The sequence below is a fragment of the Sabethes cyaneus genome, chromosome 3 (assembly GCF_943734655.1).
Source record: "Sabethes cyaneus chromosome 3, idSabCyanKW18_F2, whole genome shotgun sequence".
NCBI classification, from domain to species: Eukaryota; Metazoa; Arthropoda; class Insecta; order Diptera; family Culicidae; genus Sabethes; species Sabethes cyaneus.
The window spans coordinates 226,338,593-226,482,771 of record NC_071355.1 but is presented as its reverse complement, the minus strand read 5'-3'; the positions used below and the strand labels follow the sequence as shown (position 1 = coordinate 226,482,771).

Below are 144,179 nucleotides of genomic sequence, written 5' to 3'. Positions count from 1 at the left end.
ATTCATATCCTATAAAAGTCCAATTTCAAGTACAATTTTGAGTTAAATTTCTACTCCGATTTCAAGTGTAATTTCAAATCAATCTTCATGTCCCATTTTAAGACCCGCTTTACGTCCCATTTGAAATGTAATTTCATCTAGGGTAAATGATTTTGAAATGGACCTAGTCGAATTCTGATCTTGAATGGACCTATTTTTAAATAAGAATTTTAGGATATAATTATCAAGTCTTTGTACTGTATTTAGCTTTTATGTTTATCTTTAATCATTTCTGAACGTAAATATACTAAAATTAAAATAAAATTATAGCCAAAACTACTTTATTGCCGCGTATTTAAAAGTAGCTGTTTTTCAGCGTTTTGGCAGTCACCATAGAGTATTTTCAAACTGTTACTACCCGGAACCCTTCTGGTTTGAAATAAAACAATACTCTTAAAATGATGCTAAAATATGTGTAATTTCAATTTAGGTGTTTAAAAGTTCAGTAAAACCAGTAAAATCTTCAAATTCCTTAAAAATGTTAACCCCCTTTTTTGATCTTGAATGGACCTAGTATTGATTTTAGAATGGACCTAGTTTTGCGCTCCGAGACATCACTGCCGGTAGCTATCATTGCCTACCACCAACGAACACGTCGTTGTATATTCTATAAAACTGCTTGTTGTCACTATAGTATCTCCGTTTATAATTAATCTATAAGCACGGGATATTGAAAGTAGGCTTGATTTATAGCCTAAATAAAAACTTAATTATATTGATATAACTAACTATCACTCATCCTTTTTCGTAGTTGCTTCATAGTGTTTCTACATTGTAGCCTCTAGTTTTGAAACTAAAAAGTCTTCCTAATTAGTTAGCTAACATATGTCATTTTATGCTTAAAATAATATAAACTTAATTTGTACAAAATCAGTATTGTACAAAAATTTTAACCATCATTGATTAAAAGATAAGATGGATCAAAAGATAAGAGGGATACTAACTGCCTTCTGTTAAGGGGGCATAGTACCTTTTCAATTTTTTAAAACCTAAATTTTTTTATTGATTATTTCGAAAGATCAACATTTTGACCATATGTGTTTGAAGTCGTTTGCATGAATTCCAAATATTGACAAAGTTACAGCTATTTGTACCGCGCATGTCTGGAGCGATTAAACAACGAGTAAAAACTTCAACGTCGTTTTCTCGAAACCAGGTTTTGAAAGTCGGTACCATAAATATCTCAAGAACGGCTCAAGCAATTCTTATGATTCTTTTTTTGTTTGAAAGCCAACAAAATTATTTAGTGTTTGACCCATCCTTTTCTTGATATTGTAATTTTTGTATTTTTTAGAAATGTTTAACGTCAATTTTTTCGCTTAAAAACCATACTTTTATGTATCAATGTCCGCCATTTTGTTATGTGTTCGGATTCTAAAAAAGGATGGATCAAACACGAGATAATTAAATGTTCTTTCAAGTCGTTTTGGAATTTTTCAATTCGGATAAGCCCCCAGCGCCAACCCATGGTACCGCAATTCATGGGTTTTTTGAACGACTATCTTCAAGGAGCCGTAGGGGCAAGGGGAAGAGGTTCCCTTATGAAAACAAAATTGCAAATATTAGTATAAAATGCAATGTTTCGAATGCAAAAAACCCGATTCAATTTGCCTTTCGCGTTATCGAGAAAAAATATTTGAAATTAGGCAAAAAATATGGTGTAAAAGGTACTATGTCCCTTAAAAAAGAGCTATTTTTGCGTCATTGGCATTTAGCACAAAACCTGTTACACTTAAATTTTTCAATTGGATTTTACGTATATGTTTTAGCACGAAGCAAAAGTGTAATCTATATAATCTATATAAGTAATCTATATAAGTAGAGCAAAATTTTCCCAATTTGTTCGCCTTATGTAAAAAAAAATCCCAAATTATGCTAAACGGGACAATTCTTGTATCATTAAAAGTAATGCTCAGAAGAATGAAACAAGTTATTTGAGAATACAATTCTGAAGATTTGTATATAGCTTTATTGTATAGGAAACTCTAATATTGGAACTTCGAATTGAGTTACGAAGCTAATATTCCAAACTCTATTTAAAGTGGTTATCCCTGCTTAACTATCTACAGGCAACACCGTAAAAATGGTTGGAATCAAAATTTTGGACAAATAACGTCCTGTATTTTCCATATAAATACAGCAAAAAGTTTTGCTGTAAGTTTAAGTTTTAACAAAACTCAGATGAGAAATAGTTTAAACACGTTAACCAAGCATATACCAAAGCTTCAAAACACCTTTAGCGCGCTGACCGAAAACCCTAAGGCCAATAAAATTCAACCGGATCCTGTAGTCACAAAATCAGACTCGTCTGAGTAAAAAGGAGCAGCCACTTCTGATGGTTAAGAACGTCAACTTCCTCACCCTCGTGAAACTTTGTGATGCCCAACCATCCTACAAAACTATCCGGTTTGGCAATAAAATCATCTGTGCGTCATCTGTGCGGATTTAGAAATTAGGTAAAGGCCTGGATAATGATATGGTGCAAAAAATATAAAATTTCGATCAATATCTGGACCATTTTCGAACTGGATATGCCCAAAAAAATAATATTGTATTTGATAATTTTCTAAATAGTTTAGTTAAAATAATTATGAGGCTCAGAATGAAGTAAAATTAGGCCATTACAAATATTTTATAAAGTTTTTGTCCTTCCGGTGTTGGGCCACTGAAGGGGGGGAACAAAGTAAATTTTTTAATCGAGCAAAAAACATGGGTTTTAAGCATTTTTATTTAAAGTTTAAGCGTGAAAACCAAATCTGTTCTTGCTTTTAATATATACGTTATTATTTTCCATGCAAAAATGTACGAAAAGAAGACAAAAACGAGACAATTTTTTTGGACGATTTTCGGAAACTCCGAATTCGAATTTCCATTTCAGTTTCGTGCTAGAAGTGTTAAGTACACTCATTTTTCGAGTTTTTCAGACTGTAGAGCACACGGACAATTGATTTTATACTCATAGCCTACAAATTTTTTTTAGCCCCCCGATTTTTCAAGCCAATTTCCAAAGCCCCCCCCTCCCTTTGACAAAAACTTGGGGTGACAAAAACTTAAAAAATATTTTGCAAAGACCTTATATTCCGCCGATAAGTAAGCAGGTTGACTTCACATCACCTTTTGATCGATTGACAGATAGATTAAAAATCAGTTTAGTAAAATATTCAAAATCATGCAACCCGACTAACGTTGTACTACGTCATCCGTGGTCGCATCTTATACACAAACCCTCTGATTTTTTTTCTTAGGGGATGTAAAGTTTTCTTTAAGCACCTCTCCCCTCAGACTTGTGAGAAAATTAATACCTCCTTGTCCACCGAAATTGAGTGACCCTGAGATCTAAAATATTCAACTGTACCAGATAGAAAATAGGAAGGTTCACCTATTTTCTATCTGGTACAGTTCTTCATCGACTATCATTCAAAATTAAAACCTAGTATCTAACCTTACCTTTAAACCTAGTAGAATTACCAAGTCTAATTTTTGCAAGCACCATTTACAGTATGCTTTCGAATTTGACAACAAATGCGTGTCGCCTATGTTGCCAAAATCGAAACCGTGGCAAAATCTAGACCATTTTTTAACTGAAAAAATTGCATATGAATGTGTCAAAAATTGAATAATTACCACTAATTAACGAATTTTTCACGATTGCAACGGTTTTATATTCAAAATGTTCGACAGAGGCTATCGCAAACCTTTAGATACTTTGCAGTAATACGTAGTCCTACGTCAGTAAAAGTCTGACCTTTCGAAATATGTAGTCACTAAATAAAAACTCGAACCCCACTGTACTTGATAAACTACGTTTAATATAAGTTATATTACATATTTTTAATAAATGGTTTAAATTTTTGAAACTAATAGGCGACATAATTTTTTTATGACGTAGAAATCGTTTCAACTATATCTGAACAACAGGTAATAATAAATTCCCAATATACAAATGTCGCATATAAAGTCACTGAAACATTGTTCAATTGTTGGGCTGACATAAAAATAAGACCCTCGGCGACTGTGACTGATTTCAAATTTTTCAACCGACTTTCATACCTTTCTAACAGAGTATAAGAAAGGTAAAAGCTGTTCAACCTTGTGTCCTATTAATAAATAACAGTAGTATAGTTGTACTATTAAAAAAAATTCTTTGTTATTATTTTGTTCATTTACATGGAAGAAACTATAACAATCCAAATTTAGGTCCATTTCAAAATCAAAAATAGGTCCAATTCAAGATCATGTTGGGTCCATTCAAGATCAAAAAAAGGCTTTGGCAAAAAACGATATATTTAATAAAAGTTTCATCAATTATACATTTTTAAAGTACTGATAATGTAGAAAAAAGGTGGTACTTTCCAACAAATAGTAACATCACCACATATTATTTATAAATGACGAGTAAATTGAGCAGGAGTGCGAGTGGTGGTGTTAAAAAGCGCTAAATAGGTCCATTCAAGATCAATTACCCTACTTCTAAGTTCAATTTGAATCCAAATTGAAATCCTATTTCAAGTTCAAACAAAGCCAATTAAATGACTAGTTTCAAATGAAACTGGGACTGCGAAATCCAAGTTCAAATCCAAAATCAATTTGGAATCCAAATTCTAATTCAATGTCATGTCCAAATTTAAGATTCTATTCCACTGGTTAGCCCCGGCAAGCACGTATCCCATCTCTCTATGAAATTTAATTTATAAATTAATGCCCAGGATCATGATGTCTGAAGTTTTGAACCTAATCGATCAATTTTATATCTGATATCAAATCCCATTTCAAGACAAATTCAATGCTTATTTCATGTCTGCTTTAAAATTGAATTTCTAGCCCAATTTGAGTTCAATATCCTCTAATTTAATTCCAATTTACGTTCGACTCAAAGTCTAATTACTTTCTAATTCCGGTCCAGTTTGAAGTCCAATTTTCAGTTCAGTTTTGAGTCCAATTAAAAATAAAACGTCAAGTCCGAATTTAAATTCTAATCCAAACGCTAATCTAATATTTAATTTAAAGCTCAGTTTTAAGTTTATTTCTAAATTCAATTTAACATGCAATTCTGATTTTGAGTATAATTTCTTGTTCAGTATCAAGCCCAATTTCAAATAAAATGTCGAGTTCAATTAAGATCAATTTAAAGTTCAATTTAAAATTCAATTTCGTTTTAAGTTGAGTTTCCAGTCAAATTTAATACCAAATACAAGTGAAATTTTAAGTACTGGCCTTTGTAACCGCAAGGTTGACGAGTCTGCTTTGACAAGAGAGTGCTCGTAGGTTCGAATCCTAGTAGAATCAGGCTAATCGATGCCAAAGTGACTTCAGCATTGATTTATTTTCAGACCCTGTAACAGGTCTGCCTTCTCGCTACCCGATTAATAAGCGGGTGGCTTAAGCGCCACTCTCCAATGGAGAGACCACCCACCGAGATTAACGGTTGCCCAGCCTGAGACCCTCGCAGGGAGAGGTTCACTTTTATCCCGAGTTCGGGAAGGGAAGCGGGTTGGCAGACTTAAACACGTGACGCTATACTCCGTATGGCTACGTCACAAAACTTTACCTACGATACAGACCTGGCACTTAAGAACAGCAGCGTTTGAACTCGCAGAGACAGACAAATGAACGGGGAATTCTCATCACTGGCCAAGTCCAGTTTCCACCTAGAAATGACCGCAAAATGATTGAAGAGAGTCCTTGGCTGATTTCGGAGTCAGCCGCCCCAGTAGAAAATGCTCAAAAACTAACAAGGAACGCAAACCGAACACATGAAAAATCCCTTCTAAGCCTACTGCATGGAGGTTCGTTTCATAACTTAAATGCGCCTTCTATCGTACTACTACAAATTTATATTTGAGAAAATTGGCATTCATCAAACACTCCACTTCGCATTTCTTAACATGGTTTATTCGATCGATTGATTCTCTCCACTTGCCTAGGCCTAATCATTTCATTCTATCCTTTCCCATCTTTCTTCTGTTCTAGCTAGCGGTGTGTGCAAAAAAAAAGAAAAGAACGTACGTTCGCTGTGCGGTGCGGTGGATTGCTACCACCGGCTGCTGTTGGTTTGGTTAGGGTCACGGCCCGTATAATAGTCACATGCGCATGGACAACAATTCAAAAAAAGAGTACTCACTCAATACCCGGGGTTTACTTGAGGTTTACCGTTGGCTGCTACTGGTCGATGAGGTTTACCAACAAAATGGCGGGGCCGCCATCGCTATCCTGGGCAATACGCGATCTAGCTGATCCGCGCCACGCGGATCCCGAAATTTACTCCTGCTGCTGACGACGCACGGCGTGCGAAATTGGCTGCTTTCTACTCGACGCTAGTAGTCTCACTCGATGCTAGTTGTTTGCTGTGTGTTGGATGCTGCCGATTGCTGTTCGGCCAGCCTATCCCGTACAGGGCGCAAAGTTGATGACGCTACCCTCGTCCGGCGTTGTAGCGGGCCGGGAAATCTTGAAGCTGACGGTGGGGTCAGAAGAAGTCGCTAACAATCTAGCAGGATGATAATCACTTGTTCCGTGGCGAATCTAGCGAAATATGAAAACCACACGAGGTAATTTTATGTACACCGCCTTTTGGCAAGAATAGGTGTCATACCTCTCGCAGCACACTTGCTTGCATGAGCTACGGTCACACACGGAGAGCACTCTTAAAGCGGGTACCGTTTTGCACTGCCTATCTATGGGAAAGGGAAAACTATTTATGCTAACTAGAAAAAGAATCTTCATGTGTTTCACCACCTGTTCAATAAATCACGACGCGGATAAAATTACGGACTACTCCTGCCTCTTCCACGGGTCAGATCAAAGTGAAGGATCAGGACAAGGTGATCCTCAGATAACCGTCCTTGATCGAAACCTGCCTAAAGAAATTCTTTTTCGCTGTGTTCGAAAGTACGAAGTTGCATTTTCGGTTAAAGTGATCTTCTTCTAGCGCACGGCTTGCATCTTGCCAACCCGACCAACCCCCAAGGTTAGAGAGCAAAGTGAAACACTCTCCCGACTGCGGGCGGGTCATCAGCCTTTATCGACAGGTCAACCTCCTCGATCGAGTTAGCGATGATAGGCAAATTAGGCAACGTAAGCGAGCGTCTGGGATATCATTCTGATAGCAGCACGTATGCAAATTTGATTTGATTTTGTGAGTCGGCGCGCGGTATTGCCAACCACAGATTTTTATTGAAAATTTACTTGGAGTAGCGATTTGAAAATGAAGATGAACTAATATTTAAATTTACCAATAATGCTAATAATATTGATAATGGAATCTTGGCCAATATTAACTTAATTCTACTAACTATATACATGTGAGTTCGTTACAACCCCTCAATACCCAGGGTGGCAATTCGATCCGAAAAACAAAATTCCGTGTTTTTTCAGGTGCGTTTAAACAAAATCCAGGTTTCATATTGCGATATACTTTTAACTGAAAATGTGTTTCGCTCATTTACATTTGAATTATTTTTCAATCAATACGGAAATGAGAAAGATTACCCAATTAATGAAATTTTCTTGTCTCGTGGAGTGGTTTTACCCCGCTTTTCATCATCAGCAAATTTCATACCTGACGTCCCTTCCAGTTTCTCTTCGAGCTACATCCACATTTTATAGTCACCGATGTCTAATGAAAAGTTTGGAGTCTAGAATACTAGGTACAAAAGGTTTAATCGAGAAAATTTTTAGGGGATATTGAAAGGACGGCAATTCATCGAAAAATGAGAAATACAGATGGAAGAAAAACAGACCTGACTTGTTTGAACGGACGCTTGGACAACCAATAAATTCAAACTCTCCGAAAAGTTAAGGCAAAAATTAACTTTTTAGTGTGTGGTATGAGAGCTGATATTCGCTTAACTTTTCTGAACAAATAATATTTCAGAGAGTTAACTTTTCCAAGGGTCCTCTGTACATACTGTCAGTAACGTGCAGTATAAAACGCCAGAGATGCGAGTAAACTGACTTTACTGCTTATATTAATGGTTGTTGGTTAGCTGGGTAGCGTTTCTATGCTGCCGATGAAACTGTCTTTACGCAATCTTTACTGCAGCTTCCCATAAACCACCGAATTGGGGTTCGGCGGTTTTCAGTGCAATTATTCTTTATTCGGTCACTGAGTTTCTTTCGTTCTGCATTACTGGTCACTAATTTGCTGAAATTTTTTTTTCTGATGTGTATAATATTTAATTAGTAACTTCCATGGAATGATTCGGGTTTTTCAGAAATAACGCATAGCATACACACTAGCTGCCATTTGAGACAGAGGAAGTCTCTGCATATTCCTCAAGTTTCACAGAAAGAAGTTGTTAGTGCCTAGATGTTGATCTCGATCCACCAAAATAGATCTTGGTGCCGGACGTGTCATTGTCGGTGTTACAATCTCTTATTATCCCAAGCAACAAAATTTTGGTACTTCTAGTTGTGGCAAAAATTTGCCTATTCTTGATAAGTCCAATTCAATTGTGGAATATAAACAATCATAAACTTTATTAACCAATAATACCGTTCCGCTAATTTACACATGTGAAATTTACGGTTGCTCGGATTCCACGTGACAAACTCAAGCTCATTATGTCTGAAAATTAACAACAGACTTTCGTTTTGCCAACCAATATAGGCCCTATGTTGATAAGCATTTCTCCTTACCAACGCTAATATATAACGCTTCACACTTATTCTGGTTTTTTGAATAATTGTATTAAAATGTGTGTCAGTCATTCCACATCAATGTTCAAAAAAAGCGAGATTCCCATAGCTGTACCATTTGTTTGTTGGTAAAATTTATACTTGAATTGTAAGTATGTTGTGGAAATGGCTTCTGTTCACAAAGTCGAAATAGACTAACTTTACAGATTGTTTTCATTCGTTGCGTTCCATTTGTGTTTCACTTTTACAAATTATTATTATTAAGAAACTGCCCCTGCACTTGATGTGCAACAACAGAACAAATACAGTATAGATACGATTTATGTAAGTACAATTACGATGCAGTCGTGAATACTACTGAAAGTAAAATAGGTCAACTTACCTTGGAAAACTAGAACATACAACAAAACAAATTATTTGCTGACTGGCTGACATTAGCTGAATGGCTGACATTAGAACATGCAGTACAGAGAATTTTTTGTGCAAAAAAATACTAGTGCGAAAAGAACTGCTAATTTTGTCTGAAAGCTAATCATATATATAAACTCTTATTTAATCAAACGTCAAGTGTTGTAGTATCATTTTCGCCACCGACGATATAGATTGTGCATAGCTGGCATCACTTCTTGTTAGCGCAATTTAGTAGACTAATTGTGACAATTTTGTATCCTTGCTCAATTATGTAATGCATTATTCTAGCATTTTGCATTCAACCAAATTTTCCAAATTAAAAAAAATCGAAACTCAAATCAACTAAAACATTTCATTCTCTAAATATCTAAAGCACCAAACATCATTCCTCCCGAAAAACTTCGACAATGATACTAGGACCAGCGTACAATCTCCCGTTGGAACGAGCGAACCGATTGCCGTCGCCAGAGCAGGGCCTCGGAACAGTCAGCGCAAAAGCCTCGGCTCTCGCAGCACAGCACACCGGAGACATTCAGTGGAAGATAAAATTTTAATTAAAAACATAAGAAAGAAAACTGAAACCACCGTCAACCACCCCTCTTCGCCTGGTCGCGATACGAAGCAGCAACCTTGACACACCAACAAAGGAGACACGAACGCAAGGGTTGAATTCGTCCCTGCGAAGCTGCTCGGCGCTGCTGAGCTGCTACAATCGTCGTCAGGATGTGGAGGGTGGTATTTTCCCCCCGCTGCAGCTTCGAAAGACTACGGAATCAACGCGAATGCTAGTCTAACTATTTGATTCGGTAACTCGTCGGTGTGTTTCTACTGGTTATTTTAGGTCATTGTCCAATCATGCTGTTGGCAATATCACCCTACTAGGTGGATTGATTGCGAATACTCGGTGCAAAAATGGAAACCGACTTCTGCACGGCGCGGCGGTACGCGCCTGTGTGAAAAAGCGTAACATAGCGAGCCGCTTCGGGACGACATAGAATCAAGTTCCTTCTCGAGAGCTGAGTGCTGGTCTTCAGGGTGCGTGGGGATGGCAACAGCCAAGCGAATGGAAAAAGGATAGATAATTAGTTATAAAATTATGGTAAATGTGTATTTTCATATCCAATAGCGTTTTTCTCTTTAATTATAAACAGTCTGGCACGGTCCAGGCAGGGTGTGCGCAAAGCGTCGAAGAATGTGGCAGCACCGGTGGGGAAGGGAAGCACGCGGTTTGCTTGAAGAGGATGGATGCTGTGTGCTCATTTAATTATGGAAACGACTCCTCCGCTATCTGGACGTTGCTGGATGCTGAGTGGAGTGGAAAAAGCTACATGCGGAAAGTTTGACAAGTTGGCGTGAAAATAATTAACGGAAAAATAATTGGATTCATTAAAATGTGTAGCTGGCGTGACCCGGCAATGGATCATGCTAAATCTCGGTTTGTTTTGTGGTTATTGCAATATCATGAAGAATTCGGAAATCCGTATACATCAATCGAAATAAAGTTTGTGGCGAAATTGGGGTTTTTAAGAATTACGCAATCTTTTCGCCGGGAATGACCACGGCAAAAGACGAAGCACTGACGAGCTAGATTTATCGACATGCAGCTGAAACCTTACAGGAACCATTACAGCTAATAAGCTTTAAACGTTCCACTACGCAATGGCTCAAATGTTTCAAATTTCTCCCCCATGCTTTATCGTTGAATGTTTGACAGCAACTTAAACAATATCCACGATTTGGAGCACATCCAAATTCCTCTCCAATTATTGTTGTGCCTTTCTTCCACGATTGTGCCACATTCGGTCTAACTCGTTCTCTTCTACCAAAGCTCAGATCTCTTGCCGTCTCTGCGTGTGATGGCCTGCAGAACGGAGACAAAACTCTTGCGAAAAGTTTCTTCACTTTGGAAGGATGAATTCCACTTTTCCCCCCTAGGAAACGGACCTAGCCATCGCTTGCTTCATGGCTAAAACTGCTTCATTTTCAGTCCTTCCACCATCGCTCCCATCACCACACACTGCCACCAAGATTCATACTTCCTCTCGCTTTCCAGCATCCATTATTTCTATTTCCTTCAAACAAAGCCAACCAACCAAACAGTTTGTGACTTGGGCTTTCCAAGCAGTCTAAAGCGTGCTGCACACAATAATGATAATTAAATTTTAATTAAAAATTTATGTCATTTTAACAAGAAGCTTATTAAAAATTGAAGGGTTGAATTAAAATTTTCAAATTAATGAAGAGCAGCGGAAACAGCAGCATCCAAGGAAGAGTAGTAAAGCAAGGGATGGGCCGCGTTTCTTCTTCCATCACCCATCAACCACGCGGCAATTGGCCACCCACGAATCAGCTGCTGCATCGTTATTTTTCATGCTCCTCAGCCTCACCATGTTTCGGCAGCGGGCCGCGTTTGAAGGACTTATTTCCCGAAAAATGGGATGATTTTCAGCTGACGGCCACATCACGGTGAAGGAAGACAGACGCCGAATGGGAACGTAAGAAGAAATAGCATCATCCACAGTTCTAGGGGAATCGAATTGAGACATTCATTTGAATGTTAGCATTCTCATTTAGTGAATATTTCCTTCATTTTCGAGCATAGTCCATGTTCCAGTTGCTCTCTTCTGGTTTTGAAAATTGCAAGTGCTACTGATACCGACCGAAGCCGCTGCGCTGCTGCCGCGGTGCTGTCCAATTGCAGGGCCATGCCACGCAGCGGCAGTGTGTCGGTGTTCTTGTGAACGTTCTTCCGAAGGGACACCGTTTTTGTCTGTGCCATTGCTGCTGATTGTTGCCGAATGTGGTCTGAAGGCTGCTTGACTTGCTTGCCTTTCACAGGGAGGGACGGAGCACACCGACTGATTCCGAAGAGAAGGGCTAGCAGAGCAGCGCTGGCCAACGAACCGAGCGGGCGCGCGGCGGGCACACGGAGCATTGAAGAATGTTTTATTAATTTGATACGAACGAGTGGAGGGGTAAAACATTCAACGTGACGCGCTGTCCGAAGGGGGAGGGCGATTTTCGGAGTGCTTGCAGTAATGGAAGCGGGGATGATTGAAACAGTGGGAACGGAGAAGTGATTTCGTGGCTACTAAACATCCGAAGGAGGAAGTATTCATATTTATTAAGCGAATGCTAAAATTTTATATGAAGTTAGTGAGTTCGAAAAATTACAAAAAATATGTTTATAAATAAAAACCGATCGTAAGATGACTGTTTGAGTTGGGTCTAAAAGATTATTTTCGCTGTGGTCGCTGGTATCCAGTTCCAGTCCCAGTCCCAGTCCCAGTCCCAGTCCCAGTCCCAGTCCCAGTCCCAGTCCCAGTCCCAGTCCCAGTCCCAGTCCCAGTCCCAGTCCCAGTCCCAGTCCCAGTCCCAGTCCCAGTCCCAGTCCCAGTCCCAGTCCCAGTCCCAGTCCCAGTCCCAGTCCCAGTCCCAGTCCCAGTCCCAGTCCCAGTCCCAGTCCCAGTAAGACTCGAGTAAGACTCGAGTCCGAATGTAATACTAAATGATATTCGAATGGTATCACTACTAACTTTTCATTTCTTAATTCTCGCTACTCACTACCCACTGCTCTTATTACACTTCTCACCATTCATTTGTCTCACTAGACACTTCTCACTTCTTACTACTTACTACTTACTTCTTCTCATTTCACATTTCTTGATACTTTTTTCACAATATTCACTTCTCACTTCTCACTACTTACTATTTGCTACTCACTGCTCGCTCACCCCTCTCTAATTAGGCCATTGCAAATTATTTTTAAAGTTTTGCCCCCCCCCCCTTGGAAATTTACTGGAAAAATCGGGGGGCAAAAAAATAATTTGTAGGATAAACGTTAACCGTTATGTGTGCGACAAAAAAACACCTTTAGCAGGGCGACAAGGGTACCCGGGTACCCAAAATTGTTATAACATCAACAATTTTAAACCGATTTCGACGAAATCATTTGGCCATTTGGCCACTAAAAGACATACGGGGCCCGAAAATCCGGAATTCCGACAGAGCGTCCGCTGTGAGGAAGAGAAATGATTGTATTGCAGGAAAATCAGTCATGCGGATATAAAAACTCTAAAAATTCATACAATGTACTATTTCATATAATGAGATGAATCAGGTTGGCCATTCCGGAGTAGGTTCCTGTGGGGTCATGGGTGGCCAGTCCAGGATTGGAGGTAAAACCTAGCAATATGGGTATCAAAGTTCTTGGAATTAGTTCGGTAGGTGATATTTTTTACATTTCGATGTATTTTGATTGGTTATTTCGAAAATGGTTTCTACGGGGTCACAGATGATACCGCAGGATTCAAGATAATGCTTAGCATTATCAGAACCGTTCAAAACGTAGAACCATCCTTTATACATTTGGAACCAGTTCCGAAATTATCAATCAGTACTAAACTGACCATTTCAGTTCAAAACATCTAAAAGATCCGCTAAACCAATTCTAATATTGGATTAGGCACCCAACTCGCCATCTGTATCCCTACAGGAAACAAATTCTGGAGTGGCCAATGCGATCTAAAGTCACCAATTTATATAATTAGATGAAAAAAGGGTCCACAGTGTCAAGTTCAAAGCTAATAGGTTTACTGAAAGCTGATATTCTTTCAAAACATGCGGCTTCCCACATTTTACCGGATGTTGCTCCGGAATTACCGATTCCCGGGAACTACTTGTCATTTGATGGCCAAATGCTTTATCTAATCAAAACTAGATAAATGTACGAATCAAATGCCACTGGTTTCATCCAAATCGGTTCAACATAACTAAAGTTATGAAGATAGCAAATCATGGGTACCCGGGTACCCTTGTCGCCCTCCTACGTAATAAAAAAATTCAAGGGCCTCCCATTGCTAATCCCCTTTATGGATATGCACCAAGAAAACCTCAATGACTTAAGATCAACGAGTTTTACGATGTCACAAAATTTCAATGACGTATGTTTTAAATTGAATGAGTTATAACGATTTTAAAACTGAAAAGGTACCCGGGTACCCTGTCGCACACATAACGGTTAATTTTTTTTTTCATAAAATCAATTTTCTGTGGGCTCTACAGCCTTCAAAACTCGAAAAATGAGTGTACGAGTGAAGTTAACGCTTCTAACACGAAACAGAAATGAAAATTCGAACAATGAAATTTCTGAAAATGGGCAAAAAAGATTTCTTTCATTTTTGTCTTTCTTTTCGTAGGTTTTTGCAAGAAAAATAACAACGTCTATATGAAAAGCAAGAATAGGTTTGTTTTTCACATTAAAATTTTAAGTAAAAACGCTCAAAAAAATGCTTTGGTCGAATAAAAAAATCTGTTTTGGTTCGGCCAATCACGGCGTGCAACTACGGGCAGTCCACCTAAGCTAACTCACTTCTCTCTTTGTACTTCTCACTAATCATTTCTCACTTTTCTCAGTCACTTTTCACTTCTTACTTCTTACTTCTTACTACTCACTTCTTACTATTATCTTCTCATTTCTTGCTACTTATTACTCACTACTCATTACTCACTGCTCACTCATCACTAATTATTTGCCATTTTTTACTTTTCATTACCCATTTGTCACTACTCTCTTCTCACTTTTCACTACACCCTTGTCACAACACTCATTACTCACATTAATAATTACTTTTAAGAAGAAAAATGGCTTACTATAAGATGATATTGAAGAATACGTTTGAAAGTTTTGTGGATGTTTCAGTATTTAGATCATTTCGTTCCCTAGGCTTCCGACCTCTAGTTTTCTGTAGGTAGTTTTCTAGTTTTCGCTAGTTTTTTTGACATAGAACGTAGAAATATTCCAATATGATTCCAATAATGATTCTGGCAAGCGTCACGGAACAATGAAACGTTATGGACGATTAAATTAAAAAATTAAATTGTGGGATATGAGTTAATTTTTTTTTTAAAAACCAATTGTCCGTGGGCTCTACAGCCTAAAAACTCGGAAAATGAGTGTACAAGTTGAGTTAACGCTTCTAGCACGAAACAGAAATGGAAATTCGAACAATGGAACTTCCGAAAATCGTCTAAAAAAATTTCTTTCGTTTCTGTCTTTTTTCGTAGGTTTTTGCATGGAAAATAATAACGTATGTATTAAAAGCAAGAATAGGTTTGTTTTTCACATTTAAACTTTAAATAAAAATACTTAAAACTCTTTTTTTTTTCGCTCGATTAAAAAATTCACTTTGTTCAGTTGGCCAACACCGGAAAGATAAAAACTTTATAAAATATTTGTAATGACCTTATTAGCTTCACCGTCGATCGTGTTTTCACTTGCTACACAAAGCTGCAAACAGACGACGTTCGTGCCTAATCTCTTTATCTACGACAATTCAAACGAAAATTTAAAAGTTTTATACTTACATTAAACATATTGCAACTTCGTTATAGCTAGTTCGGGACAAGCTTTGTTTCAGTAATCCGTTGTTATTGATAACACTTTTAGTCATATCGTCAGCTGGTGACTGTACAATAGAGTGTCCCAAAATAGCACTATGTCAGAAAACCCGGGGGCTCACCCCTCAAATGATAGCTTAGGGTGTCACAACAAAACTTTTATATGACGTCATCATTGGTTGCCGCGATTTAGGGGTCGCACATTTGAGTTTTATGAAAAAATGGCATTTTTCAGGAGTAGATTCAAAAAAATAGTTTTATAAATGTTAAAGTAGGTAAAACAAGGTACTTAACTATTTATTCACAATCATAGGGATCTGATACATTTACCTCTTTCACATGAAACTGCTAAAATTTGAAAATTACAGAAATGTGTTTTGTTCCGCCTTTAGAAAATGGTAAATATCTCAGCGAGATTTAAAGATACGTCCTTACTTTCTTCGGCAAAGTTGTTCGTCATAAAATTTCCCATCTATACAGTATAGCTACGTTGCTTTGAGACACTGTTCGATACCCTGTTTTGACGTTTATTTAACTGAAATTTCGAAAATTTTAAATTTTTCCCGAATTCAATAATTTTTTGTAACCAAATATGACTCCAGACATGCCTCCATGACTTTTTTATGAATGTATCAGATCCCAATGATTGTGAAAAAAATAGTTAAGTACCTTGTTTCGCCTACTTTAACATTTCTAAAATTTTTTTTTAATTTACTCCTGAAAAATGCCATTTTTTCATAAAACTCAAATGTGCGACCCCTAAATCGCGGCAACCAATGATGACGTCATATAAAAGTTTTGTTGTGACACCCTAAGCTATCATTTGAGAGGTGAGCTCCCGGGTTTTCTGACATAGTGCTATTTTGGGACACTCTACTGTACAATGAACTAAACGATAATTTCCTTCTTGGTGATTTCCTTCTTCGAATTACATTTTAAAATTACGCAAAAAAAGTAAAGGAAAAAAGAAAACAAAATATTATGTTACTAAATGGTAACCATAGTTACCGGGAAAAAAGATGTTTTTGTGGTATTTTTGGCTTAAAAATGGGTTTTTCTCACTTGTTTCAATAATAATTGCAATAACTTGAACACTGCTATGGGTCACACATTATCGGTTGAATTCGTTAACGTCATTCTGATGCATGAAACATATATTTGTTATGCTGCGAAGATGAATATCAAGCAAACTTTTATATGATTATTCAACATATTAAGGGGGTATAGTACTTTTAACCCTATATTTTTTGCCTCATTTCAAATATATTTTTCACGATAACGCGAAAGACGAATTGATCAGGGTTTTTATGTTGCCCTATGATTCATGGTCGTGCATTAAAAAAAAACTTCGATACGACCGAATATGAGTGAAATATTTCACTACGCTAATAGAGATTGCTGACGTTTATCTAACGCACACTTCGCCGCGTATACGTATACGGAGTTTGTATTCATCGTGAATTTTTTTTCCATAGCGAAATCGTTTCCCGATGCACACAAACCACCAATAGAGTCACACATCAGCAACCCTTAGTGTGTAATTAAACATATGGTTCGGTACGACCATAGTTGAACTAATTGTTCGGTATGACCATAGATTAATTAAACAGTTTGGTATGATCACTTATAAATAAAATGATTTAGTGCGATCATTATTAGATGAAGTATATGGTTCGGTACGACGATTTATAAGTAAAATGATTCGGTACGATCATTATTAAATGAACTATATGGTTCAATGAATGAACAGATATGGATCGGTAATACTATGGACGAAAGAAATAGCTTGATCCGAACATTAATGAATAATATGATTTTGTTCAATCATTGTCGAGAAAATGGCTTTATTTAGACTAAATCAAGCACCAGATTACGTACATAAGCAGTAATACAGGTTTAAGCTATTGATTTATTAGGATTTTGCAGATAAACTGGTTGATCCATTTTAAATGGATTTTTAAAGCTGCATTGGATTCTAAAAAACTGCAATGCATTTAAGTGCCATTCATAATAGCATGGAACTATTTTGTCCTTTTGTGGTATCATCGCCTTCAGTATGTCAGGATGAAAATAAGTACGGGCCATCACGGATGCCAACGGAAGACACAGAAACTCATGTTTCCTCTCAGAAAAATAAGTCAATGGTATACGGCAATGCGTTAGAACATCCGGCGGTTTTCACCAGGTACACCTAACCAGGTACCAGTAAAACGTGTTCTAAACGATGTCAATTTAGAACGAATTTCGCATTTGCTTAGGATTTGCACAATGCATGTACTGGTAATAAGCCTCCCAGTTGGCTTGAAGGTACGACGCTGGTCTTACAAGCTAGTCGTCGTATGTTCGAATCTGGGCTGAAAAAAGCTATTAAAGTTATTAGCATTCGTAGCATTAGCCCTGCAATTGTCCTGTACTCAAAGGTTGCAAAGTCTGTTGAACAAACGCAGAAAGTCAAGTTTTGAAAACGGAATGTAGCACCTAGGCTGTTTTTAGGTGCTGGTAAATGCGACAAACTGCTGTCCCATTCGGGCGATCAGCTACAGGGATTAACTTCTGCCACAAACTCTGTCTCGGCTTCGTTAAGAAACGCTTTCTTCAGTTTTTTGTTCGCTTGAGAGATGTCAATTGAATGTATGACAAAATAAATATGATGAATGGCAAGTTTGTCTATAAAAATTGCTTTGCAGCGTGTAAGTTAGATATCGTTTCTGTGCTTTTATATTAAGTATTTTTTTAAACCATATTTTACCTTGTGAGAAGAGCAGAGGTGTGAGGGGTTGAATACCCCTGATATAGAATATCGCTTATCCTAGTATCTACCAAAACATGTCTCGCGTAATACACCATTTCGGCAGAGTTACGTTGTGCTACCGTCACGACAAATGGTATGAACAGTTCGGTGCGTCATCGTATAGTCAACCATCGGTATCGTCTAGATTCCGATCGCGTTCAGCGACCTGAATGCTGATCACAGACGGTCGTCTGCAGTTGGTTAACAAGCAAGACTAGGACGATTCTTTGTGGCTGTAGTTTAGGCTTTGCACAGTTCTGGTTGATTGATTCTGTTTTGATTCTCTCGAGTTGGTTCCAATTTTGTGTTTATTGTTTTTTTTTCAAATTCTCATAGATCTTGAAGGAGTATCAGAAAATCCCCTAGTTTAGAAAAATTGTAACTGTAAAATACAAAAGTAAAACTGCCATTTTAGCGGTGAAAATTTGGGACATCAGCAATCAATAATAATTGATATCAAATTCTATACTACAAGAGATGCATAGTGCGCCCCATCTTGAACACATTAGTGATTGTTACGAGTCTTCCGCAAAAATTACAGCTACTGTTTAATTTAAAAAGTTAGTTAAGGAAACAGAAGACGTAACTATCCATTAAGCACAAGAGAAGATTGAAACATACTTCATAGAAAAATGTAAATTTATTCATACTTCTTTATCAAATCCATAAAATGACTGGAAAAACTTGAAAATAAATTTAAAATTACCAGTTCTGAACATGAATTCAAAAAACTGATCTGATTATTCAATAAATTACTAGTATTGTATGAAAAATTGAACCTCTTATTCTCCTTTCGAGTGGTCATTTCGGCTACGGCCTTGCTAATAGAACATACCTACATAGGTAGTTGGTTGTGTTACAGCTGGCTTTGGTTTGCAGCGGACATGCAAAGCACCCAATCGGACGTTAGTGGAAATCATCCAATACAAACGTTTCCCACAACGTAGAGCACATTATTTCTTCTAAAGAAAGAATAGAAAAAAACTCGTTGCCATCCAAACGTGGATTTTCCAAAGCTAGCTGGTGCAATAAATTCACCCGAAATAAGCAAGCAATATAAGTGGGTTTTCAATTTTCCCACTGTCCACCGGTCCGTCCGTCCGTTCCCTTATGCTGCGATCCCCGTTGGGGTGTCAGCCGGTGAGTGGGTGACTGCCGGTTGTCCTTCCGAATCCCTGCGTTCACCCACCCGCCCGCCAGCCAGCGCCACTGTTCGCCATCAGTCGCAGAGTCCGGCCGTCATTTAGTGCTGTACCGGCAACAGGAAGAAAGGAACCTTCCAAATTGCGCGAAATGGTCGGTCGTTCGGTCGGATGGTGCCGGATCGAACCAGCCAGCAGCTAGCAGTAGCAGCAGTGACGACGATGACGACGACGACGACGACGACGAAAGCATGGCGCTGCTGTGTGTGTCGGTGGTTGTGAGTAAGTGCGCCCGCGATTCCGGCACTGTGTTGTGGCGCTGCTGCTGCAGTGTTGTTAGCAGTTGGGTGGTGTTGATGAACGGAATAAGCATGAGAGCCGCACGAGGCTGTGTCTAGCCGGGGCGAACGAAACGAGTCAAGCAAGCAAGTAAACGAATGAGAAGAGTGGGTAAAAAGAACGTGTCAAGAGCCGTTGGTGATCGGGCTCGGTGGCGGTAGTGGTGAGTCACGGTGCACGACACGGTGAGCAGTAAGCAAAAGCAGTGAGCTTCAGTGGGTTGAATCCGTGAGGAGGTGTGCAGAGGGTTGCCAATGTGTATACAGACGGTATAGCTATATTATATATACGCAGTTGTTTGGATCGGTTCCGTATCTATGTAGGTAGGTATGTATGCATGGATATGTATGTGTACGCTGTGGAAATTCTCACTCTCTCTCTGTTATATGCGATTTGTGTCTTGTGTCTTCGTCTTAAGCTTTTTCTTTTGTTGTTTCCCAAGCCGCAAGAGAGCGGAAAAGAACCGATGGAGACCCAAAAGTGAACTCGCTCACTCAGTTCTCCCTTCGCAATCGTCGTTGTCGCACGCGCGTCCGTGTATGTCGTTTTCACGAGTTGTATATTTTGGACAGATTCGTCGTTTCCTGTGCGCTACTGTACATCGTACATCGGATCCACGAAAAAGCCAATTCGTCGTGAGTGGAGAAGTGGTGTTTGTTGTGGAGCCGCGCGCGTATTCCTGAAGAGGGTTATACGGGGCAGCACTGGCAGTGCCTGGCCCATCCAACCGTTTGTCGAGGGCTCAAAAGAACCCCACGCGTCACCCATCGCCAACGTTGTCGTCGTCGTCGGCGTTGTCGTTCTGCCACCACACCGCTTGACGATCATTAGTCTGAATGATTGTTTATTTTGTGCAGCTTTGAAAAGAAAAACCAAAATGCTTTAATTAAATTAATTAAAATCCTCGCTCATTACTGTGTGTGCGCTCTTGGTGTCTGCAAATATATGTAGCTCTTCCTATGCTATTCCGAGTGTTTTATTTCGTGCTGTGTATCGAAGAAGAGCAAAGCACGAGAGTAAGGAAATTGTGTGCAGTGTTTTGTGCGTTGTGATACGTTCGAAGGTCCGAAGTCCTTTCAAGCCTGTTCGTCAGCAGATCCACGCACGCGGCGCATCGAATGCAACAGCTCGGATAGGACCCTGCTGCTGCGGCTGTTGCTGAAAGCTGAGAAGGTCCGTTACGATTTCAACTGCTTTTCATTTTAATTGTACTTCCGAACGTTCTGTTGCGCCTAAGTGCGAAATTGATATTGTAGCCGAATTAGTGTACCTACATACTTATCCTTAAGCCAAGATCCAGCAACTGTGGTAAAAACTATTTGGAAAGCATAAAATGTTCGAACGAAAAACCGAAACCGAATCAGTCGGAGTTAGTCTGCAGACCGAGAGTTGAGGGACGAGGAAAAAATTGGATGAAACATTCACTAATTGGCTATTTCTCTCTTTGCTATCATTTTATGTGTGTTACCTCTGTGCTTTCCTCGTCCCGGCCGCCGTCATCGGACGGACAACACTCTTCACTTGGGACATTCGAACCTCTTGGGTCAAACCCCCGCCGAGAGCATACGTATTATGCTGCGGGTGGTGCAGGCTGGTATGTATGTTTGTGTGTGTGTGCATGCGGCAGGAGGGACAACCGGTACGGTTCGGTTGGTAGTCCAGTCCGCAGACAGGTAAACACGCTGTCCTGTGCTGTAGTATGACTGTACCGTCGACACCGCAACCACCGACACCGCCGGTATCATGCCTTCATTCGTTGTCAGCAGCCTTGTTTCGTACCGAAATAAAATAAAATAAAATAAAAAACGTTCAAATGCATCCTGCATGAAAAACGACTGCTGACGATTACGATGTCCGTAGTGACGACGAATGGGTATACATGGCACTGGCATACACGTTGGGGTTGGCGATGGATGATGTTGAGGAAGAAAGATGGTACCGTGTGGTGGCGAACTGCTAAACACCTTCCTGATTGCTTGAGTTGGGTAAAGACCGAAGAATGTTTTGTCGAGATTTTGTGTGGATAATTTTTGAGAGATGGATAATAATTTACCGGATTGATTATTTGAGCGCGCCTCAACTTGACGCGTGTTGCTAATGAAATGTCGTCCATTTCTGACGGACCAACCAATATAGCTGTTAATAGTTGAAGCTTTGAGTGAAAATGAATTCACGGAAATGTCAATAAAGAAATTGCAGCTTTAGCTAGTGATTAGCTTGCTAATGACGTTAGCATGCAAAACAGATGCGTTCAAGTGAAGTGGCTTCGCGGCGATAAACGTAAAAGAGGAGACACGCAAAAAATCTCTAATTTGAACATAAGTCCTATTGACATGTTACTCGAGATCTCGTTTATTGCCACTTCAGAGAAAAAAATGATAAAATATTCTCGTCCCAACAGGTCAGGGAGTGTCTACTTCTTTTGAGCTTAGGCCTAGTTGATGTCCAGAAAGTAAACCTTGTTCTTTCAAGTACAAGGGAATAAAATAGAACAGTTATTGTGCTTTGCAGCTGAATCTGGATTAATCCAGATTTTTTTCTTCTTAATACCAATGTATGTGATGAAAGAAATCAGCAACATTGCTGTTGTTGCTCTCTTTCTTTCTTACTACAGCGAATTCACTATGTGGTACTCTTGTACCAAGTCACACTTTCAAACTGTGCTGTTCAATAAGGTGCAAGAAGCGGGAAATAATTGTTGAAATGCTTGAAAATGTTGCTTGACAGATTGTATCGAATATATTTTTTGAAAATTAATTTCATGTAATGAACTGCACACCCACTTTTCCTACTCTGAAAGTGAAATTACTAACCGTTCGTATGAAAACAACCAAAACAATGAAATTATGCATTAAACTTAACCAAACAATAGGCAACGTCCCTTCTTTCAAACGACATTAACTACAAATGGTTATGCAAACAAACAAAACCGTTAGAGCGTAAAAAGCGCGATTCGCTTTTTTTTCTAAGACATCAGCCTGGTTTCAGGACTTTTGTCTCATTGTTTCCGCTGTGCATTGGCAAGCGGCCAATGCACTGTTGCTACATATTCATCTATACTGGAAGATCAAATAATTTTTTCATCTGATGCTTCAAATCAAGAAACCTGTACAAATTCTGTATCATTAAACATATTCATTAAATAGAAAAACGAGAAAAAATAATGAGTTTTTCACCCCGAAACAAAGTTGTACTCTAAGACTAACAATGTGGAATTTGTACTAAAAAAATCAGAAAAATCTGTACCATTCCAGATAAATCTGCACATGTGGCAAAACTTTCATGCAATTTCACGTCGAAAATTCAAATAATAACTGGCTTCATTGTAAATCAAGACAAAAACACGAGAAGCCCTCATTCTGCATTCCGACGGATCTTAATTTCGTTCGACTTGCTTTGAGCGAGCTGTTTCGCCCAGTTGATTTTACTGACGAAATGCATAATAGGGTTTATTTCTAATTCTCGTCGCAGTAAGTAAAGCCATTCTAATTTTCATCATTTGTTGGATGGATTTAATGAATACTCCAAAAGTTCTTGTGCTGGTTTGACTAAAACACACTTACCTTTTGATCCGTGAACTTTGAAATCACTGAAAAACGATTATTAAAGCATATTATTGAGATTACGCAACTGACTTTATTTCTTAAATTCGTCATATGTACCGTTTTAAATTCCGTCCATCAAAATTTTTCATCGTCCGAACTAAAAATCACAATAATGTTTAAGCTTATGGGGGGGAGGGGGTGTCAATTTTGTGACAGGTTGTGACAAAGGGGGGGAGGGGGTCTAGGCAAATATGACATCCGTCGAAAAAAAAATTGCATATTCATCAAAAGGCAGCAAAAATATGTTTCTCAGTCATTCATCATTCATTGATTTATTTCGATTTTCGAACTTATTGTTCCAGCTAACGGCGCTTGAAAGTCAGGCATAATTTGTCAATGTTAACTAGATAGACCACGCGTTACATTGAAGGATCAATTTACACATCAATTTCAGTTCATTTGCAATCAAAGTTTCTAGCTTTTTACTAAATATTGCATAGAAAAGTACAATGAACTCTAAAAGCTATCGTCACGATGTAGTGAAACCTGCTTCGCCGACGCAGATTGAAGCTTGTTTTGAAGCGGAGCCATGCTACTTCAATTGAAACCAAAGCTTCATTTCTTCATTGATTTGTAACAATTTGCAATTGAATGTTATTAGAGCCCTTGTTCGCAGTTATTATTTTTTGTTAATTGTCATTCTCTATATTTTTTAATCATACATTAACTCTTAAAAGGTTAAGCTAGTTTTATAAACCACTTTTTACTTTCAACATGCTTTTCATTTTTATTTTGAGTTTGTGTAACGTCCAAAGGGGGGGGGTGGGAGGTTGAGTTTTGTGACACAATCGGACAGAGGGGAGAGGGGGGGTCTAAAAAAGCAGAAATTTGGTGGACGTCATATTTGAATCGTCCCTTTCCTGGCTGTAGAATAACACCAATGCCTTGCGTGAGTTATTTTCATTTACGAATGACGGAAATTAAAACGATTAGTAGGCATTTTCTTCTTCCTCGCACGAAAAAACGTAGGAAATTTGGCTGGTAGGACTTCTTTAATGATAAAAAGCATTTAAATAGATCTCAGCTCACTTTGATTGATCGCGTATGCTAGACAACAAACTAAAATATTAGGGAATAACTAGTTTTGCATTGTGTGTCATAAAAATGCTGATATTTTTAATAATTGGTGTTGGATAGGACGGGAATAGGCAATTACGACGAAGCAGCAACATACTCAACCAACCACTTTCGTTCGACAAACCGATCTGTCGGAATACAAGTTAAAGCTGTATAAGTCGGTTAGTGCCCACATATCTCCAAGTTTCGCAAAATCACCGAGCTACGAACACAATAAAGGGTGTCCCACATCAAATTGCATCACGGAAGAAACGTTGTAAAAAATTGTCCATTGACTATTTTGTCTTGAAAATTTGGGTAGAAGTTTGCTGTTGTTTAGAGTGTATTGTTTACACTGTGTTTTTATCGCGGTCAGTTTTTCGCAAATTGGACAAAATGGCATCTCCCGTAGTGCAACGTCGCGAATATATTTTGCGCAAGCACATGTAAAATTCTCATATCTTTCATCATGAATGATGAGACTTACGTCAAGGCGGACTTCCGGCAGCTTCCGGGGCTACTGCACTTTACTGCGCAGCACAAATTTGATGGCCTGGAGAAAGTAAGGATGCAGAAACTTTCAATGTTTGCCAAGAAATACATGATTTGGTAAGCGATCTGCTCATGTGGGAAACGAAGTGCGCCGTTCGTGACTACCGGGACTGTAAATGGGCAGATTTACTTCAAGGAGTGTCTACAGAAGCGCCTGCTTCCTCTGTCGAAGCAATACGAGGGCCCTACGATCCTCTGGTCGGATCTAGCTTCGTGTCACTATTCAAAGGATGTCCTAGAGTGGTACGAAGCCAATGGGGTTACTTTTGTACCCAAGGACATGAACGGGGAAGTCAGCCTTTTCATATGTATAATTAGATTGCAAATAAGTGTTACGTACTGGTATGTATCCAACAAAATCGTATTCGACGCGCAAAAGCCTCTGATCCGTACCATTTTGGAGGCGATATACGCACTGAGGAATAATTTTGAGCGATACACTTATATGGGTACTAGCTGACCCGACAAACTTCGTATTGCCACAAATTAAACTGTGTTGTACATAGATCGTGAAACTCAGATGACCTTAATCACAATCTTGAGTTTTGAAAGTTTCTGGGGAGTTCAAGGGTGTTTTAATATACAAATTTTGCTCACAGTAAAGTAGAAAACAACTCCCCCCCATTGCTTAGCCTGATAAAATGAAGCGGATAGCATTTAAATATTCGCCATCATTACAAACCATTTCGCCGAATACCATTTTGCGGAACACCAATTCTCGGTTGAACATAACGCAGAATATAGAGTTTCGCAGAATACCATTTCGCGAAAAACCTTACGCGGGATGTACCATTTCACGGAAAATCTTTTCGTGGAAAGTACAATTTCGCAGGGGTGACCCAACTGAAGGAAAGTAATAGAGGTCAGTAGATCTAGGAAAATAAATAAACCTAGATAGAGGTTATCTCTACGGGGGGCTGCCCCCCGCAGTGGCCGGCGCTTCCGACGGCAGGTCGGCGGCAACACTCGCGGCCTGTGGCCGTCTCGCGCTGAATTATCTAATGTTACTATTGATAGTTTTTGGTGGTCTTGTTATTGATTAATGTTTTATAAAAGAGTCTAAAATTTCTCGAGTTCGATTAGTTTTTGAGTCACGCAAAAATTTCTGTTTTATTTGTTTGAGAGTCCTTATCCCCCTGCCACAGGGATGAGGGGTCCCAAACCATAATTAAAAAAGTTCCTGCCTCCAAAACCCCCCACATGCCAAACTTTGTTCCATTTGCTTGATTGGTTCTCGAGTTAGGAGGAAATTTGTATTTCATTTGTATGGAAGCCCCCCTCCTAAAAAGGTAAGGGGTCCTAATTCATCATAGAAAAATTTCATGCCTCGAAAAACACCCACATGCCAAATACGTTTCCATTTCATTAATGAATTCTCGAGTTATGAGGATATTTGTATTTCATTTGTATAGGAGCCCCCCCCCCCCTCCTTAAGTGGGGTGATATTTCAATTCACCATAGAAAAAATTCTTGCCTCCAAAACACCCACATGTAAAATTTTGTTCCATTTGCTTGATTAATTCTCGAGTTATGCAGAAATTTGTGTTTCATTTGTATGGGAGCGTCCCCTCTTAGTGGGAGTAGGGGTCTCTAATCATCATAAGAACCTACACTGGCCCCAAAAACCGCTATATGCAAATTTTCACGCAGATCGGTTCAGTAGTTTTCGATTCTATGAGGAACATTCGGGTAGACAGATAGAAATCCATTTTTATAGGTATAGATTTGTATGGGAGCCCCCCCTCTTAGTGGTGGGAGGGGTCTTTTGCCATCGAAAGAGCCTTCCGTAGCCCCAAAAACCCCTATATGCAAATTTTCACGCCGATCGGTTCAGTAGTTTTTGATTCTAAATGGAATAGGGACAGACAGACAGACAGAAATCCTTTTTATAGGTATAGATATCAATACGATAAGATCCGATTAAGCACGACCAGCTTCATACAGCTATACAATTTTGAGCTGAAAATCGTATATTTGTCAGCTACTAGCATTATAAACGATAGAATATCAACTTGTACGCGTTTTATTGGGCTTTATTTACGATTCCGAATTTGCTACGAGATATTTACGATAGTTTTCGTACATTGATATACGAGTTGGTGCTGGCTGGGCCCACAACGCACCGGAACTAAAGCCCAATGAAAAATACTGGCCTATTATGAAGCAGGCACTACTGAAGCAATGTTGTTCTTTTAAGACTACCCAGGTAAACAATAAGCATTATCAATGCTATCCAAATGCAAGCCAATAAGCATTTAAGTCACCTTAAATGCTACGTAAAAACTATTTTGGCAAAATATACGGTTACTTTACTGCTAACCTTCTCATAGTGCTGACAATGCTTATTTGCGGCTGGTTGTTGACAAGAAGAATTTGACAGGAATGTTGGATGCCAATTCAGAACAGCAGTCAAAAGCCAGATATACAGTAACGTGCTTATTGGTTACCTGGGTAGTTGGCCTCGAGATTCAACGCAACAACGGTCTAACAAGTCAGTTGTCGTACGTTCTAATCTCGTCTGAAAGAGGCTATTAGAATCAATAGGATCGTAGCATTACTCCGCAATTGTCCTGTACTCAAATAGCTGCATGCTATAGAGCTAGCTTTGAAAGATGGGCAAACCCAATACTTAAAATCACCCATAAATTTTATCAGCATATCGCTCACTCAATAGCAATTACACCAAAAAGAATGTAGTCCACCTTTCCGCGTGCTTAATGGCGGCTGGTGGGTACAACTTTTGGAAAATATTTAAATGCTTTTGACAACTCTGCGCATGTACACTTGACAGTATTACAACAACAATCAAGAGTGAGAATGTCAACTTGACGTGAACAGGGTTGCCAAAAGCATGCTAATATTTTCCGAAGATTGCACCCACTAGTCGCTATTAGGCACGCGGAGAGGTGGATATAGCGAATACCCGGGCGATGCCACAATAGATCAACGATGCACGTCGCGGTGATAAGCCCATATAGGAAAAAATCCCTATGTGCGCTATCCCTCTGATGTGCGCTCCCCTTGATAGTTCAAAATCAAGCGTCAGAATAGTGGGTGTTTCGGACTTGTTTGTGACGTTAGAGGGTTTGCAGTAAGGTAACAAGCTACTGCAGCTTCCTACTCAACATTGCGTTGGAAGGTACTATTCGAAGCACAGGTGTGCACCGATGCGGTACTATAATTACGAAATCTAACATGCTCCCCAAGTAGCACACGTTGTCACAATTGAGTCGCAGCGGCTGATATGCGACAAATTTAAATGTAAAACTTCGGTTACAGTAACCTAAAATATAACAGTTGTGTAACCGAAATAGCGCAACTTATGTAACTAAATCTGGTTGCATTAACAGTTACTCAATAACCAATATGTAACATGTATAGTTACAAAATGGTTACTATTGAAGTTACACATAAACTGTAAATTGACTTTCAATTGGTGGCAAATTAGTTATCTTGTAACTTTTATTGCATAGCGAAAATGTAGCAGGTTTATTATTTCAATCTATGGCTGTCAACGTCAAGCAGTAAATTTAACTGTTGAACATAGAAGAGTGTATAAATTATTATTTCAACACAAATTTTAATGCAGTTTCAAATTTATGGTGAAATGCATGATTCTAGCTTTGAAAAATTCACGCGCTCTTATTTAATATAGCTTTTCGTTACTTACTTCTTTGAAAAATTGATGTTTTGTAAATCAAATATAAAAATTTAAATTTTAATTTTTTGATTTTTTAAATTTATTCTTAGCAATAATGAATTAGTGGAGCCCTCCCATGGGTAGGTGGTTTGACGCGTACTTCGGCCAAACAACCTAAAAATTCTTAGTTCCGCATGTAGAATGTTTATAGTTTAAGTTGGATATATGTGTAGTATGTAGTATTGCATAATTTAGCTTTATGTGTAGCATGTGTCTCGTAAAGCGGAATGGAGCGAAATCGAACGGATTTGATTTTAAATTCAATCCGTTTGGGCCGAAGCACCGGGAGGGCTTACTCGGTTCCCTAGATGAATTGCTGGTATGCACAGAAATTTCTCTAGAAAACTGAAACCAAATCCTACCCACCATTCATGAGATTTTGACTTACTCATGAAAATTAAAATGTATCGCTAGTTAGAACGAACGAGTGTTCAAAAATGATGTGATGTCTTTATTTGCGTAATCGAGACATTTTCTATGAGATTGCCATAGAATTTGTGGCTGTTATGCGATTATGGACAGCACAGCACTGAAAAATATACACACACGTACATGTATACATGTGTATGCATGTATGAGTGTGCATGGGTGTATAGGTACGAATGAATATATGTTTGAGTGTTCTATGATGAGTCGGAAATTCTTCTTATACCTATGCTGCCAAATTACAATTATTAATGGGCAGGAAGTTATAGTCAGTAGCTGTGTTTCCTGTATCAGTTTCCTATGCTATTACTATTATTACTAATATTGCTATCGTTGCTGTTACTGTCACCTCTATTGTATTGTTTTGGATGTAATTATAATTTTTTTTTTTTTTTCTTATTTCCCTCCTTTATTAGAATGATTTGCATGTCTTGTGACTAACCGCGTTAACGGTATTCAACTAACAACATAAAATGATCATGTATGACGCTGTTTGTCTCCCAAGGGCCTTCCTAATGCTGATGAGCCTCTGTCGGAGAGTCCATCAAGTCGAACGGTGGCAACTCACCGGCGGCCTGCTCCTCTCCATTCTTGCGGCTGTCGTCGCGGTCGGACTTAGTGGATCACTCGAAAAGATTTATAGCCTCGATATATATCTTGTTCTGTCCATTGCCCAATGCTGGCAGACTTCAACTGAAATTCCATTTCTAACTAAATCTTTTTTAGAGTTAAAACTTCTTCAAGTAAAAACAGGTATTCGATTCTCTGGCTAATTCAAGCGATAGCGAAGGGCTGTCCTCAATCATTTCCACTTCCTAAAATGGGGTCATAGTACATAATATATGGCCGTGGTATGAGGATTTATTTTTCGATTCAATACCATCCTCACAGAATTATCAACGTCGTTAACATCTTATTAAGTCTTGCTTCAGTGACAGCTTACACTTAAGACTTAACACGGAATATATACATATCTCCAAGTGAAGTTCTTTTTGATCCACCTCATCCCTTCTTAGTTACAGAATCATTTCAATTGACCATGGTCTGAAGAGCATACCGACAAATCGGTTGACTACCGCTACAAATATGCAATTAATGCCACCGGGAATAATACGAGCGAGTACCAGTCCCCATTACATCGCATCTGCTCTATTTTTCGGAAGTTCAAGTAGTTTTTCGATAGTTCTGAGCGATAATATTGCTCTTGAATAATATTCCGCACAAAATATTCGAAAATTTACGCCATCAGCTACAATACTGCAAAGATGGTAGATAAAGAGGCGGCTGTGGCTTTTAATGAGCATAGGTTGTGGAACAGCGCTGGGTCAATCGTGATGACATGGGTATTTGGGAGATGAGTAGCGTCCAGCCTAGCGAGTAGTTAGTCGGTAGTAGCATAGGTGATGGACAGACATAGAATTCTCGTGATATTACTAACTTGAAAATTGCAATCAACATGTTGACTAAAAAATTCCTCTTTTCTTTTCTTTTCTTTTCTTTTCTTTTCTTTTCTGCCTGATCTCTATCGCTTCTTCTCACGGCAACAATAATGTTGCCGTGAGGGGAGGCAAGAGACCAGCCACAGATGACCACACTGGTGACAACGATGGAGAGGACGGCCGGCGTGGAGCCTGCTTCAGGTTTAAGATTGACTACGAACAAGATGAGGAAACAAACAAAGGAAGGAGAAAACAAGATAAGTACAAGCCATCTTATGCTATATTGACCAAGCACACAATTATATCAAGCCAAGTTCTGTCACTCTTCTTCCGCCCATTAATCCATAATCACCAATACATTATGGAGCTAGCGTAATCCGCACGGATTCTTTTAACATTATCACAACCACCTTATCTCAGCCCTGGACAGACTTGGCTCTAACTGCCCCACCTTGTGCTGCAAACAGAAACAGAAACAGAAACAGAATAATGAATTAGTGGAGCATTCACCTAGAAACCATTAAAAATCAAGTTGTTTTCGCTATCACTTCTATCACAGTAAAATTCATAGCCATTTTGCCTTTGGTTCTAACTACTACACCATCGTCCTTGAAGTTTTGTATCGTTTTCGGCATATTGCATGAAATGATTTTAAGCAGCCATTGTTCATTGTTCACATTGTTGATATCGGGAAAAGGTATTTTTAGTGATTGTTGTGAAAAGAAAGTGTTAATTTAATATCAAAGAATAGTTTCAGTTTGAATAAAACAGTTACCACCAGTGTTAATCATAGAAGGTTACATTTCAGTTACATTCTAGTTGTACGTAACCTTAGCCTTCGACCTGGTTACGGTATCGGTTATACGGTAACCAATATTAAATCTGTTGTAGTCACTTATTTCTTATGTCGTCATTTCTAAGTTACACTGTAACCTATTTTCATTGCCGGTTTCGTTTCGATGTAACTTGATCGTTTTGACGTTTGAGAATAATCATCATTTGTTTACTTAATACCAATGTCTGGGCGGAGAAGATTCCAAGTACCATCAATTAAGTAAATAAACGCATTTACAAGAGCATTTCACAACCCGTGTACCAATTGTTTATCTTTACCATTAGCAATATTCTTCAGGTCTAGTTTTTCCTTAATCCGTTGTGTTTACAAGGAACAGTGAACAAATTGTTGCGAAAATGTTACTAGCCGACTTTTTCTGACTTCGTAACTGCTCGTAACGGAAAATTAACTGTTTTGCGACCAGCAAGTTGATGACAGTTTGGAAAATGGTTTCAATTTGGTCATTTGGTAACTACCTGGTAACTTTTTGAGATTTTTGTCACTAGAAAACTAAAAAGTAACTATTTTTAATTTTATGTAACCTAACTCGTTACAAGTATCCTAAATGTAACTGCTGTGCAACCTTTTTGTATTTTTTTATTTTTATGATTAGTTACAAGTGCTACTTGGGTCCTAACCTAAGGTTTGCGAATGACATCGTTATCATCGGTGTTAACCGTAGAACTGTGAAAAAGGCGTCTACGCAACTTAAGGAGTAAGCTGCGAGAATAGGGCTTGTCTTAAACTCTGCCAAAACGAAGTGTATGCTGGCTGGTAGAGAGTGTGGTTGCTCTTCAGGTGTTGAAACTGCGGTGGTGATAGATGGAGATGTTTTTAAAGTGGTCGACAAATTTATTTACCTTCGGACAGACATATTCAACCATATGAAACTGTCGAAATTCGTTAAGGAATATCTGGTTTGGCAAGCAATTTATATTTGAGGCTTGAAAAGCAACATTAGGTCGTATGAATAAAACAGTTTGCTTTGCTTTTCCTGTGTAAATCTAATGGGAGCATTTGCTCTAACTCTTTTATTCATACGGCCTATTGTCATTGCAACCGGGATCGTCATCCAGAAATTTAACGTCAACGAGTGTATGGAGAAACATTTGTTGTCTTGCCTAAGGTAACACGATTGCTACGTGCTGGTTTGGCCGGATGGCATCCTGTCATCGTTACAATGTTCAGGTGGTACCCGAATATAAGAAGTTATTAAGTTATTAAGAACCATCTCACCATGCCAAAACTACGCCAGTCATGAAATGTTGGGCCGTCATCAAATATTGGAAACGGGATGCAGTTTACGGCGTTTTACGGCGAACACACCAGACGAGATGGCTGTACAGAATTTGTTGGGAAAAGTCAGTTTTGTTTAAAAAGGCAGTTTAAAATAATTCATTTTCCTGAGAGAAATTTTTATTATATTACATGCATATTTTACCAAATTTAGATCATTTTGAACACCCTCTAGCTTATCATCAGGAACACAAAAAAGACGTCTTGTGGTGAGCACGACTTTTATGAATGAAAGTATCAAAATATGCTGGCCTTCTCCTTGGCTGCGAGCCTGGTGAAGTATGAGAGAGGGGATACGAAAAGAATCTGTCATGTGCAGACAGGATCTATTCAAAACCCAGTCGAGAAATACTTTAGTTCTTGTAAGTTGATCGAAAGAAGAAGCAGAACAGTAATTTTAGACAAAATGGCACCGCCTTGGAACGAATAAATCAAACCATCAAATCAAATCAATACCAAAAATGTATCTTGACAAACTTGTGTTAAACGTTGAGCCGTTTCCGCAAATCAAAACCAAAAAAGCGAAGCCTTGGACTTAATCGTGTTTCTAAGACCTGATTCGACAATCCGACTGGCGCTAATTCAAATGCGTGGTGATAGACGACGAAACCTATGTGAAGACAGACTTCTAGCAGCTTCTTGGGCAGGAACTTTATACAAGAGGAAAAGTGACAGACATCTTCAAGCATATGAAACCGTCGAAGTTTTTTAAGAAATATCTGGTTTGGCAAGCTTTTCCAATATACGAAGACTGGGTTATTGGACCAGCATCGTACCGATTTTAACAGCACAGTTTTAGGAAAATTGTGCTTGAACTTTCGCATTTCTGGTTCAATCGCCTTGTGTATAAGTATCAACGGTGATTTTTTCAAATTGGTATAACAATAGGTACAACATCTTTTAAAGGGTAGAACGGTCAGAATTCGGTTAAATATGTACAGTTAAGCTTACACCGATTACACTGTTATATAAATGATGAACCATAATTTCTTTGTAAAGTTCAGTAACTACCGAATTTGGTCAGAAAAATTGTTTGATCAGGCTCCGCTTTTTTATATTAAGGGTAATTTGACCAATTTGTTTGGAACTGTTTCTCATTTCCATCTGTTTACACTTTAAATGCCCAATATATCAGTCAACTCAACGCTGCTCCGGCGATTTTGAAGGATTTTGTCCTTCGTTACGATTTTCCCATAGTTAAATCAGGCTAAAACAGTACGGAACAACTGTGTTTCTTCAAACAAGCCAATATCCGATTTTATTTCAGATTTTACCTAAATATCTTCGTTAGCAGTGCCAGTTATAGTAACGAAAATTCATGTTTTTAGTCCACGTGTGCAAAACTTACCCGGAATCTTTACCTACTTTTCCGGCAGTCGTGTAAAAACAACAAAATTCTTGCAAATTCTTCTCTCAAATGTTTTTCAAGCAAGTCCTCGCAGCCAGTTTCCAAGCCTTTCAAGTTTATTATCATAAGTACAATTTACTCTCAAAAAACCAGCGACAATCTACTTAGCGATGGAACCTATTCACTTTAACACAGTTTTTCAACTCAGTTCTGATTGAATGTAATAGTTAAAAATGTTATAATTTGACTTAATTTTTTTGGAAACTGATACAAATGCAATAGTTTCCATTTAGGTTCACAAAATCATATTCCAAATACACAATATTGTGTGATTTTTGTGCATTATTATCCATAACAGAAGGTAATTTAATGGTTAGATTATGCGCAATTTGATACACTAAAGATTTAATAAGTTCCTAACGAAGTGTTCATGTTCTTTTCATTTAACGATAAACCACCTAATCGATTCGAGCATCGAATTATCAAATGTGGTAATAAACAAGCTAAATGCCCACATTGCACATACCTTTACAAATGGGCTGTGGGCTAATTGTAACGAAACAGTCGAATCAATTTCTCCATTCGTGTTTTTTCGAATAAGCCTCTTATTACAACCGCAAATCAGCTGCCGATTCAAGCTCTCGGACATAAAAAATCACTTCACTGATGAACACAAATAATACCTCATTAAGTGCACCTCATTAATTGAGAACTGTACCATTCCCGGCCTGCCTTTGCCTTTGCCGTTGCTGCTGCTGCTGCTGCTGCTGCTTCCAAGCGCGCTAATAATGATTAATACAGCTGATTCCTGGTCCGCTTCCGCTACCCCCCACCGACCACCGCTGGCTTTGCCGCAAATCTGCTCGACCCTCCCGATCCCGGTCTGAGCTTCGTCGCTGGCTGGCTCGATCCAACTGCTCCCGGTCACACTCTAATCCCTCGGTAATTACATCACGGTCAATTGTATCGAATTTTTAATTTAAGTTCCATGAGTAATTCCCTTGTTCGCCTTGTCCTGGATCGTACTCACCCTCCGCCGATTACCTTTCCGCCCAGGCAGTGCGGTGTTATGCTGTGTTAGGATCCCTTTTGTTCATATGATTCGAAACTGCATCGTTCACGACTACTACCGCACCCCAGCTGAACGCCATCAATCGTTCATTTGCGATTGCGATGGTCCTGTTTGGGAATCCAACGACGAGGAACGACCAGAAGGGCTCACAAATACTAGTCTGCGGATTGCCTGAACGCGGCAGTGGGTTAGAGTTTTGCAGGTTCTGCTTCCTGCTACGATTCGCAATTATTTGTCCAGTCTGGTAGTCAACCAATTTTTTTTATAATTTACCCCGGCTACCTCTCGTTTATCAATGTTTAAGGAGCAGCGCTCCTCTAAACATGCAGGAAAAAGGAAAGCTGACAGCCTAAGCGAAGTGGTGAGCTTGACTTCCAAGTGAGTGAGTGAGTGAGTATGATTCAGATCTCACGTACCTACTGAAAGTGTGAGCCGCGAGAGAGAAAAACATAAATGGGAGCGAACGGGCGGTGAGAGTCCATTCCGCTTTATGTTTATGGTATAAAACATTGGGGTTTCGAATGTATGTGAAGTCGAAGTTGCTTTCATTGCTCAACATCATCGTTCAGCGGAAGCATCGAAAACTCGGGGAGGGCTAACGCAGGAACCTTACAGCTTGTTGGTACGTGTTTTACGAAGCAATTTCTGGCTGCTTCGAAAGCATAACAACACAACAAACTCCCGAGGAAGCCCAAACAGAGTGCTACGGCCTGAAGCCCGGTGGTGGTCAACGGCAAGAACGATCACGTGAAACGTGCAACTCATAAATTGGTTTATTATCGTGTGCAAACAATAAAGCTATAAATTTATAAAAGTATTAAATCATAAAACGATAATTAATTTAATTAAACTTTTCAATAGCAGTTGTTGTTCCTTTTGGCTGGTCACAGTTTCGGTTCTTGAGCTTCTGGGTATTCTGGCTCGTCGGTCGTCGTAGTTGTTATGCTTCCATCCTTGTGCTCTGAATCTGCTCGTTGGACTATTGGCACCTAGGAAAACTAATTATTTTTATCTTTTCTCTCTCTCCCACTCTGTCTATTTTAAACAGGAACGGCCAACAGAAAAGTTCAGCTTCTCCGTCGCACCGTGAAAGCTGATTCAATCAACTGGTTGAAAAACAACAGCAATTGTCACCAGAAGTAAACTCCGACTGAAGATCGTAAAAAAGCAAAAACCGAGCACTGGAAAGTTGTCCACCGGTTTCGAATGCAGAGCGCAAAGATCGTTAAACAGAAATAAAAGCATCGCGCCAGAAGAAGAACAGTGCCAGTGCAGTGTTGAACCAAACGAAGAACCGGAAAAAATCAAGTGAAAATATTTATATGATTTTAATGAGAATCAAGATAAGAAATAATAGTTGGGAAATTATAAATAAAGGCAAACATTAGCTATCGAAGTCTACAGTCTCCATAGACAGTGTACCTTTCGTCGGCGATTCCCTCCGGGCGTAAGGGACTGTAAGTGCGGAATCAAAAGAATGGTCCCACATTTGCACCACCGTCAGTAAGAGTCAAACCGAAAGACAGGCGGCACCGTCATCAATCTGTGTACCGGTAATAAGAAGAAGTGGTTTGGTGATGGTTATTTTCGGTGCACCGCGAGCAGGGACAGCGTCGAGTAACGACGAGGTGCGCCACTTACGCGTTCAACCCGACACTCCGGCTGGTCGCCTCTGCGGGCCCGTAGCCGCGGCATAAAGGCAGGGTGTTTGCATTGTCACCTGCCAACGTCTACCAGTCGTCTCCGCCAGCAGGCCCGGTCGGCAACGAATAGCTAGCGAGACCGCGCGCAAATTGCTGAAATGAAATATATTTCGCGAAAATTGAAATTTATTTAGATAGATAAAAAGAAGTGCGGCAAAGGGAAACGAAAAATAGAAAATTATTTATAAATAATAGTCGCGTGAAAAAAAAACAGGCAATTGCGGAAATACCCCCGCTCCACGCGTACCGCGGTAAGGGGCTTGAATAGTTGTTGTGTTTTGAATATAATAAAAAACTAGAGAAAGAAAATAGTGGCGGCAAAATCTATCAATTTTATCAGGCGTGCTCGGCTAACCCCTGACTCGCAACACAGCCCGCATCTGCTTCAGCGTTGAGGCCAACAAAATCAATAAAAAAATACCAAGCATTTTGCGTTCGAGTGGCCAATTGTGAAGGTAAATAAAAAAGTGCATTCGAGTGACGGAAAATTGTGCACCCTCTAGCCACCTACACTGAACCACACCGGCAGCAAAGTGGCCAACGTAAACGAGTTTTCTAATCGACAGTTGCTCGCAAGTGTTTGTGTTTGTGATAAAAAGGTCCGCACCGAGTTGCAAAAATACTAGTCAACCAGTGAAGGCGAAGAGCAAGACGAAAAAGAAGAAGAAGAAGAAGAACCAAATCGTCAAGAAATCGGCGGCCGATTTTTCCCCGCGGGAAAAGAATATATTTTTTTTAGTTTTCCACTCTGTTTAGTTTTTTTTTTCTACTACCATTCGACGATTCTTGTTGCTGTCGAAGCAGCAGCGAGTCGATTAAAAGCCGTCAAGCTGGCCGCCTCAATAGCAATGAACCCGCACTATCATCCGTACTCGGACCTCGGTTCGTCGCCCCACTCGCCTAGTCCGGACAACAACAACTACCCGCTGACGCCCCATCACAACGGCCACGGTGGCGGACCCGGGGGCGGAGCCGGTAATCCGATGGGGGTCAGTCAGATGGACAGCCAGGCGGGTTTTCACGGTATGAACAACGGCAAGGGACCGGTGCACTGCGCGGGATGTGGAGGTAAGTTCTGCTGCTAAAAAAAAAAATAAAAAAAACCGATCGAAACGGTTCCGAATAAGTGCCATGTGTTTCGCAAAATGTAATAATTCCGTAGAAGGAAAAACAATTTCCAAAGCCAGCAATTTTTGTCAATATTTGCTGAGTGAACTTCGTTTCACCTAATTAATATATACGACATCGTAATAATATGCTTTGAAACAATCGTGTATTGTATGTACAAGTACACGAACAGTCACCTGTCGATGCTGCACGCTCGATTATTTTTATTAATTGTTTAATTTATTTTGATATTGATAAAAACGTTGGTAACTGTGGTAATTAGACCAAATGTCCAATTTACAGACGTTACAAAACATAGTTATTAAAATGTTAGTTTTAAATTTACTGTCCTTTAATTACCTACTTGCGATAAATTAAACAATTCACGTTCTATTGAAAAGAACTTTAAAATTGACGCAGAAATCTATACATTTCTTTGTATTTGGACATTCTATCGACTATGATTTTTTCTTGCTTTTAACTTAGAAGAAATAGAAGAAGAATTGAATGGAAAAAATCTGTACTCAAAATTGCTAGGAACTTAGTAGGTATTAAGTCAGACCGAACCAAGTGACATTTCGAGAAAATCAAATTCAAAGTTTGAAGGTTTGTAACTTTTGTAGCTTTCAATCGTTATCCATAATTTTTCGCCAAAACTTTTCGTTACTCCTCAACAAAGTGCTGTGATACTATTATTGTAAAAAAGTCTTGTTTTAAGATCAAACGAGAAGGATTTATGGGTGGTTGTTGGCACTTGGTCCACTGTGACTGAACCGAAGAATATTTTTCTGAGACTTGGTTCACTATGGCTGAACGTTTTAATAATAAATTTCTCTCAGTTATTTGATGATGCTGTTTTTATTTTAAAGAATTTAGTCTATAAGGCGTACAATTGATTGTATAATCCAAAGATAGTATCTTAATTAACATAAATTATTGATTAGAATTATTTGCAAACTGCTTAATGAAATGTATTAAAAATCATCGCGTTTAGCGTCATCCTGCTTTTAATCGAAAGTGTCTCGATAAAACTGGATCTATTTTAAAGATCTTACAATATTCCATTGTATGTTTAGTCAGAATGAATCAACTACAGTTCCTAATTTACTATTAAAATATACTTTCAAAGTGAATTCATGTCATATCTTTTGCTCTTTGCAGTTCAACACCGAAATCATTTTTTCTATGCAAGGCCGTAAAGCCATATTCTAGTATTTTGTTTTAGCTCACAAACAAAAATTCATTTAAGCAAAATGTTTTACAGAAAGAAAGCTATCATCAATAGGTTTCCGTGTCATAGGAAGTAACTAAAATGATTTTGCTAGAAATTGAGATTGAGTAACTGAATATATTTATTTTGTTAAAACAAAAAGTTTTCGAAAATTGCAAAATTTCGGTGGCACGTTGATTTTATCCATTTCCCAAGTAACACTTGCAACATGTTTTTTAGAAAAATATTCAGTAAACAGTTTCATTTAAATTATAACTACGTTTCATGGAAAACAATATGTTATAAAAATGTTTTATTTCTAACGCCGATGTTTTCAGCCAGAATGACAGGTTAAAGTTGCATTTCGGTTGTAAAGCTAAGTTTTTATTGAACATTTACAACTGAGTATTCGCGACTACGAAAGTAAAAGAGATTTCTAATTTTGTTCGCACTCACAGGAAACCCCATGCCGAATTGTCAAAACTTACGTGAAAACAAAAGCAAAAATACTTCCTTCTCTTTTTTTCTCACACAAAAACCAAACCAATATCAGCAACTTCGTAGTGGCGAATTGCCGGCATTGAACAGCGGCGAAGCGATGACAATGAGTACAGCACAGATCCATAACTTTGACACATTTTCGCAACATTGCAATATTTTATTGAGCTTAAATGCTCCAATTTATGAGTATTCTGGGTATTTTTTGAGCGCAATTTAAGTTCTTTCACAAATGAAAATTAACTGTGAATCAGTTGTAAGTTAACGCGAAACAAAATGCATACAGTAAAGCTTTTTATTGGTTTCGAATTTTTCGGTTATCGGTGTGCTCATTTGAGCGCAATCTTGTATAAACATGGCCGATGACTGCGCCAAAATATAATGTAATAGATCATTATTTTTGTGTCGTAGAATGATTTTATATATACAAGGATCATATAACATAATTAATTTAAAATATCCCACCGGTTTTCAAAGAGATTAGCATGTTTTGTGAGATTGTCAAAAAATGATATTTATTTCGATTCCACTCAACTTTTGCTTATAAAAGTAAATCTTGAGCGCATCAATTTTTCGGAAGTAGCATGGCAAAGTTCACGATAAATTTAAAATTGCACTTTAGTTTGGGTTATTTGAAGGCTACAATGTTGCTTTGAGTGATTGATGAATTACCGAGATATAACTTTAGCCATTTTATCTTGCGAAAAATGTCTGTCATTATTTGCTTATAAATGTAAATATAACTTCAGGGAAATATCAGAAAGAAAATTCCTGTCAACAGCGCGATTAAGCTTTTCAGTTGGCAGTACAAAAACCATGCAACGCATAGGCGTCACTTTGAAATATTTCACAAACATGTTATATTTTAGCTCGTTTCTTGCGCTGTTTCAGTGTTAATCCGGTCGTAATTAAGTATGTGGAAACGAAAGGTTAGCAATTCGATTTGTTTTAAATCCGTTGTCAATTCTTATTTAAAACCAAGTGTGTTACTTGGGTTATCATGTTAATATGCACGATAAAATTTAATGCGCATAGGCTGCAAACCAACGGGAATTACTCAAAATTTATTAATAATAGTCGCTATAAAGCATATTAATCAGGATAATTTGACTGTAAAACTTTAACTGTTATATCTACGGGTGATTTTCAAGTAAACAAAGTTGACGGATTTTGCTTTTTACCAGAGCGAAAGCTTAATCGGTTGTATTGCTGCTTCCTGTAGAGTGTGACATGATACTTTACCTTATAACCTGATTCTTAAAAAGGTTATAAAAACCTTCTGAAGAGCCTCTTGGTTGGAAGGCAGTTTTATAGCAATCATCTAGAAGTTCTGGTGGAGCTAATAGTTTTATTAGCGGTTTTTTGAAATTGGTCATTAAAATTACTAGAAGAACGTAATAAAACTTAGAATTGTTACTTGGGACCGCCCATTTCACAACTATATTTTCTCTTGAGTTAAAATGGAGTAGGACATGTGAAGTTATGTTTGACAGCCATTTAACTACTATCATTTGTACCGATTTATCAAAAAGTCGAATACAGTGAGCATTTGACGTTTGGCACGCAACGATTTTAGCAACAAAAGTATTCGTTTTTTAGCAACACAAAGTATTTTGCTTCAAAAAATATGCTTCAACATCAATCAGTTTCCCCATACATATGCAAAATGACGCAAAATGATGATGTCTATATGTGCATGAAAAAAGTTTGTAGTTGTAGTATGTTTTGAAAAGTAATATTTTATTGACGTAGGACTAGGTCTTATTGCAGGGTGTCAAAAACTTGTTGAGTATAAAATGGTTGCAAACGATGAAATCGATATTAGCCCTTTTTTATTAAATTTTTCCATATCAAAAAAAGGTCTCGATTTTGGCACGGCATCATTTTTGGCAATATACGCGACACGCATTTATTGTCAAATTCGAAATCCTAATGTATAGAGTAATACAGTTGGGTTTCGAATTTGGCATGGTTCGATTTTGGCATGGTTCGATTTTGGCATGCCTCGATTTTGGCAACAAAAGTATCCGTTTTTGGCAACACAAGATATTTCTCTTCCAAAAATATGCCTAAATATCAATCAGTTTCCGCATACATGCTTTAAATGACGAAAAACTGATGCCCTGAGTATGTTCATGAAAAAAAGTTATGTGGTTTCGAACAATAATATTTTTATTGCTGTAGGACTACGTCTTACCGCAGGGTGTCAATAACTTATTTGCACCGGACGGATAGCTCTTGTCGGACTTTTTAAACATAAAATGGTTGCAATCGGTGATTAATGATATTTAGTCAACTTCTAAAGCATTTACATTAAATTTTTTCATATCGAAAAAGGGTCTCGATTTTGGCACGGTTTCGATTTTGACAACATAGGCGACACGCATTTGTTGCCAAAATCGAAATCCAACTGTACTCGCTGAAACGGGGCCAGTACTGACACGAGACCTTCAAATATTGGAACTTTTGCACTTATTTGGTAGAAAATGGTTAAAAAATGAGAATTACCCTTTTAATACCTCGAAACAGTGGACCCCTCGTTCGCCAAGGGACCTAACAGTTCCAAAAAAAGTTGTATTTTGAGCAAACCTTGACATCTATATCATGTGATATTTCATAAATTTGCAATGAAGCAACTAACAAATGGCCCAGCTCTGTAAAGAAGAAGGACAGAACTTTCAAATGGCCATCTTAAATTTGGTCGCCATATTGGATTTTATCAAAAAATCGCCGTTTTCACCACGAGCCCCCAACCGATTTTCATTTTAAGATCACCATTGGAAAGCTGAGATAAAATGCTACAAGAAACATTTATAAAATTAGATGTGCAATGGCACTAACTGAATAAAACAAACAGTAATCTGTTGCAAGGTACACAATTTTCATATAATTATTGTGATATTTCCAAAATTTGCTATGAAACAAACTACAAACGAGACGGTTTTGTAAAGAGGAGAGACTGGGCTTATAAATGAAGTGAAAAAAAAATTGTCGGTCATCTTGGATTTGGCCGCCATGTTGGATCTTATCAAAAATCACCGATTTCGCCAAAATTTCGGCCTTCTGATAATAGTTCTTGAAATTCAACCATTTGGATTTACGCTATTTGTTTTTCGACCATTTGTTTTTATAGCGTGCAAATGAAGTGTACCCCATTAGGTATACGGACGTCAGGCATACGGTCGTTAGCCATAATGGACGTTAGATATAAATACACAAGCCGTAATGGACGTTAGGCATAAAGAGCGGTAGGCAAAATGTATGGTAGACAATCGGCCGGTAGCTTGCCGGGTGTTCAATCGACTCAATGTAAAAAGCATTGCATATAGGGCGAGTCGAATTGTCTACCAATGACCGAAACACAAATGGCCGAAACTCAAATAAATGAAATAACAAAAAATGGCATATTACACTTTGTCCGTACACATCTTATTTTATCACATATTAGCGTTTCACAAAGTTATCATGTTTCCACCGATTATAGTGATAAAAATTTTGTTTTCTTTATGAATGCAAAATATGATGTCTACAAAATTGCAGAATACACTAAAACAAGCAATTCTCATGAATAAAATAACTCTCTATCTACTAATATGGTTGGCGTAATCCAATGTTTAAAAGTGTGTGAAGAAAATGAGTATTTTAGCATAGAACATTTACAATCACCGAAAAAATCGTGTGAAAATTTATTAACAAAAATTGATTTTTAATAGTTTTTTTGCCAACTCTTTATATTTTGCCACCCAAGTTGCGTTTACTATGCCACGCATTTGACTAGACCACTTGTAGAAGTATTTCTAAGATATTTTTTTGAACATATTGATATTAATATTCATATTTATTGACCATATTCCATAGTCATATGGTCATATAACACGACTTTTTGAGCTTCTCTGGTCATATCTTTTACATTAAATTTAACGAAAAACTGTTGCATATACTCGATGCCTTCTTGCTGTTAAAGTAAAGTATATAGGTATCCATGTATTAAACAGTATTATGTTATGAAATATCTGGATTATTTTGAAGGGATTTTGGTAATCTCCGAACCAAAATCAAGTTGAATATATTTTTTAATCTATAGTTTAATAATACCTCTAAAAGCCTTAAAAAGCAAATGAAGCCATCTAGCGGAAAACAAAAATACTACATTTCGTCTCCACGCAGTTATTTTTTCTTTTTAGTTTCTCGGAATTCGAGTTGAGAAAAAAAACATTGAAAAGATTTCCTGAGTAAAGCTCAATTCTGCAAAACTGCTACGATAGATCTTGCATTCTATCTTTCTTTCAATACTATTCTAAAAATATTGTTGTATTTTGACCAAAAAATGCAATTTAATTACTAAATAAATACGTCACAACTGGTACGCTTACCCTATTTCTGTCACTTTCTGGAGACTTAATGACTTCCCGACGATAACAGGCGGACTTCCCAGACCTAATATAATTTTGCTTTTTTATATAGACTTCGAATAAAGGAACCTTATCAGTAAACGTGATTTCTTTTAGGAAGCGATGACGAAGCGACTGCTAATCATGGAATTTCCATCTCTGAATCAGTCACACAATATGCAGCGGGTTAAAGCTTGCCGGTACAATTTGCAACTGTTGTTCAATTTAGACTACACTTGTTTTGCTCTAGACAATTTTATCAGTACTGAAACACATTTCTTTGTGAATAATAACTAATTTGCCCTACAAGCGATGTAATTCAGGGTGCTGCATAGTTTTGTCAGCGACGTGTATAAAGACGAAAAAAAGTGTTAGAACCAATTTTGACTTGTATCACATTCAAACTGTTACTTAGCAACAGTTTTTCTGGGTTGTTTCTTCATCATCGACAAAAAGTAATGCAAGAAAACAGCAATTTTTCACCACAATAGTCGAGTTATTACTTGAAGTTATTACCAAAGAATTTTTTTTATAGAAACGCTCTTATTGTATTTAAATGTAAACTTAATAAAGTGATCCAATACAGTACTAAAGCAAAACTATTTTCTGTGACATGACCTTAATTCGACTTCATGTTACTACGTTAATTTGTTTTCTATGTTTATTTCTTTCTTTTTGTTTATCGACATGCAGTCAATTTCTTACCTACTTTTTTTGACAACCAGAATAGTAAATTCTTAATGTGAAAAATGAATGCTTGGATAAACTGAAATATTAGATATTCGGCTTTATAAATCACTTCTTAAAATCTAACAATTTCGTGCTAAAAAAGTATATTTTCGAATTTTTAAGTCGGACTTTTCTGCTCCTTTCTAAACCTTTCAAAAAAATCAAACAATCAACTTCTCAAAAAAAGTCAACGACAATTATTAGCAGCTCTACAATGTAAGAAATAGAACCTTCCCCGTGTATCCCTATTTTCTATTGCCACACTTTAGTTTAAAATTCATGCTTAATTTTATATTCAGTTTGTTTGATTATCAGTACTTGGCGCGACAAAGTCAATTTTTAGATTGTACTCGGAAATTGTAAATTGAGAAGTAGTCTAGCTCCTATCATAGATCCCGCCAATAACCCGTAAGGCGATAAGGTAACATAGGTTTAGGATAATACTTTTCTGATTTCTAGTTTTCATCATAAAACAATATAATTTTATTTTTATATTTGTTATATTTGTAATATAACATTGGAGCTGATGTGTAGAGTCTTACGACAAAGACGCTGATACAGTGAACTGGCAACGGTAACAAATGGCTAGGTTTGACTTTAAATGTTTGTAACTTGTTTTTTCTGAGGATGGCTGAATAAGAGGAAAAGTTAACGATATGTTTTAATTTAATGGTTCCACCGAGAAGAATCGATTTAAATCTGAAATGAAAAAAAGTCTTACAAACTGTTTTCTTACAAACTAAACTGAACTGAAAAAAATCCTTCAAAATATATCATCACGCACAACTTTCCTGACCATTAGCACTCTATGACGATATTCCTAAATATCAACTTACAGCAGGAGTTTTCCCAAGATAAGAAAGTATGTTAAGTGGCCTTCCCCTCCTTTCGTTAAAATGCGCTCCTTTGACGAATACGGTCTAATACTAAATATGAAATGAATGTTACAACGTGCGAACAATAGGACAGTGAGTGTAATGTCTGGGGTCTTTATCAGCGGTGGTGAACTGATGGAGTTTGAATTCAATTTCACAGTGGATCGGAGGTTAGCCCTCGTCGTTCCCTTCAGTTTTTTTGTACTTTCGTTTGATCGTATAATATTTTATTAGATCGTATAATAGTGGATCGCTCGAATAGTTTCCTATCTTTTCATTCGATTTGTTGAGCCTAGGTCAGATTTCTCGAATTAAAATAGCTTCCTTTTCCCTTTCCCTTCTCATTCAAAAGAGTTTCTTTTGCATTTTTGAGCTGTCTGATCGAGTAAATTTTTGAAAACTAACTTGACCGAAGGAAAGCATGATAAACTACTACGTGTGACTGCAGCGAAGAAAAACGATGCTAAATCAAACTTCGACATAAGGCAACTTTTTGAAAGTAAAAATTTTCTTATATCGAGGTATCCCTGTGCTCAAAAACGAAGAACCTTATTGACTTGATTCCATTTAAATTCTCCAGGTTAGATCAAAAGTAATCATACATATATTTTTCATAAAGTAATCACAATGTTTGGTTTTAACATTAAAAATTTTAACAACTGCATTTGGCCATCATCATCAACAATTCTTAAGCCGTTTGCTTTTATTTGAATTTTATATGCGCTATGAAACTATAGCAAAACTGGTAATAAAGCAAGTCTATCGTGGTTGCCTATATTACCACGGTAAAACTAGTTGGCTGCGCCACTTTTCTTATAAAATTACGGCGTAGCAATGCAATGGCGTACAAGTACAAAATTGATCTTATCGTGGTTGTTTCTCAAGCCCCAATAAATCTGTTAGTTTTATAACATCTTGACCAAACACATTGATTGCTGCTATTATGAAGCATACTAAAGTTAAAGATCGAAGACACGTTTTTATGTTAGGCCATATCACCGTATTCTAGCATTTTTTTAGCCCCAAACAAAAATTCATCAAAGCAAAGCACGAGTTGCAGAAAGGAAATTATTATCAAACGGATTGCATGTCACTACAACTACAATGATTTTGTTAGAAACTAAGAATGGCTCATCGAATATATTTATTTTATTTAAACAATTTGTTTTCAAAAATTGCCATATTTTGATGGTTCGTTGCTTTTGACCGCCTGCCATTCTAATATATACGATAAAATTTAATGCGCATATGCTATACAACTACGGAAACTGTTGAAAATTCCCAAAATATTTAATCACAAGGTTATATATTTTCGAGTTAACAAATGCTGGCTGGCTGGTTTAGCTTTTTTGTCTCAACAAGCTTTATGCTTTATAAATTTCTTGAACAAAGCTAAAAGTTTAAATAAATTATGGCGATTGCCGTCAAACAGTGAAAAATATAATCGAGGAGAAGTGGGCTTCGGTCGATGGTTGAGTAAAGAGGAACAGTACATAACTTCTTAAGAGTTGCTTTAATGGCCCTAATTTTCTGATCTGATCTGAAATGTCTGATTTTTACATGGACGATAGAATTAACACCCGATTCGCGTCTGCACGTCTGTGTTTATACGATCTAAGTTTGCTATGAAATCGCTTGAAAAGCAATAAAAGCGTACCTATTGTATGAAAAATTGATTTTTTTTTTGTGTAAGCTGTATATTTTTCAAATATTCCTCTTGTGTATGAGTCTGAACTGTGCCCGTATATAACATTTCATAGAATTGTGGGACTCTTCGATCCGTCGACTAACTATCGCGAATTAAAAACAGATTCGCGATAGTTAGTCGATGGATCGAAGAGTCCCACAATTCTATGAAATGTTATATACGGGCACAGTTCAGACTCATAAACAAGAGGAATATTTGAACTAGCTGACCCGACAAACTTCGTATTGCCACAACATAAATCGTACATAAATCGTGAATCTCGGATGACCTTTGTCACAATCTCGAGTTTTGCAAGTTTTTGAGAAGTACAACCTGAGGTAGTTTATTATACAAAATTGCAATTTTTCCGCACAGTAAAGTAAAAAACAACTCCCCTATTGCTCAGCCAGATAAAATAAAGCAGATAGCAATATTCGCCTTGATTGTATAACATTTCGCCGAATACCATTTCGTGAAAAACCTTACGCCTCTTCCTTTTAAAGGGGGTAGGGGTCCTAATCTATACATATAAAAAAGGATTTCGGTCTGTCTGTCTGTCTGTCTGTCCCTATGTTCCTTTTAGAATCGAAAACTACTGAACCGATCGGCGTGAAAATTTGCATGTAGGGGTTTTTGGGGCTACGGAAGGTTCTCTCGATGGCAAAAGACTCCTCCACCCACTAAGAGGGGGGGCTCCCATACAAATCCATGCCTATAAAAATGGATTTCTGTCTGCTCTATGTTCCTTATAGAATTGAAAACTATTGAGCCGATTGAAGTGAAAATTTGCATGTAGATGTTTTTGGTGCCAGAGAAGGTTCTTATAATAGTTAGAGATCCCTCCTCCCACTAAGAGGGGGGCTCCCATACAAATCTATCTATTTATCAAGCAAATGGAACCAAATTTAGCATGTGGGTGTTTGTGTAGGCAATTTTTTTTCTATGGTGAATTGAGACCCCTCCCCTCTTTAGGAGGGGAATAAAGACCCCTCTCCCTTTTAAGAGAGGGGGTTTCCATACACATGAAATACAAAATTCCTCATAACTCGAGAACTAATCAAGCAAATGGAACAAAATTTGACATGTGGGTGTTTTTGGAGACAAGAATTTTTTCTATGGTGAATTGAAATCTCTCCCCACTTAAGGAGGGGGGCTCCTATACAAATGAAATACAAATTTCCTCATAACTCGAGAACTAATTAATCAAATGGAACCATATTTGGCATGTGGGTGTTTTTAGAGGCATGATTTTTTTCTATGATGAATTGAGACCCCTTACCTTTTTAGGAGGGGGGCTCCCATACAAATGAAATACAAATTTTCTCATAACTCGACAACTAATTAAGCAAATGGAACAAAATTTGGCATGTGGGGGGTTTTGGAGGCACGAATTTTTTTAATGATGGTTTGAGACCCCTCATCCCTGTGGTAGGGGGATAAGGACTCTCAATAAATAAAACAGAAGTTTTTGCGTAACTGAAAAACTAATCGAACTCGAGAAATTTTAGACTCTTTTATAAAACATTAATCAATTACAAGACACCAAAAATTATCAATAGTAACATTAGATAATTCAGCGCGAGACGGCCACAGGCCGCGAGTGTTGCCGGTGACCTGCCGTCGGAAGCGCCGGCCGCTGCGGGGGGCAGCCCCCCGTAGAGATCACCTCTATCTAGGTTTATTTATTTTCCTAGATCTACTGACCTCTATTACTTTCCTTCAGTTGGGTCACCCCTGCGAAATGGTACTTTCTACGAAAAGTTTTTTCGTGACATGGTACATCCCGCGTAAGGTTTTTCGCGAAATGGTATTCTGCGAAACTCTATTTTCCGCGTTATGGTCAACCGAGAATTGGTGTTCCGCAAAATGGTATTCGGCGAAATGGTTCGTAATGATGGCGAATTTCCGCTTAAGTCTATCCGCTTTATATTATCAGGCTGAGCGATGGGGGGAATTGTTTTCTACTTTACTGTGAGAAAAATTTGTATATTAAAACACCCATGAACTCCCCAGAAACTTGCAAAACTCAAGATTGTGAAAAAGGTCATCCGAGATTCACGATTTATGTACAACACAGTTTAATTTGTGGCAATACGAAGTTTGTCGGGTCAGCTAGTTCACCATAAAACAATTTCTGCCTCTTAAAACCCCCACGTACCAAATGTGCTTCTATTTGCTTGATTACTTCTCGAGTTATGAAGAAATTTATATTTCATTTGTATGGGAGCCCGCCCTCCTAAAAAGGGGAGGGGTCTCAGTCGACCATTGAAAAAATTCTTGCATCCAAAAACCTCCTCATGCCAAATTTGATTCCAGTTGCTTGATTACTTTTCGAGTTATGCAGAAATTTGTGTTTCATTTGTATGGGAGGGGTCTCTAACTATCAAAAGAACCTTCCTTGGCCCCAAAAACCCCTGCATGCAAATTTTCACGCCGATCGGTTTAGTAGTTTTCGATTCAATAAGGAACATACCGACAGACAGAAAGATAGAAATCCATTTTTTTAAGGTATAGATTTTAAAATTTACCAAAATTTCACCATTTATAATGTGATTTAATTAATATTAATATTGTTTTTCCATCCCTCGTTTCAGTCAAAATCACCGAACGATTCTTCCTCAATGCGCTGGACCGGTTTTGGCACAACTCCTGTCTCAAATGCTCCTGCTGTGGCGCTATGCTAGCGGACATCGGATCGAGTTGTTACACCCGCAGCGGTATGATCCTGTGCAAAGCAGATTATCTAAGGTAGGTAAAGTTGTAGTTTTTCCTCTTCATTTTTGAAGTACAATTTTGCTCTAAGCAGAAATGTAAAACAAATCTTTAAGAGTGAAACGCTAACCGATCAGTTTATCTGCGCATGTTTTTCCGCCTCTCAAACATCGTAATATAATTGTTTACCCTTAGCCGATTTATTGTTGAACTCTCCTTATTATCATTCTTTGTACTATTTCTCCATTCAAAAACTTTCCACCAAGACCAAGAGTTGATGATGATTGTCGCTCTCCAGGTTTGCGATGAAATGAAACGTCCTGCCTTTTGTCTGTGTTCGCTACCACAGCAGCGCAACGTTCGGGTCAGGTAATTCGATAGTTCTGAACCGGCGCGGAGTGCCACGTAACCGCAAGATTGATCATCCCTGCTTCTTTGTCTTTCGGTCATCAAGCCTCTCGAGTTTTTTTTGGTTGTTATTCGAGCATAAAAAGAAGTCTTCGGTCTGTTTTTTTATTGCTGCATTCTATTTTCGGCCGCTCCCGTAACGCGTGTTTTCTTTTCATTTTGAATGAAACCTAATCCTTTTCGGGACTGGATTTTGGAAGTACCTTATGAAGGAGAGCCTTTGTTCGTCCCATAGCGAACACTAGATGAGCCTGCAAAAGTGAAAGGTCTAATCAGTTTAATTTCCTTTTACGGGGCAAATTATTTTTTTTCCAGCGATAATACCTCTTTGATGAGTTAGCGTCGCTCGGGAGCGCACCGGGAGTCGGGAGGTTCACAATATGTGAAAGCATCCATTTGTATGATTGGCATGTCATAGAGGACTTGTTTCCGTGATCTATAACAAGCAAGTGCCTCTAGGTACCACTCTTCATCAAAAGCCGTGTCTAACATGGACCCAATTCGGAGCGAAGCGCTGCATAGTGGGAAGGTTTTCTTACCACGTCTCTATGTGTGTGATAGCTGTCCCATTCTTCAACACAGGACATGCTGGCAGCAGCTGATGGCGTGCTGTATACAGCATCAGCGACGATCCGAAAGAACTCTGACAGGCAACGCAGCTGAGAGGGTGGAAGCGAAGCAATTAAATAAATTAACAGAAGAACATCTAGATCTGCCATTCCCCTTCGTCCTTTCTGCCCGACTGTCTGCCATGTCCTAGCCATGCTAGCCCACCCAAGCCCTTCCGTTCGTGTTTTCTTTCGTCCTTCGTGTTCTCGTATTATTCGTTACAAAACAAAAAGGCGCACTTACACTAACGAGGCCCCAAGTCCTACAACAGGCAACTACCATGCCGAATGGATGCTCCTCACACAAAATCAGAAGTCTCTTATTTCCGTTCCGAGTTTCAATGAGAGTGAGCTAGCAAGGCGTGCATAAACTGATGAGCCCGGGAGATGCTCTGCTCCTCATTTCAGGCTTTATTACTGCATCGAGCTAATTACTGAAATGGTAAACCGTTTTGGCCGTGCCAAGCAAGCATGAGTCAAGGGTCGACTTTGCAGCTCTAACGACTGGATACTGGGTAGACACGTGACGCGGGCTGCTGAGCCGCAGCGATGCGTCGCGTTTTCCAAGCGCGCTTTCTACACGCTACGTTATCACGTGAGGACAGACCCACTCGCAAGCGCACACACACACGTCATCATGAAGGGCACCGCGACGCGCGGGCTGGTTGGGAGCTAGTAGGACCTAGCTTAGTAGTAACTACTAATAGACTAGCTAGCTAGCTAGCTAGCTAGCTAGCGATCTAGCTGCATGACGGGTTTCGTGAAAAGCCGCTTCAGTTACCCCCTTGTTGATGTAATGAGTTATGTTTTCGCGCTTTCTTTTGCGTCACATGCGGCATAAACGCTGCGCTGCGGTGGCTTACTACACCTACTCACCAGTAGGAGTTTGGCGATGTCATAATGCAGATTTTGAGTTTGTCAAAATTACGATTTTAAAATTATTACCTCTTGGGTAAATCCTCTTTTTAACGCATTTCATTGTGGATTAGATCAACAATTTTCATAAAAAAAACTAATTAGCAAATTGTGCAAATTTCACCAAACCACTGCCATCAGTCAAACTTACAAAGGCACTGTAACAACTTCAAACCGAATATCCTTCACCTCAACCCACCGCACCGGCACTGTGCGACGAGGGATCTCAATTGAATCATAATAGTATTAATTTAATTAGGAAAATGACAATTACACTACAAGGATAAGTGTTCACGAGTCTCGTGGTTACGGGCGGTGATGTGTGCATGGTTTGACGTGGGGGGTGAGCTGCGAGCGTGTGTGTGAGTGTTTGTGATAAATTGAATGCAACTTTCCTGCTACCATGCCATGACACACGCCACCGGCAATGTCGGCCACTTGTGCAAATTGGAGAGTGCATTCCTGGCTCTAGGACAGCAGCTTGGGCTTGTTTTGCACCCGGCAGTAGCAATTTGCACCGAAGATACGCTGCTCCTTACAAGGAATGAGGAGCAGAAACCATCCTTCTTCGGCGCTAGTGTGGGCGCTGGCTGCTGCAGCAAATTGATGCCGGGGCGGCTCTGTTTGAAATCTAATTTCTGCAGGATACACGTGTTGCTGATGTTGAGTGGCATTTTGCTGATTGAACATCATTGGCTGGAAAATTGGTGTAAGCGTCGAAATAGGGGGAGGGCCATTGTTGGCTTGATCTCTCTCTGTGTGTAATCAATTTGCTGAAGGCTAAGTCGGTGCAAATCAAGTCGATTGAGGTTTGATCTATTTTATTTTAGTTTGCACTTGTGCCATCATCTTAGGTGCAGCGCGGATAGCTCTGCTTGTGAGCGTTACACATATATTTTGAGTCATCTTCAATTACACTTATGCTTATTGCTTTCTAAGTGATTACCACAATATTCTGGTGTTACTTTGACATAACTAAAATTGTGCATTTCCTCATCAAGCGATAATTGAAAATATTTTTGCTATGTAATATGCGCGAAAACTTTGTAAAAACGTTTTTTCGGACACCGTAATTAAAATCAAAACTTCAATCTAAGCGGGAAACACCAACAGGACAATTATTGGCCACCACAAATCCGCTTGAAATGAGTCGTAAAACAACAGTACACTGTTCAAACATTGCGTGAAAATTGGTTGAGGAATAAAAAACAAACGTGTGCGTCTGTGTGTATTGAACAGCTCCACAGCGGCATCACTGTTCTGCTTTTCATTCGTAGTTTTCGCACGTCTTCGTCAAATTTCCACTTTGCACTTCGGGATCGTTACTCCGGCGGCAATCAGCAAGCAAGTATGCAGGACCAGCGATAGAAAACGAACGGGAAAACTTTTGACCACGCGATGGTGTCTCGCCTCAACACTTCCTTCGCCCCTGCCTGCCTGCCTGCGATATTGCTGCTTCTACTGCTTCCGTCGATGCTCATCATTGACGAGGTAAATTGATGCAATTACGCTGGGAGCAAATTCAATTACAGTTTTTTTCTTCCTCCGCTCTCTTGCTCTACTGCTGCTGCTGCTGCTGCTGCCACATTCATTTCGCATCCTCGAACCGGTCAGCTGTCCCCGCGCCTGCTAGTCTAGCACCGTCTCTAGGGGATTTCCGCTTCTCTCTCTCGGAAACAGTTTCTTTCCCAACCAGACGCTAGACGCTCGATGCTTCTGCTTCTGGTTTTCCATCTCACTGAGCCTCAGCCAACTGTATACTAGCAGCAATTGCAATGTTTCGATCTTCGTTGCTCACTCATTTCCAGTACCGTCATCGGAAGAGACTTCAGATTGATCATAAGTTTACTTGCAAAATCGAAAAAACTTTCCAAAGAAACACAAAACTATGCCACAGCGAAAAGGACTCCATCGCTTGCTGGGCGACACCGACGGCTCCAAAGCGAATTTCGACACCTAATGATGAGCGCGTGGTGCAACAGCAAGCGTTTTTCTTCCACTACATTCTGTCGAAAAATGAAAAGGACATCGGTTCTTTGAAATGTGGCCTGCGCTCCAAATCATCATCGCTCGCAACGATAACCGGATGGTGTGAGGTTAATGAATTTTCGTTCTTCATGGCGGCCTGGCGTTGGCTGACGAACACCACCACCACCACCGCCGACCGTTAAGTTCGAGACCGAGGCCTATCGGCCGGCGCGCGGTCGTCCGTTCCGATTCCCGGCATACTGCCTGTGTACCGTAGTACCTACGGTGAAAAATTCCTTCACACGTTTCGCATCAGGATTCCGTCGTCAGTCAGGTCAGACCGATGCGGATGGTGACGGACGCCGACGACACACAAAAAAATGCTGAACAGAGGGAAGAAATGATGAAATTAAATTACTCTTTTCACTCGTCTCGTGTTCTCTATTGTAGGAGATTTTTTCCCTTCTTTTTTATGCGTTGAGGGGTCAAGAAGAGAAAATCGGTTTCTGCGTGGATGGTAGTACAGTTTTAGTGTGTCTGGCTGGTTGAATCTTCGGGTGGTGTTGTTGTAAAGGGTAAATTAGTTTCAATATACAAATAATTGAGAATTTTTGCACCGCGAAAACGATGTTGGTTTATCATTTGGCACTTGAAGAAATTAACAGTTATGCAAAATGCAAACAAAAATCCAATAAATGGTGAAGATTTTCCCATTTTGAAATCCGGTGACGCACGCGAAAGTTTCCAATTAACCCTCTAATTTGGAAAAAAATATTTCTTTTGATCTTTTGATAGGCATGATACATATTACAACAAAACATGTAGAAAACCTTTAACAATTTGCTGATAGCTAATCTTTAAATTTATCATATTTTTCTTATACCTACTAATCAGTCTGTTAATAACAATGTTAGGAACGGATTTTATATTCTCTCCGACGTTTCGACGTTGAATTTGTAAGTCTTTTCAAGGATTGAATGATATCTGTTTTTACCAAATATTTTTATATCGTAAAATTGAACTAATTCAATTTTAAATGAAAAATGGACGAAAATTAACTGAACTGGAACATTTACAATAAATGTATTTCTGTGGCCTCCAGGTGCAACACTGGTCTAACAAGCCAGTCGTCGTGGGTTCAAATTTCGACTGGAAAAAAGGCTATTAGAATCAATAGGATCGTAGCACTAGCCCCACAATTATCCTGCTCTTTAAAAGCTGGCTGCGAAGTCCGTCAAGTCAAGTCTTGCAACAGAATGTCAACTTCCGAAAGCGGCGAATTGTACACAGCACCAAGGCTTTGCCCTGCTCATGTAATTCCTGTGGAACGCTGAACTCCGATCGGTCAAACTGGCTTTGTTCCTCATAATAAAATAAGCAGTTTACCGCTCAACTACACCACCCTAGTAACAATTTGATTTTTACTGCAATCTTACAGCGCGCTTTTATGACCAATTTTGGTCACTTAAACCGTTGAAGGTGTGTGCAATAAAAGCAAAATTGTAATTTGAGCATTAAAATGAATAAGCGCGGGAATACTACCTGCCTACTTGCTCAATTCGAAAACCTGCCAATTGACATGAACTAAAACAGAGAAAATGAGTGTGAGATTTTGCATTACCTACTATTAAAGTATTAGTGTAACACCACTGATAACAGTCGTAAAAATTATGCTACATAATGCCTCTCAATCACTCAAGTAATTGACTGAGCCTGTCGAAGCTTGTTACCAAAACACGACACTAAATCGATTGATTTCTTCATTCAACAGTACGTTCTGAACAGCGGTAAATCAATAAAATTTTAACGATAGTAAAGGTACATTTGCTCAGTAAACGACTTCCGTAGGGACTGCCCACTCGTCAACATAAACTATCCGTGAGCGTTAAAATTGAGGCTAAAATAGGAGGCTTAATTGCGCCTGCAACTATAGTTTACCAACTATAGCACAATAAAGCTTTGTGAAATATTTGACGTGAAACTACACCTTGTGTTAGTACGAACGTGGGAAAGTTTTGAAGCAAAATACGTTGAACAGCTACGCCATGTGCTAAACAAATCGTAATTTATTTAGGAATAGTGAGAACAGGTTCGACAGAATGTCATTCACTGACTGCATGACCGACTCGAAAAAAATAAAAACACATTACGGGCACAAAAACAGGCATAAACATAGACAATTGTCTAAATTACTTTATTGCCTGCTTGTGGAATATTCGAAGAAATGCTAGGTTATGTTTGATATTAACACATGTTTGCTTTAGAGCAAGCTAAAGTCTATATCTTCTGTTTGACATAAACGAACGCTGGCTTGTAAGCAAGTGATTGTTTGCTTGCAAGTACTTGTGTGTGCGATCAAAAGTGGAATGCCTGTGTCATGTCAGTTCGACAGTGTTTCCACCATCAATCAAAATAAAATCATGAAGGCTCTGTAGCCGTAAGATTACCAAGTCTGCTTTGACTTGCGAGTGGTCATCGGTTCAAATCTTAGCAGGATCGGGCCATTCGGGCAAAGATCACTCTCACAGTCAGAGGTCAAAAAAACGTAATGAGGGGCCGCCAATGACGGCTCTAATTGGGGATACCACTGACGTATGAGGAACGTGGTGGGTAAAGTAGAACAAGCTTTGAAGAAAGCATAAAATTAATAAATAAACATAGCACTCTCTCACTAGCGATTACAGCATTACAGCAGGATTTTGCCTAGGTGGAATGGTCAAATGATTAGGTGTGATGTAGCCGTTACGAGCGATCTTTTTCTTCAAATTTTGGATACCGAGACTATGACACTAAACCAGCCTATTTTATTTTTTTTTTTTTTTGAAACGATGATTCTACAATTGATGAAGGGACGGTAAGGGAAAGTAATGAAGAAGGATTTTTTCGGGAATGAAGGGGAAGGGTGGAAAGGAAGGGGGGGGGGGGGGTAATAGGTAGCTATGGTTAACAAGTTGTCATTGTGACTCCTATCTTTTATCCAATGCTGGAAGGTGCATGGGTCGAACCAAGTTGTAATCAGAGATGTGTGGGTTCAAATCCGGTTATAATCTCTGATTACAACTTGGTTCGACCCATGCACCTTCCAGCATTGGACAAAAGATAGGAGTCACAATGACAACTTGTTAACCATAGCTACCTATTACCCCCCCCCCCCCCCTTCCTTTCCACCCTTCCCCTTCATTCCCGAAAAAATCCTTCTTCATTACTTTCCCTTACCGTCCCTTCATCAATTGAAGAATCATCGTTTCAAAAAAAAAAATAATATATGCCTGACCGCATTTCAAGGTCATGACTAAAGTCACGAGTTTGGTCAGCCTATTTTTCTAAGCATGATACAATCCACTGTTTTCAGAAAATCCGGTCCTTAACAGAAATTACGTTTTATGCACTATAATGCTCTTAAAAAGTTTAAACCGTTGAAATACCAATGTTCATTCGATTAAAAGTAATTATTTATACTTGTCTCTGGATTGGACGTTGGGCTCTGGAGTAGAGTTTGTACTTCGAATTGGACTCCAGACTCGGGACTGTGAAATCAAGTATCTGACTTTGAATACTGGATTCTGCCCTCTACTATATACTCTGGATTTGGGACTGTGGTCTCGAAAAACAGAATTCTAGACTACGGACTCTAGACTTGGACTCTGAATTAGGTAATCTGGAGTCTGGTTTCTGGACTGTTCCTGACTGAACTCTGAACTTCACTCTGAACTCTAGATCGGGGATCTTCGACTTTGTACTCTGGATCTGCATTTTAGACTCTGGACCCTGAGTTCTGCACTTTGAACTCTGGAATTTGAGTTTTGTATTCGGGATTTTGGAATCTGCAATCTGGACTCTTCTTCCTGACTGCACTCTAGGCTCTAAAAATAGCTCTGGTGTCTAGACAAGATTTTGGACTCTAAACTAAACTCTAGGCTAGACAGTGAACTTGTCGCTGGGCACTGGTTGCGACTCGGGACTATAAATTTGGGACTTTGTACTCGACAATGAACTCTGGACTCTGCATTCTGGACTTAGGACCATGGACTCCAGAATCTGGACTTTTAACTGAGACCTCTGGGCTCTGTATTCTGGACTATAGACTGCAGACTTTAGATTTTGGACTCTGAATCTTAGATTTTGGACTCAGGATCCTGGACCTTGGACTCGGAATTTGGATTTCGATCTCTGAAATCTGGACTTTTGACTGTGGATTTCGGACTCTGGAATCTAGACTCTAAAATCCGGACTTTTGACTCTGTACTTTGGACTGTGGATTCTGGATTCTGTGCTTTCGATTCAGGACTCAGGTTCTGTTCTAAACTCTAGAATGCACTCTAGACTCCATAGTGGACTTTGGAGTTAACTGGACTCGGGATTGTGGATTTTGAACTTATAGACTCGACACTGAATTCTGGATCGTGCATTTTGGACTCTGAACTCTGGACCTGAACTCGGGACATGATTAGAGTTTGTACTTTGGATTAAACGTTAGACTCTGGACTCTGAACTGTGAAATCAGGAATCTGATTTCTGAGTTCAGGACTTCGGATTCGGACTTTAGACGTGGGATTCTCAACTTGAAAATCTGGATGCTGGTTTATGGATTATAGACCTGGACTTTTGATTATGTTTTCTGGAATCTGGTTTCTGACTGTAGACTTTCGACTTAACTTTGAGCTCTAGACTGCATTTTGGACTCTGGACTATAGTCCAGAACTAGACTCCAGACTGGAATCCGAATTTGACTCTGCGTTCTGAATGAGACTATGAACTTTGGACTTTGTATTCGACATTGAATTCGGGGCTCTACATATTAAACGTTGAACTCTGCACTCTGGACTCTGGTCTCTGGACTTTGGACTCTGGACCCTTGGTTTTGCACGTTGAACCTTGGATTTTGAGTTTTGGATTAAGGATTTTGGGCTTTTGAGTCCAAACTCTAGATTCTCTAGAGTTCAAAGCCAACAGTTCAAAGTCCAGATTCCAGAATACAAGACCCAAGGTCCAGAGGTCAATCTGAAGTACGAAATTCAAAATCTATAGTCCAGAGTAAAGTGTAGAGTCAAGTGTAAAATGCAGTCTAAAGCCCAGTTCAGACTCTAGAATTCACTAGAGAAACCAGAGTACCATCTAGAGTAGACTGTAGACTATGAATTTTGGGCTCGAGACTCTGAACTCAGGATGCTGAACCTTAGACTCGGAATTCTGGATTTTAACTTCTGGAATCTGGACTCGTGACAGTGGATTCTGGACTCTGTACTCTGGACTCTGGAGCAGGCTTCTGTCGTGCTCTGCAAAAAATCTCAAATTTCGGCGTTTTGCTGGCAAAGTGCAGATAACGAATCGCTTTGCTCTTTCTCATGTTACCTCTCTCTCTCGTCGGGTGTTACCTTCTCCGACGCGACGAGTTTTGTTTTGCTTTTGCAGTGCTTTGCTGCTTTGCACTGCCGGCGAGTAAGCATCAGTTTGGTTTCATCTTTCTTTTTCTGCCGGAGCGCTACCGAATGCATGCTCTCAAGGACACGAAGCAAATCGTTCCAGTCCATATAATTGCCTTCGCATATTCTTTTTGGGACACGGAGCGAATAGTCTCGTGTCTCCAGTGTGCAAAGAGAATATTAGCTCTGCTTATCGTTGCGCTTTTTCTGCGTAAGATGGGTGGTCGTAAGAGAAGACAGTATTCAGACATCGTTCGGAGGGAGAGGAAACGGTTGAACAGAAAACGAAAGCCCTTGATCGTTGTCAAAAGCAAATTTCTTTGCCTCTGTATGCATAAAATGAGCAAAATGAAGCCTGCTCTGGAGAGCGGACTCTGGTTTGAGTCAGGACTTTAGTTTAGTTTCACACTCTAGAATAGACTTTAAAATCTAAATTAAACTCTGGACTTGGCTGGACTCCGGACTACGGATATTGCACTTTGGACTCGACATTAAACTCTGGACTCCATGTTTTGAACTTTGAACTCTGGATTTAAGGTTTCGAACTCTAGATTCTGAATTCTGGAATCTGAATTTTGAACTCTAGACTTTGGACGTTGGGCTCTGGATTCAGAACTCTGGCCCTGAACTCTGGACTCTGGATTCTGAACTCAAAACTCTGGTGATGAATTGACTCTGTACTGGATTCTGGACAACTCCTACGAGTATTTTTAAGACTAATCTCTAAATTGGACTCTAGATAGTAGACTGCACTCTAGATTGGACTTTGGATTATAGATTCGACTGGATTGTGAGCTCCGGACTCTGTATTTTTGACTCTGAAATGCAGATTTTTGACTTTGGTCTCCGGAATCTGTACTCTGTACTTTAAACTCTGTACTCTGGACTCTGGTCTCGAGAATCTGGATTCTGGATTACAGGCTCTGTCTCTGGACTTTAGGCTATGGAATCTGGAGTTCTATTTCTGGGCTGCACTCTATTTAGACTCTAGACCGAACTCTGGGCTCTCGACTGAGTTCTGAAATTCTCTAGACTGGAGTCTAAACATAACTCTGGGCGCTGGATGGGACACTAAACTCTAATGATTTTCGACTTTGTACTCGATATTGAACTCTGGTCTCTGCATTTTAGGTCTTTTGGAAATGGCTTTTGGAAGCTAGACTCTATATCGTATATTCTGGACTCTGGACTCTTGACTGCGGTTTCTTGATTCTGAATTCTGGACTCTTGACTCTGCAGTTTGCATATGTGACTCTGGGCTCGTGAACTTGGAGTGCGGATTCTGGATTCCGGGCTTTTGAGTCAGGTTTCTGGTTCACTTTTAAACTGTAGAATGAACTCTCCAGACTGACTGCGCTCAGGGCTTTAGATTGGACTCTAGACGAGGCTGGACTCCGGGTTATGGATTTTGTATTTAAGACTCGTCAATAAATTCTGGATTCTGGGACTCTGAACTCTGGACCGGAACCCTGGGCTTTGTGTTTTGGGTTCTAGAATCTGAATTCACAGGACGCAGAATTTTGAATACTAAACCCTAGATGGTGCACTTTGAGCTCTGAACACTGAACTCTGAGTCTGAACTCTGTACTCTAGATTCTGGGCCCTAAACTTTGGTTATGATTGGACTCTCGACAACTCATACGAGTACTTTTTTGGACTAGTCTCTGGATTGTACTCTAGAAAATAGACTACACTCTTTACTCTCAAATCTATATTTGACTTTGGATTCGCCGACTGGGCTCGATTTAGCACACTGGATTGTACTCGGAATTGTGGATCCGGACTCTGGATTTTGTACTCTGAAATCTAGTTTTTGGACTTTGGTTTCTGGAATCTGAACATTGGGTTCTTTACTCAAGATTTGAAGCTCTGGTCTTTGAAATCTGTACTTTGGACTTTGTACTCGTTACTTTGGACTCTAAGTCTTTGACTCTGGATACTTGATTCTAAATTCTGAACACTGGACTCTGGATTCTGAACTCTACACTCTGGATTCAGAAATCTGGACTCTTGCTTCCAAACTTTGGACCTGGACTCTGGGCTTCAGATCTTAGACTCTGCACTCTAGATTCTGAAATTTAGAATCCGGACTCGGAATCTCGACTCTGGAGATGACTCTAGTCTCTGGTATGCACTGTAGACTCTAGACTAGACTCTAGACTGGATCCAGGGCTGGATTCTGAGCTGGACTCTAAGCTCTAGACTGAATGCTGGACTCTGGACTGCATTCTAGCTTGTGGACAGAACTTAGGACTTCATTTTCTGTTGGATTCTGGTCTTGAACTTGGAGTTGGTTTGAACTGAATTCATGACTCTGTACATCTCTGTAATACACATTTAGGAGAAGCATCAAAACAATTCAAAATATCCTGGTCCATTCTAGTATTTCTAGTTAAATGTATCAAGAAAAACTAATGATAATCTTTTATAAAAAGCTAACAAAATTACGAGGCATACGTTTTGTCCACCCTAGTTTGATAATCTGTCAAATATCTTTCCTCATTTGTATGAAGTGCCTTCATCCAGTTACTCACACACACTCAGTCACACTCACACACTGCTGCAGGGCAATCGCCATCACCGCCGCAAAGGACGAACCAAACGAAACAACCGACCGGAGTGCCAGGACAGGCATAATAAAACCAATTACAATCTATCTTACGAGCATTATCCAAACAATCGACGGAATGGAATTGATCAGTGCAGAACGATAAAAAAGGGGGAATTTCTCTAAAGTGTGTATAGGCAGAAGGAGAAAAAAAGTGCGGAGGGTTTATCCAGAGTGCTGAACCTGGCCGGCTTGCTTCCCCGTCAGGCTGAGTGGCATTCGTCGTCGTCGTCGTTCGCGTTGGGCCACGGCGCGCGGCAGTGCGACGAGGTTGACGTCGATGATGAGGATGAAGCTGCCTGGCTGGCAAGCCGAAGCCGACCCTCGTCAATTAAGATCGAAACGTCAAAATTGCACCAGGCAGCTGCCTGATAGCAGCCAGGCCAAGTCTGTGGCAATACGGATGCCAGAGCATCTCGTCGCCATCATTTGGCTCCCGCCGGGATAATGAAGTAAACAAAGCTAAACCACCACCGCAGAATTGGCGGGGTGATTTGAAACGTAAAAGGGAAGGTTCGAAAGACAATTAATTTTTCAAGTGCTTGTGACTGGCCAGAGACACACTTTTCTGGTTTTATTCCGTTCCAGCGCTTTTCATTGAAGATTAAAATGTAAAAAACCGGCTAAAGTTTCCGAAATAAAACTGGTTATTACGTTATTCGTGGGAGGTAAACATGTAAACCATTTTAACTTCTATTAAGTTTGATACTTTAACTGACCAATATCGATTGAATTTCGAACAAATTGGATGGTCTGCTCCGAAGTTCTAGTTCATTGCGACTTTTTGCCGAGATTGTTTGAAAAATTGATTGAAATTTCCATTACTGACAAAAAATGAAAAGTTTATGAAATATAGCAAATCGCAGAGTAGAAGCGAACCTTCCTCGTGTGTTGATTAGGATGACTCAAAAGAATTTTGTTTTCTGTGTTGAGCTACCACTTACTTTAGTTCAAGAAATGGATTCCCAGTTTGAGATACACTTAACTAAAACATTGTAACTAAGTTGGTCGATCAGTTACTTCGATTGGGTCACTCTAAACCACACGCGAATGTCTGCTGCCACTACATCACCAGCTGCGGTACATATCTATCAAGTCTGGGAAAGCCCCGCGCATCCTGTGCAAAACTAATTTCATTAAATTGAATGGAAACAGAGCATACATCGTCAACGTTATGCCTGCACCCCGAAAGAAAAAAAATCCGAACCAAGCCAGAGTTTGGTTTATCCGCGGCAGACTCGCACCAGTCAGAGTGCCGGCCGGCTAGTGTTGGTTCCCGCACGAAGACACACGATTGCGCACGGAAGTTTGTTTTATATCGTTAAATGATGCAAAAAGGTGCTGGAAGTGGAATAGAAAAAACCCTTGCAAAATTGTGAATACATTTTCGTACCCATTCTGACATTTAGCCAAAGAAGTGTCAATCTTAAGAATATAGATTCAGCTCAGATATCGATGGTAGACATTAGAAATGGTTGAATTCGCGAAATTTTATTCATTTGCAATAATTTTGTCAAATAATGTCCTTGAAAGTTTCGAGTTCCAAAGCCAGGAGCTGTCAGAATTGCAGCTATCTATGTCAGGCCACACTCCTAGCGCTGTGGATACGAATTTAGCTGCCAAAATCTAGAACCACATCTAGAATCATTTTTCTACAACGTCTACTATCTTGCCGTGGATATTTGCACCGATACAGCATCAGGCAGACGCATGCCGCCGAACTACCCGTGAGTCCTCCGTTCAGATTTGACTTCTGAAAAGTCACAACCAAAACCGATGAGATGCGGTGCTTTGTCGGCAGTTTCTAACACCGCTAACGGGTGTGCCAAAAGTTGTTTTTCAATTAAAACAAACTCAGATCGCTCCAGAGAGTGGTTGAAAAATCCAATGAAAAGCATTGGAATCGTACCACTATTCGACGGTAACCATTTTTCGGACGATTTCATCATTCCATCTGAGGTTTTCTTTAACATCTCTGAGGATTTCGCGATTGAAAACATTCCAGTAAAATAAACATACTAAAAAAATTTTCATAAAATATTCGGCCTAAATTTCTTTACAAATGCTGTTATTGGTTTGTTGAAATCATACCCTATTTATCAAGTTGACCTATTAATTAGAGTGGCTAGTAATAGCATGCTGTCTTTTACCACAAAATACATCAATTGCCACCACTTTCGTCATATGTTGCCAAACGTGTTTCAAACTGCACTGATTTTCAAGATATTCTCCGTTGTGTCACAAGGAAGTAACCTGGGGTCGTCCGACTTTTAGCTGTTTATCAACAAAGTATGGACAAATACGCTCGTTCTTTGCTAATGGTATCAGAACCTTCAACTGTATTCAAACTCAATATATAATCAGCAGTTTTCCAGATCTCTAGGAGTTATATTACCGCAATTCACTCTAATAATTGAAGCCAGTTGATTTTTAATCCAACATTATTACTGATGGTTGAATGCCTTTTAAAATGATCATTAGATGCCTTTTGCGATTACGTTTGAGCGTATCAAGCAAATGACAACAATCTAGATTTGGTTAGGTCACAGATAAACAGACATAACTCGTAGAAGAAAATCCTTTAAAAATACTGCCACGCGCATTTTGTGGCCACACCAGCACAATCCATGATCGACCTTTCCAAATATTAGCTTATACCTGGAATATCCTGCTGAAAAGTAATCCTACCGTTTCGTCAAAAACCGCTACTATGACAAATGGCAATTATGGAGACAAATCCAACCAAAGCCAAATTTGAAATACTTCAAAAGCGTGGGAAGATTGGAACAGTGAATAATATGTCTGTTTGTCTGTGGTTAAATGTAGGTCTAGCATCAAAGAAATCAACTCATAACCCGAATAATCGATGACTCGAAATACAATGAATCATGGCATCATCGCATTTGGCGGCAATATTGTTCTAGAATCAATTTATCTGGTCATCGAAATCATTCAGAAAGGTTTGAAGTCGCGGGATGTCTTCGAGGAAGATTTTAAATTGTGTTCGGAAGACTCTAATTAATTTTCTGAATACTATTTAAAATCATCCTCGCACAGCCAATGCTTAGCAACAACCGTACATTGTGGTACAGCTTGTCATGCACTTGCTGTTCCGAAATTTTATATTAAGTTATTCCGCGATAAGTTTGCTCAAAACCATCTTACATACGAAGTGAATGTTATCAATACATGTTTTTTGTGCCGTTTGCAAAAAATGATGAAGATGAAGATCCGCACAAATACATTTTTTCCTGACAACTTTAATGAAATGTAATCCATAATACAAAAGCATTTCCATTGATTTGTGCAAATTCACTTTGTTACACAGGTATAACGATATTAGCTGTAGCCTGCGTGCGTCGCCTCACTTCTAATTGAAAGCGAATCGGAGATACGCAACCTAATTTTGTATGATTTCACTGAATAAAACATTTTTTTGATGTGATAAATACACTATAACGGAGATAACCAGTATATATGACCAGGCTTTTTGGATACACCTCCAATGCTGTAACATAACTTTAAGAGCTTAGAGACATGATTAGTTTGAGTCTTCACTTACATTTATAGGCATACTAATAAACCACTGTCAACTGTAGCGTTAGGGTTTTAACCCGGATACAGACATCTGTACAGCGTTATATCACGAATATTATTATGTTTTTAACCAACCAAAAGAAGGGGTCCTTATTTTTCGGTCTCACAACAAATCCTACCCGGGGTAAGAGAGTGTTGGTGAGGTTCTGACACCAGCTGTTGTTTAGGTGCACATGGGTTAGTTTCAGCTTGCTATGTATACATGACATCCTGTCAGGGGTCTGATTGTTTTTACAGACGGAATAAGGCTCTTACCAACTAGATTGAACGCAATAATTTGGCATAACAATCGCAATAATAATGGTGCTGAATTCATTATATCCGACTATGTGGCTTGTGATCTTTAGATCTCTGTATCTATTAGTAGTACAGTTGCTACAAACCAGCTATGGCAACTGATATATGACTAATTTCAGTCATAAATAAGTTGCTGCAACTTGAAATGTTAAAATTGTGCTGCTCGGGGTCCTTCTTAGACCTATAGTCTGAGTTTCGTGCACTTTAAAATCTGACGTACTCTTTCAATTATCAGGGCGAAATGAATGCATTTTAATTAAAGTTTTCTTAGTGATTAACTAGCACTGCCGCCAGCAACCCATTTGTACACAGCAGTCGCTTTCCAACCTGAGTAACAATTTTGGTTTTATGACAAACTTATAATGGTTTTTATGGCCAAATTCACTCGGACTACTCTGACAGCAATTCCATTAACGATATTCGGCCACTGTAGTGCAAAGATCAGACATTTTTGTCAACGCTCTTCCTGGCGATTATATCTACTCTAGATGACGCTTGTTCATACCAAATCATCCAATCGAATATACCGACTGGACGGACTCGTCTACGTTCCCATAATTGAAACGAAAAAACAGCGTTAGAACCACCAACTTTGATGTGAAATACATTCTATCTATTGCTATGGATCAATATTTATGGGTTGTCTTTTGGTTATTGACAAAACAAAGTCAAATCAATTCACATCGTAGGTATATCACAACTTTATTTCAGGAAGTGCAAACTGAGAGATAGTCTTAATTAACTGCGAGAAATGTAACGACCATAAAACGCTACCTTGCGGCACTCCGGAATTGTTTACTCAATTATAACTATTTTTAGTTGCAAATAGATTGCTGTAATTCAATATAGCAAATGTGCGCTGTTGGGTTGATTTTTCTGCTTTAGTAGTGTATAAATATAATTTCAATATTCTGACTGGAACATGGCAGATCGACAGATCGATTTAAAGTACTCGCAGTGCAACTGAACATGTTTTTTGGCAGTTCGGCATGACTAATTAAGGAAGTTCTAATAATATTGCTGAGTTGTACATTGATATCTTCAATACGTTGCCGGACAACAAGCACATTTTAGTGAAATTCTTCAAAATCGAATGTAAATATGCCGATTAAAAAAACATAACTATTAGCTTAGCGCCGATGGCGAAATCCAGATTTTTACCCCCATCAAATGATTACAAATTTATCCAGTTTCAAGACACATTGCAAAATTTTTATTGTACCACAAGGAAGCATTCTAGATTCGTTAGTCTTTTCGCGGTTTTACAACGAAGCATTGATTTTTTTTAAGCCTATTCTCGAATCTAATTTTTTTTCTTCAAAAGTTATGTGTTATTTTCATCTGCTAGGTTTGAAATTTAAATACTATCTTGTACTATCTATTCAATCTTGAATATTTTTTTTTTCAATTTTATTCCCGCTCGAGCATGAGCATACTGCATGAACTAAAGTTTGTTGTGGTGCACTTCTCAGTGGATTTCCTAGGATGGATTTGAGGGGTTGAAAAATTAATTTCGACTATTTTCCCCATGCCACTTGGCTGCCACTTTCGACGATGCGACGCGACGCGCTGTATCGAGGCACGCTCGGAAGTGATTTTTGTCCAGCTCGAATGTCGTCCATCGTCGTCGTCGCCGTGGTCGTCGGTTCGTTGAGGCGAGTGGCGAGTTTCAGGCCACCACACTCAGTGTGGCGTGGACAAGCGAGCCGAAAAACGATGTCCAATTTGTGTCCTCTGCATATCGTCTGCCGGGCGCCCTTGCTGGCGCGGGAAAACCTTGAAATCAGTTGGTACGGCGCGACGGTGAGGACGACGACGACAACGGTAGCAGTTGACCATGCAGAATGCAGATTTTTGTGATTTCGTTATGAATATCGTCCATTAGAATAGATTGTTATTGTAGGTTCAACTGTAAGCATGCGGAGCGATGATCTAGGGAACGATTTGAATTTTGGAGGTGCTATGGTTTGGTGTGATTGCATTCTGAAAGCTGAATGACCATTCTTGTTGCTTGTATTCAATTGAAAAAAATCTATTTGAATGTTGCTTTCAATTCTAGCCATATAGAAAGGCATTTTACAAACAGAATATAAACATTTCTTATGTTTTTGTGTGTTGGTGCATAGCTATCTCATCCGTGTAATTTCCGCGGAATTCAAGTTTGTCGTAACTTGACTTAAACTGACTAGTTTAAGACGGTATAACAAAAGACACTAAAGCTGGATCTGAAGAAGTTTCAAGAAAACACAAACGAATAAAACTACAGACGTAGAAAATCCTTTGCTAACCGCAGTACATCCTTCACTTAAATTGAAGCCACCAATTTGTATATTCCTTCAATCCAAACTTACCGATATGAGGCTATCCAACCAGCTTCCAACAACGATGTCTTCGTCATCGTTGTCGTCGTCCTCATCAGTCCAACTAAAATCAAGAATCGAGATTCACCCGCTTGCAGCTCGCCAGCCAGTCAGCCAGCCAGCGTCGCCGTAACCGTGCCGATTCGCACCGTTAATGACTTTATTCTGTGCTAACGACTACAAGTAACATCATTATCCCGAAGGAAAGACAACTCTTAAGCTGTTTCTCCCTTCTGTTGCGGTGAGCCCGTTTGCCCGTGGTAGGGTTGAGCGGGGAATTCTTGTGGATGCGGGTGTAAATGATCCCATGGTTGTAGTGCCGAGAGGTTTGCCTTTGATTGATTTGTAAAATGTTACTGCATAGAGCTATCAATAATAAAATAAAGTAATAATATTCCAGTGGAATTGTGTATTAAAGTACATTTTTTTTCTTTTCAGGTAAACCTACACATCAATTTAGGCCCTAAAATGTAAGTTCAGCATACTAAAGGCAAGGGTTTGGCTATACAAAATCCTAACCTGTTTCAAACTTCATGAAAACACAAAAACTAATTTATGAATGCCTTTCATCCTTCCCTCTACGACTATCAATGCCAACCGGCAAAGGATTAGAATTCGTTCAGTTCAAGTGCTCTTGCATCAGCCATCGTTTGACAGTTGATTGAAAACACTCTTGTTACGTACCGTGCTTGCTTGCTTGCTTGCTTGCTTCTCTCAACCGAATCCCGCACGAACTGAGGAGACGAAATCGTTTTTCCTCGCCCTTCTCGCGCGCGTCGTGTTATATCCGCTCGAGCACCGGTGCAGGAAACGATAACGACAATTGTCGGCAGTATCGGAATGAAAGAGATCATTAAAAGAAATAAATATTTTTCATTATTTCTCTTTTCGTCCCTGCGCGCAAAGTGAGCTTTCAACCCTACTCCTATCGCCTTTTCCACCCCACTTTCGCCTCCTCGCTGCTTTCTTCTGGCTGGCGAGGATGGCGATGGATCCGGAAACATGCGCGATAATAAACACATTCATCGTCCCCGGCTATCCTGGGAGCTCCTGCGGCGTCATCATCAACGGTTAAGTCGTTGCATGTGCGTCATGGATCAAGGATGTTCAAGTTAACTGGAAGCGCGCTGGATGAACTGTGTGTACCACTCTTTGATATTTTCGTCCGTTGCCCCCGCCGACGATGGCGTCGGAGACGGCAGCGACGCCCCATTCGCATTAACCGACGGCATCATTACGGCTGTTCAAAGCCGAAGCAATAGAACTTAATGACTATGCATGGGAGTCCGCTCTCGGAAGAAAGATAGAGTTCGCTTTTTTATTGCATTGTTATTTCGACGGCAGCTCTCGCCGTTGCAATTTACAATGTAACAATCAAATTCCTTCCCACAAACGGGCAACGATCGGCAGTCAAAGATAGCAATTTAATTAATATACCCACAAACATCGATAATTTTCTCCTCACGACAGCAGCAAAAACAAGCACGGTAACTCGAAACCCTGCAATTTCGCGCCGGCACTACAATGTTACAATTCTTCGGCTTCGAACTGGTTGGTTGGCAGGCTGCTGCTGCTGCTGTAGCAATCGGTTATATGTATGTTTGCTAATTTGGACACGTTTCTTTCATCTCTCATCGATCGTACGTACGGGACGACGGTGAAAGAATGTGGAATCCGTTAGGGTGACTCTCGTGTGAATCCTTAGAGGCAATGCTGGATGATCGATCTGAGAAAGTTAATTCTAGTTTGATCCACCGTCCAATCACATTAGGGCACACAAGTGAGCCAACAGTAAATTATGTAATGTATTTTGCTCGATGATTGGATGTTCAGTGATTCATGTTACGCACCCTCAAATGATGATTACGTATTTTAGACAAACTTTATGTAAACTTTATTACCGTAATAACCCATTAGTACAATAAACATAGGCCACAAGAGCCGTTTGAGCAACCTTACCTGTACGGTCACTATTGATATTTTAAAAGTCACCAAAAATATTTTGGGCGCTGTTGAAATTGAGACGCATTTTTAGCTCGTTCAGCCGAGAACAGCCATAGCTGTTTGTTTTGGTTTGAGAAAACAACTGATGCGCAGACCTGACTAGGATAAAAGCAGTCACTGAAAAGCTTTTCGGCATAACGCTTGCTCCAGTTGCAAAATATTGTTTCCAAATGTACAAGAAGAATGGCGTTAGTGTACGATCAAAACACGTCGGACAAATTTTTTAGAGATGCTCCTTACCGGGAGTAGTAGGATACGGGAGGGTATTTTCACCCCATTAAGCGGTAGCCTTCAGGAATTACGTTGAAAATATATTCATTCGAGACAAGATTTTTATATCAGTTGATAGAATAATATTTACTGAATATCGGCATGTATTTTGGTCTTGATAAAACGCTACTGAATTTGAGTTATAGTCGCAAGAAATAATGAAGTCGCTGCGGCTAAATTAGACCCATTTTTTATGGTGGTGTCTGTGTTTTTTAGATCCGACCGGCCGAAATAGCCTGCACAGGGATTAGATGCTTTTCAAAAACAGATCAAAAGAGAGACCGATGTATAAAGTGTCGGGATTGCCTACATACCGGCTCATTGAAGATACCTAGTTTTGCAGTGACAACAGCTTGCTGCTGGCGCTAGGGTATCATTGAATCGTACATATACATTAGCACCAGAAGCAAGTGGTTGTCACTCAAATACTAGCTATGTCAACACGATAGAAGAGTTTCAGGCGCAACTGCATCACATCTTGGTAGTAGTGTAAATAAAGTACCATATGCTGAAATTAAAAGCAAAATGCAGCAGATTGCTAGTGAATGAAAATTGATTTATATTTTCATATCAGAGGGTAATTTTTGTGTTCTTCCGTGATGAAAAGAAATAGAATTGTTCTGTGACATCATATTCACAGCTGTTTAGTTGCTAGAATAAGTAAACGTGATCATAATTGTGTGTTTTCCAAACCATCATCAACAGCGGATACGCGTAAGTGATTGCTGCTGGTTTTTTCAGCCTGATTACGTGCCAGTGGAAAAACAGTGGTTTTGATGTTTATTGAATAAAATTTAGCAAATTACGTACATTTTTATGAAAATAGTTATAACACATTAAAGCTTATGAGTGCTGAATTCGTTTCAGTATTGTTATATAGCGGCAAAGTTTTTATTTGGGAAAGCGCAGCAAAAAAGGTAATGTATGCCGAATTTAGTAGCGTGCTGAATATACTCTCCCGTACAATCGAGGTACAATGCTTGTACAACACGCCAGTCGTCATATGCTCCAACCTCGGCTGGGTGGTGTTGCTCGAATCAGTGGAATCGTAATTATCCCCGTAATTATCCTGTAGTACAGCGGTTCCCAAATGGGGGTTCGCGAACCCCCAGGGATTCGCCAAAACTTTAGTTCGCTGCAAAATAGTATAGGGAAATCCGTCAGGGGGTACGCGAACCGAAAAAAGGTTGGGAACCGCTGCTGTAGTATAATAACCAGCTGCGATATCTGTCGGTAAAGAAGGTAATGTCTAAAAACTGTTATACCCCAGGCTTTGCTTTGGTTTTGCTCGCTCAATGGCGATAGTGCAAAAGAACGAAATGGAATACAGAAAACCGCTAGACAATATTTATCGCAAAATATCAAAATATTCATCGCAGTGATGATGTCCGTACAGAGAAAAAAGATAGCTCGATCTTGGAGGAAACTTTGGGAATCCAAAATGGAACAAATCTGTACTTTGTGATAATGAAAAATCAGTAAATCATACAAGCCCAAATGGGTCTTTAAATCTCGTTCGATTGAGGTACTAGTGTGTTAGTTTATCCTATGAAACAGGAGATAAGCAAACATGGCCCAGTTACATTCCAGAAACACAGTTTATTTTCAAAGTAGTTTCTTGTGCCGAAAGCCTCATTTCGATTCATCCAATTACGAAAATATTGAGCTAAATGGTAGACGATGATCTTGCATACCCAAATCAGAATTATCCAGAATTTCCTGAGAATTATCATCATCGTGTATAAGAAAGTTGGCTATTATGCAGAGTCCGTGGTGCGTGAGGCACCAACCTTTCAAAAATATTTGTTTCTGTTTTACTTGTCTTTGACTCTGTTATGGTTGAACGTAAATCATTTTTTATTAAAGGTGGCGGAGCATTTGGTGAGAAAGGATGGTAGACTGGATTATATTGCGAAACTTCGATGTGGGGCCAAAAATATATTGCATAGTTCAATTACTGAGTGGGACTCTAACCCACACTCTCTCGGTTTGTGCCCAAGTGTTTTGACAATTAAACTATCAGTACACGACACCCTCCCAGTTTGCCTCTAGGTAAGATGCTGGCCTAATAAGTCAGTCATCGTATGTTCGAATCTCGGCTGGGAGAGGCTGTTAGAGTCAATAGGATCGTAGCAACTGGCCCTGTAATTGTCCTGTACTCTAACAGCTGGCTGCGAAGTCTGTCGTATAAAAACAGAAGGTCATGTTTCGATAACGGGGTGTGCACTTAGGCTTTGCTTTACACGACACCCTATATTAGATAATCTTACATCTAGTTTCGATTATGATCCAAATTATGTATTTTTTGGCGTGCAAAAATTAAGTAATCCTAAAATGATGGATCTATTTTTACGCAACTAATTTACCCAGTAAACATTTTCATATGCATATCAGAGCAATAAATGAGTTATATGTACTTATATATACCCTGAAAAATCGTATCTGATGCACAAAACTAGCATATGCGTACTAATTTGGAGGCCATATACGTACTACAAAATATACGTTAACAATTCAACTTTATAAGTCTTTGTATGCGATAAGGTCCGACTCAAAGCGATTAGTATCATTATGCTATACAATTCTGTACTGACAGTCGTAGGTCAATCACTTGCTATCGTCAAATACGATAGAATATAAACTTATGTGCGTTTCATTAGACTGTATTTACGATACTGAATTTATTAAAAGTCAGTAACGATAATTAGTAATTGAAATTAGACATAAAATTGTATTTGGCATCAGATTAGAATCAGCGATTGATGAAAAATAAATAAACTTATTACCGTGGATCTTTTAAACCTTTCCAAGAACCCTTTGTTTCCCAATACTATCACAGGGTTAACGCAAATCGCCATCAGCAGTTTTTCTAAGCTTACCATGAAATGTGAAAAAGAGAGGATAATAGTTTTCTCATGAAAGCTCTTTTGGGTTGTTTATAAGCCTTACACCAATGGGCAGGGGTTCCAGGGAAGAAGAAGTGTCATTAACGGTTAATTCGGCACCAACTTTTAAAAAGGGTCTAACTAAAAAAGGTAAACAAACCGAGTGAGAGGTTCTTTTGCTATGCTTGCCCAACAGAAATGAACTCTCTCACTTGGTTTGTTTACATTTGGCAGATAGGCCCTTTTGAAAAGTTGGTGCCGAATTCTATTAATTACACATAATCAGAAAAAATTCAACGTGCGAAAAGTTATTTCTTATGGCATAAACAATTTTATGATTAATCCTCCTAAAAGTAGATAGAAAGTTAGTATTTGAACAGAGAGATAGATGAAAATAATTCTACAATTCTTCAAAGTCTTATTGAACAGTACCAGCAAGAAATCTTTTTAAAGTAGAGTTACGAAGGCCTGATTCTGATTCTAACGAACACACCTGCATGAGCATCTCTTTTTGGGCTCCTTTCTCATTTTCCCACTGCACTGCGACAAGTTTTTGCGAGTGTGTATTTAGCAATTAGCCACGGTCGCCGCTCTCGCTCGTCGCTGCAGCCCAATTGCAGTAGATACCGCCTCGCTTGCGAGCACCGCAGCGCACTTTTACCCGCGTGTGTTGACGAGGGCGTAAGATGAAGAGAAAAATCACAAAGGTTGTGTTCCAGGCACGACCGGTTGGCGTAGAACTACGTTACACGGGTTTTGTGATGAAAGCTTGAATATAAACAACACTTTTCACTTGCAGTGACCCAGGTAAACTAAGACAATTGTCGAGTCGAGTAGTTGAATCTAGTAGTCCAGTCAAGCAGGCGAGTCGAGCAAGTTATTTCAGTAGTCAAGTTGTGCAGTCAAGTCGAACAGTTGATTCGAGCAGTTGAGTCGAGTAACCGAGTTGGAAGTCGGATCGAGAAGATGAATTGAGTCGAGCAGTCGAGTCAAGCAGTCAAGTCAAGCAGTCGAGGCAAGCAGTTGAGTCGAGCAGCTGTGTCAGGCAGTCGATTGGAGCAATCCAGTCGAGTTAAGCAGTACAGTCGAGCAGACGAGTCGAACAATTAAGTCAATTAGCTGACTCGATTTGTCCTATCGAGCAGTCCGTGCGTGACGCGTGACGCAGCGAGAAGAAACACAGGAGCAAAGGTGAAGCTTATACAACAATTTTCCGCACGACGACATCTAAGCCGGATTACCACTGCTGGGGTCCAAGCTTATATCGAAGAGGAAAGTTGATTGACGTGAACAACTCGACACTCGAGTAACGAATAAACGACGATAATGGCTCGGCTTTCTTATTTCTTATAGCATTTCAGTAGCCTTTACACGTCAGGAAGGCCGGGCTATGCAAGTATCGTGAGTTTATTCTTCTTCTTGAAGGAACGTTAGTAGCCGTATGTTTGGTGTATGTAATAGTCGTCTGTGCCTGTGAAGCAAAGTTATCGCATAGCAAATATATGGAGAAATGTGACCTTGAAAGTTTTCGTTGATTTTCACTATCTGTCGATTAGAAAACAATGTTCTCATTAAAACCATACAATTGCTATATCTGTTGTGAATCGAATGTTATGCCAACCAACAAAATCCGTTCTGGAAGAAGAGCTATTAATGGTCAAAATATTTCATTCTTTCATGATGCTGGCCTGGATCTAAATTTTGGATTGGCATTGGCTTGCCTCGTGAGCGGGCTGTACAGGGAGACGCTGCCAGGTTGTGCCTTGTGTACTCCGAGGTGTAGGTCGCAGAATGTATGCACACAGCACCAGCGGTTGGTTGTTGTTCGCTTTAGCCAGTGGAGTAAACGTTGAGTGCTGTACTTCTCACATTCGCTCGCGTAAGATTGGGCATCGTTTGCTTCTCGCTCGATTTGCGGCATTGCTGTTAGTTTCTTATTGTTAAAAATATATAAAACGTCCCCGGTAAAAATTTAAGTTTTATTGCACGTTCATCGCGGTTTTAGTAACCAGATTAGGTCACTAAAATTATCATCTGTGTATAATAAAATCAAAGTTATTACTTGAGGTATTTGGCCAAAATTGTACGAAATTCAAGCTTTTGACCATGACTCTTTCTCAATGCTTTCACAAATTTGGCATGCTTAACATTGATTCCGAATGATTCAAATAAGGTACTCTTTACAGTAACTTGATTTCGTCTTCCATGTAGAGGTGTGTCCTCTTGGAGCAAAAAGAAAAAAGAAAACTAACCTGATTTTTAAATAGTTCTGATCTGTAAATGAGAGATTCTCTTTACGTCTCCTCTCTTACGCTTATCATGACGATGCAAATACACTTGAACGCATCTATTTCGTACAAAATGGTTACTGTAGTCACTAGCTTCTTTTTGGTAATATGCTAGCTTAGGGTTAAACAATTTTGTATTGAAAAGCTTTTATGCCGCGGTGATAACTGTAACAGAAGAGACATGAAGAGAATTTCTCATTTGCAAATAGGGCCTGTTCAAAAATTATGTCAGAAAAGTATTATTTGGACTTCGCTCAGTAGGACAAACAAGTCGCACCTTGAAGCACTTTCCACGTTGTTTCTATTACCAGACCAACAATTCGCATACGCTGTGCACTGCTATTTTCCAGTTGGGTGAGAAATAAGTTTCCCATAGGTGCTCCTTTTGTTTGTTTATAAAACTTGCAAACCAAACTGACAGTTTCCATCACTCATATGGTAGAAATGAAATAATTTAATCCAATTGATAAAAACGATATTTACGAAATAGTCTAAAATGTTTATGCATTTAAAATTTTCGTTTGAGAATTTCAAGAACTTTTGTCGAATGTCAAAGCGAAACAAATTAAAAATGACGCTTTCAATGTATATATTCGTTGTTGGTTTGTATTATTGTATACATTTGTTTGTTCATTATTTCTCACTGATTAATTAGTGCTTTGATTAGTGATTTAGTGCATACTTTCATTTTAGTTAGCTTATTTATCTACTAATCTTTAATAAGCTATTCTCTATTTAAAATCCAATTAGTAAAAACATAAGAGACACCCCCCGCCGACCGAATTCGAAATGCTGCCTCCGCCCGGTAAAGAACTGCTGCTCATTAGGTTCTCCAAAAAGTTTTCTCCAGTAATGCGACGCACGGGGACAACTGGGTTGCAGTGCGGCGGCGGTACTTATTGTACTGCCGCTCTCTACCCGGCAGGGTTAGTTAGGTGCAATTGGCTTCCCATGTGTCATTTCACTGCCAATCGGTCATATCAGCTGAGTAATGATTGGTTGGTCGGTTGGTCGGTCGGTCGGATATTCGCTCCTTTCGCTTCATATCACTTTCGGCGCGAGTAGCAGCGCTGCTGTGTAATGGCTTGCTTGAACTCACGCGCAATCCAATCGTCCTGGGGTCTATACTTAGCGCGGTTTTACGTCATTACGTTCCTTTCGGATTTTGATTGGAGTTTTAATTTGCTGGCACTTTGGAAGTGTTTCCATTTCAAACGGAGGCAAAAAAGAGCTTTGTTTCGAATTTGAGTGCATGGCATGGGATCTAGAGCATTTGATCTAACACAAATTGGCTGCTGCTTGGCTGAAGCCGAAATTGCCGTGTGAAGTGTTCGATTAAAGGCAAAAATTATCACACGAAAATCCAACAATAAATTGTTCCCAATCGTTGCAGGAACCTCTAGTGCCCTCTTGTTTGGTTGCCAAATGATTGAAGACTACACGTTTCACATCGTACAGTAACTGATTTCGTGCACCGTAAACAGTTGGCAACCAATTTAGATCATAATCGTGATCAGGCAGTGCCCCGAGCTAAAATTCAAACCTTAATGGTGATTAAATGTACCACGAACTAATTGGTTCCGAACTCTCAAGCCCCAAGCAAGCTTCGAGCTTCGTCAATTTGCCATGTAAATGCGTTCGTGAGTGTGTGCACGCGCGCTTGATGGTGTACCCCCCAGAATTGCACCGCAAACAAGCAGTAGCACATCCAATTATGGATTGCTTTCTCTGGAAATAAACGAGTAAGGTAAACCATCCCGAAAATTAAACTAATTATACCAGCATCGCGTTTCTCCCGAAAAACATGACACTAATTAAGATCTATTCTCAGCGCTTGTCGTGTAATCATCGGGTGCTTCGGTGCACACAGACACAAACACACAAAGCACACATCCTGCAACCATCAATCCTTAATTGTCAGGTTTCAAATTTTCTATATGCTATCAAAGCTAATTTGATTTTACTCCTTCCATCCACCTGCGCACCGCCCTATCCACCGACCGACTGCCAGGCTTCATTCATCCATTGTTTCGCTCTGTTCACTTCATCAATTTATTTTCACACTGCGCCGAAAGAGGTCCCTGCCTGTCGGATTTCACCCAACGCTTTCCGTCCATTCCTGGGAGTTTCCCGAAGTTTCCTCCGTAACGGCCGGCGAGGCACACCGCCTCTGCTACTGCTGTTGCTGCTGCTGCTGCCATCAACGTAATAATAATTTTCCGCAAAATATAAACTCAAATTAATTTTAATGAGCTTCGAACAGGCGACGTTCATTACGCTTCAAATAGCGAGTAGCAAACGGAGGCATCAGGCTGACGAAAAAAGCACGTTTGTGACGGCATAACTCTCTCTTTCTCTCTGTTTGATATTGCCATCTCTTTTTGTCGCAAGTTTAAAGGCGGCAGCCGCATATGTGCAAAACCGGGGACCATATGCACCAAGCAGCCGCCGCCAAACGGAATAATGATGCTCATCCCAACTTCTTTCCTATCGTCATAGATTTCAAGATAAAGCTGCGAAAACTGTGCATCCCCTCCTGTCTCTGTCTCTGTCCCTGTCCCTGTCACTGTCTGTAGTACTCGATCATGTCACCATCTTGCCAGCCAAATAGAGCAGGAAAAAGAAATAATTGCATGCATTATACACGAGAGGACGACGATGATTATGACGACTATACAACCTGGATAATGACGAGTGTGCGATCCTTTTCTCCGGGTGCCTTTAAAGGACGTCGGAACGTTGTGTAACGAACTAATCAAATCAACGCTTACACAGTTGCAGAAACGAAGCATCATTATCCCTCTACCTTTCGTGCTGGTGGCCGAAAGCACTGATGGGGGCCAATTTTATTCTAAAGCTGGCCCAAAAAATGCAACAAAGTGCCAACAAGTAGCGAGTGAGCGAACAAGCACGGAAATATGGCGGTCCCCGTGGTTCGCCAAACGTTTCCGGAATGATGCTTCCCTGACCGGTGCGGTGGTTCGGTGTATGATTACGATACGGTGCCTGCAGCAGCTCTGCTGCTGATGCCACAACGATAATCAGCCCTTTCTTCGTAGTGAATGGTTCGTCATACCACCGACCGCACCGCGCCACACCGCACCGTGCGGCACAGCGTAATGCTGCCTGCCCGGGGAGGAAAACAAGGATTCGTGTCAATTACTACCACACTATAGGTAGGTACCACTATCCGCAAACGTTTCACGCTGCCGAAACGATGCGCTCCGGAATGAATTGTTGCCTAATTTGCTGCGAATTTGCTTTCGACGCGATTCGACGTAAAATGGTGCTGCGCCCTCGTTGAAACGGTGAAGAGGTGGTGTAGTGTTTTTTTCTCGGGATTTTCTTTCCAGATATTAGGTCATGGTCAGAAGGGGAGCTGTCTTTGCGGGTTAACATTCATCGAAAAGTTTATTTTGATTGTCATTGTTTCAAGAGAAACAAAAAATTAGATTAACGTTTCATTCAATCTAAGCAAAACGTTGTTCGAACTTTCACTACTGATCTGTGACAATAATTTTCAGTGTTGGAGCTATGAATCAGCAAAAAAATTGATAAAGAACTGATCCAAATTGAAGAAAAATTATTGAAAGAATGCTAAAGCATAGCAAAATACTAACTGAAAGGGCGTTACTTCAAAATTTCGACGGAAATAGGATATTTTTTTAGATAACTAGCTGTAACCTGTAACCCGCGTGTGTCGCCTCGCATCCAATTGAGAGCGAATCGGAGGTACGCCATGTAACTCAATGAGATGCAACTACGTTACTTTTGCTCGCCTTGAACACAATCTGGTATAATTGGTTTGAGTCTTTGCTTAATATGGGCGATTCTTACCACGATACTATGGCGTCCTATCAGGGGCCTGGTTTTGGTTACAGATAAGACTTTTATATATAAAGAAGATTGCAACAGAGTTGCAACTGAACTGCGACAAATTCTAATCAAATTTTTAGACAATTTAAAAGAATCGTAACATAAGTGTAAGTTGAAAAATATATTAAGCAGATAATGCTGGAACCAAAATCAATCGAAATAAAAATTCAAACATAATTTGAATCAATATAATATAATGCTCAATCGGCAAAATTGACCGAAACACGGAACATTTTTTGGGGATAAAAATCTACTTTTCTCATGTAAAAAAATACGAAAAGTCGATAGTTAGTGGTCTCAACTCCGAGCAGTTACCCGCCCGACACCATTAACCCCTGTTACTTAATTGTTTTGGGAGATTTCTTTACGAATTCTCCATAATTTGAGATAATTTGAAAAGAAGAATGTTAGGAAAATGGATTATGGAAATTTTTCTTTGAATACAATGTCATCTTGGGGTCTGATTTGACTCATTTTACTCAAGAATTTTGTACTACAGTTCAAATGCCAATTTGATATATTTAGCACTTTAGCAGAGGTTTTGAGGTTTTCAAGAAAGCATGCCAGTTTTTCAGGTTGAAAACGACGATTCGCAGAAGTTGACCAATTTACCTAAGATTTTATTACAAGTTTTAGAGTAAAACAAGGTAAAACATTCCCTTAGTCTTGACGCTTTACTGGAAAATTGATCGTCATTCGATATACGGAACTGTTATACCTGATGAACAGACAGGCCTGCTTGATAATCTTTGGTGAAAGTATCGAATTGGTATTTTGGCTGAAATAAAAAACATCTTGAGTAAAATGGGGCAAATCAGACCCTTAAATGATATTACATTGGAATGAAATTGTTCAAATTCCTTTTTCCTAACATTCTTCTACATTCTTTCCACACTATCTCTTCCATTGAATCTTCATGCTTATGTCTATGACCCAAAAATTAGTTTTGTTTATAATCGCGGAAAGTATCTTCATCTTTCAGAGTCTTCATCTTTCGTTTTTAGTATATTTCGGACCAGTCTTATGTATATTGACTGAAGTTTTTTGCAGCGTCTTAGTAGAATACGAATCCTGAAATTAAATATTAAAATTAAATAATGGGTGCGCAGCGTTAGGCATAAGGACGATAGGCATACGACGTTAGGCATAAAGAAAGTTAGGCATAATTTACTAAACTTCGCTTTCTTTTAAATACGCACTTGAGCCCATCATCGCTCCGTCACAATACAGGAACAGGAACCGCCCATCTAACTAAAATAAATTGTGCCACAAAATTCAGTAAAATATTTTATGGCTTCTCATAGATAATCCAGGACGAGACAGCGAGTATTACCAGCGACTCGCCTTCGGAAGTTCCAGCCGCTGCGAGGGGCAGCCGCCCCCAGAAATTACATTTGTCTAGTTTTACTCGTTTTTATGGAAAGAGAGGAAATGTCTGATTAATGATTAAATGGATGAATTTGAAAATTTCGATATAGACCGAAAACATTTTGAGTTCTGCAATGAGAGGTGGGGCTCGCTCCCACGCTCTTTTGAACGGTACCCGAATGTTTTACTAACTTAACTACTGCCGCCCGTTACATTAGATAGTATAATACCTATTTTGTTGTATTCTCCAATTCTATCATGTTATATTCGCACTCCACACTTCTCTTGCGACGACATTATTTTTGTACGACTACTTTTTGTTTCTACAGCCGAGAAGATAGACTGTTATCTACTCGACCGGTGGGAAAGAAATATGCAGCAATTTTTTTCGAAATTTTATTCTGCCGTACCATGAAAGGCCAATTGCAAGGCTTCGTTGCAAACGTTTCCTAGATAATTAAGGGCCAGAGTGCGAGTGTTCGCCGGTGACCCGCCATCGGAAGCGGAGTGGAAGGGTGCAGACCGCGATTGTTTACTATTTCATTCGGCAACTTGTAATTCGACCATTAAATCTACTGTACCATTTGTTATACATTGTTACTTCCATTTGAGTTTGCTGTTGTTGTTACAGATAATTTGAAACGAAGCAACACTTGCAACACAGCTGAAAATAAATCGCTGGTCTTCGTAACTCTGGTTATTCCTTATTGTTAACTGATCCAGACCAAAGAAGCCTCGGGTTGGAACGTGCGATATTTACGAAACTGAATTTCGAAAATATAATGTCAAATTGAATAGCATAATCATAATAATTGAAATCAAATAGTTATGAATAATTTGAATTAAATGTATAACCATAGATAAACAGACGAGACACTCGCGTTAATTTCAGCGTCCATTCAAAAACCACTCATTTTTCCAAAAAAGCATGTTTCGCAACATGGGCACTCCGCGGCGATCGAGTGTTGCTTCGAGTTTTCAGTATAAAACCATACAAATGTAAGAACCCTACAGTATAAAACCCTGCAAATGCATGCTACTCCGCAACACGCATACCAGAGGATGCTAGTGTGCAAGCAAAATGTGTAGGACGATGGTTTTTAAAGGATTTTCTTCTATGTATCATGTCAGTTCGTCAGTGGTATAACATTAATGATCCGAAGAATTACCCAAATTGGCATAAACCTGTGATTACGTCCTTTCCATTTTAAGACAAAATTGAGCTAAATGTAAAACTACAGTTCAATATCAAGAAACTTAATCATAAAATCATAGGTCAAAGAAAATTGAATTTTAAATGAATAACGTTGGAATCCTATTTAATTTTAGTATTGCCAATTAGATTTGTCGGTCATGAAAATTTTAGCATCAAATCAATCGCTCACAGTTGCTTTATTATTCAATAGTTTGACATCCCTCCTTTACCAGTTTTATCATTTTTATAATATTTTTTAAATATTGGAAATAAGCGTGAACTCTACGCTTTCTCTACGTTCATTTCGCAACAAAAAATCGAACTCATTAAAGTGCCATCATTACTATCCTTAGCAGCCTTGCACGCAGACACAGGCCAACCCTGCTAGACCCCAGCCAGCCAGTCCGCTTTCTTTCCCCTCGAAATCCATTCCATTTCACTGGAACCATTAGAATCAAACCAAATGAATGAGTATCCCTAGCTTCTTGTTGCCGTTCAGGAGCCCAGCCACCACGGCGCGGCGGCGCTCGGTGCTGGTGCTGGTGGCGGTACATGTCCTGTCGTATGCTGCTGCGGAAGCACAGACGGAACGGAAGAACGGGATCGGGATGGAACGCAAAACGGAAGAAACCTCAAACGAACACAACAAGCTCGTACAAATTAATGGTGCCATTGAAAGTTGGAAGGAATAGAAAATCAAATGCGATTGTGATTGAAAATCATGCCCTTGTCCTCGGGTTCGTCTCCCCCCCCCCTCCCTACTCCCCTCTTCTTCGGTACGTACGGTCGTCCAGAACCGAAGTTTCAACACAGATCCGGTAAATGGAAGGTCATGTCTCCGAGTTCGCACCAATGCTCTCCGGCAAAGTGCAGTCCTGCGATCATCTGCCTGCTGCTGTCGCCCTCGAGATTACTCTGCGAAACATGTGTGTGAGTATTTTGCTGAAAATGTATCTATGAATAGCTGATGATGATAACTCTCTCTCCAAGCCGGTAGGAGTCTTCGGAATCCCCTTACCGTCTTCAGTCGGTGTCGTCTCGTGCTGCTCGCACTTGCTACCGTTATTATCAGAGCCAGTCGGAGGAGCATGGTTCCTATAAGGCAAAAATAGCGTATATTATCTTCATAATTTGCTACAATTGTTGAATTTAATGTTGATTATAGCCTCATTGTTTCGGAGAACGGGCACTGCATGCCGACTTTGCGTTCAACTGCGTAGGCACTAGAGTTTACCGTGTGCGTCATGGTTGTATTTACGCACTATCCATGCTCGTGTGGTAGCTCGTCCTGACAAGGACTGGCTACATCTCAGGAGATTTAATTGAATTTCGATTGTTGATAGTTTCAATTAAGGAATCATTCTCTCCGGTGTTCCGTTCTATCTGCGCTGCTGGCTGGCTGGCTGGTTGGTTGGTTGGTTGGTTAGTTGAGGAAATCTGCTGAGACTTCTTCCTGCATCAGGAGGATGATGCATCAGGAAAGGTGCATTTGAATGATGAGTTGATTCAATGGCACAGCCTGGCTTATTGGACGGATTTAAAGCTAACCGATCGACTAGAGATGAAGTGCTCTACTTGAAAATTCAATTAGCTTCTGATTTGGCTGCTGTTGTTGATGGCAAATGCGGAATAAATGTTATTGCTGTCGTTATATTTTTGATTTAATTTTCCTATAACAAATAGATAAAAACGATATAACAAGACAAATCATCGGGAAAACACTTTTCACTCCGCAACTGCATAATTGCTCAACTCAATGTACGCGAGGAAAATGGAAGAACCGCCGTTGATTTTTTTTCTTTTGCAATTCGATGTCATCGCAAATCCATTTGATTCCCGCAAGGGTTTGCCGGTGTCAAGGTGTGGGAAATGGTGGGAGGGTGGAAAATCGTTGACTGAGATTTCCATCTCGGTCTCAAGTACCGATCATCTGACAACCTAGCCGTAGAGTATGAAGACAGCAATTTGGGAAATGCAGTGGTAGGTACCGTCGACTACCGAAAAGCGGTAAAGATGATTTGATGCACTTTTTTTCGCCTTTTCTCTTTTGGAAAGAGACTTCCTTTCTCTGTTCTCAAAGGAGGGACAGTCTGTTTCTTGAGTGAACCTGAATAGAATGGGACACCGTCTGCGGGAAGGATGAAGACTGCGCCGGCGAAAGAAAGTGATTGCATTGAATTAGGAAATCACTTATGTAAACCCGGGGAAAGGGGGAATTTGGCGCACAACGGAAAAACCGGGGAAAAGGCAAATTACGGGAAATTTGTTTGATCGTTTGTAAACACCAAGTTGGGTACGTTCCCTTCGTACGTCACTTAGGTACGGGGAAGGTTCTTCTCGTGGCTCCGATTGACACTGCTCGTTTGAAGCTGAACAGGAAATTGAATGAGTAAACAGTGAGCATTGAGTGATGGCAAACACTTGCTTGCGTCACCTGCTTGGCTTGGTGTGTGGACATAGAGGTGAGGCTTTCGGCGGATTACTGTCGGTCGGTGAATGGGAGGTTCGGTTTTGTTCGCAGAATTAAATGTACGTTAGTGCAGATCGGGTTGTGGTATTGAGGTTGTTTTTCCTTCGTTTTTCAATATTTGCTTGATGCAGTTTTATGCAATTTTTAATGATTTTTTACGAATGAATGAGTTTTACTTTCCATAGATATTCTGTAGCATACCTCTCTACTAGCATACTTCTTATAAAACAATTGAGCTGACAGTTATATGATTAATTTGAGTCACTACGTTGAATTCATTCGAATTGGGATATGTATAATCTGTGAGGCGTTGAGCTACTGTTTCATCTAGCCCCAAGCATAAAAATCCTCAGACACGTTTCTTCTTTGAAATGAAGTCAGACAAGTCAACGCCAACGTCTTTATAAAATTGACATTGTTAGAGCACCATCCCGTAACAATCCTTTACTTAACAGTTTTTGAACGACAGATGTCAAATCTCTGTTTGAAGACTTTATTATATAATATTTTGTAATTATTATTTCATTTTTATCAAAACATTTTGTTTGTCTATCTTACCCTTCACGTCCCCGACATCAAAAATAAGGCATGTACTCCACTCTGTCTGGCTCTGTTTCCACTGAATTATCTTGGTGTAGTTCGAGGTAAGATGTTGACCTAATAAGCCAGTCGTCGTATGTTCGAATCTCGGCTGAGAGAGGCTGTTTAGAGTCGATTTAGGATCATAGCAACTGACCCTGCAATTGTCCTGTGCTCTTATAGCTGGCTGCGAAGCCTGTCGTATAAAAAAAAACAGAAGGTCAAGTTTCGATAACGGAATGTGGCACCTAGGCATTGGTTTGCTTTGCTTTAGTCTTTGCTTTGCGCTGCGATCCGGAATATTCCTGGAAAAAAGTAGCCAATTTTGTCAATTCATTCTTTGATGAAAGACCAATCTAATGAAGATCTTTCATCAAAGAATGAATTGACAAAATTGGCTACTTTTTTCCAGGAATATTCCGGATCGCAACGGGATTTTTTATAACCCCAGTAAAAGTATTATCAATGCAATTCAAATGAAAGCTAATAAGAAGTTAAGTCATCTTAAATGCTACTTAAAAACTACTTGAGCAAAATATACATCTACTTTACTGCAAGTCCTCTAACAGTGCTGACAATAAATACTTATTTGCAGCCTATTTCTGATAAGTAGAATTTGAGTAGAATTTTGGATGCCAATTTACAACACAGCATGGCCTCATATAGTAACAGTGCAGTAAAAATGCCAGAAAGGCCAATTAACGAATTATATACTGCGTATGTTAATCCCTATATCCCAATTGATTCCTACCTTAACCTTAGGTTTTTATTCATCAAACTTTTTTGGCCTGGCCAGTCGTCGTATGTTCGAATCTCGATTAGGTGGTGCAACAGCACCAGATACAGTCAGTAGGATTGTTGCACTAGACCCGTAACTGTCCTGTTCTCTAATAGCCGGCTGTGAAGTTTGTCGATATAGAAGGATCAAGTCTCAGAAAGAACGTTTAAGCCCAAGGCTTTCTTCTTCGCTTTTTTCAAGTGCAATTAGAAGTTCTAATGAAACTCAATTTTAATGTCCCATTTATAAAGCCAATATCTAGTCTAATTCAATTTCAACTTTACCAACGATTTCAAAGTCATCTTCAAATCCCAATGAGGTTTAATTTCAAGACCTATTTCATGTCCAATTCTCATATTCTAATAGAAAATCAGATTTCAAGCTCAATTTCAAAGCCCAATTCCGATCCGATTTCATATCCAATGCGATGTCCCATTTCAAGTTCTAACCGAATCTAATGTCGGTCAAATTTCACTTCCGATCTCAACTTCAATGTAGCATGTCCCATTTCAAGTCAAATTTGGTCTATCGAATGTAATGTCCCATTTTAATTTGAAATTGCACCAACTCCAAGTGCAATTCAATGTTCGCTTTAAAAATCAACTAAAATTCAAATCAAATAATTTCAAATCAAATTGCAAGTTCAATCTCACAGTTCGTTTTAGGTCCGAAGTCCAAATTAATATCCCATTTTAAGTCCAATTCCGAGTCTAATTTAATTCCAATTTCACCTGCGATTTCAATTTTAATTTAAGTCTTAAAATTCGAGTAAAATAAACCTGAAATTTAATGTCCAATGTAGTGTCCCATTTTAAAAGCAATTTCAAGTCGAATTTAATTTCAATTTCAATTCCGATTTAAGGTCTAATTTCAAGTTCAATTTTATATCTGTTTCTAAATTCAAGTCAAATTCAATTTCAATCTCAAGTCCGCGTTTAAGCCCAATTGCAAGCCTATTTTGAGTTGAACAACTAGTCTAATCTAACAACAATTAGGGTTTTTTCTAATTCCCGTCGTAATAAGTAAACGTTCATGTGTGGGCCCAGACTGGAACACTGTTCCACTCTGTTCTATAAAATTTAATGTAAGAAAGTTTCAATAGTAATACTTCGGAGTTCGAAGTTTTTACCCTAATCGGTCGAAATTTTTGCGATAAATAAATTAATTACGTAAAAAAGATACGCCATTCTACTTGGTAATTTTCTGTCCAAAACATGCCTATGTAATATGGGTGCCCCATCTTCTGTTTAGGTTTGGGCACACTAGTGCGGAGGTTAGGCATACGGACATTAGGCATAATGGATGTTAAGCGTAAAGGACGACAGGCATAATGGATGATAGAGATATTGAACGGTAGGCATAATAGACGATAGGGATAATGGAGGTTGGGCATGATTTACAAAACTTCGCTTTCCTATGAATACGCACTTACACCTATTTGGCATAAATTCATTTGGCAGAAGGCTGTTTGGCATAACGTTGTTTGCTGTAAAATCATTGACATAATCATTAGGGACCATTTAGGATAACGACCATTAGACACAATTCCGTCACAATACAATGAGAAAAGGGGCCGCTCAATTAACATAAAATCGTTTGACATAATGCTGTTTAGCCTAGCTTCGTTTACCATAAAAACATTTTTTTTTGAAACGGTGGTTCTACAATTGATGGAGGGACGGTAGGGCGCTGGCCAATCCAGCGCCTCTGCGGTTTAAAGGTATATGGATACCAGCAAGCCACATGCTGCCACACGGGTGTTGTGAGTTCAAATCCAGTTATAATCTTAGATTATAGCTTGGTTCGACCCATGCGACCTTCCAGCATTGGACAAAAGGTAGGAGTCACAACGACTACATGTTAAGCATAGTACCAATAACCCCCCCCCCCCCCTCACCTTCCCGCTCTTTCCCCTCCATTCTAAAAATTTTCATTACTTTCCCGTCCCATCCCTGTTCCCGCCCGTTCCGTCAATTGTAGTACCACCGTTTCAAAAAAAAAATATTAATATTAATGCCTGACCGCATTTCAAGGCCAAACACTAAAAAAACACGATTTTGGTCTATAAAAACATTGGAATCAACATAAGGGACTACTTGCTATAAAAACATTTGGCATAATTCCGTTCAAATTGTTTATGGCTTTTCACAGATAATTCAGTGCTAGACGGGCTGCCATAGGTAGCGCCAGAAATCACACCTGTCTGGGTTTATTCGTTTTCCTAGAGCTACCGACCGTAATTAATTCCCTAGCACACTTGCATCGAATCACCGGTCCGACTGCTAACGAATGGCCGAAACACAAATGGCCGAATAACAAATAATCGAAGTTCCTAATGACCGTTACAGAATGCCGAAATTGCATTTGAGCACAAGTGCATTATGGTCAAAAGGTTTAGGTGTGTACATTATTTTGTCACTAAACCAATGCATTTTTAGCTGTTAAAATTTGAGCTTCCTTCCGTTGGCAATCAACGATTGGACAAGAAAATGTAACCATATTACCTTTGAAAAAGGCCAAAACCAAAGGCCGAAACGTCAGGCAATCTAAAAAGTCTGGAAAGCAGAAAATCCACAATACAATATATATACCTCAGTCGATCTTAACAGCAGGTTACATATTATTTTTATTTTATTGAGCACTAGCTGCGTGCCCGCTTCTGCTCGGGATTCACATCTAGTCCAGTTGATTTTCTGTTGTTCGTAAGTGAATTCACGTATTGCTGTCTTTTTAACTCGCTTAAACATGATTTTGACACGTAAACATGATTAAAAATAATCCTAAATTAGAGGATTTTGCAGACATTTTTTTTTTTGAAAATCAGTTTTAAGATTGCCATTCATCTTAACAACCGATTGCACTGCAAATTGGCTGTTTTCACATTCGATGTAGTCTCCTTAGACCATTTGAACGCTCCAATAATTTCAAAGATTAGCAGACTTTGAATCCGAACGGATTTACGAATTTCTGTGTAGTAACTCCCAATAAACGTCAATTATAACACGGTCATTTTTTTTCATACCACTTTTCTTTTAAATTTAACAGTACAGTGTTATTATCTGGAAAAATATAGTCGATTATGCAATCCCCACATTGATTGTATAAAAACACTACTCGAAAAAACTGAAGGAATGATCCACCCATTATCGTTACTAATAGTTGACTCTACCGATTTAATCAGGAAGCGCTAGCCAAAAAATCGTATAAAAGAATGGATTTATATTCATGCATGAAGATGACTTTTTATGTAAAAGAACATTAGTACCGCTAAATGATTTTCCTCTATCACGGCTAGAGTGGTGAAATAATATTTTTACTGCTTCACCAAACCAAATAAAAGAACCTCAACAAGACTGCACTCAGCATCACTCGAGCGATTCGGCCTTTTGACCATCCGTTTACGGGAATCTGCCACACCGTGCAGCCGTTACAAGTTGTTTAACATATCGCACCGCACCACCATTAGAACCACCGTCGCCGTTGCCGCACAAGCACCAGAAGCAAGTGTCGTGGAAAAGCAGAAAAACAACCATGTACAGTGCTCCTTTCTTCCGACCGTCCGACCAACCGATCGCCGGTCTGCCTCCTTCGGTGTCACACCCACCAGTCAACACACTTGAAAAACAAAACAAACCGACAAACGGAAGACGGAAAACACATCAAAGCAAATTTGCATAGAGAATCAAGCGAACGTGAATTCCGAAAACGGTTTGTGCTGAAAGTTGCTTGCTTCTGTCCCCCGTTCATTCGGCCATCATCCGTCCGTCGTCTATCGGGGGTCCGTTCGTCCGACCCGGTAGGTGGTGTGCTTTTCACTGTCATTTCGTCGTCCATCTATCGCCCCGGTTGTGAGACGGCACGAGTGGAGATATTGGTGTTTGATTTTTCACCAAACAGCTTTCTCCTCATGCCACCGGAAACTCCGAATTTGTTATTGCTCGTTTTGCGTACCGAAATTTGGCTCTCTGTTAGTGTGTTTGTGTTACCCTCTTGTTCTTTTTTTTCTTATCCGGCTGCTGCTATCAGTGGCTGAGATTTGTGCGCACCGTTTTATCCTTACTGAAGACTTCTCTCCCTGTCGTATCGTAAACATAAATCAAAAGCGCCACCTTTTCGTTCTGATTTATGCTTGTAAACAGAGAAACACTTTGCACCTTCACACCGGTAACATCCTCCACTCCACCACAGAAGAGGTAGCGACGACTGCCAACCGGTTGACTGACTGGTTGGTTGCCTACTTCGCGGATGGGATGGGATGGGAAGAAACTTGTCAACAAACCGTCCGACACCGGCAGATGTGTGATTTTATACTGTCCTTTTCAATGTTACTGATGCGCGCACTCTTAGCGCCGTGAGTGGTTCTGCCAACTCAAGCGGAAAAGCTGTTTAGAGTTGAATTAACTCGAAGGAGAAAGAATTTCTCAAAGTTTCTCTCTATTTGGTTAAACTTTTGTTTCTTTTGGCACATTTTAGGCTTTAGAGAAAAATATGCTAGATTATGCGAATATTAAAGTTTCAAGATACCGATTTTCATTTTGGTAAATTGCATGGTAAATGTGAATGCACTACCCGAGTTCCAGGATATTGCATTACACTTCTGTACTAATTGATGCGTTAGTTGAGAATACCATTACCCTGAAAAATCAATCCTGCAATTATTCCGGGCAGGATGTAGGGATCCAATTTTACGCCAATGAGCTTTCATCGTTTCAAATATTCCTATACTCGCTTAGCAACCAACTCCTATGGTGCCTTTCTCGCCCCACGGGCCTGTAACATCAAACCCAGACCAGAGTGTACTACCAATAATAATTGAATTGGTTGCCCGAGTTCGTTTTCATTTCGTTATAGGTAAATTAATTAATACAGAACATTTTGAATAATTCATAGCTGAGTGAGCATTGAATTTATTGTAATAATTACTTGCCTGGCTACCGGCCGACACATACGCACCTCCTGCCAGGCAGCCCGACGTTCCCAACCTCCGTCAATACCGGTGATCCCCAGTCACACGATATTGATGCAAATTCCGCCAGGTTTGAATCGTCCTCACTAGGAAGTTCCTTTCATCTCCACAACAACTCGCAATCAATCGACATTCAGGAGCCACTTCACATACGCTCACACGCACACCCACACAGACACACGGACGAAGGGTGTGATAGGGACGAGACGGGCGGAACACTCATCGTTACGATCATTAGCATTGCCTCAACCGGCCTGACCCTTCCCCGCGCAGCATCGTCATCTAATCACTGCTCCGATACAAATGAGCGCACATCAGTTTTATGGTTGTCTGAAAATTATTCCCCTTCCACTTCTGCCTGGCGTACCGTACGGTCCACCCTGCAGAAACTAAGTGGGAGACTACTCAGCACTAATGAATCCTGAACTGCTGCTGGCTGGTTGGCTGCCTGCCGCCCAAAGCAAGCAAGCCGATGAAGCGACAATCTGGCTTCGGTATCAACCTCACCACCTACATAATGTATGCGATAACAGCCAGCAACTGGCAACAACAACAACAGCAGAAGCAGCAGGACGGGGAAGTGTTGGGCCGAGCGATTATGTTTCTATTGCTTTGTACACCCCCTTTCCCTCCCCCTTCCTTGTTGCTTTTTACCTCCATCAACAACTTACCGATCGAAATGGATAGGAAATTGATCAAAGCTTCCGAAGGGAATGAGATTGGCAAAAAAAGCTTTCTACTGATTGAAAGAACAGTGTAAGTAGACTGGTTCGGATGAGTGGTCGACCCGTCCAATTTGTTCCGAATGCTCACCTTGATTTCTCAACCGACAGTTGAAAGTGCTATAACTTTCATGTCCAACTACTTACGACCGGCTGGGGGCGCAAAAATTTGGGGAAACCCCTAATTGTTGAACCACTCTAGCTTTGCCGTGCTCTGTAGCTACCTTAGATTTCGGAGAATTGAAAATGATTCCCATGTCTTTAGAGTACTTTGGGAAATCACGAACGACGACATGACATCAATATTGAGCGCCTTAAATGTTCATTCATCACAGCTACACAGCTATGGGTAAAAGGATCAGGTTTTTACATTTGCGTGCAGTTCCGGTGAAACGATGTTGGTTTCACCGAGCTTTCAAAAATGAGAAAGCATTTACCGTAATCATAGCCGTCATAATTTTGCCCAACGGAGAAATGTAATTATTTTCACACGTTATTAATTTGCACTGAATGCCTATGAAACTATAATCCATACTAAGACAATTTAATTCACAATTTACTGAAACAGCTTCTTTGCTACGTTTATTTTGTGGAAGCTTACTTTCAACACTACTAATTCTACGGTTGTGAACGGGACTAAAATCAGTTGTTGAATTCGATACTTTCAGAGTTTCAATTTCCAACGTTCGTGACGTTCAATTTCCAATAACTATTGAATGGGCGAAGACGATAGATATTGGCTGAAAGAATGGAATTGTCTTCATCAAAATTATGATCTTCTTCCATTAGTTTACGGTGGTTCAATTATCGTCTTTATTGTTTTTGTGTTAATTTTACAATAGGCCGTATGAATAAAACAGTTTGCTTTGCTTTTCCTCTGTAAATTTTACCGAAAACTCTTGATATTAGACTAAAAATATAGAAGATGAGATGTACTCGTAGCTTCGAATTTCTAAGGGGTGACAACTAAAATTTTGGGATTTTTTTCTCGAGCGGTCAAAAAAAGACAAAGATACATGGAGAAGATCTGATCAACCAACATTGAAGATACATTATCAATTGTTGAAATAAAATTAGCGTACATTTGAAAACGGTCCGTAATCGGCTGTTCTGCGAAGCTTTCGTTTGACATCGATACAGGAGTGTTGTACGGCCTTGATGTACGGCCTTGAGGAATATTACTGGTCCTAGGTGACTACCTTGAGGAATTGCAGATGGAACAAAAAATTTTTCAGAATAATTAACACCAATTTTCACTACCAACTGGCGACTAGTGAGATACGAATATAACCAACTGGTAACTCTGCCGCCAAATCTTAGCCTTTCCAATTTGGCTATGGAGATTTAATGGTTAATGCTATCGGAGGCTACTGTTAGGTCAAAATAAATTGCATCAATTAGCTCAGAGCGATTATAACTATCTCTTATATAAGAAGTAAATGATAAAAAGTCTGTCACAGTATAGCGCTTTGGCATAAATCCGGGCTGGTCCTCAACAATGTATTGTTGGCAAAATCCATAAATGTGATTCAATACAGCAAGCTCAAAAAGTTTAGCAACCGAGCTCAGGGATGATATTCCACGAAAGATTTCAATGTGCGTTTTATCCCCTTTTTTATAGACGGGAACCAAAAACGAAGATTTCCAAAAAGTCGAAAACTTGCCTCTAGCCAAAGACATAAATATTAAAAATACGAAGTGGTAGAGTCAATCGGCTAGCAGTGCATTTTTGCAGCAGAGCAGATGGAATTCCATCAAGACCAACACAGTAAAACGTTTTAAGTCTAAATATTGCTGACTGATTTGGGTGAAAAACTGATCAAGAAAAGGGACCGCTCCAGCAGCAGATTCAATTTGTCCCAGATTCAAAAACTCCTCTGAATTTAACAGCAAAGAGATCACTAATTACCTGCGGGTCCGAACTTTAGCGCCCGTTGTACGTAATTGAAGAAGGCAGTCCAGACTCATTCCTTTGATCATTTACAACCCCAACTTCCCAACCAGCATTTTCATATGGGTATAAAAGATAAACATCAGCATTATGTAGATATACATGCAAATAAATCGTATTTGATGCGCACAATTGACATATCCATACTAATTTGGAGGCGATATACGTGATTAGAAATAATTTTAAGCGTTACGACTATATAAGTGTTTATATACGATAATATCCGATTAAGCGCGACTCGCTTTGTACTGCTATACAAATTTGTGCTGAAAATCGTATGTATGCCAGTTATTATCATTATATACGATATAAAATCAACTTGGGCCCACTTCCCACTTGGGTCAATTCTCCTACATTGATATACGAGTTGGTTCTGTCTGGGTTCGGGTTCGATTCCAGTTTGCGTTGCTTTGAGCTGATGTAGGACCTAGAGCATAATTGGCTCATACGTAAATATGCATGGTTTAGTCTCACATAGTAATCCCTCAACTCACATCGTTCGTAAGGATGATTGAATAATGTGTCACAGTAAAACATAAAGTTTTACCAAGTCTCGTTCGCTGAATTTTACACTTAAAAATTCCAAGTATTCGTCCATGGGTGAGGTCTCACCCAGTGTCAGTGTAATTCGTTTCGTCAGAATACCATGTTCTTGCATTATTTGCCACAGCTTATTTCGTTTAACTGAATCGTACGCTGCCTTAAAGTCCACAAAGTTGTACTCTCAGATGTTGATGAACTTTTACACTCGAGTCGATGTTCATTTTTGAAAATAGGGCAAATGCGGCCATCCAACCAGTCCTCCGGTCCTCCGTCCTGCGAGTGCATTAAGCACAAAAGCCCCCCCTTAAGTAATACCGATAAGGTGGTGCCAGGGGGGATTGAGGCTGGAGACTCGAGTAGGGTTTTAGTGGGTCGGGATCCTCACGCCCCATTAGGGGGGTCGGAATACCTAAACCTCACTCCCTGAGTTGTCTTCTCAGGTGTCTGATAGTACCGTATCTTCTAAGGTGCTTAGCAGATTTCCCAACTCGTAAAAAAAACCAGTCCTCCGGCATTTGTTCTTCGTCTCAAATCATGACAATTTTTTTTTTTTAGATTATAGTCACTTTAACCAGTTTTGGGTCATTCGTGACTTCTGCGGGGTTGGGATTTGAACCCGAGTCCACTGCGTGAGAGGCGTGAATGCTAACCACTACGCCGGGACTGACCCCAAATCATGACAATGATTCGGTGGATTACTTCATATAGTCGCTCGCTCTCCGCTTTTAGACTTTCAGCCGGGATACTTTCCTTCTCAGTAGCCATGTCGTTTTTCAGCTCACTGGTCACAGTGTATTGGTGGCTCCACAGCTTGGCCATCGCTCATAATTCTTATCCTGTTCCTGTTAATCCACGTATTTACCCTTCAGTTCAACAACATCTGGAAGTGCTCCTTCTATCTGGCTTCCACCGCCATTTTGTCAATAACTGTCACTTGATTAGTTAAATGGTTAAAATATGAGAATTACACTTTCAGCATCTCAAAACAATGGATCCCTCGATCGCCAAGAGGCCAAATAGTTTTCAACAAAGATTATTTTTCAGCAGATTTTGTGGTTAGGCCACAAATAACAAATTATTTGGAAAGTAAAGAGGAGAAGAATAGGGATTTTGAATGCAGTCAAAGCTTTTTTGGCGGCCTTCTAGAATTTGGCCGGCATATTGGATTTTATCAGAAAATCACATTTTTCGCCATTAGCACATCAACCGCTCAGCTTTCCAATAGTCAGCTTGAAATTTAAAGTGGTTGGTTGAATCATGGCGAAAAAATTGATCTTCTGATAAAATACAATATGGCGACCGAGTCCATCAAGCTGACCGCCAATTTTAATAACCTTCATTTAAAAGCTCTATCATTCTTTGTTACACAATCATGTAGTTTGTTATCTGTTTCATTGCAAATTTAAAAAATATTACATGATAAAAATGGCAAGATTTACTAAAAATTAGCTAAAGAAAAATCGTATTGGACCCTCACACTACATGTAACCGCTGGCGCAGACGGTTACCGACTAACGGTTGCTAAGTACAAACCGAATACGGTCTGTACGGTTGCAACAAATACAGTCAACAAAAATATACTCGCGCTGGATAAATGTGCGAATGAATAATAGAATCAGGCAAGCGCCAACAAAATCTTAATATTAGACCACAGAGTATAGACGGCTTAGTGGTGTAATTGATTAAACAACACACTCAACTAGAGATTGAGAGTTGTGAGTTCGACTCTCACCTTCGCTAAGTTTATATTTTTGGCCTAATTTCAAGAACTTTTCAGTTTGCCTGAATCTACATTTTTGGCATTAAGCATTTATTCTTTTCCAACAGAAAAAAGTATGCCGACTGCTATACGTCGTTAAAAGAAAAAAGAAAACTAAAAATTAACTTCTTTGAAAAGTGTTCGGCGCCTTGGTAAACGATAGGGCTCACTGTGTTGAGATACAGAAAGTCTAATTGTCATTGCTTTAACCATTTTCAACCAATCATGTGCAAAAATTTAAAGACCCTTTGTCAGTTTCTCCGTGCAATAAGAATTACTCATATAATCATAAGACACATTCCGCCGTGACGTTACAACGTTTTGACTTTTCTTTGCACAGTATTTATGTTTTAGCTGGGAAAATCGTTGAGAAACCCCTAAATATTATTATATATTTGGAAAGAGCATAAAATTTCCTATTAAAAGTGAACAAATTAATAGCATTTGCTTTGCCCAGATTGTTTTGGAAAGCAAATATGTAGCGTGACGTTATAACGCGCCAGAAATACGTCTGTTGGTTCTTCTGTTAAAAACCCGATTTAATCCACCTAGTGGTGAAAGGAACCTTCGTTATACGGTCTTACTTGGTATTTGAGATAGAAATCGACACATTTTCGGAACATAATTCATCTATTAGTTAACGTTGCGTAATGCGTTGGTTTACATAAAAATTTTGAAAATTGAATAAGTTTACAAATTTTGAACAAACTAGGAACACTTTTAAATTTTTATAGATTCTTTTTTCATGAAATTGCTGAGTAAGGATAAATAAGTTGTTATTAATTTGAGTAAGTGCCAATAAAAGTAAGTTGTAAGAGGAAATCTTATTGTTTAACATATACATTGCCTAGTAAAGGTCTAGTTTATAGGTTTTTGAACTATGCATAATTTCCTGTAAAGCCATTCTATTTGATTCACATCAATAGAGTTTTCTTGAATAATTTTCATCAATTTTCATTAACCTTCGGTTACTCACGCTGTTGTATTTTGTACAACACGTGTAGGTTTTTCAATGCCATATTGTTATAAAGTTACAAATCGTTGTTTAACTAACGTATATTCTTCAATAAACTTATTCTGAGCAAAATGTCATAATTATTCAATGCATTAATATATTAAATTGTTGGGAAAATAGATCAGTATAAACCACCATCACAGAAACGAAACAATCAGCATGCGAGGTGTACCGCAATTGACCCCAAGTGGAATTTTCTCTCGTTTCTTCATATGGAAAAATGGTGTCTGTATGCAGCAAAACTAGCCAATGTAAAATGTTTAAAATGTATCCGTCTGCTGGTAGTCGAGTAATTCGTAGTCAAAATTAAGGTATTTTTTATAATCAAAGTTCTACAGTTCCTAAACAAGCAAACATAGAGGTATACTATATTCAGCAAAGTTGTGTATTTTTATCATTTGTACAACTATGTAATACAAGGAAAAGTCATACAACAATTACAAAAAGAGCAAAAATATAAAAACTGAGTTTACAAATTCATATACAATAAATAAGATTTTTCTATCTTAGCTGCAGAGATGGAAGGTTACTGTCTCTAGCAAAATTTCTTGTAATAATATGCTCTATAACTTTGCAGAACACATCAATGTGTTATATTGACACTGAAGAAAAATATTTTTTTTTATTTCACTTTTAGGGGGATTAATCAAAATTTAGATTCCACCAGACGATAGAGCTTTTAATTTCAAGAAACTATTCTAAAGTTTCGATAAACCTAAAACCAAGTTTTCCCAGTCAAACCTCTAGTGCGCACGTTTTCTTTGGTTTGGGGTTATAGTGCGTGCGAGGAACTGTGTTACAAAAGTTGGCGCGAGTGTTCGAGGGTTAATATCTTTTGACCGGTACAACCAATTCTTATGAAATTTTCCATATATATTCGTAGTGTCAAAACCTCTCGTTTGATATTAAAATAATTGAAATTAGGTAAATTATCTTGGTTAAAATCATTATAAATTATTGTTAATTTTGGTGTGGTGTATACGGTTGCTCATAACTTTCAAATTAAAAGGCTAATCAAAAAACCATTCAATAGTGATCTATTAGGATATATTATCTTTCAAATGAGACTAACAGCACATAAATCGTTTTGGCCATCTCTAAGAAACAGGCGATAATTATTATCTTGTCAAAACAGGTTTTTTAAGCATAACTTTTAAACTACTTGTTTGTTTTCAATTAAAAATTCCTGAACAATTTAGCTTTAATAAGGGCTTTTATTTGATACTAAGATCGTTGAAATCGGTCATGTAGTTTTGAAGAAACCCGTGTCACGTATTTTTCACATTTTTGCTTATAACTCTTAAACGAAACGTCGTGTCACGAAACAACTCAATAGTGATTTACTAGACAATAACACCTTTCAAATAAAAGTAATAGCGAACCATTCGGTTCAGCCATCTCTGAGAAACAGGCGATAGAAAAAATCATTACATACATACACACACACACACACACACACACAGACATTGCTCAAATCGTCGAACCCTATCGATTGGTATATGTGACTCGGATCAATTTCGTGTTTTTCGACCAATTTTTAAACCTTTGTTATAGTATAACAAAGGTAAAAACATGAAAATTCTGCTCTCTTTCAAATTTTATCTAAAGATGTTCTTCTATGATTTGATAAGAGATGAATACTGAACAACTTGCCGTTTTCAGAATTCCGATAGTTAGTGAAGTTAATTTTTAAACAGCTTTTACTTTTCGTGACGTTACAACGCTCTGCTTTGCACAGAGAGGGTCGTAGCTCCGTTGTAACGTCACGAAAAATCTGTTCATTTAATATTCATTAATTATCGCTGTTGCTGCCCTCTGTACATAAGGGATAATCCAAAAATGCATTGTTAATTTGTCTTTCACTATTTCGCCTACGTAATTGTGGGGTTGTTCACAAATTACGTAGCGCTGTGGAAGGGATGCTAAGAAAGTGAGACATAAGTAATAGCAACGAAACCTTAAGTTATAGCATAATAATTGCTTCAGAAAAGTTTCTTAATTTAAAAAGCACTTTCTAGTGGTGAAAAAATATTCGGGCATTAGGGTATCCTCAAGCAGATACAAAAAATATTTTCTCTATTTTAAGTCAGAAATGGTTTCTGTCTACAGAAAATTTGTAGAAAAACTAATTTTAAGAAACTTTGTTGAATACTTAAGATTTATATTTCTTACATAAAAAAAGTTATAGAGCCAAACTCTTAGGGACACCCTTAAAAATTTTTTTTCGATCTAGCTCTTTAATAACCCTTCGTATGGCTTACAAATGTTCTAAGAAATTGATAATCTAATTAAATTGCACATTTTTGTCGAAAATAGTAGAGCACTATCTTTTTCCCTTTAGAAACTATCACTGGCTTTTTTATTTTTATATGTACTCTTTAAGAGGGTGTATCTCGAGGGAGAGCAGCTATGAGCAGCTAATCTCACTTGTTTTTTTTTGAGTTAATTTATGCTGTATTCCACCATGTACATCTTAGGGTAGAAGACTGTGGAAAATCTAAAAAAAATATTATGAAGGCAACCGTAGGTGAACATGTATAAATAAAAGAAACAAGGGATAGCTCCTTAAGGAAAAAAGATAGATTTCTACTATCTTCGACGAAAATGTGCAATTTAACTCGATTACCAATTTCTTAGAACATCTAAAAGGCGTACGAAGCGTTATTGGAGAACTAGATCGAAAAAAAATTTTTTAAGGGTGTCTCTAAGAGTTTTGCACTATAACTTTTTTCATGTAAGAAATATAAATCTTCAGTATTCAACGAAGTTTCTTGAAATTAGTTTTTTTACAAACTTTCTGTAGACAGCAATCATTTCTGAATTAAAATAGAGAAAATATTTTTTGTATCTGCTTGAGGACACCCTAATGTCCGAATATTTTTTCACCACTAGAAAGTGCTTTTTAAATGAAGAAACTTTCTTGAAGCAACTATAATGCTATGTCTTAAGGTTTCGATGCTATTACTTATGTCTCACTTGTTTTGAATCCGTCCGGCTGCCCGCCGTGACGTTACAACGCGAGCTTCAATCAGTTGTAACTTAGGTTCTACTTAACTTATCATCATTCTTTAGGCACCGTTTTAAAGGTATTTTTGAGTACAAAGAGAATACGGATTATTAGATTGTTCGAATTTGTACTTTTCTGCGAAAGCGAAAAAGTACACCTTTTTCGTGACGTTACAACGCAAAAAAATGGCCCTATTTCATCCACTTGAAATACAAAATAACTGCAAAATTACATCCAAACTATTTTTGGAATGGATTCAGCATATATTCCTTTGTAAGTTGGTCGAAAACAAATGATATCATGAAATGTTTTAGCGCACTGTAGCACTATTTTTAAAAATATCACGAAAAATCATTTATTTCTTGTAAATTTCATTTATTTTTGATACACGTTTTATATAACTTCTGAAAATGCTAGAATATCAGTCATGGCAGTTTTGAAAGGTTCAAACATTGCCCAATCATGAAAAAATATTCAACAATGCTAAAAGCAACTTTTATAAAATGTCTGGTTGGTATACCGGCCCGCAGAATGTGTCATAAGGATTTAAACGAAAACCATTCTTTTTGCTCACGAAATTTTTATTTAATTGAACTGAACTTTTTCATAAAAAAATTTTATATGGAAATTCATGTCAGGTGTTCCTCAAAGCTTCCACTGAATCGCGGATTTAAGGACAAGCGGATGTGTTGGTAAAGGTTTTATTAAAGTTTTATTGGACTTTCGCAGACGGTGGGTGGCATGTTGCGCCGTCTTTCTGAAACCATAGCTCCTCCATATTAAGGGCTATTTTGGAGGAAAAACGGATCAGTTAATCCACCGGCCCATAACGCGTACTAAACAGTGACTTTTTCACAATACAATGACACGGGGATTCTCTGCAGTTACCACAATTTGCAGACGCGAGAAATGGCATGACAAACTGAATGCAACACAAGTGGCATGTTAAAATGATCATACGTATTCAAAAAGGGTTATGTTCATTTGTATTTACAAATAGTAAACATGAAAAACTTATTCTAATCATGAGAAATGAACAAAAACGCGTTGAAAGAATTTCAAAGATTTGAATTTTTCGAACCTTAAAGTGTAATGATTTTGCGATCAAAATTTGGTAAATTTGTCGAACTTCCTTCGCATTCAGTTGTTATAACCTCGAATTGAATTCGTGTTAAACATTACATTCGTTGTTACTTAAAACAATGTCGTAATTTTGTTCTCATTTACAGTGAAATGTCAGAAGAACATGACGAGTCTGTTGGTTTCTATCTGTTCGTCCATTTTTTCCATCTTTCCTGTTTGAGTTGCAGATTGATCAGTCGCATAGTTTTGGTGGCGTAATAGCTCAACAAACGTATATAAATTTTCCAAGCGCCGATCAGCTATTGACATTCTGCTATCAGTTTTCAACCTACCAAATGAAATGGTTGAAAGTGTAATGAATAAATAGAATCCCACGTGCTTAAGTTCTTCGGTACTCTCGCAACGGAGACGAAGCAAAACAGACCATACAGAAGCATTCGCCGTACTTGCAACCACTTACCTACAAATTTCCAAGGGTCCCTCAAGGCGCGCATTTGGGCACTGTTCTTTTTATGTTATTTATAAATGACATTTGCTTCCCACTTGAATCCATACATATGTACTTGCACATGCCGATGACAAGAAGCTGTACGTGGAAATAACGAATGCGAAAAATGTTGGCTCATTCCAGAACGCCATAAATGTATTCCACACATGGTGCAGCAAAAACTTATTGGAAAATATTACGCATTTAACTAGTTATAATGAACAGAATTGTTAATAGTAACCCCGGCTTTTGAAATTCAAAAGGTCATTGACGATCTTTTAAAGCTTATTGCAAATATTGAAATTTTTATGACTTGTCGATCTGATTTTCTCTCTTAGTCTTAGAGCAAATTTTATTCGACTTTTGCAAATATTTTAATCCTTTTAGATGTTCCATTTCTTTAATAACGGGTTAGAGCCGAGGATTTAATTCGCGCCACCGATTCTGTCTAATTGATTACACACTCTCATCATCGAAAGGAATCGGAAGAAACTTTTCCATCAAGCAAAGCTGCATCATTACAGTCCATTAGCAGTGAACAATGATCTCTCTCGTACAGCAGCAGCAGAAAACCTCATCATACATGCTCCTACTGCTGCTGCTGCTGCACTCATATCCGAAGCGGGCGGAAAAAGCTGAAATCGTAATCTTTTACGATAATGGCAAAACTTACTCACCGACGACGACGATGACGACGACGACTACAACGACGTCGCATTCAGTGGGGTGGCCTAGCTGATGCCATCCGCCGGCAAGCCAATAGTTCCGCTTCGTATTAATTAGCGAAATGAGCCCAGACAGCCAGCCAGCCAGCCAGCCAGCTCGAGCCACGGCAGTGAGCAAAACACAAGATTATCGAAGTTATTTTTTTCGCAAATAATTACCCCTACGTGCAGAAAATGCCCTCCGGCGAAGGAAATACCTTCTCCGGGTCGAGCGCGTCGCCTTTTCTTCCGGGCAAAGGAGAAGCTATATAATTAAGTCATTGTTTACCTCTAATTATGCATACTCCTACACAAACACCGGGACCCGGGCGACCGTTTTCCTCTGGAGATGCTCGGCCAACCAAAGTGTGAAAGTTAAATTTAATTCCCTGCGCCGGCTGAAGGACTTTGCTAGAACGCTGGGAGGGAAGGAGGGAATGGAAGACCGAGGTTTTGTGTCTTCATCGGTTTCACCCTCATTAGCAATATTCTATAGTTTCAAATTTAAATAAACAGCTAAACTGAAGCGAACACTGCGATGGCATCCCTATGCTGCAAACATGGTGGTCGACGATCCACATTGGGGTTGCCACAGTACGAAGACGGTCAAAATTCTACCTTTAGGTATTAGTTGCTGTTCCAGCGGATTTTGCCCCAAATCATCCCACTATGCAGCTCCTTTTTAATGCCACCACTGGGGAAACAAGGTGGCGTGGACGCATAGGTATTTGAAATGGGTCCATCCACTTTCATCCCATCCATGCCTGCAATATCCCACACTCACACTACAGCATACCTGGAAACACACATATTCGACCCACCCGTTCGTTGGAGCGTTCGGCGTCCATACTGCACTATTCGGCAGCTGTTAACATTAATTACGTCAATGTTGGACGAATGCAGCTGAAGTCCCGATGGCATGTTCTACCGTTTACAATAGCTTGACGGCCGACGACTGGGAAGGTGATCCGCAGCTCATCAACGTCGATTACGATGAGAAGGACGTCGTCGTCGTCGTCATCGGCGTCGTCATCCTCGTTTCCAAGTACCATCGATATACATAACATAGAGTAGGTACAATTTGATGAAGCAGTCAGTCAGGCTTCGAGGGGCGGAAACAACTATAGCTTGGACGTTAGCGGGAGCAGGACATTGTTGGAGCTGGATGGGCCGGGACCTGACGGATCTAACGGCCGGACGAGGGAGGAAAGCGGCGGAAAAGCTCACTGCTCTTGTGTGCTAGGTGAACTGCGGCAATATCGTTGTCGTCCACCCTCGCATTGAACGACTGCTACACTATCGAATATCAGCACACCCGGCAAAGGCAAACGAGCTCTTAACGGGAGACGGTGGCAGCGGCGGCGGCGGCGCTCACTATCTCTCCCGTGTGTGTGTCACGTTTCCGCTGGATGGTAATTAATTTGTTAATTAATTAATTAATTAGATAAGTTAATTAAAGGAGTGCGATAGTCGCATGTCGCTTCAGGGCCTGAAAGAGGGTGATTACAAGGAAAACGTTGTGTGTATAAACTGAGTATGCATACTTTTATAATTGCTACCGAGGAGCGTTGAACCATCGGAACCATCATCATCAGTCGTTCGAGAGCAAGAATCGGATGCACACTGCGTGGTAGTTCACTGTGAAACTGTTTTCGAGTGAAGCAGGCCGATTTTTTCAGTATAATTTATTTTCATCCCAACAATCTGGGATCAATATACCTCACATATGTTATAGGTTTAAAAGAATAACTAAATTCCACAAATTTTCGTGGTAAGGAGGGGCACACTGTTTTATTTAATATTTGTTGTTGAATGATTCCCGGTAAGAGTGAAGAAAAACAACATAAAAATGATACGGAACCAATTCAATGGTGATTCCAAGCAAAGAAACCCACGGAATCTAAACGGTCAGGGCATAAAGTTGAAGTTTACCAGCAGTTCAGGAGCATCGATTGCGCATTTCAAGAGTTTGGCGACAAAGACGGTTCTGGATGCATCCTTCCTTTCACTTGAAGTTTCGTTATTAAGCAACTTACCTACGTATCCAGAACGGATCGCATAAGCGAAAAATAAAGGGCACACAAATAATATGCGTCCAGAAATATGCATGTTAAAACATGTTAAAATATGCATGTTAACAATACTGATACTATCCAGACTAGCTCCATCAATTTGCTAAGCATACACGATCGGAGATTCATTGCGTGTGAAGGTATTAACTGAGCATTTAGAAACGTTCACGACGAATTTTATTAAACATTATCTTTCTGTAAACTTGTCGATAAAATTTTGCAGTAGTTTGCAATCTTCAACAGATCGCACAGCGAATTATATTTCAAAATTGTCAGCGTATAATGGTGTGCAACCAGGCTTTCTAATACCGGCGTAATTGAAAAATAATAGTAATAGTAACGATCCCAAATTACTTCCCTGTGGAACTACAGACTGATTGCAGAAACCGTACGATTCAACGAAGCCTAACTTTACTGAAAGCTGATGATTTATAATATACTTCTAAAGCCAGCAGACAAAGGCAACAGAGGCATATATTACGACTTAAATTCCGGAGCCGTATTTAGTGTTAATATTTTTTCGTAAGCTACGCTTAACAAGTTGTCGTTGTGACTCCTATCTGTTGTCCAATGCTGGAAGGTGCATGGATCGAACCAAGCTATAATCTAGCTTGGACAAAAGCTAGCAGCATTGGACAAAAGATAGGAGTCACAAAAACAACTTGTTAAGCTAAGCTACCTATTACCCCCCCCCCCCCCTTCCTTCCCACTCTTTCCCCTCCTTTCCCGAAAAATTTTCATTACTTTCATCTACCGTCCTTCCATCAATTGTAAAAAACCATCGTTTTCAAAAAATATTAATATTAATGCCTGACCGCATTTCAAAGTCAAAGACTAAAACACGAGTTTGGTCAAGTATTTGGTGGTTAATGCGATCAAAAGAAATCATTTTGCAATACAGTATATTAAACATCGTAATTTGCTAACAATTAATTACACAAAACGGTACTCAAATAGAGTATGACACCGAAGTGATACAAAAATTACACCAATAATGACAGAAAAATTATGTAGAAGACAGAAATGATACAAAAATGCTATTTTAATGTCATTTTTGACCAGTGGTTGGAATGTTCGCGAAAAAGCGATTATTTGAATCGATAAACATCCCTCATGAACATCACTATTCGCCTGCCTCACCGATAATACATCCATCGGCTCTGAATTTTATCACGAACTGAACCTCATTGTGAGCATCGGAATTCTTTCAAAAATTGAATATTGAATATTGGGTGTGGCCGTTTTAGCGGGTATAGTTAGAATGCCCGGGGATGCCGGAAAGTATTCAAATTTATGGCAGCATAAAAAGAGAATAGTTTAAAGTAGCGTTTTGCTTTGCACACGATTTTCGTATATTCTGCGATGCTATGAAGGGTTAATGTATGTGGTTAGCATTTTTATATGTATAAAAAAGATAAAAACCAGCATTACGTACATATATACATGCTAATAAGTCGTATTTGATGCGCAAAATTGGCATATCCGTGATATTTTGCAGGTGATATGCGTGATAAGGAATAAACATACACGTTTCATCGATATAAGTAATTATATACGATAATATCCGATTAAGCACGACCCGCTCCGTACTGATATACGATTCTGTGCTGAATATCGTATGTATGTCAGCTATTATCATTATATATGACTGAAAATCAACTTGGGAGGACTTTACTAAGCTTTTGTTACGATTCCGAATTTGTTAAGAGCGATTTACGATAATTTTCGGATATTGATGTATGATTTGGTGCTAGCTGAGTTGTTTTCTCATGATTAAATCGTTTGCTGATGCGCATATATTGATTTAGCGAATTTTCCAACCTCTGAAAATGACACAAAAATAACATATAAACGCTTCAAAAAATATTCAAAAATTACCCCAAAATGATACAAAAAGATAAAAATATGATAGAAATGTATTATAAAAATATTTAAAAGTAATTCAAAAATGATTAAAAAAATAATACTAATATGGCACAACATGACATAAAAAGCTACTTCTGAGAAAATTTCTAATAAAACGCTCATGGCAGGTACAGTAACTCCCGCTACCTCGAACTACGACAATGCCTGACCAACCAGCTAGTCACAACACGTTCGAATTTCGATTATGACAGACTGTTAGAGTTTTTTCTAAGCTAATTTAACCTCACAGCAACGCAGCCAATTCTGGAAAGCATCCTAGAAAATGACGAATCCTTGAATTAATCATTTTTCTTGTCAACGGCCAGGCCAACTGCGCAGCATGTACCGCAGAGAGAATTCCAAGGAATTAAGTGGAACCAGAAATATTACCTAATTCCATCAAACTCCTTGAAATCAAGGGGAAAGAAGAAAGCGTGTACCTCCCGTACCAAACGCTTTCCATATTGATAATGATTTATTTACAGTAGTTGGGAGTATCTTTGCTATTTGAGGTTAAGTGATACTCCGGACCCTCGAGGATTAACTAATGGCATTTAGACCAGAAGCCAGGTTACAATTGTCCAAGGATATAGCGCCTTATTTCGTTCGCTGAAAATAGATTAATCAACCAAAAATATTAGTTTAAATATTATAACATTTGAAAATAAAGTCGCGTGGTTCAATGATTGCCTAAAACTACGGTAGTAAGGTTAGGAACTGAAAACCACACCAGCCCGTACCTCCTAGCTTGGCTACTTTCCTGGTACGGCCACGTGGAGGCGCTAGGTAGGGGCTTAAGATGGCTAGAGCTATGTTGGGTGCTTTTTCCTAGTTACCTTCCCCATTTCATACCCTGAGACACTGTTTGAGTTTGTACTGTATATTAACAGTAGGACTACGAATGCGGGTACAATTCGACAATGCTTGACAATATGAAAATGTTCAGCAGTTTGTTACGCAAATCTATAATTTAATACCTGTAATTATCTGTACTCTGCATATCATTGTTATCAGTTTGTTAAAGTTTATAATTCGTCTAAAGGTTAAACCATTGGGCCACAATTACACATATTCCAATGATTAGCGATGATTTCGCATTTTGACAATTTTTTGACAATTGAAACTGGAAACTGGAATGCAGTTGACGAAGTTATCTTACTTAAGGAGCTCACTTGAAACTATGGGTAAACCGCAAAAAAATAATTATTCTGGGTTACCATTTACAACACTGATTCGCATTCGGTAATTTCTATGAAATTGTTGATAGCACCATTCATTGTGATAAATTGATTTGAAGTATAATTATCTTACAACTAACATGTAGACAGCCAGTTAAAATATCAAATATCTAACGTTCTCTGCATCATACTAGTTCCTTTCCACACTCTACAATACAGCTATTTGCTATTTGCAATGCCCAAAAACTATTCTCGAATAAGACAGTCGCTGATTTCCCTCGCTTTGAAAATTACTGCGTCACCTCTCATGCACAAATATCCCTCCAGCCCTGTTTCCGTGAAAGACAACAGTTTCGAACAAACTCTTGCAGCGATATGGATGCAATCTGGCAAAAGGAAAGGATGATCGCTCACTTTTCTGTAACGTTTCACTTTTAGGACATCAAATTGGACTAGATTGGATGTTTAAAGATAAAATCGGTTGAAGAAAAGGGATGGTTTTAAACTTTTACAAAATTTTTACTTTCTTCTTCTTCTTCTTCTTCTTCTTCAGCAGCATAGAGCCGGGGTGGCTCGTGCTGTTTCAAGCACTCGTCTCCATTCAACTCGGTCTTGGGCCACTCGTCGCCAATTTCCTAGTCGTCTCAGAAGTCGCAAATCGCTTTCGACCTGGTCGAGCCATCGTGCACGTTGGGCCCCCCTGTTCCTGGTGCCGGTGGGGTTGTTGAAGAGGACCGTTTTCGTCGCACTGTCGTCCGGCATCCTTACGACGTGTCCGGCCCACCGTAGCCTGCTAACTTTCGCTAGATGTACGATGGGAATCTCCCCAAGCAGTGCCTGTAGCTCGTGATTCATACGCCTCCGCCACTCTCCGCTTTCAGTTTGTACTCCGCCAAATATCGTCCGCAGCACTTTCCGCTCAAACACGGCAAGGGCGCGTATGTCCTCCGTAAGCAGCGTCACGGCTTCAAGTCCATAAAGAACTACCGGTCTAATAATGGTTTTGTACATTGTTAGCTTCGTGCGGCGGCGTATGCTTCCTGATCGTAGCGTTTTACGAAGGGCAAAGTAGGCCCGATTTCCCGCTTGGATGCGCCGCTGGATCTCCTTACTAGTGTTGTTGTCCGCGGTCACCTGCGATCCCAAATACACGAACTCTTCTACCACTTCTAGTTCGTCGCCGTCAACGGTTACCGTCCGTGGGAGGCGCGCATTTGTTTCCTTTGAGCCTCTTCCTTTCATGTATTTGGTCTTCGACGCATTTATTTTTAGCCCAATTCTCCTAGACTCCGCTTTCAGTCTGGCGTAGATTGCCTCCGCCGTCGCAAAGTTCCTGGCTATGATATCGAAGTCATCTGCAAAGCCTAGAAGTTGGCTACTCTTGGTAAAAATCGTGCCTCTCGTTTCAATGCCCGCTCGTCGGATCACCCCCTCAAGAGCGATGTTGAACAGCATGCAGGATAGACCGTCACCTTGTCTCAACCCTCGTCGCGTCTCGAAGGGACTCGAGAGTGTCCCAGAGATGCGTACGAAACACATCACTCGATCCAATGTAGCTCTGATCAGTCGCGTCAGTTTGTCCGGAAAACCGTATTCGTGCATTATCTGCCATAGCTTGTCTCGATCGACTGTATCGTATGCTGCTTTGAAATCGATAAAGATGTGATGCGTGGGCACGTTGTACTCCCGACATTTCTGCAAGATCTGTCGGATAGTAAACATTTGGTCCGTAGTTGCGCGAGCCCCCATGAAACCCGCCTGATAATTCCCTACGAAACCTTGTGCTATCGGTGACAGCCGGCGTAACAGGATCTGGGAGAGTACCTTGTAGGCGGCGTTTACCAACGTAATACCACGATAGTTGCAGCAGTCTAGCCGATCACCCTTTTTGTAGATGGGACAAACCACTCCTTCCATCCATTCCTCCGGTAGCTTTTCCTCCTCCCAAATCCTCGAAATAACCCAGTGTAGAGCCTTTGCTAGCGTTTCCCCGCCATGTTTATAAAGCTCTGCCGGTAGGCGGTCCTTCCCAGCGGCTTTATTGGTCTTCAGCAACCTGATTTCTCGTTTGACTTCTTGGAGATCAGGTGCTAGGACATCACTATCTTCCATGGGCGCTCCTAGGTTAATTTCCGTTCCGCCTCCTTCTGCGACTTCGCCATTGAGGTGTTCATCGAAGAACTGCTTCCACCTGTCGACCACCTCGCGCTCGTTTGTAATTAGATTCCCTCCCTCGTCCCTACACATGTCAGGTTTCGGTGTGTAGCCCTTCCGAGTTTGGTTCACCTTCTCATAAAACTTGCGCGTGTCATTAGCTCGGAATAGTTGTTCTAATTCTTCACGATCTCTGTCCTCCTTTTGGCGCTTTTTTCTCCTCAGGATCGTGGTCAACTGGTTCCTAGCTCGTCGGTACTTGGCCAGGTTCTCTCTAGTGGCAATACTTAGATAATTTTTCCAAGCGTTTTTTTTCTCCTCCACCGCTTGTTGGCATTCCCCATCAAACCAATCATTTTGTGTACTCCGAGGCTCAATACCTAGTGCCGCGGTTGCGGCCTCTCCGATGGCCGAGCGTATTCTGCCCCAACCGTCTTCGAGGTTTGAAGCACCTAACTCCTCGGAAGAAGGCAGTGCCTCATTCAGTACTCGCGCGTAGTTCTCGGCAGCTTGTGGGTTATCTAGCTGCCTGATGTTCAGCCGAGGAGGGCGGCTTTGACGTGTCCGGTATACGGTGGACAGCTTTGAGCGCACATGTACTGCTACTAGGTAATGGTCAGAATCAATATCCGCACCCCGACGGGAGCGTACGTTCGTGATGTTAGAGAAGAACCGGCCCTCTATGAGAACGTGGTCAATTTGGTTCATTGTACGTTGGTCAGGTGATCTCCAGGTGGCTTTGTGGATATCCTTGCGCGGGAAAAAGGTACTTCGGATCACCAGGCCTCGGGAAGCTGCGAAGTTTATACATCGTTGGCCGTTATCGTTTGTGTCGGTGTGCAGGCTATGGGGTCCTATCACCGGTCTATACATTTCTTCCCTACCGACCTGGGCGTTCATATCCCCGATGACGATCTTGATGTCCCGTGACGAGCAGCTGTCGTACGTAGCCTCCAGCCTCGCGTAGAACGCTTCTTTCTCATCGTCGGGTCTACCTTCGTGCGGGCAGTGCACGTTAATGATGCTATAATTGAAGAAACGGCCCTTTATCCTCAATACACACATTCTCTCGTTGATCGCCTTCCAATCTATCACGCGATCCTGCATTCCGCCCAGCACTACAAAGCCCGTTCCCAGTTCGTTGGTAGCGCCACCGCTCTGGTAAAACTGGGCCTTTCCGCCACGTATCTTCCATACCTTCTCTCCTTTGCGACAGATTTCCTGCAGAGCTACGATGCCGAGTTTGCGGGGTTCCAGCTGTTCAATCAGCACCCGCTCGCAACCTGCGAAATTTAGCGATCTGCAGTTCCAAGTCCCGAGTCTCCATTCGTCGTCCTTATTTCGTCGCCTAGGTCGATGCCGAATATTCCGCTCCGAATATGCTTGAATGTTGTTAGTTTGTGTTGTTTAGGTGTGTAGCCGTACTGGGGCAACACAACCGAGTCTCGTGGTGGGGCTGCCATCTTATAGTGCCGAGACTCACTACCTCCTTCCCGGTTAGTATACGACCTTAGTTTCCACCGGGGTTGGTTACCCGATCTCCGCTAAGGTTGCTCGTATTCCGGCTGGTACCACGAGGAGGTCGGGATCGGAGTTGCTGGATAAGAGGCTAACGACCACTATGGGGTCTATATTCCGCATTATCTAGCCGTTTACCAGCCAATTTTTACTTTCAGGGCATCAAATTGGACTAGGTTTAATGTTTAACCCTTTATAAGGCCGTGGCAATTATTTTGCCACCAACGAAAAATATTTGTTTTGCGTCTATAATGACATCAATATAATTATAAAATAAATAAAATCGGTTGAGGAAAAGCGGTGGTTTTGCACTCTGGTGTACATCCCGAGCACAGACATCAAATTGGTATAGGTTTAAATGTAAATAATCTTCAACCTCTTGGAACGGGGAGTTTCACTCTCACACGTTAGAACTTTGTTGTTGTCTTTTCCAACCAATCAGGATACGAGAATTTCTAGTTGGAAAATGCTACATTATTTTCAATTTTTCAATAGTGTACAGTTACGAATAAGTAGCGTTCTTCTTCGTTGCTTTTCAAAGAAATAAGAAAAAAAAATTAGAAAGAATAAGACATGATAAGTGACATAATGGTTCAAAATGGTTCAAAAACATTTATAACATATGTCAAGTAACCATGTTAGTTTTATTTCACTCTTAATGCGGTTTTTGATCTATTTTAAAAAAACTTGTCATAAAACTGTAATAAAACCCTAATTGCTTTTTGCGATGCTAACTAAATGATCAAAAATGACATAAGAATTACACAAAAATGATCCAAGAATGACATGAAAATGATACAAAAAGAAAATTTGATATAAAAATGATACAAAACTCACACAAAATAACATGAAAAAGATATGAAAATAATTATAAAAAAATAACAGATACATGAATAATACCAAAATTATTAAAAATATCACACAATGACACTGTTCGAAAATAATACGCAAATAAACATTAAAATAGCAAGCCAAGTTGCACAAAAATAAGATCAAATTCGTACCAAAACAATGCGGATTTTCTCTATTAGAAACCATACACCATTCTATAGCAGACCAGTTTTTCAAGGTTATTTATTTTCAGAATCAAAACATCAGTATTGGGTCATTGTTTTTAAAAAATACCAAGCTTCATAAACTTTTTAATTATTCTTTAAAAATAGCCTATGCATCTAAATAATGTACAATTGTTGGACTCTACACAATTATTTCCCTTATCGCAGCGATAAGTTATCCCACCGTACTAATGTCGTTCATTTTATGTCCATTTAATTGCAGATTATTCGGCTCGGGAGCCTGTTCAGCCTGCCATCAGACGATACCCGCCAACGAGCTGGTGATGCGAACCACCTCGCACACGACGATAAACAACAACCTGAACAACGCCAACAACCAGAACGGGGCCGGCAACAACAACGGCCAGTCGGCTCCGCAGTTGCACGTGTTTCACTTAAAGTGTTTCCAGTGCTCCAAGTGCGGGTGCCGGCTGATGCCGGGCGATCGGTACTACATGCTCGGCGGAAGTTTAGTCTGCGAACAGGACTGGCACAAGCTGGTCAAGAGTTCGAATGCCGCCGCGAATCCACCCCTGCGTAAAGGAAAAGTCGGGCGACCACGGCGATCGAGGGACTGAGATGGACCTCGGCTGGGTCGTCCGCCCAAGGTGAAACGTCCACCGTTGGGAATCGACGAGACGCCCAGCACTAGGACTGCCGCGACGACACCAGCTGCCCTGCTGGACGATCTAGAGCTGACCGCGCAACGGAACCTAGCCCTAGCTCGTCTGAACTCCTCGCCTCTTCCACCGATCCAGACCAACCACATGAACAGTACCAACACTAACAATGTCGGCGGTAGCGGAGGGTCCAACAATGTCGGCCCCGCAGCTACCACTCACGAGCAGAGTCTGTACAGTCATCTGTATGGAAAAGAAATGGGTTTGATGAGAAAGTTAAGCAATATCGATGACTACCCAAATCACGTCGTTGCGGCCGCGGCCCGCAATTATCAGCAACTGTTGCAACATCCCGACAGCGTCATACCGCCAGGAGCCGGCCACCAAATGCAGCAAAACTTCGCTGCTCATCCACATGCCGCTAAATTCAATCAGTTCAATTACCCGAGTGCGGGTGGTTTGCTAAAGCCCTGCTACGACTACTCCGGACAGCAGCAACAGCAGCAACACCACTTGCAATCCCATCAGACAGCATCGGGAACGGCGGCCCCGACGTCCAATCAACAGATGAAAAAGGAAATATTTAATCTGGGTGGCAGCAATGGAGCAGATATATACTCACCTCAGTCGGCACCAGGAAACGCCACCACGTCATCGCCTGTGGCCTCAGCCAGCGGTTCGACCAACACCACCGCCACTTTATCATCCATGGCAAATGGGGGAGGCGGCGCAGGAGGCAGTGGTTCACTGTCATACATGAATCTTCATCAGCCATCATCCGCAGCTGCAGCAGCCGCCGCCGCCGCAGCCGCTGCTGCCATGTATGCCAATCATTTCAGCACTAGTGGACCGAACGGCACAGGTGCTTCGCTGGACAATGCCGGTGACAGTCTGGCCGATTTCAACCCGATGCGTAACTCCAACAATTCCAACCCTCACTCCACCGCCGGCAGTAACAACAATCTAATCAAATCCGCCACCGACCCGTCAGCCCTCATGGCAAGAAGCTCAATTATGAATAATTTAAATAATAATCTTAATAAAATCGAACCAAATAACGATACCACTCTTAACGATAATAACAATAATCCACATAATCATCACCATCAGCAGCAGCAGCAGCAGCAACAGCAACAGCAACAAGGCCACAATCATCTCTCCGCGCACCATCAGCAGCAACAGCAGCAGCAGCACCATCCGGGCGGCGGTCACGGTGGCCATCATCAGTCCTCGCCATTCCACCATCAAATGATGGGAGGCGTTGGTGGTGCAAGCGGTGGCGGATCCGGTCCTGGCAATAATGACGATGATAACGATAAATTATCGTCACCATTAACGGGTACCTCTACGCTTACCAATCCCGATTTGAACGATCCAGAGAACGATAGCAATGATGATGGGTATACGATTCTGTAAAAATAGAACCCAACAGCTGCTTCCCGGCGTTACGGCGAGCGGACGGTAGAGAAACGCGCGACGGAACAATTTGTACTGGGATTGCAGCAGTCGCAGGAATTTTGTATGATGTCGGTCAACCAGCCATAATGCGTCTCCATTAAAACCGTTCGGTGGAGACCTACGGTCAGTCACTTGTGCAAGGAAGGAATAGGTGAAATCCCAGTGCGAGTACTGCGGCAGATGAAGAAACACTATTATTGATGTGAAATGGACAGTCCTTCGATTCATTCATCACCTGGATAAACCATCTCACATCCCAAAGCTCCAGTCAACCCGTCATAACTATAGCATGACTTGTAAATAGTTAATAACAGTAAAATGAACAACATTTCCATCACAATTTCTTCATCAAAGAACAAAGCAAAATCAACGTGTGCCATTTTGATCGTCATTTTCTTCCAACGCGCGCATCGCTCTGCCACTGAAGAAGACAAACAACGGGGGTGGTAAATTGAAGATATTATTATTATTATTGCTATCATTCAGCCACTTGTGATGTTGCAAAACCTAACTAAAGTGTTAAGTTATAAATCGATTGTATCGCGAAGCAAAGTCTTCGGCAAATCAGAACGCGACAGCAGTTTTTGTCAGTTAGAAAACGAAGCATCTCTCTTCTCAAATAATACTTAGGGAAAATTGTTTAAAAATCCGAATACTTACAGCGAAAATGAACAGACACGCGAGAACAAAATACAGAGGATTAGAGATTTAAGTATAATTGTAAAAAGAACTCAACCTACTGAATAGTCCTAGCCGATAAGCATTAAAAAATAAAGTGAAAGCGTTGTGTTGATCCAGCAATTACTTGACGCGATAATATTTAGCAGAAAAAAAGATAAGGAATAAAACTACCAAAACGTCGCTGCATCTTACATTTTTGTTTGTTGATTAATTTATATTAAACTTGGATATACGCTCTATAGTTAAAAACTTTCGACTCGAAGCGCCTAACTTCGTTTCCGAGATCGAGAGACTATCCGTGTAGCATAAGTGCAGTCAGTGGTAATAAGCAAAAAGAAAACAACTAAATCACGAATTCATTTGTCAGACAACAACGGTACGAAAAAAATTCAAAGATTGGTGCAACAATCACAACCCTCCGAGCTTGGCAACGAGTGACGACGAGGAACGATTTATCCATCCTTCAATAAAGAACGAACAAAAATAGCTGTTAAATGGTAACAAAAAAAAAACAATGCTACTCGTTAAGTAAACTATCACCATCACAAGGTGAATATTCGAATAGATGTGAAAAAACTTGATTGGCAACCGTGGATTTCCTGTGTAAATTATTTGAACAAAACAACAGTGGAAGCTGTATCCGCGCGATGCCACATCCGTAGGCACTCACACACAGCACACACGCAAACACACACACACACATTCGATTCTGTAATTATTAACTGATAACTATAAAAAAAGCTATTGAAATGACTTATTACAATTATTGACTAATGAGTAAACAATTATTGATTAAAAAGCAAAATCACTATGAAGAGAACCCGAACTTTGCGAACCGGCAAACCGAGGTGGAAAATACAGAAAATTATCTTGAAGAAAATTGCCGTGTGTGTTTATTTCAACTCAAATAGACAATGGAAAAGAAATGGTTTCCACCACCCCTTTATCGAAGGCGTTTACTGATAGAAAAGTTTGAAACAGCTCATAAAAGCTCTAGGAAAGATTATCTTAATTCTAGCGTAGAAACTAATATATTATCAAAGCAGAGCCACTTCGAAGCTTATCCCTTGACGCGGTTATATATTTCAGTTTGGAAGCAAGGAAAGATTTGTTCCGTGAGTTATCATGCTTATTCTTTAAGCATTTTTCGGTTAATCCTTTATAAGGCAGTGGCAATAATATTGCCACCAACGAAAAATATTTGTTTTACTTCTATAATAATCTTCTTATATAAAAAAGAAGTGAAAAAATTCGATCACGCATCGCTTAAGAACGAACCGTCCGATTTGCGCCGTCTTTTTTCAGTATGTTCGTCTCCACTACCGCTATGCTTTAACGGCGAGAAAAATCGGGAAATCTGCTGGCGAGATTGGAAATATCGAAAAATTAGTTTTCCATATAAAATTGCAATGTATTTACTGCAACCTACTACGATATTATATTCAATGTCGGGTAGCGTCGTTAGGCAAACAACGGTGTTAATAAGTAGTACGAATAAAACTGTGTTTTGATCTTTTTATAAGAAATAGGAACGAAATGTGATTTTTCCGTGATCGAAGTAAAACTTTCATTGATTCCAGTGAGGTTTTTTTCTTCTGGGAGACATAATGCCACCAATTAAAAGATCGCATATTGGTTTGCACAGTCGCAATGCAAGGAGATTGACGATTCGCCGTGCAAGTCAAACTCCCCAGCAACGTGTAGAAGCGAAAACAGCTTCAATAACCTGTGTTACGGATTCATGCCAGGAATATGCCAGGACTACAGCAAACTGCCGTGTATTACGGATTCATGCCAGGAATATGCCAGGACTACAGCAAACTGCCGTGTATTACATTTGGGCACATGAATGTAGTATCTGTGGTAGTATGTCAATATTCCCATGCGTTAAAATTTCGTTCGGAGGCACCAGTGTTGTGTTGTGCAGGTGGTAAAGTCAAATTGCAACCGCTGTTTCAACGACCAGAACCATTAGGTTTGTTACTTTACGGCGACCTACTAGAATCAAGACATTTCTTGACGAATGTCCACAAATACTGCGTTTGTTTTCAAATGACCTCATTTGATGTAAACATTGTTGAAGAAAGTGGATTAAAGGCCACATCGTTGTTGCCGTCAGCGAAAGAAAATCACAAATTTCTTTGATTTCGTTGACAACTTTGATACCGAAATTGATCAACGTTACGCAGTTAACCGTGCTGTTAAACGACAAATTATTGGAGAGTTGCAAGAACTTCTTCACGAATACAATGATTAGGTACGGTTATTCAAGACGGCATTGGAATATATGCCTTCTGATGACCACAAAATCATTACTAGAGCGGATAAACATTCAACAGAAAGTCATGAACGTCAATTCAATGCTCCAATAACTTATGAAATTGCTGTTGTTATCGTTGGTGAAAATGTTGAATCCCGTGATATTGTTTTCAAGCGGAGTAATAATTTATTTATTGTTTCTTTCTCTTCGAAAATACTCCTACAGACTGTTGCTTAAGTTAAATTCTTAATTCTAATGGTGAATTGAAACGTATTATTGAAACACATCTCTGAAAATCTGGTGTTTAATCCACAAAATTCTACTTATACCTTTAGAACACTACGGGTTCCAATCGATACGTAAAATAGCATCACCATTTAGTCGATGCCAAAGAAGAAAAATGAAAATTTCTCTAGTTTGAAACGCCACATCAGAGAGACACACCAACCAGTAATAACGAAACCTTCAACCGATAATTCTACCGATGGCGATGACCGATGCATAACTAAGAGTTATTCCTTAAAACAATTTACGCTCTTTACGCTAAGCGTAGCTGGTATCGCAATTACCGAATTGACACAATACGAGAAAAGTTTATAACCCTTTCCGGTAGATGTGTAGGGTATAAAATATTTGTTGCTCAGTCAAACTAGTATATTATATTATTCGCTTACTGTTCAGGTGCTTTAGCAACAATATATATACCATACGCCTCCATTAACCCGCTTTTTCATACAAATTTCGAGTAAGGTTTGGACAAAAAAGCTTCTCATTATGATGCAGTGCAGTGAAATCGTCAATAGATAGGGCTATGACATAAAAGGTTCAATTCAAAACCCCTGATAGTGATGTTTCCTTGTAGGTTGATGTCCTGAAAGTACAGTTTGGTAAAAGCGCGAACCCATTTTTCATCTTTAGTAGATTTTATTATCGTTTAATCATTGTACCAAGATCAACATGATGTTCTGAAAGTAAACTGTTATAGACAAGTCTGCGACTATTCCTTACTTCAACCGATTATATCGTTTGCAGTAAGAATTTATTCAAAACTGAAGTCTTTTATGAAAACGTGGTTGACCCAATTTTCATGGATGTGGTCAAGGTTAGTCAAGAGAGGTTTTCTGATGTTGAAATTTGTTTTTCACCCCCTCTGGGTTACCCTTGACGATCACCGAAATTTTCAAAGCGGAAACTGTTGAATGTATAAACAACGTCGATGGTTGCTAACCAATCGTTCCGCGCACTTCTGTTCTACAAACTGTGAAAACTAGATCACCTATTTTAACTCACCTTGGATGTGGTATGACGCTGTATCGAGCACGTGTTTCCATTGTACTCGATCCTGGGCTACTCGTCGACAATTCATTGTGCGTTTCGTCAAGTCATTTAGCACGATGAACCCCTCTATTCCTGGTGCAGGTGGGGTTCTCAAAGAAGACATATTTCGCTGCGCTATCATCGTAGTCGGCCCACTGCAGCCATCCGACTTTCGCCAGGTTTGAAATGGAATTGCGCTACTTTTCGCTTTCCATTTGTACTCCGCCAAAAACAGTCCACAGTAAGTTTCGTTCAAATACGGCATGTACACGTACAGTTTCAACTCCCAAGAAAGAAAGCTGCTAGCAAGGACCGCCAAACGGCAGAACTTTAAAACATGACCGAGAAACGTTTGGAACGTGACTAGACAGGGTAATTTCCAAGATTGGAGAGAAGAAGTTACCGGAGGAGAAGCCACTGCCGCCTACAAGGTTCTCTCTCAAGGTTCGGTTACGCCGGCTGTCACCGATAGCACAAGGTTTCATAGGGAATTATCAGGCGGGCTTCATGGGGCCTCGCGCCACTATGGAATAACCTTTCACCATCCGACAGATCCTGCAGAAATGTCGAGGGTACAACGTGCCCACGCATCACATCTTTATTGATTTCAAAGCAGCATACGATACAGTCGATCGAAACCAGCTATGCCAGATAATGCATTAAGACGGTTTTCCGGATAAGCTAACACGACCGATCCGAGCTACATTGAAACGAGTGATGTGTTTCGTGCGCTTGGGAGCCACCCTCGAGTCCCTTTGAGACGCGGCGAGGGTTGAGACAAGGTAACGGCTTATCCAGCATGCAGTTCAACATCGCTCTTGAGGGGGTGTTCCGACGAGCGGGTATCAAAACAAGAGGTACAATTTTCACCAAGGATAGCCAATTCCTATGGTTTGCAGATTAATTTGATATCATAGCCAGGAACTTTGCGACGACGGAGGCAATCGACGCCAGACTGAAAGCAGAGTCCAGGAGGGTTGGGCTAAAAATAATTGCGCCGAAGCCCAAATACTTGAAGGAAGTGGCTCGGACGTAAACCGTTGACGGCAATGAACTAGAAGTGTAGATGAATTCATGTATTTGGGATCGCTGGTGATCGCGTCAACAACACTAGTAAGCAGCGACGCCTTTAAGTGGAAGAACGCTACGATCGAGAACCACACGCCGCTGTATGAAGCTCACAATGTACAAAACCCTTATCAGCCCAGGAGTTCTTTGTAGATTTGAAGCTATGACGCTGCTTAGGAACGATATACGTGTCCTTGCCGTGTTCGAACGGAAAGTTTTACGGAGGATATTTGGCAGAGTACAAACTGAAAGCGGATAGCGGCGGAATTGTATGAGTATGAACTGGTTGGAGAGATTCTCATCGTACAGCTGGCGAAAGTCGGCAGACTACAGTGGGCCGGACACGTTGTAAGAATGCCGGACGGCAGTGCGATGTAAACAGTACTCTTCAACAACCCCTCCGTCCCAAGGAACAGAGGGGCTCAACGGGCAAGATGGTTCGACCAAGCCGAAAGTGATTTACGACTTTTGAGACTTTCGAGAGATTGGCGAAATAGCTTGAAATAGTACGAGCCACTCCGGTTCTAGGCTGCTGATGATGATGATGCCCTTGTAGGCAGTGTTGCCTAATGCCGTGATAATTATAGCAATCGAGCCAATCGTTTTTTTTTTTGTAGTTGTGGTAAACCACACTATCCTTCCAACTTCCATACACTGCTCCGGTAGTTTTTCCTCCTCCCAAATCCTTGAAATTAGCCAGTAAAGTGCTATTACTGCTATTTTGTGCTATTTTGTTAGAGTTCTGCCTAAAGTCAATTCTTTCCAGTGGCCATATTCTCTCGTGTCTTCAACTGTTCGCTTTCTCGTCGAATCTGTTCGAGACTAAGAGTCAGAACACTTAACTTCCCTACAGCCTCCTGTTACATCGCCATTGAGATACTCATCTAAGAACGGCGCTCCTCCTCCTATAAGCTGCTTTCCCGTATCCTGTTCTTTAGACTGAGACCTTTAGCGGAGTACTTCATTGGCGAGCACCAAGCTAGTTTTCGTGAGAGTCGCTGCACGACGGATCAGATTGTTTACCCTGCGTCAGTTTTACTAGACAAGTTCCGGGAGTACAGACTTATCATCTGTTTGTGTACTTTGATGCGGCGTACGATCAATTCAAACAAAGTGAGCTGTGGCAAATAAAGCTTGAACATGGTTTTCCGACGAGACTAATTATGCTGATTTGTGCGACGCTGGATGGGTCAATGTCATGCGTCAGTCCCTTGGGGGTGAGACTTTAGCCGGTTTCGTGACGTTAGATGGACTGAAGCAAGGGAATGCACTCTCTAAACCGCTATTCAACATTGCCTTGGAAGGTGCAATACGAGGAGCAAACGTGGAGAGGTTATGCTTGTTTTACTTTACTTCTTGGTTTTTCGGATGACGTCCACATCATCGGAATCAACCGTAGAGTAGTCGCAGAGGATTTTATGCCTTTCAAGCAGTGCGATTGGGACTTACCATTAACACCGCCAAAACGAAGTACATGGTTGCTGACGGGGATCGTGGGAGTCCAAATGGTGATGGTGCCGAGGTGGAGCTGGATGGGGAACAATACGAAGTAGTGGAGGAATTCATATACCTTGGTACGCTCATGACATGTGACAACGATGTAGGCCGCGAAGTGAAACGAAGAATTGCAGTTGCAACTCGGGCTTTCTACGGATTATGTAGCCCGCTAAAGTCTCGTAGTTTACAAATTCGCACAAAACTGGTGCTTTACAGAATAATAATCCTCGCGTTGGCCCTGTACGAACATGAATTATAGACGCTAAAGAAAGCTGACAAACGAGTGCTAGGGACGTAAAATTCTGCTATTAATACTTCGTGCCATATGGAAATCGAAGTGTGGTACAGACGCATGGACCGTGAGCTGTATCACGTATACAAATATACTGATATAATGAAGGTAGTACAATGTGACAGGCAGCGGCGGACTGGGCACGTGACCAGAATGCCCGACGAAAGAGTAGCCAAAACTATTTTCAGCAGAGAACCAGGAAGAGGTCATAGACTTCAGGGCAGACTCTGCACCCGGCGGATGTCCGCTGTCGAGGACGACGCACGGTCAGTGGCTAGTGTTCTAGGGAATTGGAGAACGGCAGCCCATGACCGACAGTACTGGAGGATCATAATTCGTTCGGCACAGTATCGATGACGGACCGTTGCTAATAGAGTAGGTAAGTAATGCATCGCCGGCCGTTATAGTTGGTGTGCTGGCTATAAGTCCATTTACCGGTCTAAACAGCGCTTCTCTGTCGATCTTAGCGTCCAGGTACAATGACGATCTTGACATCCCGTGGCGAACGACTGTCGTACGTCGCCTTCAGCTGCGTGTAGAATGCTTCCTTCTGGTCAGATATGCTTCCATGTGGATAGTTTACGTTTATGATGGTGTAGTGCGAAGAAACGGCGCTCTATCCTCAACATACACATCCTCTCGCCTTCCAACCCATCACGCAAACCTGTATTCTGCTCATTACTCACAACTAACACAATTCTCAGCCCACGTTAGGCGTTCCATTCTTTCTGTAAAAATTGGAATCCTTGTCGTCACGAGTTTTCCACACCTTCAAGCCTTTGTGACAGATCTCAGTCAGCGTTACAAATTTTCGGGATTCTAACAGTACTCTGAACAGAAGACAGCAAACTCAATTTTTTCGAGATAAGAAATGCCGCCTAGAAGTTATGGATTGCGAGAAAATGGAACATCTTTATCGTTTTCAGTAAATGCGAGAATTCTACAAGAAATTGAATATATCCCGCAAAGGCTTTATGCTGCAAGCCGAAACACGTCGGGATAAAGATGCAAGGCTATTGGCGGATAAACCAGGCTCTCAAGGCTGGCAAGCTATTCCAACACTCAGCACCTCTTTTATGTGTGTTTTTTTGGGGTGAATGCCATCGAGATTGGTGAGGATTCGCTTGATATTTAAACCCTTCTAATTTGCTATTTAGGATATTATTTGAAGTTTAACACAGTGAGATTTTTCAGGATGAACACCGACTTTGAAATGCGGTAAAGGCGTTTTAAGTTTGAAACATAAAATTATCAAATGACATAACATTTTGATAAAATATTTCTGAAAATAACACGAAAAATAAAATTAATTCTCGAGAGTCGATGATCCAAACCTGTAGCAGTATTGTGTATTCCAACGAATCCTAATTTCGTTAGACTTCTTTCGAACGTGTTGTTTTGCCCATGTGATGTGTGCTGTCGAACGGAGAACATCATAAACTTTCGACTTTCGATAGAAAATTTAGAATATAGAATAAGGCTACCAGTCTAATCATACTAGAACGTTTCGCGATACTGTATTGAAACTCGAGTTCCTTAGACCGTGTCGTAAAACTCATGCATTATCCTGAATTGCTTCTTGATTCTAAATATTGCGGAGATCCAACTTGGCTCGATTTACTTCCAAGCCTTCGCGTGCGAGTTCCTGTCGCAGCCGAACAGCCAAAGCAATCACCCTGATAGCGGAACCTGGAAAAGGCGTGCCCACAGACAATGTCGCCAACATGGAAAGGGTGATTTTTTTCACCACCAAAATCCATTTAGCTTCGTACGAAGCAGGAGAAGAAAATTTATTCCTCACATTTTCTTACATTATTCTTGATTTTTGGTTCAAGGGTTGGCATTGAAAAACGATTTCTGCAAAGAACTGTGCACAGATTTGCACAGCAAATCGTATCAAGTGAATTACGATTGAATTGTCTTTCGCTGCCAATTGAAACATATCTTCTATCGAATATCTAGATGAAAAGTGTTGTAGAAGTGTTCAGCAAAGACTGCAGACACTAGCTGCCACAAACAATACTATGAACGTGATTGTTTACTAATTTTCTAAATTCAGTAAAACAAAATTAAAACTCATAACTATAAGAAACTCTATTCGAAATTATTTTTGTCTTCATTGAAGTGTTGTTGTACATTGAACCAAACTTTGAGTTTGGTTTAAAGCGGTACCATTGTATTAGCCACACCAGGCTTGCCAGTAAAATCCATCAAATCATTTGAAGCACTCTCGATGTTATCAACGAAAATTACCAACTTTCCCTCCACGTAAACATCATCCATATCAACGTCCTATCCGTTAACTTCCAGCACCCACCTTCTTATCATTTCAATTTGGCTAATGAATGATCGCATGATTATCTCCGAGAGAACTTACATAGATTACAACAAGAACGAAACAGACATCAGCATCCAATTCGTGGAATTGTTCGTGCTGCCTGCTTGAACAGAAAATGCCATCCCGAAGCTGGGCTGACCGAAACTAGTGAGTGAACTTTGCTGCTCGGGTTCTACGCCGAGCAGAAACCACACACAATGGCACAGAAAATGAATCAAAATTAGAGAATTAGACTAACACCAAACATACCCCGTTCCTGCTTCCCGGCGCACAAGGAGCCACCTCTTCGGCGGCGGCAGGCCAAGAACCGAAGACGAACACTGTAAGGAGCTGAATTTTCCCATTTGTAGCGTGCCTCAAATTGGATGGCGCCTCAGACTCGCCCTCCAATGCAATCCATCCGCTTCGTTGGGATTTTTCCCTGCATTATGGGTTAGGTTTCGGCAGTGGATGTCCCGATAGCTCTACAAACAGGGCATTGTCGGTAGAACGAGGTGGAAAAAGCGCACCCCGCGAAAAAGAACCATCGACAACGAGTGAAAAAGAGTGATAGGAGGCCATTTAGCTGATTGCTAATTTCAAAGCTCACTGAAATTAATCACGAATATTGCTTGTTCGGCTCCTACACCATCAGGATTCGTATGTAGGCGTCCTGTGAGGGTGGCGCGCGTGCTGCTGTCGTTTCGGGGTGGGAAGAGATAACGGCAATCCACTCTGGGCAAACAGTAGTGCTGGCGAACTCTAATCGCTGCTCTGCTCCGGGAAAAAGCTTTCGAAAATAGCACATGATGCATACAACTGGTGAGCATGAGATTGCGAATGAAAAACTATTTGTAGCCGTACAGATTTGCGGGCACACCGCGCCGCGGCAGCTATTCGCTGCCAAAAGCCGTAAATCTTCCGCTAAGATGACAGACATCCTGTATTGTAATTTATGCGTTCCCAGCAGCACCACACACAGTGTGTTCCGTCTCCGGGTGTGTAGTGTGTGGAGAATGCGTGAGAATAGCCAAACGGTTAGAACAATTAGAAACCGAAAAAATCAGGGGCTATTAGTCGTAATTGCATTGATTTTTCAAATCAATTAGAAGAATGCGACATATTTCACTGCACAGGCGAATATTTTCTATTGAAAAATTTGTTTTATGTCTTTGCTCATTCAATGATTAACAGCAATGATCATTCTTTTATTGAACGATTCAGTAGAATCTGAAAATAGAACAAGAACGCAAGCAAAGCAGTACAGTTACATTTTTAGTTACTGCAACCTGTTAATGACCAGAAACAGTTATAAATAAATTACTACAACTGAATGTGATGGAAGTGTGCTGCTATGGAAGAATCTTTTATTATTTTACATTATTACTTAACTGCTTAATAACTTATTATTTCCTTAATATTTTTTGAAACGGTGGTTCAACAATTGATGGAGGGACGGTGGGGGAAAGTAATGAAAATTTTTTTGGTGTGGTGGGGAAAAAGCGGGAAGGTAAGGGGGGGGGGGGGTTATTGGTAGATACACTTAACAAGTAGTCGTTGTGACCAGGGCCCGGGATCGTCGAAACAAATTAATGAAACTGACTTTCTCTTACCCTCGTGTCATACATGAAGTGACATGCTTCATTTGTTGAACGTTTCAAACAAGCTTCAGTTGAAGCTGGTGGCTGTTTCAATTGACGACGGCAGAAAGTCATGCACGATTTGTCGATATTGACTAGGTTAACTTCAATATGCGTTGCATTACAGGAAATGTTACTCAAATTCAATTCATTTGCATTCAAAGTTGCTGGTCTTCTTCTGAATATGTATTTGATAGAAAAGTACAAATGAAATGTTGAAATCGATAGTCATGATGAAGTGAAACCAGTTTCGCTGACGCTGGCTGAAGCCAGTTTGAAACTAAAGCGGTGCTGCTTCTGTTGAAACCGAAGCGTCACTGCTTCATTGTTGAGTGACGCTATGCAATTGAAGGTGACGTTGTCGGGCTTGGTTGTGACTTTTACCTTTTGTCCGATGCTGTAAGGTGCATGGGTCGAACCAAGATATAATCTAAGATTTCAACCGGATTTGAACCCACAAAACCCGCCAGAGCATGTGGCTCGCTGGTCTGGTACCCGTGTACCTTTGAACCGCAGAGGCGCTGGATATACAAGGAATCATAGGAACAGAGCCTTTCTCTGAAAACCCGTGCTGAGAATCGCGGCTAACACGCTGACAGACGAACAGCGTCAGATTCGTCGTTACCTTAATAAGGGGATTTTGCAGTCTCCTTTTGACCAACGCCTCTGCGGTTCAAAGGTTCACGGGTACCAGCGAGTCACATGCCCTGGCGGGTGTTGCGGGTTCAAATCCGGTTATAATCTTTGATTATAGCTTGGTTCGACCCATGCACCTTCCAGCATTGGACAAAAGGTAGGAATCACAACGACTACTTGTTAACCGTAGGTACCAATAAACCCCCCCCCCTCACCTTCCCCCTCACCTTCCCGCTCTTTCCAATCCACTCCAAAATAATTTTCATTACTTTCCCTTACCGTCTCCTCATCAATTGTAGAACCACCGTTTCAAATAAATATTAATATTAATGCCTGACCGTATTTCAAGGTCAAAGACTAAAAATACGAGTTTGGTTTATTATCTCCTCCTATGACTTGCACATTTCTTCAGCGTCTGTTTCAAAACAGACTGATGATACGATCGATGCGATATAGCATGTTGCTGGCAAGTAATTCCATAAATTAATTGCCAAGAAACAGCCATTTAGTTCACTATTTTGCATTTCAGGAATGTACAGGCAACATTAGTTTATGAGAAGAGAGCCGATAGATTTTGCATCAAGCTTTCAAGTAACTTATGCTGAAAATTTCACATAATTCGTACCTACCTTTATTTATACTTTGTAAATAATGTTCGTTATCATAAATTGAGAGGACATATTTAGCACATAAATTGAGGAAACAGCACATATTTAATTATTTATGCGAATGCGAAACCATATTGCCATATTCTAGTTTTTTTGGCTTGAAAATAAAAATTCATCAAAACAAAAAGTATGTTGCAGCAAGAAAATTATTACCAATCGATTTTCATGTCACAGGAGCCAACTAAAATGATTTTGCTATAAATTGAGATTGGTTAGTTTCAACTATTTATTTTGTTAAAACATCCAGTTTTCAAAAACGGCAAAATTTCGATGGCGCGTCGATTTTACCCACATATAACATTAATATACAAGCTAAAATTTTATGCGCATATACTGTGCAACCACGGAAGCTGCTAAAAATTTATAAATATATTTCATTATGGTCGCTATAAACCAAATCGATCAGGATGATCTGACAGTAAAATTTTAACTTTTTTGCTCACTGTATTTTTAAGTTAACAAAACTGACTGACTGATTTAGCTTTCTACCAGAGCAAGCTGTATGCTTTATAGCTTTGTAGTGAAAAGCTTCATTAAATTATGGCAGCTGTCAAGCAGCGAAAAGCATAAGCGGTTTTATTGCTGCTTTCTGCAGCACGTGATAGGACTACCTAAGTTTATGATTTGATTCTTATACGTTATAAAAACCTTCTGCAGAGCGGAACCCTTGGTCGTTAGACAATTTTATAGTGGTCATCAGGAAGTTTTGGTGGTGCTCATAGTTTTATTAGCAGTTTTATGAAATTGATTATGAAATCTACTAGAGGCAAGAATTGTTCTAGATTCTTGGAGCAGTCATAGCAGTCGTATCCATTCAACTCGATCTTGGGTCATTCGTCGCCAATTTCACAAGCGTCTCAGAAATCACAAATCGCTTTCGACCTGGTTTGTTCCTGGTACCGATGGGGTTGTTGAAGAGAACAGTTTTCATCGTACCGTCGTCCGGTTTCCCTACGATGTGTCCGGCTCACCGAAGCCTGCCAACTTTTGCCAGATGTACGATCGTAATCTATTCAAGCGCCTGCAGCTCGTGATTCATACGCCTCCGCCAATCTCCGCATTCAGTTTGTGCTCCGCCAAATAGGAGAGTACCAGATAGTTGCAGCAGTGGAGCCGATCACCGTAGTTGTAGATGGGACAAACTACTCTTTCCATCCATTTTTCCGATAGCTTCGCCTCTTCCCAAATCTTGTAAATAACCCAGAGCTGACCGGCTGCCAGCGCTTCCAGGCCATGTCTATAAAGTTCTGCTGGTAGGCAGTCCTTACCGGCAGCATTGTCGGTCTTCGACAAACCGATTTCTCGTTTGAGTTGTTGGAAATCAGGTGCTGCGGCATTACTATCTTCTATGGGTACTCCTAGGCTAACTTCCGTGTCACCCCCTTATGCAACTTTGCCAATGAGGTGTTCATCGCAGAACTGCTTCCACCTGTCGACCGTCTCGCACTTGCCTGTGATCGGATCCCTCCCTCGTCCCTACACATGTCAGGCTTTAGTGTTTAGCCCTTCGATACGAGTTTGATTCACCTAGTAAAACTTGCACGTGTCATTAGATCTAATTGTTCACGATCTCTGTCCTCCTTTTGGCACTTTTGACTCCTCAGCATCGTGATTAATTTACTCCTTGCTCGTCGGTATTTGGCCAAGTTCTCCCTAGTAGCAATGCTCAGATAAGTTTTCTTTGCCATTTTTTTTCTCTTCACCGCTTGGTGACATACTCCGACAAATCAATCATTTCATATACTCCGGGGCTCTTCACCTAGTGCCGTGGTAGTGCCCTCTCCGACGGCCTAGCATATTATGCCGCAACCGTCTTCGAGAATTGAAGCACCTCTTAAAGCAACGGGGATTGAATCAACTCTTCAGAAGAAGTCAGTGCCTTTTCCAGTATTCGTACGTAGTTCTCGGCAGGTTGCGGGTTATCTAGCACCCTAATGTTCAGCTGTGGAGAACGGCTCTGACGTGTCTGGTATTTGGTTGACAGCTTTGAGTGTACTAATACTGCTACTACGCGATCGTCAGAGTCAATACCCGCATCCCGTAGAAAATGTATGTTCGTGGTCAATCTGGTTCAAACGTTGGTCAGGTGGTCTCCAATAGACTATGTATATATTATTGCGTGAGAAAAAGATGCTTTGGATCACCAGGCCTCGGAAAGCCGCGAAGTTTATACATCGTCTGCCGCTATCATTCGTGTCGGTATGCAGGCTATGGGGTCCTAGCATTGGTCTATACATTTCTTCCCTACTGACCTGGGTGTTCATATTTGATGACGACCCCGTGGTTTCGCGTAGCACGCTTCCTTCTCATCGCCAAGTCTCTTCGTGCAGCCAGTGCACGTTGATGATGCTGTAATTGAAAAAATAGCCGTTTATCGAAGACAAGAAGACTGGCAGCTCTGCCAATATTCGGGAGACACTGATGGCAGCTCGCAAGGTGGTCCCTGAATGCATCTGTGTGAGTGAGTGCTACTATAATATTCATACCGCCATCCCAACAGAATAGAACAAACACCAATATATAATTTTTCTGAGCTTACTAATACTCATGCAAAATTTACTACCCTCGCAAATAGAAGCGTCGCTGATGCTGACGTATGAAGTTTATATAGAAAAATAACAGAGAGGCCAGTCTTGTTAATAATGGGGTCTTAGCCTCAAGCCAGCGATCTTCAATAGACACATCCTCTCGTTGATTGCCTTCCAATCTATCACGCGATCCTGCATTCTGTCCAACACTACAAAGCCTATTCCCAGTTCGTTGGTAGTATCACCACTCTGGTAAAGCTGAACCATTCCGCCGCGGATCTTGTCCAAACCTTCCAAACCTTCTCGCTTTTGCGATAGATTTCCTGCAGAGCTACAGTATCAGGTTTGCGGGGTTAAAGCTGTTCGCACGGCAACCGTTCGTCACAGCGCAAAATTCAGCGATCTGCAGTTCCAAGTTTCCATTCGTCGTCCCAAATATTTCTACTCATATTTGCTTGAATGTTCGTAATAGTTTGGATAAGGTAGTTTGTCTTACAAGGGCCACACTACTGCATCTGGTGCAGAGGTTGTCATATTATTTTTTTTAGATTCAACGTTTCTTAATTCAGCCACCCGCTCCGAGTCAGACGCAGTCGTTTGCCGCTCCTAACCTGAAATAAGACCGCTTCCTTAGTTAAGGATTTGTAGGTCCATCAATAGCTGCCTTGGCCATGGCAACAGACGCTCAAGGCTGACAAAGCTATTCCTCGTTGTTACATTCAGCGTTCGCATAAGTGCCCCCTTCCCTGCCGGTATACAATCTTGAATCACACCGGGGATGGTTTCCCGAACTCCGCTAATATTATTGGTATTCAGACTGGTACCACGAGGAAGTAGGGATTAGAGTTACTGAATAATAAGCTAAGGACCATACTGTGAACACTTTCTTAATTACGACTTATCAAAAGAAAAAGTGTTCCCGCATCCATTAGTTTAATATATTTGAGTGTAAAATGCTGTCTAAGTAGAAAGCAAACATCATCATAATTCTAAGTTCAGTTGATTTGTCTAAAACAGTTGGTAAAATATTATAAAGTTGTTGTTCTAAGACAAAAGTATCATGGTTTGTTGTTAAAGTGTTTATTAAGGAACCAAAAATTCCTTTAGTTAAATATTTTCATCATTATTTCAGAGCGCACTTCAAAACTATAGCATTCCGTTCAGTATTTCCAGGTTTGAGGTACCATTTATTTCTATTTAGATGATTTTGGCAAACTTTTCTGGTTAAATGTACCATTGGTGTCAAATTACAATTTGAGCGGATTTGAGACAACCATTGCCGATGTTCAGAGATCGTATGTGATATGCACAAATGTGGTAATAGAATTGCTTCCTTTACAATTTCAAAAATATCGCTTTCTTAGCATGCACTTGCCTTAACCACAGCAGGAAAGATGTTCCTCCACTGTGAGGGAGTGAGACATTCTTGAGTGTTTGCCCGTACAGGACGGGTATGGGAGGCCGATTGCTGAAACTATACCATCTTGGGTATCTGGTGCAGAAGACAACCATATGGGCCGATGGCAAAAGGAAATGTGTTTAAAATCATCAAATATTTATCGCATATCTTATTTGTACATTTTCCGAAGATGTTCTGCAGTTTTAGCTCTGTCTGGTTGTTGCTAAATTACAGCAGCCACAAGAACTGAGTGCCTGTGTGATGTGATCTTGTCAGCAGCAGCAGCAGCCTATAATGTATAGTTGATAGAAGCGTGTCGGACAGAGGCTTCCCTGTTGCCTGAGGTAGGAAATACTATTGCTACATCAGCATGTGCGATGATGATGGTGATGATGATGATGATGATGAGGACCAGAAAGCACATTGTTGTGAAGTGAAAACATGCTTCCTTGCTTGTACGATTAATTTAAGATGTGTTCAAATATGCAAACTGTCGTGAGACGATTTCCTTCTTTCTAAGGAACTAAATTTTGTATAGTATTACTTCAACCGATCGCATTGCTTTCTTTCACTTCCTCATTTATTTGTTCGTAGCTAAAGCTCGGTATGGTCCAACAGAATTTCGAAACCTCAAAAATACCGAAATGTTCTTAGTTCTCGTAAGTTTACTATAGGAAAAATACTCCATCCTTCAGCCAGTTAAACCAGGCGACGTTTGTTTCAGGACCATTCCATGTAGCAACTTAGCTAAATTGCTGTATAATTAAATATTAATTTGTTCTTGCCTTGTGTTCAAAAGCCTCCACCACCGACCACCGACCGACCCACTCATTGTCACCGACGACGGCCGGCTGGCAGGGCTGCTGGGACGTAGCACTTGAACTGCTGCTGCTTTTTTGCACTGTCTCTTCATTTGTGGATCCTTTTCTTTTGGATGTTATTTCCGTCACTGGGACCTGTACACATCTAAAGAACGCCGTAGATGATGGCTACATTCAAACCGAAATCGACTAAATTGAGAACTCAAATTTCAAATAAATACTGGAAATTCCTTACAATTGTTCGAATTTATCTACTCGACCTCTTCAGGGGAGAACAAAATCACCCCTCCGGACGGTGATACCGTCATCAAAAGTGGGTATCAGAGTGGAGAATCTCTTCCATTTGCTCTACCTTTTGGCTCAACAGTTAACAATATCTAGTGGCATCGTTTCACTTGAGCTGCCTCCAGTGCAACCGGCTGGCTGGCTGGCTGGCTGGCTGCTGGTTCGCCTCAAACGGAAGCACAATACAAAATTTAGAGAGCAACACAAGGATGCTGGACGGCAGCGGCAGCCGAGCACCGGTTTGCCGGCGGGGAAAACAAAAACATAGCACACGAAATTAAATTAAATTAAGTTAAATTAAATTAAATGGGAATGAATAGTAGCATAAAAAGTTGAATAGAGATGGTGTAGGGAAATAACTTGCGTTTGCGGTGTGCTTCCGGTTGACGGTATCATTGCTGGTGGTGCGGTGCGGCACCGATGGAGAAGCACGGCTGATTGTGGCCTTTGGTGTTTGGTTTCAAATTTCTAGCGGTGCACTGTATTTACAATATTACCAGTTTGCAGCTCGGGTATGATGGATAATTATTACCTGTACCTCTGTGAGCATAATTAGAGACGTATTAAATTGAATTAATGATAGAGTACGATGCCTTATTCATCAATTATGATTTGTTCCAGGTGCCTGTTCCATTCAATTAAACATGCATTATCAATAATGCAGTAGGTTTTCTAGTACTAATATGCAGTGCAGAATTTCATACAATCACGCATGGTGGTCCTGATTGTAGACTGTATTATATCTAGACGAGCAGTGGGAAGAACCGTGAATGCGACGTATCTTTTTCCTAGGTGTTATTTCAGATTAAGTTGGTAATCAAGGGCTTCGTGAATATTAATAAACTATAATTTTTAATTCTACTATTAATTTGTTCCAGAAAAATCGATATTTATTTATATTTGTATTTTTTATTTTCTGCTCCGACTTGCAGGTTTTATCTGTTCATGTTGCTTCCAAAGCTTGGAGGTAGAAAAATAAGCTTAAAAAATAGAATTAATAGGAAATGTTTGACTTTCTCAATTTTCTGATTCTTCTAAAATTCTCAATGAAGGAATTAGTGATTTTTCGTGCAAATACGAAAATAAAAACTGGTAAGCACACGTTGACGTCATACATAATGACTTGCTGATGATCAATGTTTAATCATTGTTTATTTATAAGATTCATTTAACATTTGTATCTTAATGAATAACCCAGTAAATTTTAAAGAAGGGACGTTTACCTATTGTTTAGTTAAGTTTAATCCATTACATCATTGTTTTGCTTGTTTCTATACGATTGGAAAGTAATACCACTTTCAGAGTAGGAAAAATGGATGTGCAAAGTTGCGTCAGTTCATTGACATGGAATTATTTTTTATTGTTTGGTTCCTGTACACAATAAGTGCATCATATTAGCTAACAAATAGCAACTTTGAGCTTTGTTTATATTTTGAACTTGGAGAAGAAACGATGAATTCGTGTTGTTACTTCCAATATGGCGCGGCTTGCAGCACTTGTAAAAATGAAAATTATCGTAATAGACAGTATGTACAAAGTAAGTTTGCATCTGCACGATGTTATTTTGTCTACCACCATCTCCAGAAAAATTAAAATTGTGAAAAATTTCACGTGCCTTGAAACGGCAATTTGGAGTTCGCCGACATGCTGCATTTTCACCGAATATCTTTAAAAAAGCGATACACGAAATTGGGAAACAAAAAACGCCTCCAGTATCTCTTGTTTTACTACAAATACATTCAAAATATCTCAAAATAGTCATTCGCGGTTTGAAATCAGATATAAAATCATAAGAAACGCAAAATCAGAAAAGTGTTGCAAGTAACCCCGTTTATAGGGTAACTTGCAACACCCCTATTTTCGGTTCGTTCTGCAGATTCATTTAGTTTATATTTTTTCTCATAATCATAAATCAAAAGTACTCTCCACTATACACGTTTTGGCTACTTACACTTGGACCTAAACGGTATACTTCGAAAGTTATACTAAGTCAAAGTTCAAAAGTGTTGCAAGTATCCCCGGATGACGGTATTTCATTTGTTTCATTTCATTTCAAATATTTCAGTTATCGTTTGATAACTCACACACCAATTCACAAATATGATCAAGTACTCCGGCAGCTCCACGCAGTCGCTCAGACACGTAATGACTTTAAAGTTTTTTATATTGTCAGCATTAAAAAGGTCGACAGCCATATAAAAGCAAAAATAGATAGCATTTATAAAAATTAAAAATAGCAGTGGGCACAGGTTGCTACCTTGCGGAACACCAGATTGAAGAAAACATCGGAAATAGCAGGATCTATTTGGCACACACGCTTCTACTAGTCAACTAAGATCTAAACCAATTTACTTCTACCAGCATAGAGTCGGGATGGCTGTTGCCGTATCAAGAATTCCTCTCCACTGTACTCGGTCCTGAGTTACTCGTCACCAATTCATTGAGCGTCTCGACACACGCAAGTCGGCTTTAACCTGGTCGAGCAATTTAGCATGTTAGGCCCCTCTATTTCTGGTGCCGGTGGGGTTCTTGAAGAGAACGGATTTCATTGCACAGTCATCCGGCATCCTTGTGACGTGGCGAGACCTCCGTAGTCTCTCAACTTTCGCCAAGTGTACGATGGGAATCTTTCCAAATAATGCCTGCGGTAATTGTGGGTGATGACCAGCGATCCGAAACACGCACGTAGCACATCACTCGCTCCAGGGTGGTTTTGACCAGCCACGCCAGTTTGTCCGGAAAACCGTACTAGTGCTTTGTCTACTATAGCTGATCGCGCTCTACTGTATCGTATGCTGCCTTAAAATCCACGAAAATACGATGCGCGGGCACGTTGTACTCCAGATATTTCTGGAGGGTTTGTCGAAGAGTAAAAATTCGATCCATAGTAAGACGGGCCCCCATATAGCCTCTCTGGTATTGCCCTACGAATTCTTTTTTGGAATTGCTATTGGGGATAGACGACGTAACAAAATCTGGGAGAGCACCGTTTAGACGGCGTTGACCAGCGTAATACCGTGGTAATTACAGCAATTTAGCAGATCGCCCTTTTTGTAGATGGGACCAACCACACCTTTCATCCATTCCTCCGGAGGAGAAACTTCCTATCAAATCCTTAAAATTCAACTGGGAAGTGCCATTGCTAGCGATTCTCGGCCATTTTTGTAGAGTTCTGCCGGGAGTCGGTCCTTTCCGGCGACTTCATTATTTGTACCGGATCTATTCGAAATCGGGAACAGGCACGCTCCCGTTTGTAGACACTCCTAGGTCAACTGATTCCGCGCTCGTCGATACTTCGCCAAATTCTCCCTCGTGGCAATGCTTAGATAGTTTTTCCAAGCTCTTTTTCCGTCTCCGTCGCTTGCTGGTTCACTCTTCAGGAGGCTTTTAGAATCTCTTGGAGAGTCAGGCCATAAGCTCCAGCTCAGGTCACACTCTGCTGAAAGCAGCAATAAAACCGATTATGCGTTTTGCTGCTTAACGACAACCGCCATTATTTAATGAAGCTTTTCGCTTTGTTCGACAAAATTATAAATCTTACAGCTTGCTGCGTAAAAAGCAAAATCATGCTTTATCAACTTGAACATGTAAAGCCTTGAGCAGAAAAGGTAAAGTTTTACTCTCAGATCATTTTTATCGATTTGTTTTACAGCAACCATAATAATGTACCTGAATATATAATAATATTTAATAATATATAATAATATATAATAATATATAATAATATATAATAATATATAATAATATATAATAATATATAATAATATATAAGTATATATAATAATATATAATAATATATAATAAATTTTCAGCAGTTTCCCTAGTTGTGCAGCACATGCGCATTATATTTTATCGTGCATACAGAAATGATAAGCGGCTAAAATTAACGCGCTATTTTGGCAATTTTTGAAAACCAATTGTTAAAAGAAAATTAATATATTCGATTACTCAATCAAAACTAATATATTCGAATACTCAATATCATTCTAGTTGCATCCTGACATGAAAACCGATTAATGATAACTTCCGTTCCGTAACAGTTTGTTTTGATGAATTGTTGTATGGCGACCATCAACATGCTAGACAGGGATGGTTCCTCCTCAGAAGAAAAAAAGATAAGAGAAAAATTCAAACTGTGCTCAGTCTTCAACGCGATTTATTCTGCTCCGTTTCATTTTAACTTTTCTCTTTCTTGCTGAACGCAGTTGTATGAGCAACCGCACACTGTGCTACTCATTGAGAAGCAACAGAATACGTTGATGCAATGCGCTGACGTATGACAACCACGGGTAGTTTTAACATGGGTAGTGCGTTGAGAAAAAACGACGATTGTAAGTAGCGGTCATTGCAATTAGAAAAATTTTAATCCATTAATGCAGTTGAATCATGATTCTTACATTTAGTATATTCAGTTGAGTTTGGCTGCCTGTGAACGCAACTGCATCATATGGTTAGGCATGTCACAACGGCAACAGTGCGAAAAATGTTATTTAGATATGACAACATTGAAATTCCCCTGCAATTGCTTCTTGATGCGCACCTACAGGAAAGTCCCATTATAAACAAAGGTAATTCTCCACTAAGATTCAAAATTTAACGACTTTTGATTGTCTTGACGCCTCTGAGTCTATAGTAGCTGTACGCGCACCGGTTGTTTTGTTTTCAAGTTTACTGCTGTAGCTACCGAGAGGACCGGGAGCAAAACCGAAAGTTGCTCATTTAAAGAGCGCATTAAGAAGTTTTTCTGTGCGTCAGTTTTTCTCATTATGTTTAGTCTGTTTCTCATTGTGTGGATTTATTTCTCATTTTTGAAAGCAGTTCTGCTCATTGTGTTGAACAAAAAAAGTTGCACTTTTTGCACAATGAGTGAGGAAATAACAAGCCTGATGGTAGAAATCAGCAATGCGCCACACACACACACACACACACACACACACACACACACACACACACACACACTCACACACACACACACACTCACACACACACACACACTCACACACACACACACACTCACACACACACACACTCACACACACACACACACACACACACACACACACACACACACACACACACACACACACACACACACACACACACACACACACACACACACACACACACACACACACACACACACACACACACACACACACACACACACACACACACACACACACACACACACACACACACACACACACACACACACACACACACACACACACACACACACACACACACACACACACACACACACACACACACACACACACACACACACACACACACACACACACACACACACACACACACACACACACACACACACACACACACACACACACACACACACAGAGCGACAAATAATTTCACGCGCAATAAGTCCGCCATTACTTGGGAGACCGAAAAAAGTGTCTCGTCACAATCGCAAGTCTCTGGTCGAACCACTGGAGACTTCCATGGTGGATATTAACAGTTTTTTATTTATGACTAGCTCGAGTGAGGCTCTATTCTATTCTATAGGCTAAATCTAGAGTGAGAGATTCTCCTTCTCAATGTTGGTTTTATGACCCCGATCAGGGATGCATAGCGGCTACAAAAACACTCATCTTAGTCAATGAAGTTTATTAAAACTAACTTACAACTTGTGGTTTGCGTGTCGGATAAACACTACACAAAGGACTTCGAAGTAAGAGCAAAGCGCATCTAACTTTAATTGCATCAGCGGCCCTGGACCAACGATGTTCTCGATTTCGATTGGAAGATTTAGAAGGACGTTATCGGATGGTTTACTCGATGCACAAATGTTCATTAGATTGGTTTTGATAGTTCATATTAACCGCTCCCAACTTCCGCCCCAATGTGTCGTGCTAAGAAACGCATGAACACCAACTAGGTTTCGCAACGAGTGTACTCGTTCATCAACCCGTGGTTATTTATTGCCGAATGAAGATTTTCCAACTTCCTATTACCGCTAATGAAATTGGTACCGCAGTCCCTGTAGGTCTTGCGTGGTTGGTCAAGACGAGCTCGAAATTTCGCATAGCCGTGATGCAGCAACTAGTTTTAGTTTAGTTTATTTGCTCACAAAAACTTAAGACTATTGTCTTTTATGTTTACGATTCGACTAGATGAAGTGTTGTGTAACAGAAACCAAATGGAAAATTAATAACAAACAACAAAAATATAAAAATTAAATTCTAATCAAAATGCTCTAGACACGCCTTCTTAAACCCTATTCTTGATTTGATTGTTTGAAGCTTTACCGGTAGTTGATTCCAAAAAACAATCCCTCTAATAAACAATCCTGCATCATTGTAGTGTAGCTGGTATTTCTTTCCCCTATTGCTTCTCATCGGTATTAGGTTAGAATACAAATACAACGGTAATTGCTTATGTATAATTCCGTGTAATAGTTATGTTTGGACACGCCGCCCGTACTGCGGTCGGTATCACTGTCGTCACTCGTGAGTGACCTACATGAAAGCCACGCTATGTATTCCCGCTTCCAGCATAAGAATAAGTCTTTGTTGCGCCTCACGCTATTGTTACTAAAGTCTATATAAACCAGCTCAGATGCTGGTCAGCAATTATTATTATCATTCGCATTTATCATTATCAGTATTCAGTAGCCCAGTTGCTACTTGTCTCTGTTGCCACCACTGTTACGTGGCTAGACTAGTACGAAATGTAGTTGACTTAGTGCCACTGCCGGCCTGCTTACCAGCAGCCGCCAGTATTCCATAATTGTTACCCCGTTTGTGAGATAAGTGAATATAACTCGTATAGTAAACCAGTGTACTATTCAGTAACCGAACATAAAGAAACCCGTGATTCCCTGAGTCAGTGATCCAAGTTCACCAGGCCTTAATTGCCCGGTACAGTTTACTACAATTGGCAGAGGCCAGGAAGGAAAATTAGAAAACACAACGTAGGGCCTTCCACAACGGACGAACATTACATTACATGAACAACCAATTAGTTTATGCTGCAGGTGAGTCACACTGGAATACCGATTTAAGTTGAATATAAATCTGACACAGCAATTAAGAGCAACTTTTAGTCTATTGAAAGCGTATAACGATATTTGGCTCAGCACAAAATCACAAGCGGTTAAGTGTGGTAAAATTAGTGATTTAAATAGCATTAATTTTATTTTTGTATGTACTAAGAAAGCACTTTGACGAAGAGAACGAAGTGCCGCATATATTTTACCACACTGCTGTAGTATAAACGAGTCCCACTCCAGATTACTTTGGAGAACTATACCCAGGCTAGATACAGTTTGCTTGTATAGTACTTGAGAATCATAGAGCACAATAGATGGTTTTTGTATAGTTTGTTTACGTCTTGATAAGCAAACCGCTTGAGTCTTCGAAGCATTCAGTCTAAGAGAATTTTTTCTTGCCCATTCAGAAATAATGGTTAGATTATCATTTATTATCTGTTCAGCTATTTGTTTTGAAAGGTTTGAAACATCAAAGTAAATTTGTACGTCATCAGCAAAGAGGTGAATATTGCATCTATGTAAATGTGATGGAAGATCATTAACGTATAAAGCGAAAAGTATTGGACCTAACACAGAGCCCTGTGGCACACCTGAAGCAATAGATAGCGGTGCAGACAAGTCATTCAAATAAAAAACCGATTGGTGTCTATCTGATAAGTACGATTTGATTAACGAAACTGCGTTTCTGCTAAAACCGTATAGTGACCATAACTTTGAGCACAGCGCCCTGTGCGAAATGGTATCAAAAGCTTTAGAGAAATCTAAAAGTATGAGTATTACAGTACCCCCAGAATCTAGGATATAACCCACTTCATCGCAAATTTTTAGCATGACGGTTTTGGTACTATGACCTGGTCGACTAGTGGTGAATAGGTGGATGATTTCGACATAAGGTGCTCTCACAGTTATTAGACTGATTTTGACTGTATTGTCGAGCTGCGAGGTGTAAATAGTTGCGTTGACGTATAACTCTCTCAGGAGTATGAAAGTAGAGCTGTCGGAGTAATTCAAGCGAATCGGCTTCCGAAGTGCCGATCTTAGCAACATAGAAAGCTTAACGACGAAAGTATTGGCAACGTTGTCATATGAAGCTGTCACAGTGCGCAATTATCATTGACATCGAGTGAATCATGAAATTCTAGAGAAACTTGAAGTTTATAGATCCTTCAGATTATAGATAGGTTCAGATTTTATTTGAATCGCGTTGCGTTAAGAACTTCTTGCTCTGAAGTGTTTACGAATATTTCAGGCGTCCCCCAGGGGAGTAATTTTGAACCTCTTTTGTTCTCGCTATTTATCAAGGAACTTTCTGTTATGCCGTATCTGCCCTCTTTTCCAGCAGATTCTTGGACAGGTAAGACGAGCTTTGTTTACACAGCACTTCTTCGAGTCGAGTGGTTTCTACAGTGCGATATAAGTGCCGTTTTTAGAAAAAAGAAATGTTTTTTTAATTTTTCAAACGAATTGTAATATTGAAAAAAGGGTAGTTCAAACAATAGATAATTTTACAAGCTTTAAGACAAGACAAGAACTAAGTAAATTGCTTGAGCCGTTCTTCCGATCTTTATGGTACCGACTTTGAAGTATTTATTTGCTGTGTAATCGCTCCATACATGCGCGGTACAAATAGCTCTTACGTTGACAATTTTTAAGTATTTAAAAAAAAAATATATTTTAGAACCGAAAAGCTTCAATGGCTCCTTAAGTGTATATTCAAACAAAAAGGTCTATAGAGCAAGCCAGAAATAGCTTTAAACGACATGGTTGGCAACGAGCGTTTTAATTATTTCGCCGAAAACAGTCAATTATCGAAAGTCGGAAGTAGATCGCCTCGTTATTCCACAATAAATTTTTTCACGCATGGTAGGGTACAGAAAACTGCGATTCCACAAAATAATACAATGAACGGTTTACCATGTACTGCCTGATACCTTCTGGAAAGACAATTTAAAATTTTAATTAAATAATGTATCCACAATTGCTTCTCACAACGCCGTCATAACTTTTCCGCAAAAATTTTAATCAGATATCCTCGGGTCACCAAACTTTCGCACCAGCGTCAAATTTTCCGAAACAATTGTTCACCGCTGTGATCCGCACGCTCTTGTTCTCTCGGTTTCGTTCCCCCCGCATTCTTGTCTCATGCACCTTACCACCGCGGCGGACCACTACCGCTACCATCACCACCACCAGGCTGATGCGGGGAATAGCTTCATTTGGCAGTACATTATACCAGGCCTCGGCGAGTAGCTACTTTGTACCAAACTATCCTTACGTTCGGCACTGCACCGTCATATCACATGGAAAACGAGGGACCCCAGCCCACGTCGTCGTCGGTTAGCAGCAGGCGTTTCTATGCAGTTTCGGCTCGACATAGGACACCGCCATCCAGCAGCACTGCGAATGAGAGCTTGAAACAGCCTCCGGCTGAAAATTCTTGAAACATTTACAAGCGGCGTTAATTAACTTTATTAAAGGTTTTTGTATTTTATAATTCTATTTTCACAATAAGTTTAAACAATAGAGCGTTGGAAAGCGTCGAATAGCTCAACGCGGGGCAGCGCGGGAGGCTTTTGGAGGAAACGTTCTCGTAAAGCTACAGCAGAAGCAGCAGCAACAAACAACCAATTAAAATAGAAAAAAAACTTTTCACTATGCACAAAGCGGAACACTCATTTCAATCCCCGTATTGCCTTACCCCACTACGCCTGCCAAAGAGGACGCAAAGCAGAGCGCTGTCCTACACAAAGCTACCGAGAGCATGGTACGGTACATGACTTCATTAAAATTACGATCCCCATAGAAAGACTGAGCAGATAAATGGTTGAAAAAATAAAAACGCATGAAGCTTTCTTTGATTCTGTCAGTTAGATATTTTAATCCTGAGATCTCATCTCCCGTCAGGATGCAGACATAATTATCAAAATTAGGTTAATTGATATTTTTCTCGGTGATATGACACTGCTCCATAGTTTTTATATCTTCATATCAATTTTTCATGGTGCAACTTCTCTGACAAGTACTAATCATTTCGCTGGTCAATCACGGTGATGGATATTTATTTGATTTGCACCCGTTGCGACTTCAGCTTCGATTAGAAGCCTGTCTATCATAGCGGCGATTACTTTCCTTCATTACAGGATCCGTCCTAACCAGCCAGGTAGATCGTGTTTCTGACTGCATCTCTGTCACGCAGGGGGCCATCCCATCGACGGAGTATTTTGGCTCCAATTCACACGTTCCAAACTCTCAATCATTTTCTAATCTATTAGTGACACTCGTTCGGTTTTTACTTCCTGCGACTGCAACGACGACCGCTCATTCCACTGTCGCCGGCTAGTTTTCATCATCCCCAATGGTATCATTCTCATCATCACTGCAGTGGACATTGATTTCGAGAGCAATTCAATCCCAAAATATATCACTGCTTGTCATGCGATCTCACAGGCTTAGGATGCAGGGAAATGACCGTCTCCATAGATGCATGCGGACACCCGGACAGATGAGCCTCGGAAGGATGTGTTCAGGATAAGGATCCAACTAGCTGCTACACACTTCGCTGAATCGGGAACCGCACACTATCGATGACTGTCCAACGCACACACAGGCACGCACACACACACACACGCAGGTGCTGGCAATCAATGGCAATTTTCATATGAAGCTTACCATATTCATCGACGCACTCGAATGAGAACGTACTTTCCGGACAAAAGATTTTAGTACCATCATCATAGTGCCATCGTACTGACAGCTCTGTGGAAATCCTTGGATATTTGGTATTTCGAACCTAAGGTGTAAACTAACTAGCGTTTTTTCGACTTGACATTTAACTGGCTCAGAAAACCAGTCGACTCATTCTCCAGTTTTTAACCGAAATTATGACGACATTTATATCAAAGTTTGAAGTTTGAGTTTGAAGTTTGAAGTTTGAACAATCAAAGTCTCTTTATCTCACAAGTTTGTTAACGTAAACTTCCATAATTTGTCCATACATTTCTGATGTAATTCCATAAAAACGCGCAAGAAGTCTCTTGATATCCGGCCATCATGAGACACACGTTAATGTGTGTTAATTTGTGCACGACGCTATTGCTCTACGAACATCAGGAGGAGGACCTAAGTAGAGGGTACAGGCTCTGGGCATTGGACCACCACAAGGCCTAAAGTCAACAGCGATAGGATTGCAAAAGTTATATTTTACAGTGTAAATGCAATTTGGCATCGATCCAACCCCAGAATACCACACTATAAGTCGCGCAAACATCATTCCGAGCAAGAGGCCCGTCTAAATGCTAGTCGAAGGATATTAGGAAAAGAACAAATTTTAATTAACTTAATGGTTTAGTTATCAAAACGGTATTAATTTACAGATATCTCGTTATCGTCGACAACAACGATGGCAACAGTAGGACCTTCCTTTCCGTCCTAGGACGACGTAGGAACCGAAAGAGAGAGAGAGCCAGTTGCCTTCCGATACCTATTACTTTCGTTGCTGAGCTTGAGGAAAGTACGATGCTACCGAGCATTAGCGGGTGACAGGACACTGACGGTATTGCCGATGCCAATGACGATAACGCTTCGATGCGAGTGATGCAACCATATTCTCGCACTTCAGTGCCAGTCGTTCGTTCATGAGAGATCTTCATTCGCTGAATAGAGCTCATTGAAACAAACCCTTGTCGTACGAGCATTCAATAGTACATCACTATCCTGCCGTTGCCGAATTACGCTTGGAATGGGCGCCGGTTGCTGGGAGGCAAACTAGCACAATGAGTGCAACCGCAGAGGCCTCTGTTTCATCCCTGTCAGCAGGAAGACAAGCCAGCATGATGGCGGTTGATGTTTTTCGTAACAACTTTGGGTCGGCCCCCACAAAACAACCGCCAAGTAGCTGCTCGTGGACGGGCGCGCGCGCGCACGAGAGGAAGAGCAAGCTCAAGTGCTTTTGTTGAAATTAAATGCATGCAGGCGTAAAGCGAAACGCGCCTGGAGATATACAAGCACGATAAATACATGCTCATTATCCTAATTATCCCTTCTGAGAAGAGCCGGAGAAAAGCAGCTGAATAGCAGAAAAACTACTCTGGATTATGAATATTGTTTTCGGGACAGTTTTTCTCCGCTCACTGTGAGGATTAATTAGGGTAAGAAGACGAGAATGGAAATCTGTTTCAAACGATCTCATTTGGAAATTTGTGTGATTCAGCAGACAAACGATGTAACAATCTCTATTACAAACGGATAAATGTTGAACTAGACAAATGTTTTACTCATATCCGTATTCTAACTGGTGTGATTTTTCGCTTGCTATTTTACATAATAGAATATTCATTTTGTATTCCAAAGAGAACAAAATGAGGTTAGTTATATGATATCATCTATTCCGAAAAAACAGGCGCATTTTACCAAACGGCTTAATTATCGTAATTACGTAGTGCACCATCCTTCGCCGGCCAGATAACCACCCACCTTTTCTGAATGCTGCTCGCACTGGTAGTAGTGGTGGTGGCAGAAGTAGTAGTGTTTCATTCTGGCCCACTTCCTGTTCCAGCTTTTCGCACACCCTTTCGCTAGTCCTATCATCACGATCGCATCCCTGTCATTTTTGTCGTCAGCGCTATAATTAATACCACTTTTACTAATAGGGGCAAAAATTTTC

General features: G+C 40.0%; 2 protein-coding genes across 2 annotated transcripts; both read left to right on the top strand.

Moving 5' to 3' along the window:
* The first annotated feature begins 37,579 nt into the window (after positions 1 to 37,579).
* LOC128742102 (LIM domain transcription factor LMO4.1) lies at positions 37,580 to 112,628 on the top strand. The gene is made up of 3 exons (XM_053838318.1): positions 37,580 to 37,858; positions 49,882 to 50,035; positions 112,239 to 112,628. The coding sequence occupies exons 1-3, from the start codon at positions 37,639 to 37,641 to the stop codon at positions 112,591 to 112,593; spliced, it is 729 nt and encodes a 242-aa protein (XP_053694293.1). The 5' UTR covers positions 37,580 to 37,638; the 3' UTR covers positions 112,594 to 112,628.
* Positions 112,629 to 112,782: 154 nt separating this feature from the next.
* On the top strand, positions 112,783 to 114,051 carry LOC128740813 (alpha-protein kinase 1-like). Its single transcript, XM_053836378.1, has one exon. The coding sequence runs from the start codon at positions 112,783 to 112,785 to the stop codon at positions 114,049 to 114,051; it is 1,269 nt and encodes a 422-aa protein (XP_053692353.1).
* Positions 114,052 to 144,179: the final 30,128 nt, after the last annotated feature.

Excerpts from the sequence above, each read along its gene's own strand:
- LOC128740813 (XM_053836378.1), top strand. The coding sequence starts at position 112,783 with ATGAACAGTACCAACACTAACAATGTCGGCGGTAGCGGAGGGTCCAAC.
- LOC128742102 (XM_053838318.1), top strand. The coding sequence starts at position 37,639 with ATGAACCCGCACTATCATCCGTACTCGGACCTCGGTTCGTCGCCCCAC. Across the intron at positions 37,859-49,881 it reads GCACTGCGCGGGATGTGGAG|TCAAAATCACCGAACGATTC; the intron begins GTAAGTTCTGCT and ends CCCTCGTTTCAG. Across the intron at positions 50,036-112,238 it reads TGCAAAGCAGATTATCTAAG|ATTATTCGGCTCGGGAGCCT; the intron begins GTAGGTAAAGTT and ends ATTTAATTGCAG.